The following is a 144,179-nucleotide window of genomic DNA, read 5'->3' on the forward strand; positions in this document are numbered from 1 at the left end:
AGTCGATGTTGGGCTGAAATAGATGCTGCGTCAGAAACAGGCAACGTGTTTGTCTACATAGGCCGATGCCCATTCCCATCATGTATAAGTGCCCTTCCTATGAAAAGCAGACCCATTTGCATGTAAAATTAGCACGCTTCCCGTTGGTGGGTCGGTGTGATAAGAAGCCATTATTTATTTAGGTTTAAAGGGGGAACTCTTGTTTGTGCTTTCATTTCATCTCTTCCAAAGCACTCTGTGAACAAATGCCAGCTCCCTCGGCCTGAAAGTGGAATGGAGTCCAGCACCCCATGGTCGCATTTGACTGGACTTAACCATCCAGGGGGTCCTTTAACTATTTATTTCCAGGGATGCAGGTGATGCTGTGATCTAAACCACTGAGCCTCTTGGGCTCGCCAATCAGAAGGTTGGCGGTTCGAATCCCCGTGACAGAGTGAGCTCCCGTTTCTCTGTCCCGGCTCCTGCCAAGCTAGCAGTTCAAAAGCACGCCAGTGGGTTTGAGCCCCACTTTTGGCAAAAGATTCCTGCATTGTAAGGGGTTGGGCTAGATGACCCTCATGGTCCCTCCCAAACTCGATTCCCTGATTCTCTGATTCCATGAAACCAATATCCCCCCTCCCCTGGGTTCCATCTATTCATGAATATCTACCTTTCACACATCACATTTGTGCACATGCAAACACCATTCTGCCTCAACCACATTTGAAACCTCCCATGTACTCACACAAACATATACCGGCCGACATCCAAAAAGATGACATCCATTCACGTTCCTGCCCTGGCTTCAATCCACAAATATCCACTGGCTTCTGTTGACTGTCTTCCAAAGGTGAACTTCCATCAGCCAACATCCAGAAATATCAGTCTCCTTTAGCCTTGTAACCTCCAACCAACTTCTGAATTCAAAAGCCACTGGTTTCCATCCACCAACATCTGCCAGCTTCTCTTAGGTCCATCATGAGATATCAGTCAGCTTCCAACCATGGATACCAGGAGCCATCAAGCAAGCAAACTTGCCTTATTATCGCTCCCTAGAATCCCACTTAGGGACGCGGGTGGCGCTGTGGGTAAAACCTCAGCGCCTAGGACTTGCCGATCGCATGGTTGACGGTTCGAATCCCCGCGGCAGGGTGCGCTCCCGTTGCTCGGTCCCAGCGCCTGCCAACCTAGCAGTTTGAAAGCACCCCCGGGTGCAAGTAGATAAATAGGGAGCGCTTACTAGTGGGAAGGTAAATGGCGTTTCTGTGTGTGCTGCGCTGGCTCGCCAGAGCAGCTTTGTCACGCTGGCCACGTGACCCGGAAGTGTCTGTGGACAGCGCTGGCTCCTGGCCTCTAGAGTGAGATGAGCGCACAACCCTAGAGTCTGTCAAGACTGGCCCGTACGGGCAGGGGTACCTTTACCTTTACCTTTAGCATCCCACTGCCAGAGGATTGCCTCCTTCCATTCATCAGTTTGCCTCCTCCAAGTGGAAGGAGCCTGGACAGTGCTGAATGTCACATCCATTGCCAGGTGTGTCCTTCTGGAAATAAAAAAGGGCTTTCCCCTTGGCCTGCCTGTATATCCACTCAGTTGCCAAGTGCTTTTGTGACATCACAAGAAACCCACAGCCAATGGCAACAGCTGGGGAGGCATCATCTTCATTGCTTTGAGCCTCACAATGGCAGGTGGACCTATCAGTGATTGTGTGCTTGTTTATTTGGGATGCGGGTAGCGCTGTGGTCTATACCACTGAGCCTCTTGGGCTTGCCGACCGGAAGGTTGTGGTTTGAAACAGAGACAAATGCCAGACCCCATAGTCAATTTTGACTGGACTTAACCATCCAGGGGTCCTTTACCTTTTACCAAGGCACAAAGAGCAGAAGGAGAAGAAGCTTGGCAAGAATGTCTAATTGTGGCATCCCTGGTTCAAATAATCTGAAGGAGGTGGGCTGAGAAAGGCCTTTGCTGAAGACATTGTGATGCCGCTATCAGTCTAAGTACTGTAGAGAGTACTGAGCTAAGGCATTGCTTTTTAATGACAGTGTAGAAACCACTCCCAGCTGTTCCAAACTAGACTTTGACCTGACCCAACGATGCTGCAAAACAGGCTATGGGTTTATGTTATTTATTCCTTGCATTTATATTCAATCTTTCTTCCAAGGAGCTCAAGATGGCATACAGAGTTCTCCTCCCCATTTTATCCTCAGAACAACCTTGTGAGATAGGGTAGGCAAAGAGTGAGGAGCTGGCCCAAGACCACCCAGTGAGCTTTATGGTTGAATGAGGATTTGAATTCTCGTTTCCCAGGTCCAGCACCCTAACCACTGCAGAAAACTGGATTTGCACCTGCCTAGGTCTTTGGAAGGAAGAACACAATTCACTGATAAGTATTTTGTATCTAGGTTTGTGATTACATGGCAGCAAAAACTGAGCTTTCGTGAATATATATCTATATATCTATATCTATATCTATATATCTATCATCTATCTATCTATCTATCTATCTATCTATATCTATCTATCTATCTATCTATCTATCTATCTATCTATCTATCTATCTATTCTGTTTTACAATTTAGAATATTCATTTAAACAACCTTAAAATATCTAGGACTTCCCTTCCTCTGCTTCTATGGTTCATATTGCACATCGTAAATCCCTGCATATTTTACATAAACTAAAACACTTAGTATTCCATTATTATATCCATCAAAACTTACTTATACTGTTGAATTTATCTTAATGCTGCCAACGTTTTCAAGCCTACACCATTTCCCCCCATATATTCAATAAATATTTTCCAATGTTCTTTAAACATATTTCCTCTTGTTCTCTTATTTTATATGCTAAGTCTGCAAGCTGCGCATATTCCATCAGTTTAAGTTGCTGTTCTTCTTTGGTTGGGACCTCGCTAGTTTTCCATTTTGGGGCTAACAAAACACAGGCCTCAGTAGTGGCATACATAAATAACCTTTTTTGACACCTGGGAATTTCCATCTGGATTATCCCCAACAAAAAGGATTTCTTTTTTGGGGGGGGGGTGCTTTTAAACACTTTTTTCAATTCATTATGAATTATTTCCCAATTCTCTTTTACCCTTTTACAGGTCCACCACATATGAAAGAACCTTCCCTCAACCTCATTGCATCTCCAGCTCTTATCTGATTCAATCTTACACATTTTCATAGAATCATAGAATCATAGAGTTGGAAGAGACCACAAGGGCCATCGAGTCCAACCCCCTGCCAAGCAGGAAACACCATCAGAGCACTCCCGACATATGGTTGTCAAGCCTCTGCTTAAAGACCTCCAAAGAAGGAGACTCCACCACACTCCTTGGCAGCAAATTCCACTGTCGAACAGCTCTTACTGTCAGGAAGTTCTTCCTAATGTTTAGGTGGAATCTTCTTTCTTGTAGTTTGGATCCATTGCTCCGTGTCCGCTTCTCTGGAGCAGCAGAAAACAGCCTTTCTCCCTCCTCTATGTGACATCCTTTTATATATTTGAACATGGCTATCATATCACCCCTTAACCTCCTCTTCTCCAGGCTAAACATGCCCAGCTCCCTTAGCCGTTCCTCATAAGGCATCATTTCCAGGCCTTTGACCATTTTGGTTGCCCTCCTCTGGACACGTTCCAGTTTGTCAGTGTCCTTCTTGAACTGTGGTGCCCAGAACTGGACACAGTACTCCAGGTGAGGTCTGACCAGAGCAGAATACAGTGGCACTATTACTTCCCTTGATCTAGATGCTATACTCCTATTGATGAGGCCCAGAATTGCATTGGCTTTTTTAGCTGCCGCGTCACACTGTTGGCTCATGTCAAGTTTGTGGTCAACCAAGACTCCTAGATCCTTTTCACATGTACTGCTCTCAAGCCGGGTGTCACCCATCTTGTATTTGTGCCTCTCATTTTTTTTGCCCAAGTGCAATACTTTACATTTCTCCCTGTTAAAATTCATCTTGTTTGTTTTGGCCCAGTTCTCTAATCTGTCAAGGTCGTTTTGAAGTGTGATCCTGTCCTCTGGGGTGTTAGCCACCCCTCCCAGTTTGGTGTCATCTGCAAATTTGATCAGGATGCCCTTGAGTCCATCATCCAAGTCGTTGATAAAGATGTTGAATAAGACCGGGCCCAAGACAGAACCCTGTGGCACCCCACTAGTCACTCTTCTCCAGGATGAAGAGGAACCATTGATGAGCACCCTTTGGGTTCGGTCAGTCAGCCAGTTACAAATCCACTGAGTGGTAGCATAGTCAAGTCCGCATTTTACCAGCTTCTTTACAAGAATATCATGGGGCACCTTGTCAAATGCCTTGCTGAAATCAAGGTAGGCTACATCCACTGCGTTCCCTTCATCTACCAGGGTTGTAATTCTGTCAAAAAACAAGATCAGGTTAGTCTGACATGACTTATTTTTCAGAAATCCATGCTGACTATTGGTGATCACAGCATTCCTTTCTAGGTGCTCACAGACTGTTTGCTTAATGATCTGCTCCAGAATCTTCCCTGGTATTGATGTCAGACTGACTGGGCGGTAATTATTTGGGTCCTCTCTTTTCCCCTTTTTGAAAATAGGGACAACATTTGCCCTCCTCCAGTCTGCCGGGACTTCGCCTGTTCTCCAGGAATTCTCAAAGATGACTGCCAGTGGTTCTGAAATCACATCTGCCAGTTCTTTTAATACTCTTGGATGCAGTTCATCTGGCCCTGGAGACTTGAATACATCTAGACTAGCCAAGTATTCTTGTACTATCTCCTTAGTTATTCTGGGCTGTGTTTCCTCTGCTGAATCATTTGCTCCAAATTCTTCAGGTCGGGCATTGTTTTCTTTATCGGAGAAGACTGAGGCAAAGAAGGCATTGAGGAGTTCAGCCCTTTCTGTGTCCCCTGTTTGCATTTCACCATCTTCTCCTCTGAGTGACCCCACGGTTTCTTTGTTCTTCCTTTTGCTACGAACATACCCATAAAAGCCTTTTTTGTTGCTTTTAACCTCTCTAGCAAGCCTGAGTTCATTTTGTGCTTTAGCTTTTCTGACTTTGTGTCTACACGTGCTGGCTATTTGTTTGAATTCCTCTTTGGTGGTTTCCCCCCTTTTCCATTTTTTGTACACATCCTTTTTTAATCTTAACTCAGTTAAAAGTTCTTTAGATAGCCACCCTGGCTTCTTTAGGCACCTTCCATGTTTCCGTCTCATTGGTATTGCCTGAAGTTGTGCTTTTACTATCTCCCTCTTAACAAACTCCCAGCCATCTTGAACTCCCTTTCCTTTTAGTATTACTGTCCATGGGACCTCACCCAGCACTTCCCTAAGCTTTATGAAGTCGGCTTTCTTAAAGTCGAGAAATTGAGTCCTAGTATGCTTGGCTGCTCCTTTCCGCTGTATAGTAAACTTCAGAAGAGCATGATCACTCGCGCCTAATGATCCTTCCACTTCTATCCCACTAACCAGGTCATCAACATTGGTTAGGACCAGATCTAAAATGGCTGTTCCTCTTGTTGCTTCTCCCACTTTCTGGACAATGAAGTTGTCTGCAAGGGCAGTGAGGAATCTGTTTGACCTTATGCTCTTGGCTGAGTTTGACATCCAACAAATATCCGGGTAATTGAAGTCCCCCATTACTACTATCTCCCTTCCTTTTGCATGCTTGGCCATCTGTTCCAGGAAGGCATCATCTATGTCCTCCGTTTGGCTTGGGGATCTATAGTAAACTCCCACAATGAGGTCACTGTTATTCTTCTCTCCCTTAATTTTGACCCAAATGCTCTCACTTTGGCTTTGAGGTTCTAAATCTTGGATCTCTTCACAGGTATACACATCCCTGACATATAACGCCACTCCTCCTCCTTTCTTGTCTGGTCTGTTTCTTTGAAATAGATTGTATCCCTCCATTATTACATTCCAATCGTGGGATTTATCCCACCAGGTTTCAGTGATTCCTATTATGTCATATTTAGTTTGCTGTACCAGGAGCTCAAGCTCATCTTGTTTATTTCCCATGCTTTGCGCATTAGTGTACAGACATTGAAGTCCATTAATCATTCCCCCGTGTCTCTTATTTAAGGATTTTCTCCTCCCACCACTAGGTCTGCATGCTCTTTGCTCCATTCGGTCTATGACATTTGGATGATCATCTTCATCAATTGATAGACTCCTACCTTCAGGAGCACTGTTTCCCTCCCCCACATTAGTCAGTTTAAAGCCCTCCTGATGAGGTTTCTGAGATTTTTTGCAAAAACATTCCTCCCAACCGTTGTGAGGTGCAGCCCATCGCTTGCCAGAAGTCCATCTTCAAGAAACTGCATTCCGTGATCTAAGAATCCAAACCGTTCCTGTTTGCACCATTTGCGAAGCCAGTTGTTCACTTCCACTATTTTTCCCTCTCTCCCTGGGCCACGTCTTTCAACTGGGAGGACAGATGAGATGACAATTTGTGCATTTAATTGCTTCAATTTCCTGCCCAGAGCCTCGTAATCTCTTTTGATCTTCTGGAGGCTATTGCTTGCAGTGTCATTGGTTCCCACATGAACCAAGAGGAAGGGGTATTTGTCAGTGGGTTTTATGATTCCTTGCAGTCGTTCAGTTACATCTTGGATCTTAGCCTCGGGGAGACAGCACACTTCCCGAGACATCTTGTCAGGCCCACAGATCACTGCTTCTGTTCCCCTCAGTAGGGAATCCCCTATCACCACTACACGCCTCCTCTTAGGTCTGGTCGGGGTTCTTCTGTGAGCTATCGGTTCCAAGGTCGCCTGGACATTCCCAGAGGACTGCTTTTGCTCCTCGTCTTCATATACCTGATCGACTGTAATGAGGGAGAGATCCTCAAATGGAGTCTGCTCTTCGTCTTCCATGCTAGGGGAAAGGACCTCAAAGCGATTGCGTATTTCTAAACAATCAGAGCGAACCCTGGGCCTCCTACTTCTTTGAGTCACGTTTCTCCATATATCTGGCTCCTGTGTTGGTGAACTAGCCACCTTCTCAGGGGAGTCCCCTGTCTCTTCCTTGGTGGAGACGGTGTGCTCTGTTGCTTCCAAGAAGAGTTCCAGCTCTCTAATTCTTTGGAGCGTAGCTACACGTTCCTCCAGTTGCTGGACTTTGTCTTTTAAGAGGGCAATCAACATGCAATTGCTGCAGGTAAAGCTGCCTGCAACCTTTGGCAAGATGGCAAACATTGCGCAGGAACCACAGGCGACTGCAGCTGTTCCCTCACCCTCCATCTTGGGAACGTGTCGTTGGGGGTGACTACAGTGGTCCTCTATCATAAAAAGCTCCTCCCACAGCTAATCACCTACCTCAACAGAAGCCCTGCCCCCTCTGACCTTTGCCCAGAGAGAGCAGCTAAACAGCCACAAGAAACTCACACAGGAAAACCCTTTTTGTTCCTTCTTCAGCTGCTGCCCTAAAGCTCTGATAAGCTCCTCCCACAGCTAATCACCTACCTCAACAGAAGCCCTGCCCCCTCTGACCTTTGCCCAGAGAGAGCAGCTAAACAGCCACAAGAAACTCACACAGGAAAACCCTTTTTGTTCCTTCTTCAGCTGCTGCCCTAAAGCCCACTCAGAGTTAAATACTCTCTGTAAACTGAGCTTTCGTTTTTTTCCCAGCAGAGCGAGTTTCACAACTTGGCTGTTAATGTTTAACAAGTTTAAGTTCTTGGAGCACATTTTTGTTTGAATTAGGAATGCTCACCTCCCAAGTTTGACACTTGTGTTAAGTACAATAGAAGACAAATGTTTGAATGTCAGCAGATGGTGAGAGAAGAGATTGAAACTGTCAGGTTAAGTCGGGAGACTTTTCAAACAAACAAAAAAATGGGAGGAAAGGGGGAGAGGGAAAAAATGCCAAGAAGCTTACAGAGATAGAGATGAATTACACATTCCATTACATAAGTCAGGTCCTCCATCATGGAGGGCACATGTTGCAGTGAGATCACAAGAAACTGCCTCCCTGTTGTGAGGCGGGACCATTTGGATGGCCACAATACCTCATTGGTTGCCCCTCTGTTGGCTATTGGCTGCTGAGGGGCTACTTAAGCTGCTGCACATCATTGGAGAGTTTCACTTTCTTGTGACGTGCAGCGGATCACCCGCCCTCCTCTCCCTGTATTTAGGGTTGTTCTTATGGCCTTGAAGGCTGATTGTCGAAGGATTGATGCTTTTGAATTATGGTGCTGGAGGAGACTCTTAAGAGTCCCACGGACTGCAAGAAGATCAAACCTATCCATTCTGAAGGAAATCAGCCCCGAGTGCTCACTGGAAGGACAGATCCTGAAGCTGAGGCTCCAATACTTTGGCCACCTCATGAGAAGAGAAGACTCCCTGGAAAAGACCCTGATGTTGGGAAAGATGGCGGGCACAAGGAGAAGGGGACGACAGAGGACGACATGGTTGGACAGTGTTCTCAAAGCTACCAGCATGAGTTTGACCAAACTGCGGGAGGCAGTGGAGGACAGGAGTGCCTGGCGTGCTCTGGTCCATGGGGTCATGAAGAGTCGGACACGACTAAATCACTAAACAACAACAATGTCTGTCTAGGGGTCTCTATTTTGGAGCAGGGGCTCGGTAGGAATTTTGCCATTTGGCTGATTGGCTGTTGCCACTTGGTTTTTGCCTACCATGTAGCAAATCGTCACAACTTTGTAAGGTTGGCGGTTAGACATTTGGTTCAATGTTTTGGAGAGGGGACGTGGTTGGCTGTGCTTGCCCCTCCATTGCTGCTGCTAGGGAATTCCGTTAAAGGAATCCAGGGGCTTGCCTTGCTTTTGTCCGATCCCTGTCAAGGGGCTAGGGCCACGCCAGAGCCCCTGGGAGCATTTGGGGTGAGCTGTGAGATCGAAAGAGTTCTCGCTCCCCCAGGATGCTTGCCCAGTGGATCAGGTTCAGGTATTCTGGAACCATTGCCTAAACAACCACTCACATGCTGTAATCAGTAGAGTTGTGCCCAAAATTTAATGCCAAAAACCTTAAACTAAAATCTGTGTCTATTGTGTCTTCATTTGGGGGGTGGTTTTCGGGGTCTTCACGTGCAACTTGGCCAAGAATGTGTTTTACGCAGTGTTAAATATATCAACAAGGTATGGAATTATCAACGAGTATTCCAAATTAAATATTAATTTAAAAACTACTTGTGTTTTGGTTCTTTTTTCGGTTTATTTTAAAACTTTTTATTTATTCTAGCTGCTCAGCTGAGACATATCAAATAGAAGAGAGAAATAATAAAGACCATATAAATAATGAGTTAAGCATTAAAAGCAGGGACACTGGTAAGAAGGTTGCTTGTGATGGAGAAGTTCTCCTGGGGTTGGTATCCCCAAGCTTTGAAGAATTATTGGGAAAAGCCAAGGAAGATGCACCCCATATTGAATCAAAAGTGGGGTGGGTTGTGCCCATCATTAATCAGCATCTTCTGCAACATTTTGAGGACCAATTTGACTTATGTATTATTTATTAGATTTATATCCCACCCATCTTCCCAACAGGAGTTCATTTCTCTGAATCCATGCTAATTTATTGGTAACCCTTGGGTTGACATGACGGCCCTTGAGAGGATTCTATTCTTACTCCCCTCACCCAGTTTTCCTTTTTTAAAATTTTACAATAATTTTTATTACTTTTCAATTACAGTAATCCAATGCTTTCCTCATTATAACAATGCCCAATTATAATACAATTACTCATCCCAATCATTCAAATGCCAAATTGTATAATTTAGGTGGCCTCCCGTGTGCTAGAATTGATGGTTTGATGGTTTACTTTGTTTCTGCATTGCAAAATCTTATTCATCTCAATTACATTCCAGTCAAAATAACAATCCCTTATACAACAACTGCAATATTGATGACATCCATTCGTCTTGACACATTAAATGATTTATAAGGCTATAGGTGAAGCATTCAAACTATATCCTTATTTCTCCTGTGTGTGGCAATTATTCTGTCCGTGTTGTATCTTCCTGTCCTTGCAAAATGTTACGTCTATCTTTTCCCAGCCGTTGCTGTTCTCCATCATGCCTTGGGCAGAGCTAATATCCCATTGTTGTTTCAGAAATTCTCCATTGCTCTGCCCCGTTCATTGTTTTACAACTTCAACAGCAGCTGCAAGCACCACCCAGTTTTCCATCCCTCCACCCCCAACACTCAGTCAACATCCCATGGCCACTGAGCATGCTCTGTCTGCATTGGGTTGGTTTTTTTTGGGGGGGGGGCTCCTTCCCTCCTTAGATTTCCCTCCCCTGAGCCTGTAGATACCTCACTCTTGGGCAGGCATGAAGCCATTTGGACTACATAAGCAATGACACTCAAAGACTAACATAAATATATGGAACTACTCACACGCTCCCATTGGTGTATGATTCTTCCATGCTGTCCTTTAGATGTGGGTTCCCCATCCCTATACTGACCTAAATGGCCTCGGCCCAGTAGACCTGAAGGAGTGTCTCCACCCCCATCATTCAGCCGGGACACTGAGGTCCAGCTCCAAGGGCCTTCTGACAGTTCCCTCACTGCAAGAAGTGAGGTTACAGGGAACCAGGCAGAGAGCCTTCTCGGTAGTGGCGCCCGCCCTGTGGAATGCCCTCCCATCAGATGTCAAGGAAATAAACAACTATCTGACTTTTAGAAGACATCTGAAGGCAGCCCTGTTTAGAAAAGTTTTTAATGACCGATGTTTCAATGTATTTTTAATCTTCTGTTGGAAGCCACTCAGAGTGGCTGGGGAAACCCAGTCAGATAGAAGGTGTAAAAATAAATAATAATAATAATAATAATAATAATAATAATAATAATAATAATAATAATAATTATACCTGCAGAGCTAAAAAAGCAGCAGAGTCAGATCATCTGCAGAGTTTTGTTTAAATATAAGTAGGATAATTTTTCATCTGAATAAATGAAACACTTTTGACTGCATTTGACACTTCTCGGTACCCCTCTAGGTATCCTTTTCATTGTTCATTCTTGATGATTTGTGCTTGTGATGGTACTGGGGCAATTATACGCAATCTTTCTTTCAATACTGTTTGCACCCGCTCTTAAAGGATTCAGGGTGGACATACGGCTTCGTTTCCAACTGGTTCATGTCCAATAACTTCCTGCTGAAAACCTGACATTTTTCATACCATAAATGTTTGGGTTTTATTTCTTTTTTGTCCAACTTTTGTTGCACCATAGAGCAAGAGGAATGCTCCAGAAGGCAGTAATGAAATTACATTGGGAAGCTTTGCAGAAGGACTAAGATGTGCAGATGATCCAGAATGAATCTACATCAATTACATGTTGCAGAATATACCCACAGAAAGCACCAGTGTGGAGGTGTCCTTATTAACCTGCCTTTTCTATTAGTATAAAAACTAGAAATTGTGAAGCGTATTAAGGGAAATGTTGAAGGCTAGGTTTATCCAAAATCCCTAGCTGTGATTACTTGGGAATAAGAGACACATCCTGACCAGAGGTGGTCATATTTATGAGTTCTTCACCTGACATTTGGAAGACTGCTGCAGTTGATACCTGTGTGCATCAATTCAAAGTGTTGGTGTTGACCTTTAAGCCCTAAACGCCCTTGGCCTAGTATACCTGAAGGAGCATCTCCACCCCCATCGTTCAGCCCGGACACTGAGGTCCAGCTCCGAGGGCCTTCTGGCAGTTCCCTCACTGTGAGAAGTGAATTTACAGGGAACCAGACAGAGGGCCTTTTCAGTAGTGGTGCCCGCCCTGTGGAACACCCTCCCATCAGATGTCAAGGAAATAAACAACTATCTGACTTTTAGAAGACATCTGAAGTAGTGATGTTAAATTCTCCAGATGTTAGGGTGTTAGAAGTCCAAATAAGCCCCTGTAGGGCCTTCTTGGTAGTGGCACTTGCCCTGTGGAACGCCCTCCCATCAGATGTCAAGGAAATAAACAACTACCTGACTTTTAGAACACATCTGAAGGCAGCCCTGTTTAGGGAAGTTTTTAATGTTTGATGTTGTTGCTTTTTTTATTATTGTTATTGGTGTTCTGTTGGGAGCCGCCCAGAAACCCAGCCAGATGGGCAGGGTGTATATATAATTATTTCTACAGAATCTGATTTGAGAAAAGTGGGTGAAATCTTCCATAGCAATGCTCTGGGCTTCAACGTTTTGTTAAATAGTGATCTAAAAGAGAGTCTACAAAGCTGCTTCCATATGGTCCCCAACTTTACCTCCCAGTAAAGCACTAAAACTGAAAAGATGAAACAGTGTTTTGAAGGCCGGCAGGCTCCAATCCCTCCAACCAAAGATAGTGGTTATGATAAAGAAATAGGTAAGCCAGCAGCTGAAAGAAAACATTTATTGAATCAAAAGTCAATATTCTCCTTTCAATATCTACAAGACAACATTGAACTTACATTATTTAAGAATGAACATAATGTACAAAAAAAAGTATGTTTGTTATAAAAATATGTCTCTCTTTTCTGGCGACTGAGCTGAAGATTATTACTTTTCCCCCAGACAAAACAAATGCTCCAAAAATTTTATTTTCCGTCAGCAAGGACAAAAGTGAAAATAATTCTGAAATCCTATATTTTGAAGAGCATTTTTTGAGAATGTACACAATTGAACTAAGATAGCTATCATTAACTTGCCATTTATTTGACCCAAACAGCCAAAGAGAGGTGCAACCTCATAAATCAGCAGCTCCAGTCAGTGAAGATTTGATGGGACATCTAAATCGGATCTTTGCCCCACAAAATTGTATTACGGTCCTGAATAGCCTTGCTGTCCTCAGAAGTCTATGGGATCAATGCAACAGGAACATCTTCTGGACTTAGCTCATTGAAATGAATGTGGAGCAATATCTTGCACAGATGTGCTCAGCCACTGCTTCTACTCATTTCAGAGATGTTTAGACATATGACTTCCTTGGTAGATTGGGCCTTCAACAGTGGTCTTGGATCATTATCCAATTGATGTTGTTTTATTAGCTTTTGAAAAATATTAATACTTTCAGCAGTACCAGGAATTTTTTTTACAAAACCTGTTTTTTGATTACCTTTCATTCTAGTGTCTTCCCATTACAAATTATCAGTGGGAGCAGAGAGAAATATTTCGGCATTAACTACAAAGCAATGCTAGTTTCATGACGTTTCTGCATGAACCATGTGGAAATGAATGGATTTTATGCCGCAAATTCTCTTTTCTTCCTCTCTCTCTCTTTTGCGTTGGGTCTATCTGTGCTTGTCACTTTCAAGAACTTTTCCAATTAGGCTCAGTAATGCCACTTGCCAGTTAAGATGTTAAAAATGTATGAGGAACATTCTAAATGTGGTTTTAAAAAAAATATTTTGCTAGTGTTTAATCAACTGACTTCAGCTTCTTATGACCAAGGGGGCATGAGGGTAGGGAAGATGAAAAAAGAAAAGAAAAAAGAAAAGAGGACCACTTACAGAAATATTTCAAGAACAGTGCAATATTAAAAAACACAATTTTCACACTTTGTGAAAGAGGAACATGCTTTGGAACCTGAGCAAAAGGCTTCTTGACCAATATAGCAAAAAGCCACCCTGTATGTTGTTTTCGCTGGCACCAGTTTCTGCCAGGTTACTATGTTGCTTTCAGCAACTTACATGGCCCCTAAATATTTAGTACGCAGAAACTGCCAACTACTTAGAGAGGTCAACTAAATTCCAGCTATAATATTGCAGGCAGTTCAACATGCTGCTACTGGCAATGCCGGAATGGCCTAAAATTAAGCTTTTTTTAAAAAAAAAGTGGGGGGAGAGAGAAAAGAAAAAAGCAGCCAACATAACAATGCCTCTTTAACCAGACAAAAGCGCAACCACAACATTTAGTATGTACGTTACTACACCGGGTTACAATCTTGAGGTCAGCTCTTTCAAATAAATATACTGAACATTTACAACAAAATGCCTTATGAACGCAAGCTCTCTTTATTATTTCAAGATCAGCTGGATCAAAACCTAAGACGATGTATTTCCAAAGCAGCTAAAAGATACAAGACCTTTTCCCCCAGAGAGATTAGCATGATCTGGTGCCATTGCAAAACTTTTTAATCAGCAATAATATCATCCATCTGCAAGAACAAGCATTAAAAAAAAAAGTTTTTGGCACCCAACAGGCCACCATACCAAGCAAATTTACAAAGCATGCGCTCATATACTCTGCTGATTTCTGACTGTGTGAAATGATCATTGTGCTTGCAGGTCCCAGACCTTTTCCCTAAAAAATAATAAAATTATATTAACAATGACAGGTTCAACATATTAATAGGAACTTGCTTGCTTCTAATCACAGAAAAGGAAATAAGGATTAAAAAAAAAAAAAAAACAACCGATGAGAATGCCGTAAACGAGGCCTTGCAGAGGGAGTAAAAATAAAGAGGTCAACCCAACACCAAACTACATGTTTAGATCGCTTTAAAATGTTGTTTTAAAATGCCGAGAATAGACTAAAAATGTCCCCCAAAGAACAACTCAACCAACCAATACATGTCCACAGATGTTTCGGTAGCAGTGAGATGTAAGCTTGCCACTTGAAAAGCATGACAAGACCAGTCTGATAAATGTCACCCTCACAGCAGAAAAGGAATGTTTCAACGGCGTAATCACAAGGGGTGGGTGATGAACCATCAACTTCTCTCATGAGCACAGGAAGCAGTCACCAAGGCATAGAGGAACACAGGAAAGAAGGTACAGATATTCACAAGGATCTGTGGGGGAAAAAACCAGAGCAATGAATGAGTAAGAAGACAAACAAGACATTCTCAAAACGAGGGCAGAAATGTAGCTTGCGGAATTATGTTCACATGTGGTGGCGCTGTAAATATGTAAAAAAATATATATAAGGAGATAACAGAAATCACTGGGTTAAAGTTGACCAAAGTTCCAGAGGCAGCATTATTATCAATCTACGATGGGGTGGAAGGTTCGCAGGCTATGAAGGACTTGCTCACAAACTTATTGACAGCCGCACGAATGATGATAGCTAGGAAGTGGAAGGGGCAAGCAGAATATAAAATGGAAGAATGGTATAAAGAGGTGTGGGATATAGCTATTCATGCTAAATTAACATGTGTCATTAAGGTAAGATGGGGAATATGCAGGGGAAATAATTTTGAGGAGATATGGAGGGTGTTTGTAGAATTTGTACTGTTAAAAAGGGGTCAAACCATCGCAAGAGCTGCTGAAATTTTGGGAGGTTGGATAGTTATGATGGAATGGTCGCGGTGGTAGGGTGCACATTTTTATTCTTATTTATTTATTATTACTTCTTTGTAAAAAAAAAAGAGTGTATAAAATGTAAATAAATGTATAAAATAGAAATAAAAGAATGAATAAAAGTGGGAAAAGAAAGAAATGTAGCTTGCAAGCAGCTACTACTGAACATGGCAGCCACAGGCTGTGTTCTCTCAAACTGTGACACATAGCGCAAATTTCATCTCACGTTGAGACATCATTACAATGCGTGTTTCCTAACCTCTAGCAGCAGTAGGAAACCATGTGTGGGAGCAGGGAACTAAGGAACTTAAGAGATTGTTTGATGGAACCACCTACTGCTATCAGAAATTTTAAAAAATGCTTGCATGCTCTATTTATGCAATCATGCTTTAACTGTGATGTTCCCCCTTCTTTGCAATTTAACTGCTCTCATTTTGGTACCACTGAGAACGTCGGGGGCCAACATTTCCTACAAAGATGAGCGCCAAAGGCCTAAAGCTAATTCCTGACGGACGAGTGTGCGAAATCAGTCAAACAAAATCTCTTTCTTATAATTGGTACTGGAAGTAGTTGATCTTATCCCTCATTGCATAATACCTAACACACATTTGCACGCACATATTTCTTGCATCTGGCTCCTGGGCTAGCGGCAAATATAATGAACAAGCTACCGTATTTTTTGCTCTATAAGACTTACTTTTTCCCTCCTAAAAAGTAAGGGGAAATGTGTGTGCGTCTTATGGAGCGAATGCAGGCTGTGCAGCTATCCCAGAAGCCAGAACAGCAAGAGGGATTGCTGCTTTCACTGCGCAGCGATCCCTCTTGCTGTTCTGGCTTCTGAGATTCAGAATATTTTTTTTCTTGTTTTCCTCCTCCAAAAACTAGGTGTGTCTTCTGGTCTGGTGCATCTTATAATAATAATAATAATAATAAATTTTATTTATATCCCGCCCTCCCCAGCCTTAGCCGGGCTCAGGGCGGCTAACAACAATAAAACAGTACAAAAGTACAGCATAAACAACACTCTAAAATCATTCATTATAAAATTAATTAATTCAAGCCACTGGCAACCATTGGGCCAGAGCTCCGCGAAGATTGCCGAGGGAGGGAGTCAGGCTGCACCCTGGCCAAAGGCCTGGTGGAACAGCTCTGTCTTGCAGGCCCTGCGGAAAGATGTTAAGTCCTGCAGGGCCCTGGTCTCTTGTGACAGAGCGTTCCACCAGATCGGAGCCACAGCCGAAAAAGCCCTGGCTCTAGTTGAGGCCAGCCTAACTTCTCTGTGGCCTGGGACCTCCAAGATGTTTTTATTTGAAGACCGTAAGTTTCTCTGTGGGGCATACCAGGAGAGGCGGTCCCGTAGGTACGAGGAAAAATATAGAGCGAAAAATACGGTATCTACAGAGAATCGCTTAAAAGGAGCACAGCAGCTTCTTTTCTGTTACTAGCGGAGAAAAGTCGGCAACAGCACTTGCAAATTCTGTAATACTCACTCAAAGTATGTCCCACGGTTATCCCGCTTTTGTATCTACAAGCTGCATTTGAACATTTGCAGACATTCCTCCTCCATAGCCTCCTTTGGACTGCATTTGGTTCTGAATTGAACTCACCTAGACATACAGGAAAAGGGTAAGAAAGAAAGGGGTATGATCAGCCATGAACTGGTGGACTCTCAAGTTCAGACCCAGAAACCTCCCCCCTAAAATAAATTCACACTTGACTCAAATTTTGGTTTTGGTTTTTGTCAGAAATTAGGCCACAACTTTATTGATTACAGAAAGTGACTGGTTGCATAGGCTCTGGTTCGACTAGCTCCCTACACCCTTGCAGGTAGCGCTGACCCAGAGCTCTATCATAGGTCAGCCAAGGGTGAACACCTGGATAGGCGAAAAGCCAGGAACAGACTATGTCCGCCACCCAGATGTCCCCCTGGACTCAGGCACGGGCACAACCCCCTCTCAGGGTTGACCAAACCATTGAGTCCCTGGATTCCTTTAATGGAATACCCTTCACATAGGGATGGCGAGAGTGTTCCCCCATCCCTATCACCTGAACCAGAGCCTATCGGCCACCTTACAAGTTGTGACGATTTGCTACGCGGCAGGGGAAACCCAAATGGCAACAGCCAATCAGCCAAGTGGGGAAAATTCCTGCCGTGCCCCTGTCCCAACGACAGACGACACATGATGGTATAGCAAGGTCAAGTGCAACAAACCCTAAAAGTAGGGAGAGGTGGGCGGGTGTTCCGAATGCACGTGCCGAAAGAGGAAGCTCTGGGTCACATGCATGGGCATAAATAGGTCCCTCAAACTATTTGGACTGTGTCCCATTGGCCAGATTGCACCCAGCTTCGAGGGACCTACCAATTGGGAGTTGTGGCTGACCAATCGTACCCACCCACAACACAGGGTGTCAGTTGTCCAGGTCTCACCGTAATACGTGCCCTCTTTAAGGGAGGAACTGATTTAGCACAAGTTCATTCCTAGACGGTAGGTTTACTGGCATTTTAACACATTTGACATGGATAGCACTTTTCCTAGTTGTTTAGTTTCCATAAGGAGAATAACATCTCTTTACTAAACCAATGCTGTCCCTAAAGGACCCCTGGACAGTCAAGTCCAGTCAAAGGCGACTCCAGGGTTGTGGTGCTCATCTCTCTTTCAGGCCGAGGGAGCCAGCGTTTGTCCACAGACAGTTTTCCAGGTCAAGTGGCTAGCAGGACTGAACCTCTTCTGGTGCAACGGGACACCATGACAGAAACCAGAGCACACGGAAACGCCATTTACCTTCCCGCCGCAGCGGTACCTGTTTATCTACTTGCACTGGCGTTCTTTTGAACTGCTAGGTTGGCAAGAGCTGGGACAGAGCGACAGGAGCTCACCCCATCGTGGGGATTCTCATGCCTAATGCCTGGACATCAGGGCCAGGGGGAGCTGTGTGATCACATGATCACCACTTTGTGGGAATAACATGTGAAGGGACCTTTGGTCCCTCGTAGTTGTAGCATGGGATTAGCGTTTTGTACATCGTTTGATGTTGCAGCTGATAAACGGTACATGTGTGATCTTGAGTTATAAACATGGCTTAGAAACAGAAAATGTTTTTCTTTTCAGGAGAGACAAATAGAATCGTGTATATCATATAAGAGTCCAAAATTTCTTACACAGGATGTATGCATTGCCACAGATGTCTTATAAATAGATTTCTACATAGCTATGCAAAAAAGACCCATGTTTTCTTCCAACTGATTCATCTCTTACTCTCTTAACAGGAGATTTATTTAAGTTGAATGTTAACATATCAATTCCGTTAGATGAAATAAATTCTTCTAGGATGAAATAGACAGAGACAAAAATGTTTTGAAACACTTATCCATAAAAATATATGAAAATAGCATTTATTACTGTGATTTGTAAGCCATGATTCAAAACAGACTTTAGGGAGAACAAATTTATTTGGGAAAATTGGGGGGGAAAGTTATGTGTGCAATAAATATGCAAAACAGCTGAGCATGAAGTCACTTTGCTACAACAATAATAATATTGTACATGCATAATGTATTTTAAAAATGCAAGAATCAGATATAAGTATGCCCCTTTTTTGTAAGGTGAAATTTAAAATTCTCTTTATTTTTGCTATTTTAAAAATTGAAATATGTATTCTGGGAGCTCAGATCCCCAACCAGCATGAAATAAGGAGATGATAAAGAGAACTCTGGTTTAAAGGCATTTGGATCTGTAACTTCAAGGCAGCTCATTTCCCATGCCTTCACAGAAACTCCAAATCCATCTAAGGAATGGAGAGGGATTTCTCCAACCTTGTAAACACCTTTAATGCATTTTAAATATAGTGCTGTGCTGGCGGAACAAAAAGCACAGGGAGTTTGTTCCCTCTGTGCTTGTGCAGCAAGTTAACAGCCAAACCTGCCCTCCAATATGTGCAGCCTAAACCTCAATTATTCACCTCAATTCTAGGTTTGTAAACACCACCTCTCTGCCCTCCTCAGTGAAGATGTGAGTTCTTTTGATTCTTGCTTCTAGTGAACTATGTTAACATAGGAATGTGTAACTTTAGAGATTTCTACCTAGGGCTATCCAAGTTTTCTGCAGGATATTTCAAAGGTCATGCCAATCAAAGAATTCTAGAACAGCTGATTTGTTAATTTTATCAGTGGTGTGTGTTATTTTCCTTCGTTTAGCAGCTCCTAGGTTTTTTTCTTGTACGGTTAGATAGCTAGCTGCAGGCAAACACACATTTTGGCCTTTCGAGAAACAGTTTCAGTCTTTCCTTTGAAGAAACTAGTTAGCATACATTTTTACATAGCAGATTTGAGCCTATTAAAAAAATGATAACAAGAGTTTCTTGTACAATAAAAGGGATATAGGAAAGAGCATTTTGGGTTGGAAGAAGGAAGCTGAAGCTGTCTGTGTTCTAACATGCATTTTTTATTACAGACTGACATCTTCTTGGGGAGAAAGTACAACTTTTTCTGTTTACTAGACAACACTACAAATGTTCTGAAAAGAGAAGTAATACTATGCTTCTAACACTGTTTACCCCCCCTTACTTTGAAACAATCTATAATATACCATTTAGGTTGTCCATGTTACAGGCTTTCTGATATTATTCATTTGAGTGAATCAACTACAATACTCTTATATTTGATATGCTGATGTGTTAAAGGTATAAATGAATCCATAATTTTCTTAATAGGATACACCAAGGCTACAGTCCTATATATACACTTACTCAAACACAAGCACGATTTCACTATAAATATATACAGTGGTACTTTGGTTTTCGAACGTCTCAGAAGCTGAACGTTTTGGTTTTCAAGCGCTGAAAACCCCGAAGTAACTGCTTCGGTTTTCTAATGCTTTTTGGAAGTTGAACGTGCCATGTGGCTTCCATATTGAGTTTTCCGTAAGTAAATGCATCCAGAAATAAATGCTTCGGTTTATGTATGTTTTGGAAGTCAAATGGTCTTCCGGAACGGATTACGTTCAAAAACTGAGGTACCACCGTATTTGTTTTCTAGCTGCCCCTGAAGAAGACTTCTTTAACTAATTAGAAATAATGATGCTTGAATAAGTTAACCAATTCCTTTGCACCTTTGAGTTTTCCTTTCTACTTCTTTTCCCAGTACTGATGCATTCCCTCCTGAATATATACTGCCTCGTAAGAGCTGCAAAATGGCATGCCCAAAAGGCATCCAACCTATTTTTGGCATTAAAATATAAGTATTTGAGCATCTGTGTCATCTTGTAAAAAAAATTGAAGTAATATTTTACATCACCTCTCTAATCTTTAGTGTAGGGTGGACTACAAATCTAAATTGTTTAATGTTTTAGAATACAGTGGTACCTCAGGTTACATACGCTTCAGGTTACAGACTCCGCTAACCCAGAAATATTACCTCAGGTTAAGAACTTTGGTTCAGGATGAGAACAGAAATTGTGCTCCGGTGGCCTGGCAGCAGCAGGAGGCCCCATTAGCTAAAGTGGTGCTTCAGGTTAAGAACAGTTTCAGGTTAAGTACAGACCTCCGAACGAATTAAGTACTTAATCTGAGGTACCACTGTATATACATATTCAAGGATACAGTCTAAAATGCTGCAGGGATGGTGTGCAAGGTTCACAGGCTATGAAGGATTTGCTCACAAATTTATTGACAGCTGCACACATTATTATATCTAGGAAGTGGAAGGGGCAAGCGGAATATAAAGTGGAAGAATGGTATAAAGAGGTGTGGGATATAGCTATTAATGATAAATTAACATGCGCCATTAAGGTAAGATGGGGAATATGCGGAAAAAAATTATTGTGAGGAGATATGGAGGGTGGAATGGTCTCGGTGGTGGGGTGCACATTTTTATTCTTTATTTATTTATGATTATTACTTTGTCAAAAAATATATAAAATGTAAATACAGTGGTACCTCGCAAGACGAATGCCTCGCAAGACAAAAAACTCGCAAGACAAAAGGGTTTTTTGTTTTTTGAGTTGCTTCGCAAGACGATTTTCCCTATGGGCTTGCTTCGCAAGACGGAAACGTCTTGCAAGTTTGTTTCCTTTTTCTTAACACCGTTAATACAGTTGCGACTTGACTTCGAGGAGCAACTCATAGCACGCGGTTTGGTAGCCTTTTTTGAGGTTTTTGAAGACTTTGGTGATTTTTGAAGCTTTTCCAAAACTTTCCCGACACCGTGCTTCGCAAGACGAAAAAAATCGCAAGACGACAAAACTCGCGGAACGAATTAATTTCGTCTTGCGATGCACCACTGTAAATGTATAAAATATAAAGGGAAGAAAAAAGCTGGAAAAATAAAATAAAATGTTGCAGGATTCCTAGCAAGAACTTACCGAATTCATTCCACTAAAGAGATCTCCTGAACCTACATGAGCTGTGTGAACAAAGTTTGTTGGCTCACCAATCATACTCCGATCGATTCGCCGCCGTCTTTTCTGAAAGGGGAGAAAGAAGACACCAGTTTCATTCAAAGGCAAATAAGGTTTAAATATGAAGCATGAGGCAAATAATAAATGCAACTGGAAACTTACTTTTAACCAGTGCTTTTTTTCCTTCAAAAAAAAAAAAATGTTTAGGGGTACTCTCATTTTGACTCATGAAAATCACCATTTTAAAGTTCAAATCGGCAAAAATAAATACAGTAAATGGACAAAAGTACAAAGATTCACAAAATGTTTAGGGGTATGCATACCCCTGTGTACACCCAGAAAAAAGCACTGCTTTTAACTGCTTGCAAAGAGTTTAATGTATTTTAGTTCAGAACTCATCTTCTTACTTGAAAGCACAATCCATGGTGTGTTTTTAAAAGGCTCACATTGCCTCTATCAGCCATCTAGGTCAATTCATATACTTTTCCAGAGAGAAGGCACACTCCTGGTGTCCTCGTTCTTCGTATCACATTTGGGTAGCTGACTTCTCCGTGGTCCATATTTCATAACTTAATTTCTTTGTAATTGTTTATAAGTGCAAGTATAAGATGCGTATGCAAGACAAGAGTCAGCAAAGGTATATCAAGGAGGAGTCAATTCTAACTCTGTTTATAAAGGTAAAGGGACCCCTGACCATTAGGTCCAGTCGTGGCCGACTCTGGGGTTGCGACACTCATCTCGCTTTATTGGCCGAGGGAGCAAGCGTACAGTTTCCGGGTCATGTGGCCAGCATGACTAAGCCGCTTCTGGCGAACCAGAGCAGCGCACGGAAACGCCATTTGCCTTCCCGCCGGAGTAGTTCCTATTTATCTACTTGCACTTTGACGTGCTTTCGAACTGCTAGGTTGGCAGGAGCAAGGACCGAGCAATGGGAGCTCACCCGGTCGCGGGGATTCGAACCGCCAACCTTCCGATTGGCAAGCCCTAGGCTCTGTGGTTTAACTCACAGCACCACTCGCGTCCCTCTGTATTCTGTTTATAATCTAGATCAAATGTTCCTCCTGTGCCTGACTCTTTTCCTTTCTCCTTCTATACATATTCTATAGGTAAAGGTAAAGGTACCCCTGCCCGTACGGGCCAGTTGTGTTCGACTCTGGGGTTGCGCGCCCATCTCGCTCTAGAGGCCGGGGGCCAGCGCTGTCCAAAGACACTTCCGGGTCACGTGGCCAGCGTGACAAGCTGCATCTGGCGAGCCAGCGCAGCACACGGAAACGCCGTTTACCTTCCCGCTAGTAAGCGGTCCCTATTTATCTACTTGCACCCGGGGGTGCTTTCGAACTGCTAGGTTGGCAGGCGTTGGGACCGAGCAATGGGATTCGAACCGCTGACCTGACGATCGGCAAGTCCTAGGCGCTGAGGTTTTACCCACAGCGCCACCCGCGTCCCTATACATATTCTATACAAGTCTGTAATTTGCCAAAGGGCTGATGAAAAGAGGTCCTCAACTGTTGAGCATAGAGGAGAGTTTAAAAAGAAAAACAGGAATCTTATGCTTTTTAAGATTTAATGTTTTATTATGTTTTTATGTATGTTGGAAGCCACCCAGAGTGGCTGGGGCAACCCAGTCAGATGGGTGGGGTACAAATAGATCATCATCATCATGTGTCTGGGGAAAAATCTGTTGTATGTATGAATGTGTTTAATTTGTTTTCACTTGATGCATGATAATTCCTTGTCTGAACTAGATATTTACTAGTACTTTTTGTGATTGCACTCACTGGTATGGAGTAGGGGTTTTTTTGGGGGGGGGGTTGCTGCCATTGGTAGTCATTTTATGTTTGCACCCATGGCACTTTTATCAAGGTAAGAAGAGTACCTCACCATCATGTTTTTAACTAAAGGATCACAGCTAATTTCTTTGTTTAATTACCACTTAACACACCTATTTGAACAGCTTGCTCTCTTTGAGAAAGCATAGCGTATTAAACTTTAATCTCCCGTGACTTCCATGTTTTCTAAGATGGAGCCAAATATCATGTCATTCCTAATATCAAGCAAATGCGGCACTCTTAGGCTGTGTGGTGAGGTCACCCTACAGTGTCAGCACAGAATTAAGTTGTTTTATAACAACTTAACACTGGATTTGCCCTCTAAGTTTTGTTTTTGTTTTGAAATCTGTTTAGCAAGATGGAATTGAAATCTCGGTTTAGTAATCTTCATTCCAACATCTAATACAAAATATTCTCATATCTATCAGTGAAGCAGAATCAAATAGGTAATGTCTCATCTGAACAACACAATTCTAGGCATGTATTTCTTTTTTTAAGAGTCAAAAAAATTAAACATTATGCAATTGCCCTGAAGAGTTTTCTTGAGCCCTTCACTGCTGGCCCTATAAACCTGCTCTCCATCACATATTTAAAGGGGTCAGTATCCTCCTACTCTTGGTATGTGATGAGATGGCAAGACCACCTAGAGCTCTGGGTGGGAGTTTACACGTCTCATCAGCAGGATTTTTGTGCTGTCCAAACACTGCCCCAGTTGAGTCACTGCAAATCAAAGCCACAGCTGAGAATACATCATGGGCCATAGCCCATAAAAGCAAAATATGTTTGGAACGAACTCGAGCCCACAACACGCATGCCCTTCTCCCAGGCCCCCCACTTATTCCGGATAACTAACACACCAGGATTTCTGGACTCCTTAACATGAATGTTAAGCATCTCAAAGCACGCCAGATCTACAAAACAAAAACAAAACTGCCGGCCCTATAATCCTAAACACATGTACTTGTATGCAGACCCCATCAATGTCAATGGAATTTGCTTTTCTCAGGGCTTGCACCCCCATCCTATTCTCCATTTTAGCCACTTGAAGAGAATGTTATCAAGAAACCTATCAAATGGGAGAGGACAAAGGAGAGTGGCTTAAAAAATAACAATCCACACAATATTATGCTATTGAAGCTAATGCCAAGTAGGGTTCGGCAATATATCAATATATAATCCGAAACCGTTTTCAAGTCTCTATCGTGATATCAGTTTCATAATTTTGACCTGGCAATATATTGCGAATCACTATTTTGTGTGCGTGTGCAAAAATTGCAATGTGGGGAAAACCATGCAGCCAGCCAATGCCTCTACGTAGCTCCATCCTTAATTCAGATATTGTGATATATCAGTATATAACCATGTTTAGCTGGTAATATATCACAATGCTGAAAACCAGATATTGCCCAGCTCTAATGTCAAGAGAGTACTTCTAGCACACAGCTAGAGGAGTCTTCCAGACATTTTCCCTTGCTGACCCAGAGGAAAATCAGCCTAAAGATAAAGGTAAAGGTACTCCTGACCGTTAGGTCCAGTCGTAGGCGACTCTGGGGTTGCGGCGCTCAGCTTGCTTTACTGGCCGAGGGAGCCGGCGTTTGTCTGCAGACAGTTTTTCCGGGTCATGTGGCTAGCATGACTAAGCTGCTTCTGGTGAACCAGAGCAGCGCACAGAAATGCCATTTACCTTCCTGCCAGAGCTATTTATCTACTTGTACCTGACGTACTTTCAAACTGCTACGTGGGTGGGAGCTGGGACCGAACAACGGGAGCCCACCCCATCACGGGGATTCGAACCGCTGATTGGCAAGCCCAAGAAGCTCAGATAACCAAAGGGCCCTCCTGGATTAGGCCAAAGCCCAATTAGTCCAGCATCCTGTTGCCACACTGACAAACCAGATGCCCTCAGGAAGCCCAGAAACAGAACAGGAAGCCCAAGAACACTCGGCTCACCTGTGACTGACTGGTGGCCATCACTCTCTCATGGGGGCGAATTTCACAAACACAATTATCTTGCTAGCGTAGCATGTATACTTATTCTCTAGATAAAGTTAAAGGTAAAGGGACCCCTGACCATTAGGTCCAATCGCGGACGACTCTGGGGTTGCGGCGCTCATCTCATTTTATTGGCCGAGGGAGCCGGCGTACAGCTTCTGGGTCATGTGGCCAGCATGACTAAGCCGCTTCTGGCGAACCACAGCAGCGCATGGAAATGCCGTTTACCTTCCCACCAGAGCGCTACCTATTTATCTACTTGCACTTTGACGTGCTTTCGAACTGCTAGGTTGGCAGGAGCAGGGACCGAGCAACGGGAGCTCACCAAACTGCCAACCTGATAGGCAAGCCCTAGGCTATGTGGTTTAACCCACAGTGCCACCCGTGTCACTATGCTCTAGATAGGACAGTCATAATCTCCTGGGTTACCATGGAAGGACATGTGGATCCAGAATTGCCTTCACAGTCACTTACAACCCCCTCTCCCATCTGCCCTCAGTCTGCACTGGTGAGTCAGACTCAAGAGACTTCCCCTAAACAGCCTGACAGTAGGATTGTTATCAAAGCTGCATATGTTTCTCACCACTAAAGGCATTTAAGCATCCACACGGATATATCATTCACAGGTTTTTGTGTGGTTTTGGCTAAGATCCACATGAACAATGAGATCACAAAAGCAGTTCTCTGAATTGAAGTTTGGTCTGTGCCATACACACTGAAGAAGCAGAGATCGCCAGTGTCGAAGCAATGATTCTTCAACATCAACTTCTTTGGACTGGTCATGTTGTGCGGATGCCTGATTATCATCTTCCAAAGCAACTACGGTACTCTATTCAAAACTTTAAAATGGAAAGCTGGAGGTCAACAAAAGAGGTTTAAAGACTCTCTTAAGGCAAATCTTAAAAAATGTAGTATAAAAAGGTAAAGGTAAAGGTACCCCTGCCCGTACGGGCCAGTCTTGCCAGACTCTAGGGTTGTGCGCTCATCTCACTCTATAGGCCGGGAGCCAGCGCTGTCCGCAGACACTTCCGGGTCACGTGGCCAGCGTGACATCGCTGCTCTGGCAAGCCAGGGCAGCACACGGAACACCGTTTACCTTCCCGCTGGTAAGCGGTCCCTATTTATCTACTTGCACCCGAAGGTGCTTTCAAACTGCTAGGTTGACAGGCGCTGGGACCGAAAGACAGGAGCGCACCCCGCCGCAGGGATTCGAACCGCCGACCTTTCGATCGGCAAGTCCTAGGTGCTGAGGCTTTAACCCACAGCACCACCTGTGTCCCTAAAAAAAAAATGTAGTATAAACAAAGACAACTAGGAAACACTGGCCTGCGAGCGCTCCAGTTGAAGAACAGCCTTAACCAAAGGTGTCATGGACTTTGAACAAAAAAAATTCCTTCCAGTAGCACCTTAAAGACCAACTAAGTTAGTTCTTGGTATGAGCTTTCGTGTGCATGCACACTTCTTCAGATACACAGTGTGCATGCACATGAAAGCTCATACCAAGAACTAACTTAGTTGGTCTTTAAGGTGCTACTGGAAGGATTTTGTTTTGTTTTGACTATGGCAGACCAACACGGCTACCCATCTGTAAATGGACTTTGAAGACGCTCAGACTCAGGATGAGAAACGTGCTAAGAGGAAGGCATGTTTGGCAAACCCTCACCATAATCAACTCCCGCCCAGAAACCTATGTCCCCACTGTAGAAGGACGTGTGGATCCAGAATTGGCCTCCACAGTCACTTACGGACTCACTGTTAAGATTGTGTTCATGGAAGACAATCTTACTCGGCTAAGAGTTATCGCCAAAGAAGAAGAAGAATCCCCTGGGCATTCCACTACCAACAATCACCTTGGAAATAAGGGTTTCATAACCTGTCTCTCCCCCCCCCCCCCCATTGGCTATATTATGAAAACAGGAAGCTGCTTATATCAAGTCAGACCATCTTGTTCAGTATTGTACACTGACTGGAAGTGGTTCTTGAGGGTTTCAGCAGCAGTCTTTCCCAGCTCTACTTGAAGACATCAAGGGCTTAACCTGGGCCACTGAGCTATGGCCTTCAAGCAGGTTCTGAGTCTAGATGCTACAGAACCCAGTGGGCTTAATGTGAGAACCTATTCCTGTTATTACATGATCCTGTGGTTTATAGCTACTACCACTTGCAAAAACAAAATTGGTGTTCTCTTTGATTCCCTTTTATGTATGTGTGTGATTCATGTCCTCTTTTGGGGGGCAACTGGCCATGCTGTGTAACCCCAACCTGCATGATCCCATGCAAAAACTGTTAATTCAGATACTTGTTTGGGATCAAAATTGAGGGTGGGAGGTGAGATGTGTTCCCAGTGAAATTCCTTTTCAAAAGATGGAGTCATGCCGTATTGCAAGTCATCGCCTTCTCTTTTTCTACAATTTCTCTACCCATACATGAGGTGAACCTTTGAAACTACAGGCCCCAGTTACTATGGCAACCGAGGCACTAGTTGAAGTTGTTCCGTTTTAAAGCTGCTAAACACAAACGTCACACCCCCACAGAGCACTGCTAGAATATGCATAGGATCTAGTCTCTCTCTCTCTCTCTATACATATATATATATATATATATATATATATATGCAGGTTTTGGTGTCCTCGGGTGTCTTCCCGTGTAAAAGTTGGGGTGTCTAGGCGACGTTTCGACGAGGTCTCACTCGTCATCTTCAGGCTGGTGCTTTCGGCTTCTTGTTACTGGAACAGAGCAGGATCTCAGTGTTTGAGTTCCTATAAATACTGTTGAGGGGTGTGGTGTATAGCCTCCAATGTTCTGGGCCGAGAGGAAGTTCCCAGGCTAGTGTGCCTTTTCTTCTTTTGTTCCTTAGTTGCTTGAGGGATATCTTGAGTGATTTCTTGAGTGATATCCTGAGTACCACTTAGGTGGGTCATTAGGTGTGGATTAGTTGCTAAAGCCTTTGTGTCTTGACCTCTTGAACTTTGTGAAGAGTTTTTCTGAGAAGATGGCTGTAGTTGTGCTCTGGCTTGGCTTCGTGTATAGGGGCGAGCTGTGGTTTTGTGGCCTGTGCCAGCCAGATCTGTGTAGGGATTGCAGGGGGGTGCAGCATCCGGAGGTGCCATCATGGTTTGGCTACTGGATGGTGTCTGTAATTTATCTGTGGAGAGGGTCTGGGTTTGGGTCTGGTGTGGTTGATTGGTGATGGCGTTCTGTGTGCCTCTGGCACACAGAACGCCATCACCATATATAATGGTGCTTATATATATATATATATATATGGTGCTTATATATAATGTGCTTCTGTATCCTTTTCACTCCCACCCTTTCTCTTTCTTTCAGCGCCACTTAAAACAAGACCGTTTTCCTCTGTGGGAAGTTACAAGGGCAATACATGTACAGCATCACATTTTCTACCCACAAGCAATACCTGTGTAGGAAATTCAAAATGTGAGGAGCAGCTCTAAATGTAATTACTTACCTACTTATCTGCCTGACCCTGCCCCCTTTATAGATTTTAACATTTCAAATACCTGGATTAAGTCAGTCTGAGAAAGTTTGCAGGGAAACCCCACCGCTAAGCCATCTACTTGCCAATTTGCAGCTTTGACGAAAAATAAAATATGTTCTACAGTCCATCACTTGAGCCAAGTAAACACTGTCCTGTCAAAGCTATCTCTCTCACCCCACCCTTTCTTCCAAACATCCAATGGGGAAAAGAGTCATGAAGGATTCGAAAGCTTGTTTTCAGCATTTTAATCACTGACTGCTGCAAATACAGACATGGTTCAATTATAGATGCGTCTAACTTTCAAAGGATTATGATGGGCGGCTGGATTATTTATCTAATTAGCAGTATCAAATCTTCTGTATAACCTCAGCATGAACTTTTCTTCATGCTTTTACTTGCCTCACTTATTTGTATCAGCCCCTTTTCAATTTCTCAGTTATTTCTGTGTCTTTCAGCAGGCAACTCTTCTTATTACATTTCTAGTTTACCTCCCTTATCTCCTGCCAAAGGATAAAGTGCAGGAGCATCAACAGTGTAATCGCTACCTAGAAAACTGATGCCAATGACCCACTAGGTGAAGCACATTAGGCAGAGTTATTCAGGTGGAAAATAACTTCTGCGTAGAACACATGCACAGCACTCATCCTTTCTATACCATGCTTAGAGCATTTTATGCTACATACAAAATAATAGCCATTCCTACTTCCATGGGGAACCCTGGAAGCTGTAGGCTGGAGAGTTAGGAAATCTAACTGAGGTCACCAAACAATGTTTCTGGATTCTTTGGAGAAAGCCATAATAATCAATAATAAACGGGAATAGGAGTGGGATGCATAAACCATGTCACCTTCTGTTTCAATATTCACTGACACTTTGATGGTCCACTGCAGTTGATTGCAGTTCATTTTCATGTACACTGATGCGAAGATATACTTTCTACAGCACACAAAAGACGTGGATATCTCAGCCATCAACAGATATTTAGAAATCTATTACATTCCCTGCATGTTCCATTTCAAAGTTAATGAATTTACAGAGGGGAAGTCTTTTGCAACCAAGAGTCTTGCAAATCCTTCAAAGTCAATGAAGTGACTAAGTAAAAGGTAAGGGTAAAGGACCCCTGGACGGTTAAGTCCAGTCAAAGGAGACTATGGCTTTGCAGGGCTCATCTTGTTTTCAGGCCAAGGGAGCTGGCGTTTGTCCACAGACAGCTTTCCGGGTCATGTGGCCAAGATGACTAAACCGCTTCTGGCGCAACAGGACACTGTGACAGAAACCAGAGCGCACGGAAACGCCATTTACCTTCCCGCCAGAGTGGTACCCATTTCAAAGTGCTAGGTTAGCAGGAGCTGGGACAGAGCAACAGGAGCTCACCCCATCACAGGGATTCAAATTGCTGACCTTCTGATCGGCAAGCCCAAGATATTCAGTGGTTTAGACCACAGCACCACTCACATCCCAAATAAACAATCACTGATAGGTCCACCTGCCATTGTGAGGCTCAAAGCAATGAAGATGATGCCTCCCCAGCTGTTGCCATTGGATGTGGGTTTCTTGTGATGTCACAAAAGCACTTGGCAACTGAGTGGATATAAAGGCAGGCCAAGGAGAAAACACTTTTTTGTTTCCAGCAGGACACACCTGGCCATGGATGTGACATTCAGCACTGCCCAGGTTTATCCCTCTTGGAGGAGGCAAACTGATGAATGGAAGGAGGCAATCCTCTGGCAGTGGGATGCTAGGGAGTGATAATAAGGCAAGTTTGCTTGCTTGAAGGCTGCTGGTATCCATGGATGAAAGCTGGTGAACATCTCATGATGGACCTAAGAGAAGCTGGCAGATGTTGGTGGATGGAAGCCAGTGGCATTTGGATTCGGAAGTCAGTGGAGGCTACAAGGCTAAAGAAGACTGATGTTTCTGGATGTTGGCTGATGGAAGTTCACCTTTGGAAGACAGTCAACAGAAGCCAGTGGATATTTGTGGACTGAAGCCAGGGCATGAACATGATTGGATGTCATCTTTTTGGATGTCAGCTGGTATATGTTTGTGTGAGTACATGGGAGGTTTCAAATGTGGTTTAGGTAGAATGGTGTTTGCATGTTCACGAATGTGATGTGTGAAAGGTAGATATTCATGAATAGATGGAACCCATGGGAGGGGGGGTATTGGTTTCATGGAATCAGAGAATCAGGGAATTGAATTTGGGAGGGACCAAGATGGTTATCTAGCCCAACCCTTTATAATGCAGGAATCTTTTGCCAAATGTGGGGCTCAAACCCACTGGTGTGCTTCTGGACTGCTAGGTTGGCAGGAGCTGAGACAGAGCAATGGGAGCTCACTCCATCACAGGGATTCAAACCGCCAACTTTCTGATCGGCAAGCCCAAGGGGCTCAGTGGTTTAGACCACAGCGCCACCTGCATCCCTTTTAAATTGTAAATGGTGTTTCCATGCACTCTGGCTTCCATCACGGTGTTCCGTTGCGCCAGAAGCGGTTCAGTCCTGCTGGCCACATGACCTGGGAAACTGTCTGTGGACAAACGCCAGCTCCCTTGGCCTGAAAGCGAGATGAGCGCCGCAACCCCATAGTCGCCTTTGACTGGACTTTACCATCCAGGGGTCCTTTACCTTTTTTGACTAAGTAAGGACCCACCACAAAGCCATGTATGTCTTTAAACCTAAGCATGTAAGTTCTGTTGAATTCAGTGGGGATCACTCCCAGGTAAAATGGCAGCTACGTTGATTTCACACTTCAGTTTAAATTTGTCATCCTATATATAATTTCACTCACACAGGCAGTGGGTGGGAGGAAGTTTAGTTATGTCAGGAAAACTTTGGGTAGGGATAAATAAAATCACTTTGTTGAAAAACAAGTTACAAAAAAATTACATAGCCAATCTCTATGCCCAACCCACTTATAAAAGAGGCAGAAAAACCAAGAAGCAGCCAGTAGTCGAAAGAAAATGGAAGGAAAAAAGGAAGAGAAGTTAGAAACAGAGGAACCTGAGTAATATGACAATGAATGCAGAAGGTCCAGCACAGGTCAAAATGCACATATAAAGGGAAGTGAGGTTTTGAGGAGTATCATTTTTATTACTAGCATTATATTTTTAAGCATCAAAGATCAAACATGTCACTGACCCACTAGTTTAAAGGTGAGGCGAAAATCTGTTGTACTTCTCTTGTCAATCTACAAATATTGTCAATCTGCAGTCTAGTCTTTTACAGCCAGATGTCTGGGTTGTTGTTGGGGATTTTGTTGTCATTCTTTAAACAGATCCTGATTTTGTAGAAAACTAATCATCATACTTTGGAAGCAAAGACCTCACACACTGATGTTGCTCTGCTGAATCACAAAGTTCCTTTTCTTTTTAGCTGGCTCAGCACACCGTCACCTTAGCAATCTTTTAAAGTGAAGAATGCAGCCTCTAAACTGTTTACCCACTATGCCATTATGTTGTGGTGGTCTTAGTCATCACATGATAAACTAGCAATTTTGGGGCATGCTTCTTAAACAAACAGAAACATTTGTCAGATGATTCCTGAAAAATAATAGTTCTTTCAAGAAGCATGTTTAGACTAGATGGCAGGGGAAAAGAATTCATCTGTCATTCTAAAGCTCTGCTCAAGCTCCATTAAGTATCTTTGGTAAATAATGTCCTTTAATACAAGTCTTTTACTTCTGATAAAATGAACATCGATAAAAGTGCTTCGCAACAGGAAGACAAACTAGAACTTCAATTTATCAGATCCTCATGCAACAAAAAGTTACTGTTAATAACTCAGTTCCATTAAAAAAAAAACCTAATGGTTTTCTGCAATTCTAAGGGCCTAAGTATACATTACATTAAATATGTGGCATGCAATGTTGTCTGCTCTTTTTTTGGAGAGGGGGAGTCAATACCGAAACCCAGTTTTTCATCAGGACCTAAGTAGTCCTGAGAAAGCGTGTTCTCCTTCATGGAGAGCACGTGTTGCGGTGGGGGCCGCCAGGACACTCCAAAGTTGGGGGCGGGCTAACTGATCGTTGGCCACTGATGCGATTGGGGCTTCCCTTGTTGTTGGGAAGAAATTAATGTTGCCATTTATTGATTGACAGCCAGAAATGCTAAAACTCCTTGCACGAGGCTAGGGCTTCCTCTTTTCGCCCATGCAGCGGATTGCCCGTCCCTCCCTCCCTAGAATAGGGTTGTTCGCTTTGACCTTGCTATGCCTGTCATGGGGTCGTCTGCTTTGGAGCGAGGGCCTGGTAGGAATTTTGTCCATCTGGCTGGTTGGCTGGGGCCATTTGGTTTTTGCCTACTGCGTAGCAAATCGTCACAACTTGTAAGGTTGCGGTTAAGCATTGGTTTATGGTTTGGTTGGTTGAGGGGCATGGATTGGCTGTGCCTGCCCCTCTAATGCTGCTGCTGCAAGGGATTCCGTTTAAGGAATTGGGGGCTAACTATTGCTTGTCCACTCTGTCAAGGGGGCTCGGGCCATAGCAATGAGCTCCTGGTTGCATTTGGGGTGAGGGCAGGTTCCCTGCTCCGTGTTACCCCCAAGTGTATTCCCCCATTCTGACTTTCGCATTGTGCGGAATGTCAGTCTGTCCCCCATGGTGGGGGCAGATAGTCGCTACCAATGCCTAAGCAACCACTCATATGTTTGTATTTTAATAAAGTTGTGGCCAAAATTATGCCAAAAACCTTAAACAAAAATTCTGTGTGATGTGTGAGTTATTGGGGTGGACCTGGGGACCTTGACACGCAATGGGGTTTTAACCTTTCTGTAACTAGCTGTAATTTGCAGAAAACTTAGCTTCTGTGTGCAGCAATTGCCCTTCTGAAAAGAAGTTCCTGTGTACTTTCTACACTTAATGTTGAATTGATTTCTTATAAAATGGGGAAGCAGATTTTTTAAAGATCTCTTTGCCCAAGGTCACCTGTATGTTCAATAATATATGTAATTTGTAAAAACCTGAATCTATGGGCAATTGTTTAATCAAATGAAAATAGGCATTTCTTTAAATCGTAAATATAAATAAACTATGTCGAACTAATTTTGGTTTATGAACACAGAGTTCAGAGGAGGCACCTATTTTTATTTCTGAAAGCAACCATCATAAAGCCTTTAAGGCTGCAATTCCACTACACATACAAAGTCTCTGGTTTTGAGGGGAAAGCTGCCTTTCAGACTAAATGGTTGCCATCCTGAAAACACTAGCCAGCTGAAGAAGGAATTAAAAGGGCTCAATGATATTGTGTAGCAGATTTCCTTCCAAACAGATTGTCCTACTAGACTATGGGTAGGCAAACTAAGGCCCGGGGGCCAGATCCAGCCCAATCGCCTTCTAAATCCGGCTTGCGGATGGTCCAGGAATCAGTGTTTTTACATGAGTAGAATGTGTGCTTTTATTTAAAATGCACCTCTGGGTTATTAGTGGAGCATAGGAATTTGTTCACCCCCCCAAAAAAAAAAGAAATATAGTCCGTCCGCCCCCCAAGGTCTGAGGAATAGTGGACCAGCCCCCTGCTGAAAAAGTTTGCTGAGCCCTGTATGAGACCATAACCTGGAAACTGTTTCCAGTGGAGAGGGTATGCTAATCTTTCTGAATACTTTCGGGTCTCTCGCAATTTATCATGGTGAAAATGGAGGCTGTTCTTTGAAGGCCAGCTTTATTTGTTTGTTTTTAAAACTTCTCTTAGCACATGGCATAGTTTTTCTGTAGCCTCTTCCTGGGATAAAAATACATGTAATATGATACTGCAGAATTGAGTTAATTGAATGAGGGCCCCTTCAGTTGTTACCGGGCCCAAGTCACTCCTCCCTTCTGGTACCTTGGGAGTTGAACGGAATCTGTTCTGGAAGTCCATTCGACTTCTAAAATGTTCAGGAACCAAGGCGCAGCTTCCAATTGCAGGAAGCTCCTGCAGCCAATCAAAAGTTGCCGAAGTTGCGTTGGACGTTCAGGTTCCAAAGAACGTTCAAAAACTGGAACCATCACTTCCGGTTTTTGATCGTTCAGGAGCCAAAATGTTTGACTTCCAATGCGTTTGAAAACCAAGGTATGACTCTATCTGCAAAACTTAACAATTCCAAAATACAGACGCGCGTTCACTGTCAGAGGATAGAATATACTGCCTTTGGCTGTACTTGAGGGTCGATTTCAAAAAATTCTGCTGGAAAAATGGTTATGTCCCTGTGGAGATGGCAGTATTGAGTCAGTGGCTCATGTGCTTCTGGCTTGCACTCTTTATAAAGATTTGAGGAGTGAGGTTATTACTCCTCTATTATTGTCCATGCTGGGTCACTCAGCCATTGCAACTGTGTCCTTTCTTTTAGCAGATCAGGATGATCAGGTGACAGCAAAAACTGCAAGGTTTTTAGCAGGGGCAATTAGAATAAGATCTATCATTTGATTATTGATGTAAACCCGCAAAATGTATTTTCTATCGCTGTTTTTACCTCTATCTTCAGTACATTTCATTTTATTTTATTGCTATGGCTAGTGGCTGATGCAAATAAAGATTTTTCTGATTCTGTAAAGAAGGATCTAACAGCTGAATTTCAAGATCCTGTGTTTATTTGAATGTCGGATCTTGCAAGAATTTGGCAGAAAAAGCCTTAGGTCTGCCCTCAACCCAAGTAGGCTCTCAGGAGCCAAGTAATAAATGAACAAGGGCAGAAGTCACTGTGGCTAAAAGAACATGCCTAATATCTACTTTTTAAAAAGAAATCTGAAAATTAAATATAATACGTAAAGAGAACACTGGCAGTTACTAAAGTGATTGCTGCTTATAAACGAAGAGTAGTAACAAGGGAGGGGGGAGTTTAATTTTCACTTGCTGAGTCTCTTGAAACTTGCACAGGAAAAATTTAGAGAGAGGTCAACTGATATGATGAAACGCTACAGCTCCACGACAGGATGTGTGTCAGTAGTTACAACATGAAAACCCTTCCTATTCAACCAAATAAATGTCACTTCCAATTGAGAAGGAAAAAAGCAGAGAGTCGGCATTCAGAAAAAACATTACAGAGAACAAGTATCTCTGCAGGAACCCACAGCCTACTAAAGAGAATAAACTTCCTTCTAGTTTTTCATGTCATTTTGTAGTTCAGTTGATTTATAGACAACTCAGGTGCTCCTTAGTGTAAGAATAATTCAGCCATCAAATGCAGATGTGCAGAATATGGGGACGTACCCTTTTGCAGGCAAATACTCAAAATGTAATCAAATATATTTTGTATTGTACTTCTTAAAAAAGAAAAGACATTCTAGGGACACACCAGATGTGGTGCTCAGGCCCAATGGATTTTATTCATGCGTGTGTCCTATTTATATATATACCATTGGGGTGGAAGGTCTGTTTTTACATGAAGTGAATGCTTGGGAAGTGAAATTAGCATGGCAATGTAACTGGGAGAAACCTGCTTTCCCAGAGCCCTCCAAATGGGGAGGTGGGTTGTGACCAGAATCGGTACTTACATTGAACCCCTAGGCTGTTAGACACATGCAGGGGTAGCCAATGGGGTGCTCTCCAGATACTGCAAATGACATTACAGTCGTACCTTGGAAGTCAAACGGAATCCGTTCCAGAAGTCTGTTTGACTTCCAAACGTTTGGAAACCAAAGCGTGGCTTCTGATTGGCTGCAGGAAACTCCTGCAGCCAATCAGAAGCTTTGGAAGCTGCATCAGACATTCGGCTTCCAAAAAAAAGTTCAAAAACTGGAACATTCACTTCTGGGTTTCAATCGTTCTGGAGCCGAAACATACAAGTACCAAGGCATTTGACAACCAAGGTACAACTGTATTGCCTATGTTGGTTGAGCTGATAGCAGTTGTCCAAAATATCTCAAAGGCACCAACCTGACTATCTCTGTCGAGACTTCGCTTTTCTCCTTGTGAACTTGCCGGCTCGTACTCTAAGCCCTTCTCTTAAGAATGGTGCTTGTTTAATCTTCTCACCAGACAGAACAGTAATACCTTTATGCGTATTCTAAACAACAAAACAGCGGTCATATTTCACAGGAAGATACTAGGCAACAGATTTACTAGGGAAAACGGATGGTTCCCTAATAGCCTCACGTAATAGCTATGAAACACAGATGTGTTTCTCCTTCAAACAATCAAAATAAATTGTGTGTTTTTTCAGACAGACAACCACAGTCATTCTTTATTGTGATCTGAGACTTCACAAGTTATTGTGGCTGTTTCATCTGATTGAAGCACTGGGAAAAAAGAAACAAGTTACAGTACTTAGAAGTGGAAAGCTGTTTTTTAGAAAGAGCTGCTTTTCCTGGACCACAACAAAGCTTCTACAAGGGGCAGACAGGTTTTCCCCGCCCTTCCCTGCCCACCCACCCCCAGATTTGAGGCGCTCTAGAATCCACAAAATTCCCTGGAAAAATATACCGGTATGTGACTTTAAATGTGAACGCCACAGAAGAAGAAAGAAGTCCATAAGATATGGTAAGTTACTGATATCTGCAATCAGTGGCTTCTCGAGAAATATTCCTGTTTGCTGAGCTTTCCCCTCAGACCAGCTTACTTCTGATCAGAAGAAGATAAGGTGTGAAAACTTCAGGCAGCCATTGCCCATGCGCATGTGCAGATGTCAGCATTGATGAATTGGAGTTCAGCATGAGGAAACAAATCGGGTATTGGGCACTGGGTGAAGACACGCCCCTTTCTCTCTCTGGAGTAAAGCACGCCTAGATGGTTAAGTCCAGTCAAAGGCGACTATGGGGTTGTGGCGCTCATCTTGCTTTCAGGCCAAGGGAGCTGGACTTTGTCCACAGACAGCTTTCTGGGTCATGTAGCCAGCATGACTAAACCACTTCTGGTGCAACGGAACACCATGACAGAAACCAGAGCGCACAGAAATGCTGTTTACCTTCCCGCTGCAGCGGTACCTATTTATCTACTTGCACTGGTGTGCTTTCAAACTGCTAGGTTGGCAGGAACTGGGACAGAGCAACATGAGCTCAACCCATCACAGGGATTTGAACCATTGACCTTCTGATTGGCAAGCCCAAGAGGCTCAGTGGTTTAAACCACAGTGCCACCCATGTCCCGAATAAACAAGCACACAATCTCTGATAGGTCCACCCGCCATTGTGAGGCTCAAAGCAATGAAGATGATGCCTCCCCAGCTGTTGCCATTGGCTGTGGGTTTCTTGTGATGTCACAAAAGTCCTTGGCAACTGAGTGGATATAAAGGCAGGCCACGGGCAAAGCCCTTTTCTATTTCCAGCAGGACACACCTGGCAATGGATGTGACATTCAGCACTGCCCAGGTTTATCCCACTTGGAGGAGGGGAAGTGGTGAATGGAAGGAGGCAATCCTCTGGCAGTGGGAGAGCGATAATAAGGCAAGTTTGCTAGCTTGCTATGGAGCGATAATAAGGCAAGTTTGCTAGCTTGAAGGCTGCTGGTTGGAAGCTGGCTGACGTCTCATGATGGACCTAGCAGTAGCTTCTGGCATAACGGGACACTGTGATGGAAACCAGAGCGCACGGAAACGCCGTTTACCTTCCCGGCGGAGCGGTACCTATTTATCTACTTGCATTGGCATGCTTTCAAACTGCTAGGTTGGCAGGAGCTGGGACAGAGCAGTGGGAACTCACCCCGCCATGCAGATTTGAACCGCCAACCTTCTGATCAGCAAGCCCAAGAGGCTCGGTGGACAGCAATGTAAGATAGTGAATTGAAAGGGGAGCGGAGGGAAACAACCTCACTGTGTTTGAAGCTACTAATTTTTACATAGCTCTGTTGTCCAGAACACAATGTTAAACAGGCAAGCTATATATATATATTTACACACATTTGAGCCACTTATGACCCAAGATAAGTGAAGTGGAAGCAGCTGTTTGTAAGCTGTATTCAGTCTTGTATCCAGCAACAAAGCAAACCAAGAAAAATTAAGGGTTCATGACTGTGATGATCTCATAAAATGATGGGAGCTCCCAACAGTAATAGGTTACCTGGACATATAATTTAGTTTCTTATATCTGTTTTATAAGGTTTTTTATATTTTATGGGGATAGTTTTATGTATATTTGTTTTCTAATTGGTTTGCGGATTTTAGCTGTGTTTATATCTCTATGTGCATAGAGGAGGGGTTTTTTTTGGTTTAACATGATTTCAGATTTCTTTTTAAACTCTTAAACGCTTCTCTCTTAAAGCTCAATTCATGACCCCCTAAATTGCAGGCCTCTTGGTTTCAGTCACTTGAACTACAGCTGTTGAACTTCTGCCAAGTTGCAGACTGAATAAAGGTGAATCAGATCTGAACCATTGTTGATCCATTTGACAGTTTCCTTCTGGGTGGCTTTCTCTGTCCTGGGCTCCTTTCAGTTTATCTGTCAGTTTTTCCTTATGTAACAGTTCCCCGGAGAGTGTTCTCTCTCAGGCCCTAACACTCCATTGCAGTAAGAGACACATCTCTTTCTCCTCAGAAGGTCAGCTCAGGGGAATTTACTGCCAGACACAATAGTCCACAGGGCAGGCAGCTGAACCTTATTTCAACGCTGGTGACAGGACAACATATTCCACAGTTCCACCACACTTGAGGGCAGCAGGCTTTGGAGGCACAGGGCAAGCCAGGTGGTACCCACAGCTCTGTCCTCCAACTCCTTGCCAACATTTCCTACTCCGCAGCACCTACTGCCTTAGCTAGACAACTCACTCTGCCCATCCGTCAGGCTAGTCTTGCTCCTCAGCAACTGTGCATGGCTCCTTAGCTCATGCTGGCTTGAAAAAATGGACTCGTATCCAATCTCTGATAATCCTGAAATTGGTCTGCAAGTGAAGGCATACAAGTGGACTAGAAATTTCCCAGGAAACTAACTTTGTGACAACACCTTTCCCCTCTGTCCAGCCCACTATTTCTACCACTCATTTCGTTTCCCCCGCAATACCCATGCACGCACAAAGCCTCAAACATCTGCCCAACGAAGGCAAAATAATTTATTCAGATATTGTTGTTCACTTTTCATCTTGGATTCACTTTTCATCTGGAGGAGGTAGCCATTTGCAACCTTGCGATTATTCAGCAGCTGTAGGCAGGTTATGAAATTCAGACGTGTATGTGGAGCACACCACTTTAAGCATCTATCCCATTTCAAAATCAGCAAAATAATTTCAAAAAACGCAGCAGGCTCCTTAGAGGAAGGATGTCAGGATGTACACACAAACCACGCTACTCTCCCCCTGCAATACCTCATTTAAGGGTTTTTGCAGGCAGCGGTGGCTGTTGGAAAGCCTGCCCAGGGTACTTCCCCCTGTCTGCCCTTTTGCTGAGAAGACAGGGCTCACCAGTAGAATGATGTAGCAGAGGCTGTTGGAGCTGTTCTAGGCTGAGTGCAAGGAGGCCTCTGCCTCATCTACCCTGCCCAGCACAGAATATCGGTGATTTGGATTGTGCTGTAATTCAGGCCAAGCAGAGACATTTTGAAGTGACTCTGAAATCTTCATAGCTATCACTTTGGAAGACCCACACTTGGATCTAGAAGCATCATTCCAGTACTGGAGAGCCTCTTTCACTCATGGAAAGTCTAAACCCTGCCTAGCAGAAAAGGAATAAAAGTGGTCCCAAATCCAGGGAAATCTGTCATTTTCTGCACATTATCTTTTTTTAAAGACTCTTTCATAGTCTACAAGAGCTTTTACAAGGTGTGACCAAAAAGTTCGGTGAATGGTCACGGAAATCGGACAGCGAGAAATATTTGACCATACATACTTTACAGGTTTTCAAAGTAGGCCACCTCTGATACAATGCACCATTGACAACGTTCGTAGAACTGTTGGAAACTTCTGGAGAAGTCCTCTTGTCATACTGCTTTCAGTTCCCTTGTCATAGCAGCTTAGACATGTGAAATGTTGGAAAATCTGTGCCCTTTCAGTGCAGATTTCAGTTTTGGAAAAGCAAGAAATCTGGTGGAGCCAGATCAGGAGAATATGGAGGGTGGGACAACTCAGTAATCTCAGTAACAATTTCACGTGGAATATGCATTTCTTCCGCTATCCTTCAGTCAGACAAATGGCGATTCCACATCAATAACTCATGAACTCTGCCGACATTTGCTGCCGTTCTGCTCATCAATGATCTTCCAGACCAAGAGTCATCTTCGAAGGTTTGCCGCCCTTCATGGAAACGCTTCAACCACTCATAAACTGTCTTTCAAGATACAGCTTCATCTCCATACACAATTGTGAGCATTTTGTGGGTTTCCAATGCCGATTGTATGTTTGAATATTTCTCGCTATCCGATTTCTGTTTGATTTCATCAAACTTTCTGGTCACACCTTGTATGATAAAGCTTGCATCTTACTTATTCACTAGGTTTCTCAGACTGTAATACACGGTGACATTGCAAGGCAATAAGTGTTGCACTAGCTTGCCCATGAGTTTGTGGAACAGCTCAAATAGATCTTTTAAATTCTGCTCATGGTTCTTTGGAGCGAAAGGCACCATGTAAGATCTGATTCAAGCTGTGGATGTCCAGTTCAAACATTGAGGTGTTCCAGCACAAATGCATTCTAACACTGACAGGAACATGACTCATTTTAGATGAACATCTCCTGGGGGCATGCAACTAGATGAATATATGAAAAAGATATACAGTAGATAAACATATATTTATTCAATGCCAGGAAAATGCCCATATACTGGTGTCAGCAGCTCAGTAAGACTCAGAAAGTGTAGCATATCTAGAGCACTCTTACAGATTTGTTTTGCTGTGTGTGCCTAAAGGGAATTTAATGCCCTACTTTAGAACTGGTTGATCACTCGTTTCATTTTAGCAGACAAGGAATTGAATTGCTTTAATTCACTACGAAGGGGTGCAACACGCTCAGAACAAGATTTGTTCAGAGCGACTAGCCGGATGACATCTACTTGTCCATTTCAATTTTACAGAAGGGATATGAAAACATTGTTCACTTTGCAGAAGTATCTCCCCCCACCAGTCCCAGGGGAAGGCTGCGAGTCAGAAAGAACAGCTTTGTAAGACGTGGTGCAGCAACAATCACATCTGTGCAGTGGTTTTCCTTGCACAAAGTCACATTGCACTAGTCTCTGCAGCAATTGAGTCTGTTGTGAGTTTGTCTTTTAAACACGGAGGGGAATGGACTCTAATCAGCAAAGTGTGCAGATAAAATGAGAGCCAAGAGAGTCTTTGACCTACATGTTGCTCTCAAGCTTTCAAACATCTGCGGTCCTTGAAGAACCTATCTAGAGGTCTTAAAGTGCTAGTGCCATTCCTGGTACATATTACTGACTAAAGAACACCAAGAAATCTGAAGTGTAGCATCTGAGTCTAAGGCGGGGAAGTGCTGTTGCTTTCCCCAACCACAGCAAGGTGTATACAAAACAGCAATTCTAGTTGCAACTGGAAACTTGTACAGGGCAAGAGATTGCCATTCCATACTGCTGATATGCAGACAAATTCTAATTGATGCCCCTCACAACATTTTGTACTACCTAAGTAGACACACCCTGAAAATGGTCCTCACCCATTTAAGCAACTGGTGCTTTTAAGCAACCGCAGGCTTTTCCTGATGGTCATTTCTGCAGAAGCAACACTTCAAATAGAGCATGCTGAATTCAGAACTAATACGTGGCCTTCTATCAGTTCTCTTGCTTTGCTCTCAAGCGCAATATTTTTGGCCAAGCAAGGAACTCAGCATGGTAATCCTGTTTCATCCCTTACCATCCTGATTCCCACTGACTTAACAGAGACGGCAAAGATGCTATCTATAATGATCATACTATAATATACTGCTTATCTCCAGTGTAATCAGAGTCCAATTAAAATCCTCGTATTACTCCATTATTTTTGTGAATGGTTCCCCCCCCCCCCCAGAAAATGAAGTGCTCTTTGGAAGAAGATTGGAAGAAATTTAAAGACTACCTACAGAAATACTGTAAAATTAATGAATGTTAGAATGATGTTGGAATGAAGTTAAGTGGTTTTAGCAGCAATGTTATTAAGGTCTATGTAAAAATGGATTGTTTAATAGATGTGAACTTGAAGTAATAATATACTAAGATAAAGGATTAAGATAAGAACAAAGAGGGAAAGGATTTGCTGAATTAACTAACTGAACTGGAATGCAAAAAAGGGAGGTGTGAGGAGGTCAGGGAAACAAGTGAATGAAAGACAAGATATGGAAAGACTGATTTGTTTTTAATTGTTGTTTTCTGTTTTCTGTATTTTCTTTTTTCTTTTTTTACTTTTCTTGTATTATTGTAATTTTGTTTGAAACTTTAATAATTATTATTTAAAAAAAGAAAATAAGAAAATGAAGTGCTCTTATCTTAGGATGAGCAGAAAATAGAGCCAAGATGATCAGAGGCTGGGAGTGCATGATGGAAATGTATAAAAGGATGTGTGGAGAAATTGGAAAGAGTCTCCCACACCCCGGCTGTCATAATAATAGAATTTGGGGCATTCCCCACTCCCAGCTGCTCCTATGGAAACCGGATATCCTGCTAGCAAGTGGTTGGGGTTGCACTGGCTTGTTGCTAATATTGCCCAGATCTGCCAGCGCCCCTTCTTCCTATGGGTTCTCGCCCTGTTTTAGTAGTATTACAAGTGCTGCCAAAGTGAGCAGAGGTTCTCTCCCTGCTGAGTCCTGGGGCAGCCTTTGCAGTCTCAGAGGACGTGTATCAAGATGTTCTTAAGTTGGCATCAGTGGCACCAAATCACTATGCCATGGCATTTTTTACTCTGGGATTGGTGGGACCAGGTCTTTAGCAGATGCGGCACCAGGGTGCAAATATCCACCCAGCTCCCCCAAATTACCACGGATAGTGTTGGGGTGGCCATAGCTGTGCACTGCCAGCCATCCGGGGGGGGGCGCAACTCTCCCCCATGCCGCTGCGGGAGAGCGATCCCCGCAGAGGCTTGGGAGGGAAGCTGTGTGCCCGCCAGCCATATGGTTGGCGGGACGCGGCTGGCGGGCATCCAGGGAAAAGGGAGGCCACTGGCAAAGCCACGTAGCTCCCCCACTTGCTGGGGTGCCCCTGAGAGGCCAGCACCCTGGTGCGACGCACCACTAAGCCCTATGGGAAAGACAGCTCTGCGTGGGACGTACCATGTAGCCTTTGGGGAGATCCTATTGCTATGACACCTACAAATACTTCAGGTAATTAGAGACTGGTTAAGTGGAGTTTTTTTTTTATTAAAAAAATAGCAAGTCCCCCTTGTTTGCAAGCACTTATTTTAAGAAGCCAGCAATCCTGAATTGTGGAGATTTTGATGACTGCAAAAACAGTGTACTGAAATATTTATTTAGACCATGCATTTAAAAATAATTTTATATGCACAACATTTTAATAGTTAAATTAAAACCAAGACAAACTTGCTTTGTTTCAACAGCGGAGTGGGGGGGGGAACCCACAGATTCCATCTGTACAGTGGTACCTCGGGTTCCATTCACTTCAGGTTACATACGCTTCAGGTTACAGACTCCACTAACCCAGAAATAGTACCTCAGGTTAAGAACTTTGCTTCAGGATGAGAACACAAATCGTGCTCTGGCGGTGTGGCAGCAGCGGGAGGCCCCATTAGCTAAAGTGGTGCTTCAGGTTAAGAACAGTTTCAGGTTAAGAACGGACCTCCGGAACGAATTAAGTACTTAACCCGAGGTACCACTGTATTTACATGCTGGTCAGCATTCATCCATTAATAATTTGCTAGAATGTAAGATATTTGAGCAATCAAAAACCTTTAATCAGTTGGCAGTCCCACCAATGGCATCTAATGCTGGCTGTGTTTATACCAATACCAAGCTGAATAAGATCGCAGTTCAAAAGGAGTGACGCTACATGCACAAACATGCCCTTTTGGTGATCTCGCTGAACAGCCAAGTTTGGATCACTGCAAGTGGAGCTTTTACTGGCTGAAGTAATCTCAGAGCATTCCAAAAAAAGTAAATGGCCCTTTAAATCAGTGTTTCCCAAACTTGGGTCTCTAGATTTTTTTTGGACTACAATTCCCATCATCCCTGACCACTGGTTCTGCTAGCTAGGGATGATGGGAGTTGTAGTCCAAAAACTGTTAGAAACCCAAGTTTGGGAAACATTGCTTTAAAGAGAGATAATATAGCAGAATTCATGTGGGGAGATTAGCAAGGAGACACTAGCCTAATAAACCACATCTGAGTTTTGAAATAAATTAACAGTCAATACCCTTAACTGTAATTGACACATCCAGTTTTAAATTCTAATTAGAACTGCAGGGCAGGTGGGGGCAAACCAGGATCCACACCAATGCAAATTTCTTTCCCTAGGTGAATATCAGTTTTGGGACTGGCCTGATTTTCAATGGGACTATGGTTGCGGAGATTAAGCCATATTCCCCATCCCAATATCCTACCTGCAGCTACTATTCCCATTTAAAAATAAATAGACAGACTCATTAATAATGAGCATACAGTTAACATCATATCCAGTTTGGTCCTAAATGCTGGACTGCAGAACAGTTGTACCTCGGAAGTCAAACAGAATCCGTTCCGGAAGTCCATTCGACTTCTAAAACTTTCGACTTTCAAAGCGCAGCTTCTGATTGGCTGCAGTAAGCTCCTGTAGCCAACCAGAAGCCGCGGAAGCCCCATTAGAGATTCGGCTTCCAAAAGAACGTTCAAAAAACTGGAACAGACACTTCCTGTTTTCGATTGTCCGGGAGCCAGAACGTTCAATCCCCAATGTGTTCAGGAGCCAAGGTACAACTGTACTGACATTATAGTTTTCTGAATTGTATTGTGGAGAATGCTTCGAAACTTGTAAATAAATACCAGGGAGAGAACGCTGCAAGAATAGTTTTGTCCTATTCATTTGAGTAGGGAGCCACTTCCATCTGAGCTCTGTGTATACTAAATTCCAGTGCCCACACATGGTCACAGAGTACATGCTTTCAAATGTTTTAAAAGTTAGAAACAAAATAAATCATTAGCTAGACTGAAATACCAACAACCTCAGATATGCAGATGACACAACCTTGATGGCAGAGAGGCGGAATTAAAGAATCTTTTAATGAAGGTGAAAGAGGAGAGCACAAAATATGGTCTGAAGCTCAACATCAAAAAAACGAAGATCATGGCCACTGGGCCCATCACCTCCTGGCAAATAGAAGGGGGGGGGGGGAATGGAGGCAGTGAGAGATTTTACTTTCTTGGGCTCCATGATCACTGCAGATGGTGACAGCAGCCACAAAATTAAAAGACGCCTGCTTCTTGGGAGAAAAGCAATGACAAACCTAGACAGCATCTTATAAAGCAGAGACATCACCTTGCCAACAAAGGTCCGTATAGTAAAAGCTATGGTGTCCCCAGTAGTGATGTATGGAAGTGAAAGCTGGACCATAAAGAAGGCTGATCGCCAAAGAATGGATGCTTTTGAATTATGGTGCTGGAGGAGACTCTTGAGAGTCCCATGGACTGCAAGAAGATCAAACCTCTCCATTCTTAAGGAAATCAGCCCTGAATGCTCACTGGAAGGACAGATCCTGAAGCTGAGGATCCAGTACTTTGGCCACCTCATGAGAAGACTCCCTGGAAAAGACCCTGATGTTGGGAAAGATGGCGGGCACAAGGAGAAGGGGATGACAGAGGACGAGATGGTTAGACAGTGTTCTCGAAGCTACTAACATGAGTTTGACCAAACTGTGGGAGGCAGTGGAAGACAGGAGAGCCTGGCGTGCTCTGGTCCATGGGGTCACGAAGAGTCGGACACGACTAAACGACTAAACAACAACAACAACAAACTGAAATACTGTTAACTTTAGACAGGAAAAAGTTCTATAAACCACCTGAGAAAGATGTCTGGCTGAGAGAGCTACTGTATTTTTCGTCCCATAGGACGCTCCGTCCCATAGGACGCACATAGGTTTTTTGGGGGAAAATAAAGGAAAATTTTTTTCCCTTTATTCCCCCCCCCCCCCAAAACCAGGTCGGGGAACAGCGGTATGGCGGCGCTCCGCCTCCCCGCTGTCCCCCGAGCTTGTGGGGCTGCGGATGTCTGCCTGGCGCGAGGGGCGCTCCGCTTCAGGGCGCCCTGCAGGAACTCCCACGGGCTCCCCTGGCTTGCTGATAGCTTCCTGAAGCCTGGAGAGCGAGAGGGGTCGGTGCGCACCGACCCCTCTCGCTCTCCAAGCTTCAGCGAAAGCCTGTATTCGCCCCATAGAACGCACACAGATTTCCCCTTCATTTTTGGAGAGGAAAAAGTGCATCCTATAGGGCAAAAAATACGGTATTCAATATTATTTGCAAATATTTTTATATACTTCACCTTTCAATTAAAGTATGTGTTTGCAGATGACACAGAATTTTTTACAAGTAAAAAATTCCAAAATATAGTACTGACAAATTCAGAGTTTTATGCTACATATGACCACTCTGCAAGATATAGCTACCAATCGAATTGGTTATTCTTCATTGACTTGTTTTCAGGGGCAGCAGCTGCTCCACATATTTTTCACAAAAAAATCTTAGAACTGAAGCACGGTACCAACAACAGATAACATTCTGCAGTATTCATTTTACAAGTGCATAAAGTATATCCTAAGTCCAAGCAAAACACTTAGAAATAAATCGCAGTAGCCCACTTTTTGAGAGAGAGCTTGAATTGCTATAGAAATCTCAAGCTCTGGAAGTGGATCCAAAAGGGAACAATGGCCAATTGTGCTACAGATGTATTGCATACATTGAAATATTCCATGAATTTTTTTTGCCTAAGTAGCAGCCCAATCCTTTTCCTCAAAGTTTCCATTTATCACAAACACCCAGCGTTCGATATATGATCTTAATGTCATTTCATTAACTGTCAATGCAATTTTAAGTAAAAAGACTGAGAATATGTATGTGTCTCTCTGTGTATGCATACATACAAACACCCACACACCCACTAGATGTTTCTAAAATAAATGTGAAGCATTTTAACTTTAGTGTGTCCAAGCCGCTTAAACAGAATTGAATTATTTTACTGGCTAGTGTCAAATATTCTATAGCAGGCTTCCTCAACCTCGGCCTATAACTATATAGTTAAAACAGACATAGGTAAACTCGGCCCTCCAGATGTTTTGAGACTACAATTCCCATCATCCCTGGCCACAAACATCTGGAGGGCCGAGGTTGAAGAAGCCTGTTCTATAGGTACAGTCATACCTTGGTTCTCAAACGTAATTGGGTATTTGTATTTATGTAATTGGGTATTTGATTGATTGATATTGGAATTGATATTATAATTTGGTATTGGTACAATGAGGCATATATTGGATTATTGTTATTGAAAACTAATAAAAATATATTTTTTTAAAAAAAGAAGGAAAATGACTTTCAATGTTTTTGTAGCTCCCACAATTAAAAAATGTGGAAATGATTTTGGATTTTATCTCAGAAAGCTTTCATAATTTACATATGCACATTTACTCATATTCAAGCACTCTGTTTTGAAACTTTAGATGTTAATAGAAGACAATGTGCCTACGAGTTAATCTGCACTTTCCTGAAACAAGCAAGGAAATAAGTAGTTTGCACAGCTCTTCTGGAAAGCAACACCTCCAGAATTCAATAGAAGATTTTATGCTGGGGATCTGTTTGTGTTCAGTTACGTGGCTGTCCAATAGCATTATCAAGTAATACAGCCCTAGAAGGACAACACATTTAAATCAGCCCGAAGAGTTCAAAATTGTCACTTTACTTTTAAAGATCTAGTAACTCCCCATTCTGGCATCTAAGGCATGAAGTCCTCCCAAAATTCTGTTCATTAAAGCTGGCATTTGGTCATTTTTATAGAGTGAACTGTGGAGGAGTAACTTGCTCACAGTCAAATATTAGCATCATTTTTCAGAATATTCCTTTGTCAGGATCTTCAAAATTGCATTCTCTGACAGTCGCAGCAGCAGTGCAGCTGAGGTTTCTGTTTTTGCAAAGGTCTGAAATTTTCAAAAAAAACCTGAGATCCGTCTAGATAGTGTCTGAATGTAACCATTCACATTATGATTTCAAGTACTTTACGGTCCCTATTTTGCCTTCTGTACGTTTTCATCCAAGGCATAGTACCCACACACACCTAAGTTTCCTGAAGGAGCATCTCCATCCCCATCGTTCAGCCCAGCCACTGAGATCCAGCTCTGAGGGCCTTCTGGCAGTTCCCTCCCTGCAAGATGGAAGGTCACAGGGAACCAGGCAGAGGGCCTTCTTGGTGGTGGTGCCCACCCTGTGGAATGCCCTCTCATTTTGACTCAAGAAAATCACCATTTTATAGTTCAAATTGGGGAAAATAAATACAGTAAATGGACAAAAGTACAAAGATTCACAAAATGTTTAGGGGTATGCGTACCCCTGTGTGCCCCCAGAAAAAAAGCACTGATTATTTTATTTTTTATTTTATTTTTTTAAAAAAAACTTTTTAAATCAGTTGTTTTTAACTCTGCTCCTTGCTGTGTTCTTTGCTGCATTTTTCATTCATGTTTATTATTATTTTATTGCCTGATTGTCATGGGGTTGTAATTCAACTAAATCACTGTGCAAGCAGAACAAATTCCCCATGCGCAACAGAACTGCTGTCCCCCAGTCTGTTGCAAAGGGTTGGGGGAAAAGTAGATTTGGGGGCCCATAGGATGAAAAGATATTCCACTGTGCTCACAGAAGTTGTTCTGTCTACATAACAGTTGCACACAGCCCATGTATTTTAACTTTCTTCCAAGGGAACTCTGTGTCTCTTTTAAAGAGCAAAGTATAAATATTAGAAATAACATTTCGTTTGTGAATCACATAGCAACCACCTCTGTTCTGGCATTGAGATATGTAAGCCTGCATGTTTCTCTCTCTCTCTCTCTCTCTCTCTCTCTCTCTCTCTCTCTCTCCCCCCCCCCCCCCCCCCCGTTGCTATGTCAGATGAGTATACAGCCACTGTCAAGCTTGTTATGGACTAGTTTAATAGCACAATATGCAACTATACAAATCTGGTATATGTAATATAATAGTATTTAGAACTTTATATCTGGCATTAGAGCAAGAGATGAAACATGTCTTTGCCTGAGAGGCATATTTGTAATATGTACTCCTTTTCTTAGGTACAAATTATTACAAGCCAGCATCTAGGAGGCATAAAGGGGAAATAGGTAAAGTCGAGGGGTACTTGTTTATATATCACATTCAGATTATATATGGGGTGTGTGTGTGTGTTTCTATCTTCATGCACTAAACAATATTTTCAAATCAGAGCTACAGTATGAATGGAAAGAGGTGCGGCTGCTGTAAGTTTGTCACTTGTCACATCAGAGGACTGATTTGCAGGGCTGTCTTAAGAATATATGGCGCCGGGGTCCAAGGATTCGCCTGGCGTGCCCCCCCCCCCCGGCGCACAGGAGGGCGGAGCCAGCCGGCCACCTCAGTGTCTTGCTGGCTTGGTCACCCCCGAACTCGTGGCTCAGATCCGCCCGCAGAAGAGCCCACCATGGCGCTCTCACCGACTCTCGGCCCTGGACTCTCAGCCTGGCTCCCCTGAGAGCCCAGTGCCCGGTGCCCCACACCCCTAGTGACTATGGGTAAGACGGCCCTGCTGATTTGAGTCCAACCAGATGCATCAAAAAGGACTTGTTCCACAGCACTAATGGAACTTAGGAATAGCCGTTGTCAACGCTATATTGGACAAAAGCCAGCAAGTTTGACTGCTTCTACAATGCAGCAGAGACATCCTGATAGCCCACGTACGAAAATGCACAAGAAAAAGTGAATGGAACCAACATTACCGAACAATGGAAAGCAAAGCAAAATTCATACTTACGGGCTGAGGCTGTTCTGCAATACAGCAGTTGAAACACAACCAGAACTCGCTCATTTTTGCTACCAGTTCAAAGTGCAAATACAGAGGTTAGGAGCGAGAGATAAAGCTCCAAATCTGTGAGATAGTATCTCCTCTTAGTCAATGTGCACAGGTCCCACAGAGGGGAAATAAAATCCGTCTTTTAAACTTTCCCCTGCAGTTCGCGTTGGCACCAGAGTAGCTGCTTTCTCCTTCTCTTCCCTCTCAAGATATCGGGCCCGGCATTACAGAAAACGATGTTCTACTCCAGCTTCCAAATAGTAACCTGGGAAAAGAAAAAGTAAAAATAAAATTCACAATGCTTGTTACACGGTTTCTAAAGCAACTGGTTTAAAATCTGTTGCTTGGCACTTAGAACCTACTAGGTTTGAGAACATTCTAGGTTCTACAACATTATGCACCAGACATCATTCAATAAAAAAAAAATATCCATTTTTACTCAGTAGAAAATAAATCTCAAAATACAGAGAATCAGAGCACAAACACTATATTACCTTTCTTCCTCACTCATGAGTATTAAGGGCTTAATAGTATCCCCATCAAACCCACGCAAATAGTCTATATCAACACTTTCTACATTGTATTGCAATGTGACAAGGGCAATGAAGTCCTCCTCCAGCTTTAAAAATATTCTTTTTTTCTTAACACAATTAAGGCGCTGACAGAGTGCCCCCTCCACACCACCAATGTTTGTTCATACCGCAAGCTCATTAAATAACCCAGCCTTGTTTAAGTGTGCTTCAACAACCTGGTTGGTGTCCGCATGCTGCCAGACGGGCATAATTTACTACTGCTATCCTGCTGCTTCAAGTAATAGTGTTTTTCAAAACGGAAAATAATATTTGAAGTATGAGCTGTTACCTTAAAAGGTTTTAAGCTCCTGGAGCGGAAAAACTGAGACGCACAAAATTCCACCCATTCTTTTGTGAAATTGAAGGGCTAGTTAATCTCTAACCTGAAACTATATAGCTGTTACACTTTGAAATGGGCAATGAAGCATTACTTTGGTCATTTGGCATATTACCTATTTTCCCAGCCTTGCCTTGTAAATCAAGGTCAAAATATATTACGCAGAAGACAGAGATTGCCGAATGCACCACTGTGAGCCCTTTGTGAAATTCATATAATCGCGTGCTTCCTCTTAATGCTGATTTTGGGTGGTCCTATACTTATCAGTTTGGAACGAAATGGGCCATTAAAAAACAGAGATAACCCATTCTGCATACAAAGTGAGCTCCCCAGGTATGCGGAAGTATAATACAGTGGTACCCCGCAAGACGAACGCCTCGCAAGACGGAAAACCCGCTAGACGAAAGGGTTTTCCGTTTTGGAGGCGCTTCGCAAAACGAATTTCCCTATGGGCTTGCTTCGCAAGACGAAAGCCCATAGGGAAATCTCCGGGACAGCGGGGAAGCGCAGCGCGTCTTCCCCACTGTCCTCGGACCTCCTCCCGCCGCCCGGCATCGGAACGAAGCTCCGATGCCGGGCGGCGGGGCGGGGACACCTTCTCCCGCCGCCCAGCTTCGGATGGCTTTCCTGAGGACTTGGGGTGGGAGGAGGGTTTTCCTTCCCACCGCCAACATTCAGAATGCTGTTCTGAATGTTGGCGGTGGGGAGGAAAAACCCTCCTCCCACGCAAGCCACGGGAACAGAGGGAAAGCGCTGTGCGCCTTCCCCTCTGTTCCCGTACCTGTCCTGAAGGCTTGCGGTGGGGAGAAAAGCCCTTCTCCGCACCGCCAGCCTGGCAAGCGGTTTCCCTAGGAACGCATTAATTGATTTTCAATGCATTCCTATGGGAAACCGTGCTTCGCAAGACGAAAAACTCGCAAGAAGAAAAAACTTGCGGAACGAATTAATTTTGTCTTGCGAGGCACCACTGTACTTTGCAAATTAAAAATGAAAGAAACGGGGGTGGGGGGGATACCCTGATCAAGACCTATGTTCCTTGCCTTCCAGCACCTGCTGAGAACAGCTGAGCTATGAAATTTTGTGGCTATTAGTCCTTTAGCATCATATAGCACAGTGGTGGGAAGTTTCAGGATGGTGGGAAAGAACGAAAAAAGTATCCCCCCCCCCACTTCCAAAACCTCTCTTCCACACACACACCCAAGCATCTAAATAGTGCTGCAAGGCTCCTATTAGAAATTGGGATAAACATCATTTTGTTGGGGGGCGGGCTCCTCTTGAATTCTGGTGTTAAAAGTAAGGACAAGTGTAATATCTCTTGTGGGCGAGTTCATTGCCACAAGCTGTAAACCATGGATAAACTAAGGCCTGGGGGCCGGATGTGGCCCAATCGCCTTCTAAATCCGGCCCGCAGACGGTCCAGGAATCAGCGTATTTTTACATGAGCAGAATGTGTGCTTTTATTTAAAATGCATCTCTGGGTTATTTGTGGGGCATAGGAATTCGTTCAATATTTTTTTTCAAAATATAGTCCGGCCCCCCACAAGGCCTAAGGGAGAGTGGACCGGCCCCCTGCTGAAAAGGTTTGCTGACCCCTGCTGTAAACTACTGTCATAATCAATGTACCATTGATATTTGAAGCATAAAAATGAAAGTCTTTTACAAAAATATATACAAAGAAACACCACAAGGACGTCAGTAGCTGCCCATGACATTTAACAAAGTGGACTCTTTTGTAGAAGATTGTGTTTTAATAGTATTAATTGTCTGCTGACAGGATAACAGACAGAAGTTATTTTAAGCAATGTTGCAACATAATAACTCAACTGTGTGAGTGGATGATACATGCCTAAAAAAACAAGGTACGTTGTTGGTGACCACTGGACTCAGAACTAGTCCATGACCTGGTTCTGGATTTTGATCTAGATCTAGAATGTGATCTCAACTGAGATTTTGGATCTAGCTGGTTCTTTTCACATTGATTCTTGTAGCAGGAGTAGTAGTGTTACCTTCCATAGTTTAAGGAGACAAGCATTTCTGAAGGCAGGGGGCAATTTGTGGTTAAACCACTGTGCCGCTTGGGCTTGCCGATCGAAAGGTTGGTATTTAGAATCCCTACAACGGGGTGAGCTCCCGTTGCTCAGTCCCATCTCCTGCCAACCTAGCAGTTCGAAAGCACACAGTGCAAGTAGATAAATAGGTACCGCTCTGGCGGGAAGGTAAGCGGCGTTTCCGTGCGCTGCTCTAGTTTAGTTATGCTGGCTTAGTGTGATGGCCTGGGATTCGGACTCGGAGGCTGAACCTGAGGGATCCCAGCCTGCACAGGATTCCCCACCTCCAGAACCAGCTGAGCTGGGGCTGGGGCATGAGCCTGAAGGGTCCTCATCTGTGCTGGATCCTCAGGTGCAGGCACCAGCTGTGTCTGCTCTGGCTCCAGAGGTGATGGAGGACCCATTGCCTGCAGGTGCTCCACTCTCAGCCCTGGTAGAGGAAGCTGAGGTTGCCTCTGAGTCCGGTAATCCTCCAGCCTCTCCTGAGCTGCAGAGGCTCAGGGCAGAGAGGCAGAGGGAACTAAGTTCTCGCAGGAGGAGTGCTTGCCTCCAGGCCAGGAGAGGCGAGTCACCTGTGGACCGGGACCGCACTATGCCTTGGGGCAGATAAAAGCCAGCCAGCCCCAGTCCAGGTTGCGGGAGCAACATTGTTGGTAGCCTGTACCTGCCTGCAGCCTGTCCTGCTCTTCTGCCAGAGTTCCTGACCTCACCCGACTCCCTGCCTTGGACCCAGCTTCAGTTTTGATGGACAGCCTCCCTACTGCACCCTCAACCTCAGACTGGACTCGGACCTTGCCGCACGGTTAACCCTTGGGACCAGCACACTTAGTCATGCTGGCCACATGACCCGGAAAAACTGTCTGCGGACAAACGTCGGCTCCCTCGGCCAGTAAAGCGAGATGAGTGCCACAACCCCAGAGTCATTTGTGACCGGACTTAACTGTCAGGGGTCCTTTACCTTTCAAAGAAAAGACTGTGCTTCTTTCTTTCCTCCATGACTGCAAGAACCAGGCCCAGTCCGTTGACACCAGATGCTATAGAGAAAGCCTGAGCCTGTCTGCCAGTCACAGTTTGGGAGGCTGAGGGCCAACTCACACAACTGCCGAATGTGTGGCCAGCTACTTTTCCTTCTTGGCCCAGATTGCATGTTGCTTCTGGTGAATGGATCAAAGCTTTCGACGACTCATGCGAGAGACGGAAAATCTACCTCTAAATGTGTGTTTCCATCTGCCGGTTCCAACACCTGCAGATCAGGCACTCCAATTAATTCCTAGAACTTCCTGTATAAATACTGCCATGAAAGCACAGGTTTATTACATGAAGTATAATTAAGCTAAGTCGGGCGTATAATTATTACTGGATTTTTAAGCAAGGAATTTTGCGACAGTACAACTAGTTCCTCTAGGTAAAAATTAATCTTTATTGTTTTTCGGAAATGGAGTTATTAAGCTGTTCGTGGGGAGAAAAAGTAGTTTGAAACATTCTGGTTCTGAGCAAGTGAAGTGATGGTGGCTACACTCTTGGTGGGGTATGGGGAAGTAGGGGCTTCAAATATTCGGGAAAAACTTTGCATTGCTCAAAAACATAGTGGGGAAGACAGTGTGCTAACTATTATCCAGGTGCTAACTATTTATGAGCATCAAGAGAACAGGCCTTTTCTGTGGTGGTTCCGGGATTATTTTATTTTTTAACATTGAGCACAATAATTTATTTGGAGTACCAGAGCTGAATCAAGTTCACAGCCTTTCTATTTTTCTTTTCTCTCTCTCCTTTTAATTTTTTATTTCATTTTGACAAAGTAATATCCGTAAATAAATAAGAATAAAAAATGTGCACCCCACCACTGAGACAATTCCACTGTAACTATCCAACTTCCCAAAATTTCAGCGCCTCTTGCGATGGTTTGACCCTGTTCCGTTTCAACAGTACAAATTCTACAAACACCTTCCGTACGTCCACAAAATCATTTCTCCTGCATATTCCCCATCTTACCTTAATGGTACATGTTAATTTATCATTAATAACTATATCCCGCACCTCTTTATACCATTCTTCCATTTTATATTCTGCTTGCCCCTTCCACTTCCTAGATATAATAATGCATGCAGCTGTCAGAAAAAATGTGAACAAGTCCTTCATAGCCTGTGAACCTTCCACCTCACTGTAAATTGATAATAATGCTCCCCAATTGTGGAATTCTCTCCCCAGATAGGCTTGCCTGGAGCCATCACTAAATGTCTTTAGTCACCAGGCAAAAACATTCCTCTTTACACAGGCCTATGGCTATTAAATAATCTATGGCCTAGGAAAGTATGAGGGAAAGGACTGTTATTATGATGACTATTTTATTATTAGGCTGCCTGTCAGTATGCTTTTTATTAAGTTTTTATTTCATTTTTATCATTGATGTTCTGAAATGTTGTACACCGCCCTGGGATCTTCTGATAAAGGGTGGTACAGTGGTACCTCCGTATAAGTCTGCCCCATCCAGCATCCATTTTGGCAGACGTCTCTGGCAGGTGCAGAAAAGCTAAATCGCGCTTTGCGCATGCGCAGCGGTGCTTTGTCGAGCGCCCTTTTCGTCAAGTGTCCGGGGCTCCGGAACAGATCCTGGACTCAAAACAAGGTACCACTGTATATAAATAATAATAATAATGACTTCAAGGGGCCTGCGGCTCTCCCTTCTTCCTGATGTTCATTATCTTTAAACAACACTTGGAGCAGAAAGCCCTTCAAACAGAGGACTGTCCTCTGTAAAACAGGACATGTGGCCATCCCTGGGGATTATATGACATTTAAAAATACATTTATCTGTGCATAAGTATAATAAGATACCAAGTATTCTAAATATAATTTTTTATTAATACTGATCTTTGGGAAACGCAGCGTAATGTGAGGAAAGTTCAGGACCTAAATGCTGCACTCTGAGAGACAAACCAAATTATTACATGTAGTACAGTTCTTGCCTGTCTAGGTTTCTCAGATTAATGAAGGTCCATGAGATTATCCCCTTAAACAAGATTGAAGTATAGTTGCAGACAACCAATATTTTTAATTGGCTAAAATTGTAGCGTTGCATAATTCAGCAACGGCATTCTAGGTAAAGGAGACTCCTGCAATGCACTCCTAATCACTTTATATCCCTAATCTTATTAGCTAGAGTGATGAATTTATTAAGAACTTAGATTTACAGCTAGCACTAAAGCTCAGAATTGGAGAAGCTTCCCTATCTTCTTCACCTACAACTATATTTGTGGTGTGAGAAACAGGACCATTATTCTCATTTCATAGATGACTAACCAAGGCTGAAGAGCTTGCTGTTTTCCCCACTGAAACTGTGCTACTGCCTTCCTTTAACAACATCACCTGGTTCCTGTAAACTTACAGGTGAAAGAGGAGAGAGGTTTTTCAGAAGGGAACTTCCAAAACCTTTTCCTCTGTAAGGCAATATGTAAGGACCTAACCCCAGGTTTATTAACTTTACATGGGTACCTTAGCCAAATATGCCTATGCTTTCAGACTGAGGCTTTCGACACCCATTACTTGCATATTTCTTCACACAACCCTCCAGAATTCACTACCACAAGATGTAGTGACAGCTAGGGCCGGGCTATATATCAATATATTGTCCAAAATTGGTGCTATTGGTTTCATAATTTTTGACCTGGAAATATATAGCGAATCATGAAATTTGTTAGAGCTGGGCAATATATTGTCCAAAACTGGTTTGAAGTCCATATTGTGGTATCAGTTTCATAAATTTTAACCTGGCAGTATATCGCAAATCGTGTGTGTGTCTGTGTGTGTGTGTGTGTGTGCAAAAATCACAATGTGGGAGAAAACGTGAGGCCATCCAAAGCCTCTACATAGCTCCATCCATATTTCAGACATCGTGATATATCAGTACAGTGGTATCTCGATATATGAACTTTATGATCTGTTCCGGAAGTCTGTTCTTAAACTGAAACCATGCGTAAACTGAGGCACACTTTCCCTAATGAGGCCTCCCGCCGCCGGTGCCCTTCCACCATTCGGCTTCTGTTCGTAGACTGAGGTAAAGTTTGCAAACCGGGACACTACTTCTGGTTTTGTGGAGTTTGTAAACCGAATAGTTCGTAAACAGGGCTGTTCTTAAACCAAGGTACCACTGTATATCACGATGTTGAGCTGGTGCTATATCATGATGTTGAAAACCAGATATCACCCAGCCCTACCTTTCGCCTCTACATAGTTCCAACCTTATTTCAGACATTGTGATATATCAATATATCGTGATGTTGAAAACCAGATATCGCCCAACCCTATTGATGGCCACCAACTGAAAGTGATTTTGACAAATTGTTGGAGGATAAGGCTATCAATGGCTAAGAATGGCTACTAGTCATTACGGCTGTATTCTAGCTTCAGGATCACAGGTAGCACATCTCTGAATACCACTTGATGAACAACAGTAGGGGAGGGCCATTGCCCTCATGTTTGTAGCTTCCCAAAGGAATCCAGTTGTTGAGTGTGGGAAACAAGGCATGGAACTGCAGGCAAAAGTTCTTACATTAAGGAAACTAATAATATTACTAGTACACATAATAAAACCACAACCAAAGTAACAGGTATGCTAGCTGTACTTAGTTCCCATCAAGTTATTGACTTACCTCTCATTTATTTCAATTAAAATAAGCACAACTAACTTTTCCAAGCACAATTCAAAGTGTTGGCGCTGACCTTTCAAGCCCTAAATGGCCTCGGCTCAGGATAACTGAAGTAGTGTCTCCACCCCCATCATTCAGCCCAGACACTGAGATCCAGCACCGAGGGCCTTCTAGTGGTTCCGTCACAGCGAGAAGTGAGGTTACAGGGAACCAGGCAGAGGGCCTTCTCGGTGGTGGCACCCACCCTGTGGAACGCCCTCCCATCAAATGTCAAGGAGATAAGTAACTATCTGACTTTTAGAAGACATCTGAAGGCAGCCCTGTTTAGGGAAGTTTTTGATGTTTTATCGTGTTTTCAATATTCTGTTGGGTACCGCCCAGAGTGGCTGGGCAAACCCAGCTAGATGGGCGGGGTATAAATAAATAGATAGGTAGGTAGGTAGGTAGATCCAAGGCAACCTTATAGAAATGAAAAAGAAACCAACCAACCTTAAACCAACAATGCCACCAGGGCAGCAAATAAAGACCTCCGTCAGAAATGAAGGGAGCATGTGCCACAACTCGGCAGGGCAAATTCTCAACAAAACAAAGAATGCTTCATGAGGCAACGGACACAAATGAAGGAGGAGATACATATCAACTAATTGAGCTTAGATGCCTCTCCAGCCCCTTTCAATTCATGGGCAGGGTTATGGTATTAGCTGGGGACTATAATGTATACAAGTGCCAATTCATGCTTGCAGTCCATAGGGGAGCGCATCAGGGTACAAAGGGTCGCTGTCCAATTTGTGACACGCCCTTGTTTCTTTGAAATGGTGCTCCCTTATGGTGGCTACCTTCATGGCCATTGCAATTTCTGCAGTCGTGATGGCTTTGCAAAGCGCTGCCATGAGCATGCAAATCCCACTCGCTGCATATATGCAGGGCCGGATTTAGGTTTGATGAGGCCCTAAGCCAGGCACTCCCAAACTCGGCCCTCCAGATGTTTTGGGACTACAACTCCCATCATCCCTAGCTAACAGGACCAGCGGTCAGGGATGATGGGAACTGTAGTCCCAAAACATCTGGAGGGGTGAGTTTGGGGATGCCTGCCCTAAGCTACTGAAGATAATGGGGCCCTTTATATGTCCAGCTGTCCTTTGTCAACAACAAATTGTCGCTGTTTTTTGTGTTGAATATATGCTATATGGTAATTTATGGACCTTATAGGTCCATACACAACACAAAACACTGTTGCTGTATGTAGGTTTTATTTTATTTCTTTTTTATCTTATATTTTGGAAATGTACATCCAGTTTTTTTCTTTAATTTTTTTGGGGGGCCCCCAAGATTGTTGTTGTTGTTTAGTCATTTAGTCGTGTCCGACTCTTTGTGACCCCATGGACCAGAGCACGCCAGGCACTCCTGTCTTCCACTGCCTCCCTCAGTTTGATCAAACTCATGCTGGTAGCTTCAAGAATACTATCCAACCATCTCGTCCTCTGTCGTCCCCTTCTCCTTGTGCCCTCCCCCAAGATAGTGGGGCCCTAAGCTATAGCTTGTTTAGCTTATATGTAAATCTGGCACTGCATATACGGCCCCAAAGACTAACAGCATCTCTATACAGTCCCTACTTGGCTGTATTTCAACGCCTGCCAAGGAGCTGGCAACAAATATGTGTAATAATTCCAAAAACACTTTCAAGCTGCATGTACCCTCATCGTTCTAATGAACGAGAGGGATCTTCTCTCTCTCAAAAGCAGCATTTTTTCAGTCCTTAATCAAACCTCTTAATGAGTAACAACGGAGAACATGAAGTTACTAACTGAGAGCGGGGAGGTTACATAGTTGTAACTCTGAAGCAGGGAAAAGGAAAAGCATTGCTCAGAGCGAACAGACTGGAAGCAGGATGATTTCAGAGCGGCAGCAGAAGTTTAATGTTAATAAACTCTCACAAGGCGACGTAAGAAAAAACATGGCTTTTGTCAGGCTGCAGACCCCTCTCCCTCTATCTGAATATAAAGGCAACATCCAAATGAAATTGCTAAGTTATTACCATTCAAGAGCAGAAACCCCCTCGCACTATTTTTAAATAGTTAAGAGGCTCACTTTTAAGGATCAACCCTTCTTTTCTTGCTTTCTGTCTGCCTTGCTTCTTTGCTGCAACTTCAGACAGGAAATGTGGTAATGCAGCTGCTTCAGTATTGGGAGGAAGAGATAAAGAGCACAGAAAACCAGAGGAAGAAGGACGACTGCAGGTGTTAACACATCATGAGGGTTTTGTCTACTGAGTATCACTTGTCTGGGCTTCAAATACACTTGGTGTGTGTGTGTGTGTGTGAGAGAGAGAGAGAGAGAGAGAGAGAGAGAGTGGAGAGGCAGTATGTGCAACATTGCCAACCGGGTTATGGTCGATTCTGACCAAACTAAGACTCCTAGGCTTAGTTTATATAAGTGTATACAGTGGTACCTCAGGTTACAGACGCTTCAGGTTACAGACGCTTCAGTTTACAGGCTCCGCTAACCCAGAAATAGTACCTCAGGTTAAGAACTTTGCTTCAGGATGAGAACAGAAATCACGCGGCGGCAGCGGGAGGCCCCATTAGCTAAAGTGGTACCTCAGGTTAAGAACAGTTTCAGGTTAAGAACAGACCTCCGGAACGAGTTCTTCACCCGAGGTACCACTGTACTGAGTTCTTCCTAGGCCTTTGCTCTAAGTGGCTTCCTTTGGTCAGCATCAAGTATACACTCCCAGAGTTACGCTAAATATGTTACTTCCGGCAAATGAGCCACCATAACCATTAGAGAGCCTTGAAAATTTGTGTCCCTGGCTTCTTAGACTCGTCTACGCATTTACTATCTGAAGCCCAAGGGGTGCATTGGTTGCCAGATCCGATTCTTTTTTAGCTTTCCTACCCCACTAGGGTGGAGGCAGAGTTGTTGGGGCACATTTAGTAGTTCAGGGTCTGTTAGCTAGCGAAACCCTGCGCCTGCCTTGATGCCATGCTCTGGTAGTAATGGAAATAACAAGTCACAGTCCAGGGCCACCATTGACTTGAGCTGTGTGTACAATGGACTATTTCTGTTTCTTGTCTGCCAGTGAATCCACGACTATTTCTACTTCTTGTATTTGAATGGACGGGTGTATGAGCATTATGTGTCTGATGTCAAAAACAGGCAAATGGGACCTCAAATGTTTCCTACGTGCTTAACTCTTCTGATCATATGGGGCATGTGTGCCCCCTTACTTGGAGGTCTGCAACTCAGTGGACTTCCTTTAGCTACCTGCTTTGCAAGGAAGTTGGTTTTTTGTTTTTGTTTTGCTTTCCGACCATGGCACAGTTATAGCCTGGACAAGATCATGTACAGACATTACTCAGTGGGGCAGGAATAGTAAGAATGGAGGGAAATAGCTTTTGTACTGGACCATTGCTTTTGGACCTCATGGGGCCTGAGAGCTCCATCAGAAAACTCTAACGTCAAAAAATCTCTTCTACAACAGTATTATTTTCCCAAGGGGCCAAAAGATGCTAGTGTGGGACTCATGTAATTCACTCCAGCCATTTCTAGCTGAAATAAAGCAGGTGATGCTTCACTGAGCCTCTTGGGCTTGCTGATCAGAAGGTTGGCGGTTCGAATCCCCACAACGGAGTGAGCTCCCATTGCCCAGTCCCTGCTCCTGCCAACCTAGCAGTTTGAAAGCACACAGTGCAAGTAGATAAATAGGTACTGCTGCGGCGGGAAGGTAAACAGTGTTTCCGTTTGCTCTGGTTTCCATTGTGCCAGAAGCTGAATGTCACATCCATTGCCAGGTGTGTCCTGTTGAAAATAAAAAATGGCTTTTCCTTTGGCCTGTCTTTATATCCACTCAGTTGCCAAGTGCTTTTGTGACATCACAAGAAACCCACAGCCAATGGCAACAGCTGGGGAGGCATTGTCTTCATTGGTTTGAGCCTCACAATGGCGGGTGGACCTTTGTGTGCTTGTTTATTTGGGACATGGGTGGTGCTGTGGTCTGAACCACTGAGCCTCTTGGGCTTGCTGATCAGAAGGTTGGCGGTTTGAATCCCTGTGACGGGGTAAGCTCCCATTGCTCTGTCCCAGCTCCTGCCAACCTAGCAATTCGAAAGCATGCAAGTGCAAGTAGATAAATAGGTACTGCTGCGGCAGGAAGGTAAACGGTGTTTCTATTTGCTCTGGTTTCCATCACGGTGTTCCCTTGTGCCAGAAGCAGTTTAGTCCTGCTGGCCACATGACCTGGAAAGCTGCCTGTGGACAAACGCCAGTTCCCTCAGCCTGAAAGCGAGATGAGTGCCGCAACCCCATAGTCGCCTTTGACTGGACTTAACCACCCATGGGTCCTTTGCTGTGGGAGTCATGTAATTCACTTCAGCCATTTCTAAACGTTATCACAGCAACATTGAGAAGATACTCCATAATGTATGTGATATTCTTATATTTAGCCTGGGCCTTCCCTGGATCATTCCCCCCCCCCCATTAGGTTGCACAGTGTGGAGAAAACAGGAGGCTTGTCAAGTACCTGGCAAACTATGCTACATGGCTTTGTAGACTACATTTGCCCCTCCATTCATCACATTCATAAGCTGGGCAGGCGTGCTTCAAAACTACTGCAGCACACAAAATGCCAAAGAGCTCTGAAGAATTATCCTATCCTTGCTGGTTATGGATGTGGGCAGCATAGAATATCCTACATTTCTCTCCCCCCCTCCATTCTTCCTCCCCCCCCCCGGTTATTTATTATTATTATTAAAGTTTTATTGGTTTACAAAGGTATGCACAATGTCTCTTTTTTCAAGTTACATTTTCCATAGGTCAGTTTCATCTGTTGAGACATTAGGGTTACATTAGGAAGAAAGGGGGGGAAGAGGTGGAGGGGGGAGAGGCGAGTAGGGGTGGGGTTGGGAGGCAATGTTTCTTATTTGCTTAATGTATATGTGGGGTTTTGTGTCTGCGTTGTTTGTGCAGGTTCTCTTTGCTATTCGCTTGTGCTCCTTTGGTGGTGAGAGAAATTGGGGTTGGCCTAGGGCGCAGTTGCTTCTTTGTGACTGGCTGTGGTGAGCTTTGTTTTCGTGTGTGAGTGGGGTGGGTGGGTGTTTTTGAATCAGGTTAGCCATATTGATTTGTATGCTGTTGGCGGATTCTTGTCATTGTCTTGTTGGGCTGTGTATGTGATAAAGGGGAGCCATACCGGGGTGAAGGTAAAGGTAAAGGGACCCCTGACCATGAGGTCCAGTCGTGACCGACTCTGGGGTTGCGGCGCTCATCTCGCTTTATTGGCCGAGGGAGCCAGCGTACAGCTTCCGGGTCATGTGGCCAGCATGACAAAGCAGCTTCTGGCGAACCAGAGCAGCACACGGAAACGCCGTTTACCTTCCCGCCAGAGCGGTACCTATTTATCTACTTGCACTTTGACGTGCTTTCGAACTGCTAGGTTGGCAGGAGCTGGGACCAAGCAATGGGAGCTCACCCCGTCGTGGGGATTCGAACCGCAACCTTCTGATCAGCAAGTCCTAGGCTCTGTGGTATCTTCTTCTATTTGTCCCCATGTCAGTTTCAGTTTATTGGTTATTTTTTCTAGTAGGGCTGTTTCCCATACTATTTGGTACCATTGGTCCATGCTTACTCCTGACAGGTCTCTCCACCCACAACATTCTTTAGTATAAAACAGGTTATAAATAGTTCTGTGCACAGCCAGATATTAAAACTATATTGCACTGCTAATTTGTCACTAATGCCTGAATTAGATTGGCCCCTGCACTCGAAAGCAAAATGAATGCATGTCTTCCCCACATTAATCATAATCTAAAAGTTTGTGTATTTTAAAGTTACCCATTACCATTCTCTTTCACACAGTACATCATGTTGCAGTTACTCCCACACCACTTCCTCTTGCAGCTAACGGGGCCTATGACTATTTAAGGTCTTGTAAGTAATGTGGTTATTTTTGGATTTTCGCTGCTTTGTGAGCGTTACAGTACTAGACAAAGCTTGACTAGAAGGAGATTTTTGCCAGATCTGCAGAACCTGAAAAAGATTTTAAGTCTTCTCCATCCTCTAGGCCTTTGCCCAGCTTTAAAATGATGCAAACCATTTATGTCTCAACACAACAGATAGTATCAGTGAAGTAATTAAAGAAAATGTGAATGCTTTGGAAACAGACATTCGTTAATGCAGCATCTGAGCTGAATTTATAACTCTGAATTTTTCATCTCTACCCTATAATTTTCTAAAAATAAGTTTCCCTCACTGGTTATTATGCATAGCTTACTTGGATTAAAGATAATACACGTCAATGCCACCTCCTGAACTTTATTTACCCAAGTAGTCCAACACATGACACACCTACACCTGGCTTGCCAAATAATAACCACAATATTCATTTTTAAATGAAGTTAACACTTAGGTGAGAGGCAGTAAGTCAACTATATTGTCAGGGAACTGCCATCAGTGCCGGAGGGAGAGAGCAAGATCCAGAGGGATTCCAGAGAGCGTCCTGGGATTGGGAGAGGCAGCCCATCTTCTGGGGAAGAGAATCAGCGTAGCACCAGTGGAGAAGGGGGGCAGATGGGGGAAGCGGAAAGGCGGTCCCAGGACTCCTTGCCGGGGACCAGCGGGGAGAGAGTAGAGGTCCTTTGCTGGTACGCCCTCCTGGCGCAGAAGGCTTTCACGCAGAGAGAGTAGGAGGAGACTAGGCGTCAAAGAGCTTCTTTGCTGGAAGAAGTTTAAGAAACGCCCACTGACGGATTCTGCCAGCGATTGAGACAGCCATGGGAGAGTGGCTGTCCGGACAGAAAAAGTTCACTCAGGCAACCCAGCCAGGTGTTTGCACCGGCTTACGCACGAGCAACCCCTAGAACCACTACATATATGATCAAATTTGTATTGTTTGAGGAGTAGGACAACCGTTTAAGAGAGCAGGAAAGCCAATTTTGTGTGTGTGTGTGTCCCCATATGCTCTGATCACCATAAATAAAATGTGCAGGACTTGGCCTCCTCCTATTCTCATGGTCTCTAATCTCATCCATCAGCCACTCATCAGATGAAGGGCATCTAAGTCAGACAGCATGAATTCCATGTAGGGATGAAACCCAGCCCCTCTCAGTTAAGCACTGCTCCAAAGAAAAGCTGAGAGAAAGAGAGCAGAACACGCCAGCAATATGTCTGGCTCCCCCCATTTTGCAAAGCTTTTTGCTCCACTTCTCTTATCACAACAGACAGTCTGCTAAGGGAACAATACCCAAAATTCTAACACACAAAATTGCTGCAATCTAGCGAAGAGGTGAATGCACAACTCCCATTTTCAAGCACAGCACTGTTGACAAAACTCAGTCATTTGACCTCATCATGGACACAAAAATTCAGTTCCCAAGAAACATAATCTGATTTACAAAACAAGAAAAAAAATTAGCAGCTGAGAGTGGTAGACCTAAATTGAGCGCTGGTTTGCCTACGAGTAATACAATCAAGCCACATTTCCATCTATTGTAAAGTATTTATCCAGCGAGGACAGGCACCAAGTATCATAATGAAATATTTATCTTTTAAATGCATACCGCCTAGCTTGCACAAGTAAGGTTTCAAAAAGTCTCAATTAAAATATCCTCACAGCTCTAAGCAAACTGCCACATTTTTTGTGAAAATCTGATTTAGCCCTTTGGTTTTTGTGTATAATTTTGTCATTTAAAAGATTGCTAGGTTTCAAACAATATCCATATCTACAGTTTCTGCTTTAGCTTTCATTTCATAATATCTGAAAAACAATTAAACAGATCGCCTTCCGATTATGGAACAGCAATACAACATGAATAGATTATCCTCAATTTGGCTTTCAACCCACCAAATTACCTATCTTTTTCTTCCCCTGCTTCTTCAATCAGTTTTGCTTCAAGTTTGTTTTGATCAATTGGGGGGAAAACAAACCTAAGAAAGTTGCATGCAAAATGGACCTGAAGCTGCAGTTTTGCTATGACTGAAATACGTCAGGAGTTATCTACTTACTGTCTCATTTCAACCTTTGCACAATAGGTTGTATACAATTTTATTTTTCCTGCGGTCGGTTCTAAGGAGAACATTTCAGAGATGGAAAAAACTGCAGTGATTATTTTTGCACCTCTAGGCCTGCACCCTGAGTCAGTCTCAAATATATCACACAGTATGCACATATACAATGATATCAAGAGAACAGCTGCTTCAATCTCATTATAAAAGTTAGTTTATAACTTTTAGTTTACATCTAAGAGAAGATACAATGCTAATTAACTGTGGCCCTATCTTGTCTGTTATGCCTAATTTGCTGGAACATAGAACGTAGGACCCAGTCAAAGACTGCAAACCCCTGAAAGAGTGAAAGGATGTAACAGACTATTTTGTGATGGATGCAGATTCATTGTATAGGTGCTGGGTGGGTGTGGGAAGAGTTTGGGGTTTTTTCTGATGTTTGCAATGGCACACAATTGTTTTTTTATTTCCAATCTGATTTCTAAATCCATACAGAACTTTTACAGTTCAGTTTGTTTGGCCTTTTGACCATAGACATCCAATAGTCATCTTGGGAGTTTTCACATCTATATCAGTCCTCATAGTAGTACTAATCAGATTTTATTTTTTCCCCCTAACAAGGGTAAATCACATTAACAAAGGAGAAGGAACTGAGATGCATGGAATTCAAGCATGAGGCCATGTAGATATAGATATATCGATATATCGATATATAGCCTGGAGTGTCTGGGAGGTTGCAAATATCTTGTAAACAGCTGATGTAAATAGGGGAAAAGGTGGGGTATAAATAAATATGATGATGATGATGATGTGGAACTGTCTTATTAGCTTTTTTAAGCAGCTGAATACTGCGCATGTTTATGTTCAGCTTGCAATCCTTTTCACATGTGCTGCTACCAAACCAGATAACCAGGGCTGTCTTAAGCATATGCGGGTACAAAGATCCACCCAGCACCCCCCCCCCCGGTTGCCCAGCCCCAGGCATGCAGGAGGGTGGAGCCAGCCGGCCACCTCAGCGTCTCACTGGCTCGGTCGCCCCCGAACTCGCGGCGCAGAGCTGCCCGCAGCAGAAGAGCCCGCCGCAGCGCTCCAAAGGACGGGCGGGCAGGCTCTTCCCCGGACTCAACTCTCGGGCCCCGGACTCTCGGCCTGGTGCCCTTGAGAGCCCGGCACCCGGGTGCCCCGCATCCCTAGCGCCTATGGGTAAGACGGCCCTGCGGATAACCCTCATTCTGTACATGTGTTTGCTTTTTTTGCACCCATGCAGGGTTTTATCATTTATCTCTCTTGAATATCATCCTATTGGTTTTGGCTCAGTGTCCCAAATCTGTCTAGATCAGGGTTTCCCAAACTTGGGTCTCCAGCTGTTTTTGGACTACAATTCCCATCATCCCTGACCACTGCTCCTTCCAGCTAGAGATGATGGAAGTTGCAGTCCAAAAACAGCTGGAGACTCACGTTTGGGAAACCCTGGCCTAGATCAATTGAATCTTGAGTCTTCCATAGTGTTAGCTATCCCTCTAAGCTTCATGCCATCTGCAAATTTGTTTTTAAGGCTTGCGTGTTATTTGTAACCAAAAGAGCAGTCTTAGTAAACTGCAGAAATAGCACAGGAAGTTCAGAATCCATATCAAAGCTGGACAATAGCACAACTAAATCCAGCCTGCAATACGCTTCAAAACAAACAATAACTGGCAGGCTTAAGCTTTTGATTCTTGTCTAATTGGGGGGGGGGGGTGTTTACAACTAGATATACATCTAAGGAGAATAACACTTCATTCGCTTACCTCATGTTGAAAACAAAGGTAGTATCTCACCATGCTGTGGACCTGGATAGCAGACCCAACAATGTTCCTACTGTTTCCCAGTTCTGGAGGACATGAGATAAGTATTGCTTTGAGAACTGGCTGACATTACATATAAGAATTCAGCACCATACACCACAAGCCATTCTCCGGCGGGGAAGGGCACAGTACGATTGTAAATCCGCTGTGTGTGCATGTATGAGGGCAGTAAAGAAGATTTAAACATGACATTTTTATTGCCTCTACTGTAACGCCACAATTTGCTTGTTAACCAAGCAGCTCGTATTATAACTTTCATCCTGTGCCTCAAGTTGAGCTAATATATTAAATATAACATTCCAAGTATAGGTCCTGGTGCTTTGTCAGCATATATATATCTGGGTACCAATCACTCAATACATCCATTAGGGCTATAATGCCCCTGATTATAGCTGAACAGATATAAAGCAATCTGATCTCAGTGAGATCAGCACCTGTTAGCATGGCTTCCGGCAAAATTATTCCTGGCCTACATGAAGCAGCAGCAGCATGCAGGTGTTTTAGTAAAATGCTACGATGATGTCAACAATTTTATAAATAAAAGGAGAGAGAAAAATCCTCTTAGCCAGGCACTCAGACAACCTTCAAAAAGAGTGGTCAGCTGAAGTTTAAGCTTTTCAGTTCGAGCTGTCCATAATATGTATTCAGATATATGGGCAGCATCACTCTGAAGAGGTCCATTTATGGAACTTAAGGTCCATAAATAACAACGCTTTGGAGGTCCCGAACCTCGAGGAGGTTAGTTTGGTCTCAACTAGGGCCAGGGCCTTTTCAGCCCTGGCCCCGACTTGGTGGAATGCTCTGTCACAAGAGACCAGGGCCCTGCAAATTTGACATCTTTCCACAGGGACTGCAAGATGGAGCTGTTCTGCCTGGTCTTTGGCTTAGAATCACTCTGACCCCTTATATGAGATTTGGGATATAAATTTTCCCTTGTCTTTTTTTGCTGGCCCATGTAGGACCAGCATGGATAGCTGGCCCAGGTGAATATCTGATGTTTCCTCCCTTTATGGTCTTGATCTATGGGCTACTAGTAAAATGAGGCTATATTTTAAGCTGTATTTTAAGCCGCATTTTAATTAACTGTTGTGTTTTTTTGGGGGGGGTTCCCTATTACGTTTTATTGTAATTTATATTTGGTGTTAGCTGCCCTGAGCCCAGCCCTGCCCGGGGAGGGGGGGGTCTAAATAAATTATTATTATTATTATTATTATTATTATTATTATTATTATTATTATTATTATTATTATTCCAGGTCATAAAGAAAACAGAGGACAGTGGGTGTCTACAGTGTGGAATCCCAGTGGCTAAAAGCTTGCTAGGATCAAATAAAAGCCCACGCCACACTTCCCAGCTCAACCCAGTGCTTTTTTTAATAGAAAAAGAGGTGCCAGAACTCACCATGAATGCCTCCTGTGTTCTCTTATAATGGCAACGGCGCCCACCTGAGGGGTGCCGAAACAGAGTTCCAGTGAATTCCAGCTGGGGAAAAAGCCCTGCTCTCACCTATATATGGTTTCAGAGTTACCATAGCAGAACTGTTCAGGGATTTGCTGCTATAGCGAAGCAAACAACAGCAGCTAAACGAGATCCATAATAACGGGATGTTAAATGTATATGATTTCAAGGCTAAAGCGTCAAACCACGGATAAGTATTTGACTCAATGACACTGCATGCAACTTTTAAATATGTATCTGGATAGCTCAGTTGGTTAGAGGATGGTGATGATAGCGCCAAGTTTGCAGGTTCGATCCCTGTATAGGGCAGCTGCATATTCTTGCTATTGCAGAGGGTTGGACCCTTCGTGTCCCTTCCAACTGTACAATTCTATGATTCTATGGCATTGCACTTTTTCTAGGGAGAACTGTTCTCAGGACCGCAATACCTCAAGGACCACCTCTTTCCATATGAACCTGCCCAGTCCCTGAGATCATCTTCTGAGGCCCTTCTTCATGTGCCTCCTCCTCGAGAGGTCAGGAGGGTGACAACACAAAAAAGGGCCTTCTCTGCAGTGGCTCCCCATCTATGGAATACTCTCCCCAGAGAAGTTCGCCTGGCACCTTCATGATACACCTTTAGCCGCCAGGCAAAAACGTTCCTTTTTAAGCAGGCGAAATCAACCAGGTTGATTTGATTGGCATTCTATGCCCTTTAAAAATGGGGGGGGGGGGGGTGGCAGGGAGTTATTGGGTTGTCGGTTTTATTTTTATTATGTATTTTTTGGTTTTATGTCTTGATTTTATTCTGTGAACTGCCCTGAGACCTCTGGGTATAGGACGGTAAAAAAGGTAAAGGACCCCTGTCAGTTAAGTCCAGTTGCGAACGACTCTGGGGTTGCGGCACTCATCTTGCTTTACTGGCTGAGGGAGCCAATGTTTGTCCGCAGACAGTTTTTCAAGGTCATGACTAAGCCACTTCCCGCAAAACCCGAGCAGCACACGGAAATGCCATTTACCTTCCCGCCAGAGTGGTACCTATTTATCTACCTGCACTTTGATGTGCTTTTGAACTGCTAGCTTGGCAGGGGCTGGGACCAAGCAAAGGGAGCTCACCCCATGGCGAGGATTCAAACAGCCAACCTTCCGATTGGCAAGCCCTAGGTTCAGTGGTTTAGTCCACAGAGCCACCTGTGTCCCATATAGGGCGGTATAGAAATTCAATAAATAACAGCAACAACTATTACTACTACTACTGTTGGCTCACGTGCAGCAGCTCTGTCCAATTGGCATTAAAGCACACATTTTAATCAGGTTTTACACAGTGCGAACAGCAACAGTAGCACAACTATACCCTTGTGGGAAGGCTGTGTCTTGCCTCGCCTCCATTACATGTGAAATCACATTACAGCTGCTGAAAGGGGAGTTGTACTAGTTAGAATGCTATGCATATGGAAGGCTGCAAGAGCGTGTTCAGATAACAGCTTCTTTAAGATAAAGAGATCTGTAAAGGAAGCTGAATAGATGCCATTCAAAGGCAGGTCTCTTATCGTGGACTCAAAGCACACATTCCCTTTTGCAGACTGTACAGTTCAAGTGGGCTTCTGCAAGAGCCCCGGCCTGGTGTGGGTTGACAAGAGATAAAAGGGAAACAGGATGACGTTGTAGGCAGACATTGGCTGAAGGGCCCCCGTCAAAAACTCCAAGAATCAGACTTCGCACATCTGCAACTGACGTGTAAAGGACATGGGCTGCTATTTATCAGCACTGCACACAGGTACACCAACTAAGCTAAAGGAAAGAGAAATGCTGTCTTATACAGTGGTACCTCGAGTTACATACGCTTCAGGTTACAGACTCTGCTAACCCAGAAATAGTGCTTCAGGTTAAGCACTTTGCTTCAGGATGAGAACAGAAATTGTGCTCTGGCGGCACGGCAGCAGCGGGAGGCCCCATTAGCTAAAGTGGTGCTTCAGGTTAAGAACAGTTTCAGGTTAAGTACGGACCTCCGGAACGAATTAAGAACTTAACCGGAGGTACCACTGTACAAGATCAGATCAACGGCCCATCAAGCACAGGGCTGTTGAAACTGACCAAGAATAACTGAACAAGGTTTTAGGCAGGAGTCTTTCTATAAGAAAAAGCAGGTTCCAAACTCTGTTGCTTGCAGGGGGGAAATTTAGCTGCATCTCGACAAGCTCCTTTGCTGACCGAAGCCTCAGTCAATCGTACACATAGGTTGCACAAGGCTATGTTTATATCTGCATGAGTGGCATTTTTGCTTCTCGTGGACGCCCTAGGGATCATGGCCTTATATAATAACCATCTAGCTCAGTGGTTCCCAACCATTTTTTGGCCATGCCCCACTTTGTTGTTGTTGTTGTTTAGTCGTGTCTGACTCTTTGTGACCCAATGGGCCAGAGCACGCCAGGCACTCCTGTCTTCCACTGCCTCCCACAGCTTGGTCAAACTCATGCTGGTAGCTTCGAGAACACTGTCCAACCATCTCTGTCGTCCCCTTCTCCTTGTGCCCTCCATCTTTCCCAACTTCAGGGTCTTCTCCAGGGAGTCTTCTCTTCTCATGAGGTGGCCAAAGTATTGGTGCCTCAGCTTCAGGATCTGTCCTTCCAGTGAGCACTCAGGGCTGATTTCCTTGAGAATGGAGAGGTTTGATCTTCTTGCAGTCCATGGGACTCTCAAGAGTCTCCTCCAACACCATAATTCAAAAGCATCAATTATTGGCATATAATTATTATTATTCAAAAAGTGAACTCCCATTCACATGGAGGTATGAGCTTTTGTGTGCACGCACACTTCTTCATGCACATGAAAGCTCATACCAATAACTAACTTAGTCTCTAAGGTGCTACTGGAATGATTTTATTTTATTTTATTTTATTTTAACTATGGCAGACCAACACGGCTACCTACTTGTAAAAAGGACTGACAGTACTTATCATTGCAACCAACTTATTACGGCCAACAGACAAAACCCCCAGCACTTAACCTACTTTGCACTGGATTTTTATTTTATTTTTACTACAGTGGTACCTCAGGTTAAGTACTTAATTCGTTCCGGAGGTCCGTACTTAACCTGAAACTGTTCTTAACCTGAAGCACCACTTCAGCTAATGGGGCCTCCCGCTGCTGCCGTGCGATTTCTGTTCTCATCCTGAAGCAAAGTTCTTAACCCAAGGTACAGTGGTGCCTCGCAAGACGAAATTAATTCGTTCCGCAAGTTTTTTCTTCTTGCGAGTTTTTCGTCTTGCGAAGCACGGTTTCCCATAGGAATGCATTGAAAATCAATTAATGCGTTCCTATGGAAACCGACTTCAGACCAGGTCCGGGGACAATCTGTCCCCCGACCTCTTCTGAAGGCTGGGGGGGGGACCAAGGGCTTTTCTTCCCACCCCCAGCATTTTAAAAAGCCCCGGGACAGCAGGGGACTTCTCCGCTGTCCGGGGCGATCTTAAAATGCTGGCGGGCGGGAGCGAAGCCTCCGCTGCCGCCCACCAGCATTTTAAAAAGCCCCGGGACAGCGGGGGACTTCTCCGCTGTCCCGGGGCGATTTAAAAGCCCCCGGGAAGGCAGGCAGGGGGGACAAAGACTTTTGCCCCCCGCCAGCCTTCAGAAGAGGTCCAGGACCTCTTCTGAAGGCGGGCGGGGTGCGAAAGTCTTTGCTCCCCCCCGCCTGCCTTCAAAAGCCGTCCAGGACAGCGGAGAAACACGCTGCGTTTCTCCGCTCTCCCGGGAAGGCAGGCAGGGGGGACAAAGACTTTTGCCCCCCACCGGCCTTCAGAAGAGGTCCAGGACCTCTTCTGAAGGCGGGCGGGGTGCGAAAGTCTTTGCTCCTCCCCGCCTGCCTTCAAAAGCCATCCGGGACAGCGGAGAAACACGCTGCGTTTCTCCGCTCTCCCGGGAAGGCAGGCAGGGGGGAGCAAAGACTTTTGCCCCCCGCCGGCCTTCAGAAGAGGTCCTGGACCTCTTCTGAAGGCCGGCGGGGGGCAAAAGTCTTTGCTTCCCCCCCCCCCGCCTGCCTTCAAAAGCCGTCCGGGATGAAGGCTGGCGGCGGGAGGAGGTCTCTCCGCCCGCCGCCAGCCTTCGGAGGAGGTCCGAGGACAGTGGGGAAGACGCGCTGCGCTTCCCCGCTGTCCCGGAGATTTCCCTATGGGCTTTCGTCTTGCGAAGGAAGCCCATAGGGAAATTCATTTTGCGAAGCGCCTCCAAAACGGAAAACCCTTTCGTCTAGCGGGTTTTCCGTCTTGCGAGGCGTTCGTCTTGCAGGGCACCACTGTACTATTTCTGGGTTAGCGGAGTCTGTAACCTGAAGCATATGTAACCTGAAGTGTATGTAACCCGATGTACCACTGTATTCAGAAAAAGATAGACCTCCACTGATGTTTACTATTGGTTTTGCCGGGAACAACGACAAGAGACACCAAAAAGGTTATTTGCATTAACCCAAATTTCTGAAAGTTCCTCACAGTTTAATATACAGAGGTGAAGTATGCTTTCAACATTGCTTTGCAATGCATAGCCAGATTCATAACTCCCTGTTTGTCACTAGGATGGGTAATGTCATTTTCTTGTGCTCTAGAGATTCATTCTACCCTTTCATGAACAATCAGGGGCTAGTTCACCAAAACTCTTATTTGTGTTCTGCTCAGACTCAGATCATTGGCACAAAGTATCACTACTTGACTTGCTTTTGGAGGGAAGTCGCACTCCCATCTCCTGCCAAGCCAGTAGTGCAACTCTGCTCATGGAATCACATTAAACAGCTGGGTAATTAATGAAGCCTATTGTATTCACATCAGCACTGTTATCCTTATTAAACCCGTGCTTACGCAAACAGCAAATCACACGGCTGAAGACACACATATCTTATTCCCAATGAAAGATTTTGAGTTAATGCCATCAAAGGATTATGCTGCAATAGGTACTGCTCAACAGCAAGAATTTACACCATCTACCCCTAACCTTCTAAAAGTTGCATCAACAGACAGATGGATAGAAAGAGAAATTAAAAGTATTACATTGAGGTTTTAAAGTATCAAGAATGAGGGTTGTTGTGTTTTTTAATCAGTGCATCTCTCTCTCTCTCTCTCTCTCTCTCTCTCTCACACACACACACACACACACACACACACCAGTGCTGAATTTACGTATAAGCTGAACAAGCTATAGCTTTGGGCCCCCCAAAAAATTAAAGGAAAAAAACCTGGATGTAACACTTCCAAAATATAAGATAAAAAACAAATAAAATAAAACCTACATACAGCAACCGTGTTTTGTAGGCTCCTATGAGGTAAGGGATGCGGGTGGCGCTGTGGGTTAAACCACAGAGCCTAGGACTTGCTGATCAGTGGTCAGTGGTTCGAATCCCTGGGACGGGATGAGCTCCTGTTGCTCGGTCCCAGCTCCTCCCAACCTAGCAGTTCGAAAGCACATCAAAGTGCAAGTAGATAAATAGGTACTGCTCCGGCGGGAAGGTAAACGGCGTTTCTGTGCACTGCTCTGGTTCGCCAGAAGCGGCTTAGTCATGCTGGCCACATGACCCGGAAGCTGGACGCCGGCTCCCTCGGCCAGTAAAGCAAGATGAGCGCCGCAACCCCAGAGTCGGCCACAGCTGGACCTAATGGTCAGGGGTCCCTTTACGTTTATGATGTAAGTAATGGGCCCTGCCTGCTAGCCTGCTCCCTAAAATATCACTGGTTTGCTCATTTCTATATATAGGATGCCTACATTCTGCATGTGCAAATGGCTTTAGATACCTATTAGGTCCATAAATTACCATATAGCATATATTCAACACAAAAAAACAGCGGCAATTTGTTGTTGACAAAGTACAGCTGGACATATAAAGGGCCCCACTACCTTCAGTAGCTTAGGGCCTCATCAAACCTAAATCTGGCCCTGACACACACACACACTCTACATTGATGTTTTAGGCTACCTAGTGAAATGGAGAGTGAGAAAGGGGGAATCTGAAACTGGCTAAGGTTTTAAAAAGTTTCGCATGCCTGCAAATCCTCTTCATGCAGTCATACAGGTTCTGAGGCTCCAGCTCACCATATATAATAAGTAGATTACACATGTAACAGCAGCAGTCTGGAAGCTGTTATTTAGCTGTTTCAAAACAAAGAAAGAAAACAAAAATCTACCCTTATGCCTCAGGAAGGTGCTTCTCTTTACTTATCACAGAAGCTTGGCATTTCATGCATCTCCAAATCTCTCTCTCTCTCTGCCTTGCATTTTGGAAGGCTGCCCTAATTCTTTTCTGCCAGGTCTTGTTGCCAGGGTTGCAGCTGCACAGCCAATTCCTGCTGAAATGCAGGTCTTTGGAGGGGGTACAAAGGCCTTCATTATCTTTTTTTCAGTGCACAAACACAGAGAGAATAGAGCCCTTGCTGTCCCCTCCCACTTGAACAATCCCAGCCACTCAATCATGACTATTTACATATGAAGAGTCATGCAGGGAATACGGCCCAAGTTTCACAAGTCACATGTGTCTGCCAGAAGTTGTTCCAAGAAAGCAAAACGCTCTTCAAGACCATTTATTTGGAATCCAGTAACTTTTTAAAAATGGCTTTAACTCTAAATAATCAAATTAGGCATATGATTATTATTTTTATTTTTTTAAAAACACACACTAACTTTTCAAGCCACATCTTGGGATTTGAAGGCCTGAAGACTGCAGTGTTCTTCACCCAACAAGGCAAAATAGCTGGCAAAATGGTATACGTGCGAAAACACTGCGTCAGAAAAAGTCATTTGTGGAATGTAACAGGAGACAATGAAATGGAATGATCTGGGAATTCAGTCCTGGGTAACAAAATCACGGACTTTCACAAGAGTACTGGTTGGTTTAATTGAATTCCCTGCAAATTTTTGCCTTGTGTCAAAACACAATCAAAAGGAAGCAGGATCATGTTTTCTACCAGGAACTGAACATTTGAACTAGTCTACAGTAGCACTAACAAACTTTCAGATGTAGTAACAATAAGTATCAGAGGCAACTGACCAGGGAGAAGAGTTGGTGGAAGAAGATTGGAAGAAATTTAAAGACTATTTACAGAAATACTGCAAAATTAATGAATGTTAGAATGATGTTGGATTGAAGTTAAGTGGTTTTTAGTAGCAATGTTATAAATGAATATGTAAAATTGGATTGTTAACGTGATAATCTAAAGCTATAATATATTAAGATAAAAGATTAAGATAAAATCAAAGAGGGAAAGGATTTGCTGAATTAACTAATTGAACTGGAACACAAAAAAGGGAGGTGTGAGGAGGTCAGGGAAACAAGCAAACGAAAGATAAGATATGGAAAGACTGATCTGTTTTTAACTGTTTTTACTTTGTATTTTCCCCCCTCTTTTTTTCTTATTTTTGTAAAATGTTGAAACTTTAATAAATATCTTTTTTAAAAAAAGTATCAGAGGCAACTGGATGGAGCAAATTTTGAGAAAGCGGGCAGAAGAGTAGGAAAAACAGAGTGATGGCAAAGCAGCCTAGATTGGTAGAATACTCAACTGTGAAAGCATAGTTCTCATATTAATTCATTTAGCACCATGTAACAATGGTTCATTGTCATGCTAATATAATCTTAAATGCTTGACAGGACTATATTTTTTTACTGGAACAAATGACTGCATCTTGTAGCTGTATTAACACAGAACCATTACAGACACTAAGAGGGTCACCTTTGGCTATAGTTGGTTCAAAGCACGTATCCAGTTAGGTGTGACAGCTTCTAAACCTTTCAAATATTATTATCTGAAGTGTCACTATAAAAGCTAACTGAAACTAAGAAAACGACCCTTAAAAGATTAGAAGACAATTTTCTCACCTCATAATTAGGGAAAAACACCGATGATGGAAGTTTCTCTGTCATTTTAAACCAGGATAAAGTGAGAACTTCAACAAAGAACTTCTTCAAGAATAGGGTTGCCATATTTCAAAAAGCGAAAGTCCAGAAACCAAAGTTAGTGAGCTTTTTGGGCACAGTTCAAGAAGACCACATCTACTGTTAAAATTCAGCTCACTTAAACAATTGTGTTGGATTTAAGCTACTAGTTTTTAAACATGTTGCAATTTGGCATTGTAGAAGCACTAACAAGATGAACTTAAATGCTGCAGCAACAAATGACAGGCCACAGTCCACAGTGCCTTCTTTCAAAGGTGACCTGTAGCAGCAATCCCACCAGATGTCAAAGAGAACAACAACTACCAGACTTTTAGAAGACATCTGAAGGCAGCCCTGTTTAGGGAAGCTTTTAATGTTTGATGGATTACTGTATTTTAATATTTTGTTGGAAGCTGCCCAGAGTGTCTGGGGAAGCCCTGCCAGATGGGCAGGGTATAAATTATTATTATTATTATTATTATTATTATTATTATTATTATTATTATATCATCATCTATCTGCATAAAGATTATCTGTGCTTCTACCATACATACGTATTTAATATTTGGCTCTGTCAATAACAAAAACAAACTTTGGTTGCAAGAAGAGTGACACAGAGATGTGCCTGAAGGACCAATGAATATTATTTAGCAGTACACCAAAACCAGAAAATCTCTGAGAAATTTCTGTTTCATTATGAGCACCATTTACGACACACCCAAGGGAATCAAGATACTATGACAAAGTTCATCTACCTACTTGCAGGAAGAGTAGGAAGAAACCTAACAGCAAAGTTTGACATGCTCCCAATAATTATAAAAAGAATGTGCTACAATATGTTTTAACAGAATTACAGTTTAAAAATAAAATAAAAGCCACCTTGTTACATATGCATAGGGTACTAAATGTAGGTAACTGTGCAGGCCATTTATTTTATCACTTTCTTTTGGCACGAAAGGTAAAATATTGAACCCGATAAATAATGAATGATTGATTGATTAGTAGGTGCAACAGTCCTGCTAAAAACATGTGCAAAGATGGCTGTAAATAAACACCCCCGTGGATTGTATTGCAGATGTTGCAAGTTATTAGGAATCTAATGGGCCTTAAAAAAAATCAATTAGCTGTCCAAACAACTACCATTAAACAGAGCTGAAATAAATGGACTTTCTACCTTAACAAATCAAATTGCGTGCACACCTCTGAAACTCTCTGAAAACTTAATTTGTTTTGCTTTAAACCTTACCCCTTAATAGTGTTAGTTATTTTTCCTGGCCCCTTGGACAACTGTGTGTCCTTACACTGAACCAATTTACGTGAAAGTTAAGTCCCACTTTGTGTCAAACTATGTGGCAAAGTACAAAGCCTTAGGAAAGTGCTATATATTCCAACATTACACCAGTGTATAAATGTATGCAACTAAAACCCAATGGTGTTTGTAAACACTATTGCATTTGCATCTTGGACTTAGACACATGAACACAGATAATGAAAGATTCAGTTACATGCAAATTTTATTTCAACCCTTAGGTGGAATTAGGGTCTACTTCACACATTCATACAGTGGTACCTCAGATTACATACGCTTCAGGTTACAGACTCCGCTAACCCAGAAATAGTGCTTCAGGTTAAGAACTTTGCTTCAGGATGAGAGCAGAAATCGTGCTCCGGTGGTGTGGCAGCAGCAGGAGGCCCCATTAGCTAAAGTGGTGCTTCAGGTTAAGAACAGTTTCAGGTTAAGTATGGACCTTCGGTACGAATTAAGTACTTAACCTGAGGTACCACTGTACAGTGGTGCCTCGCAAGATGAAAAGAATCCGTTCCGTGATTCTTTTCTTCTAGCAGTTTTTTCGTCTTGCGAAGCAACCCCATTAGCGGCTAAGCGGATTAGCGCTATTAGTGATTTAGCGCTATTAGCGGCTTAGCGGGCTTAACGGCTAAGCTGTTAAAAGGCTATTAACAGCTTAGCCGCTTTGAAAAGGGGGGGGGAGTGGGGGGGAAATGGCGAGACTCGCAAGACGTTTTTGTCTTGCGAAGCAAGCCCATAGGGAACTTCGTCTTGCGAAGCGCCTCCGCGACGGAAAACCCTTTCGTCTAGCGGGTTTTCCGTCTTGTGAGGCATTCGTCTTGCGGGGCACCACTGTATTAGGAAATGTGCTCACACATTTCCTCTCATATTGCCTAACAATGAGGGCTAGAGACTTTAAGAAAGGAAAAGCTAAGAACCTCAGTGGGTGAATGGAGGTACCTCCAGTTATTTGGGCAGTAGGAAAAATCTAACCAAAATCTATAGCCTTATATATGAAGTCATGTTTCGGGGGTGGGATTCTGGATTGATTGAAAATAGTACTCTTAGTGGTCTTAATTGAATTTAAAACATGGGCATAATTCCTCAGTCACCACCTCCTTGAAGTTCAAGCAAACTATACACATTCAATTTAATCTTAGTATGCCACATTAAAAGCTAGGGGAAATAAATGCTCAAGCAGTATTCATAAAAGAAGACTCAAGCCTAATTGCCAATCACAGGTGCATGTTGTTAAAAGAAGCTTACAAAAAGGGTTGCAGTCCCCGCCCCCAAGATGGTACTCAAAAATGACAGAAATGTAGCAAATGTGCTGGTTTTAACCTTTAAAGCCCTATACAGCCTAGGACCCTCGTACCTACGGGACCGCCTCTCCTGGTATGTCCCACAGAGGAACTTAGGGTCTTCAAACAAAAACATCTTGAAGGTCCCAGGCCATAGAGAGGTTAGGCTGGCCTCAACCAGAGCCAGGGCTTTTTCGGCTGTGGCCCCGATCTGGTGGAATGCTCTGTCACAAGAGACTAGGGCCCTGCAGGACTTGACATCTTTCTGCAGGGCCTGCAAGACAGAGCTGTTCCATCAGGCCTTTGGCCAGGGCACAGCCTGACTCCCTCCTTCGGCAATCTTCACAGAACTCTAGCCCAATGGTTGCCATCAATTTGATTTGAATTAATTTTATAATGAAATGATTTTAGAATGTTGTATTATTTTATTGTTGTTAGCCGCCCTGAGCCCGGCTTTGGCTGGGGAGGGCGGGATATAAATAATTTTTTTTATTATTATTATTATTATTATATTGCAGGAATAAAAAATATTCTAGATGGAAGATCATGTTTTACGATACAATGAAAGTTCTAATCTAGAATAACCTAGACATTTTGTCCATTGCAAACATCTAACTTGTTTCAACATATAAGTATTTTTCCAATGGAACAATTCCCCTTTAAATTTTGATGAGAACAATGGCCTTCATCCTCATATTGACTAGTGAATTGTTCCTCCCATGCCAGAATAGCAAGAAGCAGAAAATGAGTCTACTTCTAAATTAAAGGTAGACTGGATGCCATAAACACTACTAATTCCAGCAGGGGAAACAGGAGAAATAATAACTGTCAAAAATAATTCACTCAATTAACTGAGGGTCATAAAGCACCGGCACCTTTTGTCAAAGTTAGTTTGTATTATATATGAATATTAATAAGTCTGTTTCTATTGTGGAAACAAAAGATATTTGCATATCATAATTCCAATGTACTGCTCTTCAGAGGCTCATTACCAGAGAGGTACTTCAAATGCTGTTTAGAAATTCATGAAAGAATGCCATGAAACCAGATCAAATCTATTTAAGGTTAAATGCCCTGTCATGCTTTGCTGAGCACAGTACCATGATGAATTTGCTTCCCCATCTGTTCTTGCTATTTAGCCTAACCATTTGGAGGGTTAAAAGCAAACAGATAGATTTCTGATTGCCTGGTTTCATAATCAGGCTCTCTTGCACCTCCAAGCACCCAGTACAGGCAGCAATGTTTAGTAAATGGAAATGATTCTTCTTCGTTGCAGAGGCTACTCTGAAGAAGTGCTGCAGAAAAACAAGAAGCTAGCATAATGAATCAGCACTAGAAAGACCACAGCTGTAGAGTTACAAGAGGAGAGATACGGGGGAAATGTGGTTGGAAACTTCAGCACAGGATTGAAGTCCCAATGGCTTTACCCAAATACAGGGCTGAGCTTGTGTCATGCTCAGTTGCAAGTTAAAGAGATGCAGAATGGCATACAGAAAGCACTACTTTGTTGACCAGGCAAGATTAGGAGGGTATTCCTGTTCACACCAGGTCTGCCAAACATAAGGTAACAGGTAAAGGATCCCTGGATGGTTAAGTTCAGTCAAAGGAGACTATTGGGTTGCGGCACTTATCTCGCTTTCAGGCCGAGGGAGCCAGCATTTGTCCACAGACAGTTTTCCAGGTCATGTGGCCAGCATGACTAAACTGCTACTGGCGCACAGAGGACCTCGACAAGTGCCAGAGCCCACGGAAACGCAGTTTACCTTCCCACTGCAGCGATACCTATTTATCTACTTGCACTGGTGTGCTTTTGAAGTGCCAGGTTAGCAGGAGCTGGAACAGAGCAACATGAGCTCACCCCGTCGCAGGGATTTGAACCATTGACCTTTTAATCGGCAAGTCCAAGAGGCTCAGTGCTTTAGACCACAGTGCCACCCGCGTCCCGAATAAACAAGCACACAATCGCTGATAGGTCCACCTGCCATTGTGAAGCTCAAAGCAATGAAGATGATGCCTCCCAAGCTGTTGCCATTGTCTGTGGGTTTCTTGTGATGTCACAAAAGCACTTGGAAACTGAGTGGATATAAAGGCAGGCCAAGGGGAAAGCCCTTTTCTGTTTCCAGCAGGACACACCTGGCAATGGATGTGACATTCAGCACTGCCCAGGTTTCTTCCACTTGGAGGAGGCAAAGTGGTGAATGGAAGGAGGCAATCCTCTGGCTGTGGGAGGCTAGGGAGCGATAAGGGAGCCCAAGAGGCTCAGTGGTTTAGACCACAGTGCCACCCGTGCCAAACATAAGGTGCTATTCTTTCACATCTCTATTCTGACCTGTCCCTAAGAAGGCACCAAATCCTGAGCATGCTCAAAGCCAAGAAGTTCACTAGGTTAAGTTCCAGCCTTAAACCATATGGCTCCCAGTTCGCACTCATTAACTAAATGTATTTCCAAATTTTCCAAAGGGTAATAGAAGCAAGGATATTGGATGCCTATACTCCTATATCCCCAGAGAATAGGACAAAATCAACAAACACCAGGGCTAGGTTTGAAAAAACATAATGTTCTGAGGAACTACCGAAAGAAAATTAAAGACTGATTATGTATGCAACGACGGCAGCGAGAATGCTTCTAGCCCAGAGATGGAAGGAAGGAGAAGTGCGGACCAGAGAGGAATGGCAGACCAAACTGATGGAATACAGTGGTGTCTCGCAAGATGAAATTAATCCGTTCCGCGAGTCTCTTCGTCTTGCGGTTTTTTCATCTTGCGAAGCACGGCTATTAGCGGCTTAGCGGCTATTAGCGGCTTAGTGGCTTAGTGGCTATTAACGGCTTAGCGGCTTTAAGAAAAAGGAAACAAACCCGCAAGAACTCGCAAGACGTTTCATCTTGCGAAGCAAGCCCATAGGGAAATTCGTCTTGTGAAGCACCTCAAAAAACAAAAAACCCTTTCATCTAACGGGTTTTTCGTCTTGCGAGGCATTCGTCTTGCGGGGCACCACTGTATAGTGAGGCTGACGGGAAAGATCAGAAACCAGGAAGATCAAGTATTCCTAAAATATCGGAGTAACTTTTTAACATACTTAAAAGGCCACCTTAGACAGTTAAAATCATTGGCAGGGAGACAATGACACTTGTAATGTGAAATGAATTTTGGTTACTATGATTATGTAACAGATAGATAACGGTAAAAGATGCAGAAAAAAAGAAAAAATCTTTGTAAATGGAACCCATGGAGGGAGGGGAGGAGGTCTGTAGATTCGAAAGAACCTTTTTATTTTTTTATGTTTTGGAATGGTTACAGTTATTGTGTAAAAATTTATGTAAAACCAATAAAAAATTATAAAAAGGAAAAAAACATAATGTTCAAGTGACGATAGCTATCAGTTGTACAGAGAAAATGTGAGCAAATCTTAAGTTTTTTAGACATGAAGTCACCAGCTCAGATGACATATATGTAGATTGCTTTTTATACAGAGCTTTTTCTGGTGGGCAAAATACTAAAAGTGAAAACTAAAATCCTAATTTTCACATTACAATGCTCTCTATTTCTGCCACAGAAGTTTTCATGGCTGAACCGGCATTTGCTGAGAGTGCCTTTAGGTACAGAACGTATCGTCTTCCATGCAGAGAGTTGGGCTAAATTGCACGCTGGCTAGATCCTTTCCAACTCTAATGCATGTTTGTCTCAGCACTAAATTGTCTCAGCACTAAATTGATTTATGGAGATTTGCCTCAAGGTCTTTAATGGCAGGGACAGCAGAAAGGAAAAGGGGAGGGGCATGCAAATGAGATGCTGTAAATAAAAAAGAAGGCTGAATTCTGGTAGCTCACAACTACATTCACTGCAAAACAAGTACAGAATTTTTTAAATTTTATTTTAAATCATGCTGTGTTGTACACTCAGTTAAATTATGGGCTGTCAGTATGGCTTTATTTTACCTTTCTATATCAGCAGGATGGGGGTCAGCAAGATCATGCAGTATCAAAACAAGAATTAGATATGAGTTAAGTGTTTAAACATAATTTTGGCAAATTGTGAACGTCAGCAAACACCTGCAAGGCTACCTGCCTCTCTTAATTTGTGGACCCCTCAGTCGCTAGGCGTGCCTTTTACCATTTTCGGTTGGTAAGACTATGGGCCATTGCTGCGTTGGGTAGATTGACAGCTGGAATTGTGCACGCATTGCCAGCCTCACAGTTGGATTACTGCGATGTAAACTGAATCCGAGCCAGCTGTATAGCATAGTACTGTACTGGTAAACCCCTGAAGGGGTAAGATCTCGGGCAAAAAGCAAATCCAGAAAGAGAAATTGCATGCATACAAACCTTCTGAATCTGAAATGGAAGGCAGAATTTGCACCAGTTACACGGAAAAGACAACCGTGCATATATGTAACATGCACAATAATTTGAAAATATTTTTTAAACAAATTAAAATATCAGTGCATTACTGAGCTTGATGGCAAATAAAGGTTGTCCAGGGTCTCCAAGGCTACAGCTGGCACAGGAGAAAATGTGCTCATTTCAGAAACATTGCCCTTTAGGTTGACATCTGTAGCATGCAGAAATAAGGAGACATAATGTATTCATAGCTGCTTTGACTCTTTGTGAGCACATACAAGGGGGAAATCAAAACAGACTACAGAGATGCATATGAACATCTAGTTTTCATCCCTAATTAGAATCACTCTACAGTTGTTCAAAGAGAGCAGTTACTCAACGGGCCTAAGAAAATCCACACACACACACACACACAATTATTAAGTAGCACATTGTTAAAAACACAGTCTTTGGTTATTTGGTTCTTGCAGTTGTCTGGCCATTACACCCAGAAATATTCAAAAGGAGGAAAACCCCCTATGCCAAGCAGTTTAGTCTGAAAGTGTTTGAAACACAGATCCTTGGCCAGTTCTGATACAACATGCATGAAACAGGAATAGCTTGGTTCTGTGGCTTACCGGAATCACACAAACAATAGAAACTATGGCTTAAGGGGGTCACATGTACATGTGGGTTGCTGGAGAGGTGCACATTGACCCTCCCTGGTCCTTTTGGTTTCCACCCTGAGCTAAGCAAAGGTTTGACTAAACTGGGACTCATGGTGAAGAACAAACCTTGCCTACAGCCAGTGGCGTAGCGTGGGTTGTCAGCACCCGGGGCAAGTAATTTGTGCTCCCTAACCACACCGCACGCCTGGCACCCCCCCACACACAGTGGGGGGCGACCCGGCGGCTCGGATCGGATTCGCACAGCCAGCACTGCAGTGAGAGAGAGAGAGTGAGCCAGGTAGGGGCAGAGAGCTGCGAGTGCGAGCGCACCCCCCCCCAGATGTTGCGCCCGGTGCGGCCAGCCCCCCCTGCACCCCCACGTTACGCCACTGCCTACAGCTAATAATAATAATAAATTCTATTTATACCCCGCCCTCCCCAGCCAAGACAGGGCTCAGGGCAGCTAACACCCGATAAAACAACATATTGATTGAAATACAACTTAAAAACAAGATTAAAATACAACATTCAAACATTAAAATACAGCCTCATTTCAATGGAAACTCAAATCAAAAACTTTTTGGGGTGATGAAAACGTCAAGTCTTCACCAAGGCTAACTTTCCAGACTGGTCCTACATGGGACAAGAAAAAGCCAGGGAAGTCCCCAAATAGGAGTTCCATCACAGGAGGAGAAAGGTAAAAAGAAGAGGGGGAGGGAATCTCTTACTCACAGGCTGAAGATATTCTAGGATGTGTCCAACATCAGAGTAACCAGGCCACAGAATCTTGCATAAACCTCTTGTGGAGTACCCCCTTTGTGTCAGTTCTATTCGTGAAAACACTGTTTGTAGAACACACAGACACACACACACACACACAGAGAGAGAGAGAGAGAGAGAGAGAGAGAGAGATCACTAGGTTATTGCTAATGGTTTAGTGCAGGCGTCTGCAACCCGCGGCTCCGGAGCCGCATGTGGCTCTTTTACACCTTTGCCGCGGCTCCGGGGCGGATACTAGCGAGGGGAGGAGGCGCATTGTGCGCCCCGACACTCCCCACTGTGGCGGGCGCTGTACTGGCTGTGACGTCGCATGGGGGCGGTGCGTGCGTTAGTCACACACCGTCCCGACGTCACCTTCCCGCCCGCTGTCAGATCGCGGCTCTGGAGATATATTTGTTTTAAATGTCGCAATGGTTTTGCGGCTCCCAGTTTTTTTCCCTTCGGAAATGGGTCCAAGTGGCTCTTTTTGTCTTAAAGGTTGCAGACCCCTGGTTTAGTGCAATATGAGCAATTTCTGAGCAGAGGTGGTTATCATCTGTCAGTGGCTAACAGATTAGCACCTTGAGTACCTCCTTACGCAAATCATGGACAATGTTTGATTAGTTGTTCACCCTGCATGTTAGCGATTTCACATTGCTTGTGACAAATGGCAATTTTATAGCCATTTCGACTATATGCATGGCCTTGTTTTACTACTGCATAACCCACTTTGGGATGCTCTGGTGAAGGATATTACCCAACAAATAAAGTGAAAGCTACTGAATACACAACAATATCCGCAAATGACACCTGGCACTTATTTGTGTGGGTGTAATTTGAAGGAGGAAAAAAAATCCTCTGGCAAATGGAAAGTAAAAACAATAACCAAAATAAGCAGCACAGACTGCTCTTTCCCATTGCCAGGTCTGCATGAGCCCATGTAAAAGTAAAGGTAAAGGGACCCCTGACCATGAGGTCCAGTCGTGATCGACTCTGGGGTTGCGGCGCTCATCTCACTTTATTGGCTAGGGTACCGGCGTACAGCTTCCGGGTCATGTGGCCAGCATGACAAAGCTGCTTCTGGCGAACTAGAGCAGTGCACGGAAACGCCGTTTACCTTCTCGCTGGAGCGGTACCTATTTATCTACTTGCACTTCGTGCTTTCGAACTGCTAGGTTGGCAGGAGCAGGGACCAAGCAATGGGAGCTCACCCCATTGCGGGGATTCGAACCGCTGACCTTCTGATCTGTTTAACCCACAGCACCACCCGCGTCCCTATGAGCCCATGTAGAAGGCCTTATATTCCATCCCATTTGGGGAAGAGATTCCTGCCTGTTGCAAATGCAGCACAGCACTTAGCAACATAAAACATATAAAGGGTCTTCTGGGAAGCCTGAGGCTGGATGGTAGCAAACATCCCTCCATGGCAGTAGGAAGGAGCCATTTGGCAGCACCCTTGGAGTGCATATTTGAGACCACTCAAAGTGGATTATGTTAATCAGATGCCTACTTTCCTGACAGCCCTGGTTCAGTTTCATTCCGACCATTCCATTCCAGAAAGCTTTGGTACTCACAGTAGTGAAAATACTGGTATCTGCACCTTGTGCACACAGAGACCCTGATTCCACTCACATCTTGCATGATAAACTGAACGTCACAGGAGTAGATACCTTTCTGCCTCTCATCCCCTGGCTGCAGTTCTCTGTCTACCCCTTTGTCACTTTAACCACCCTGAGAGAGATTAAGATAAAGTGGCTAAGCTTTTCTCAGTCTAGAATAGATTAATTTAACTACCTTCTTTTAATCCAATCGCAGTTCTTTAAAGGAGTGGTAAAGGGATGGGTTTTCACATTGTCTGTTATTGACAAAAGTGACTCTCAGTGAGAGAATATGAGTAGGAGACCTAGGAATTGTTGTTATACCTAAGAAGAATGGCAACTTAAACAGCCGGAATACATGCAGCTTGACAACTTAACATATAGAATAAGAGAACAAGAAGAACATAGGTTTAAAGAAGATTGAAAAAATGCTTATTGGAAATATGGGGGGATTGTGTACACGTGGAAACGTTGGCAGCATTAAGATAAATTCAACAGTGTAAATAAGTTTTGATGGATGTAGTAATGGAATACTGAATAGTTTAGTTTATGTAAAATATGCAGGGATTTATGTTATGCAAAATGAACCATGGAAAGAGAAGAAGGGAAGTCATTGATATTTTAAGGTTGTTTAAATTAATATTCTACAAGGTAAAACAGAAAAACGTAAAAAAATGATACCAAAAACGGGAAGGAATTGTTGTCATAAGGTTGCCATCTTCACTGAAACAGCATGACTTGGAAGTTCCTCTATGTGACTTTACAGCAAGTCCAAATACTTATATCTGACATATCAGCAAAATATACTCAAGTCAGCTGTCCAGCTCAGTCCTGGAGCCAGCATGACATAGTGGATTGTGAATGGTCTTAAGAGACCACGGAGAAACCCCGCTTGGCTACGAAACTCTGTGGGCAACTTTCAATCTAATTTGCCGCACAGGAATGTGAGGATTAAAGCTGGGGAGGGGGAGGGGGGAACCTTGAACTGCTGGCAGCTTTCTTCTGAGCACAAACAGTGGTTTCGGGAAATGGGAATATTGATCAGGACCACAGTGTAGGAGGGGAGGAGTTTCAGGATGCCTCCTCCACCAATCATAGCACTCCCAATCATAGGAATATAGGAGAGTGGCCTACTCTTGCCTAAGTCATAGAATTGTAGAGTTGGAAGGGACCCTGAGGGTCATCTAGTCCAACCACAGTCGTACCATTGGTCCATCTAGCTCATATGGGAGGCGGGTGGCACTGTGGTCTAAACCACTGAGCCTCTTGGGCTTGCCGATCAGAAGGTCGGCAGTTCAAATCCCCGTGACGGGGTGAGCTCCCATTGCTCTGTCCCAGCTCCTGCTAACTTAGCAGTTCAAAAGCACACCAGTTCAAGTAGATAAATAGGTACCGCTGCGGCAGGAAGGTAAACAGCATTTCCGTGCGCTCTGATTTTCATCACGGTCTTCCGTTGCACCAGAAGCGGTTTAGTCCTGCTGGCTACATGACCGGGAAACCTGTCTGCGAACAAACGCCAGCTCCCTCGGCCTGAAAGCAAGATGAGCACCGCAACCCCATAGTCACATTTGACTGGACTTAACCATCCAGGGGTCCTTTACCTTTACCATCTAGCTCATGGGTAGGCAAACTAAGGCCCAATTGCCATCTAAATCCCGCACGCGGACAATCCGGAAATCAGCATGTTTTTACATGAGTAGAATGTGTCCTTTTATTTAAAATGCATCTCTGGGTTATTTGTGGGGCATAGGAATTTGTTCTTTTGGTTTTTTCCAAAATATAGTCGTCGTCCCCAGGTCTGAGGGACAGTGGACTGGCCCCCTGCTGAAAAAGTTTGCTGACCCCTGATCTAGCACATTATTGTTTACACTGACAGGCATCAGCTCTCCAGGGTTTCAGGCAGGAATCTTTTACCAGACCTACTTGGAGATGCTAGAGATTGAACCAGGCATTTTTATTTTTGCATACAAAACATATGCTCTACCACTGAGCAACTCCAGGAGTCCCTTGTGATGCTTTTCAAACACACACCTGCAAATGCACAACATATTAAAAATGGCATGTAGCTTGAGCTTTGTTCTTTCTGCAGTTAAACAACCTGCTTAATCCTGTGGTTACTCTTGAACCCCCAGCTCTTGTGCCCTTGCCACAAAAAGGACTCTTTGGGTAATGGTCCTTCCTTATCTTCCTAACTGCAGTATTTCCTTGTTCCTTCAAAAGTGAAAGCAACTTAAGCTTCCAGAAGCAACATAGATCCTAAGCTCAGTGGAGCTGCATCTGTATTGGCAATGACAACTGTTTACAACATTTCACTCAAGTCACCCCTAAGCCCCACCCCAAAAAATGTTGTTGTGTATAATGGAGGATAAACACTAAGATCCAGATTATAAACACGTAAAATAAACACTACTTTATAAATATGCAATAAATGCACCATTTAATATGCCAGCAAGGGTGTTATACTCCAGAGGTGGTAGAAACTATGTGGGAAGTCACAGATTCCCTTAGGGTTGCAACAATTTGCCAGTTTGTGGTATGCTGCAGCAGCAGAAAGTGATTTAGAGAACTGGAAATAGGAACTTTGCACTGACACACTGTAATCTCTGCAAAACTACCCATATGAGCAGCTCTGTCAGTGATTTCAGTTTTTAAGTTCAGGAAACACAGTTTGCTACTTGAAGAGAACATCCTAAAAGACAGGCTGACAAGTTCTAAGCAGGCTTCCCTTTTTACCTAAATCATTTGTATCAAAGTACAGTGGTGCCCCGCAAGACGAATGCCTCGCAAGACGAAAAACTCGCTAGACGAAAGAGTTTTCCGTTTTTTGAGTCGTTCCGCAAGACGAATTTCCCTATGGTCTTGCGAGTTCTTGCAAGTTTGTTTCCTTTTTCTTAAAGCCGCTAAGCCATTAATAGCCGCTAAGCCGCTAATAGCCGCTAAGCTGCTAAGCCGCTAATAGCCGTGCCGTGCTTCGCAAGACGAAAAAACCGCAAGACGAAGAGACTCGCGGAACGGATTAATTTCATCTTGCAAGGCACCACTGTAGTGCTCCTGTTGCGACCCAGCTTGGATTAGGCCAGGCTTCCTCAAACTCGGCCCTCCAGATGTTTTTGGCCTACAACTCCCATTATCCCTAGCTAGCAGGACCAGTGGTCAGGGATGATGGGAACTGTAGTCTCAAAACATCTGGAGGGCCGAGTTTGAGGAAGCCTGGATTAGGCTGTGCCCAAGTGGGTCTTGACCCACCGCTCGATAACCAATGCTATAGTGTGTATGTACAGAATCAGAAGATACCTTCCCTGTCATCTTACACATCTCATGCATCTGATGAGACTGAAAAGAAGCAGGTTGTGACTTATGAAATATTTTGCCAAAATAATCTAGATAGCAGAGAGTTTGTGTTTGGGTGTATGTACCATGGGGGTTGGGGACGCGGGTGGCACTGTGGGTTAAACCACAGAGCCTAGGACTTGCTGATCAGAACGTTGGCGGTTTGAATCCCCGCGATGGGGTGAGCTCCCGTTGCTCGGTCCCTGCTCCTGCCCACCTAGCAGTTCGAAAGCACGTCAAAGTGCAAGTAGATAAATAGGTACCACTCAAGAGGGAAGGTAAACGGCGTTTCCGTGCGCTGCTCTGGTTCGCCAGAAGCGGCTTAGTCATGCTGGCCACATGACCCGGAAGCTGTACGCCGGCTCCCTCAGCCAATAAAGCGAGATGAGCGCCGCAACTCCAGAGTCAGCCACTACTGAACCTAATGGTCAGGGGTCCCTTTACCTTTACCATGGGAGTTCAGTCAAGCTCACTGCATAAAACAGCCATTTAGCAGAGTTGTCTTTACTAGGCTGACACCAACAAGCACCACTATGCACACAGACACTATTTACAGACGCTACAAGCAGTCTTCTCTCTCTGAGCCCAGAGAGGGTTCCTTGCTTCAAAGTCCTTGCTGCCAAGTCCTAAATTCAGCTGCTTTCAATGTCCTGCAGCTCTTCAGTCTTGTCCAGAATCCCAATTCTTCCTCTTCCTTTTTCTGTTCCACATAGTCTCACACAGATTCTCCCAACGTCCTACCACAATAAATGCCGTAGCCTGAGCGCCTTATCTACCTAGCCTCATGCGCCAATTCAGGCCAGCAATACCGATAAGGCAGTTACAAGACGTCTGCAGCTGCCTTGTGGGGAATGAGTCGTCTCTGCTGACTCATGGAGAATTAACCAATTTATCACTTTCCTTCAACAGGCTTAATTTACGGCCTGGTGATTTTGATAGGAACTAAGCACAACTAACTTAGCCAGGACCCAACCCAGAACCACTGTACATAGACAGTGGATCCTTCTTCCTTATCCAGTGCTGGCCCAACTGTGCATGAAATCTAGTTGCTTTAAGACAGCAACTTTTAGGACATGAGTGAAGGAGTGTGCAGTCGGAGAGGTCCACCTACAGGTCCTGTTTAATGTCACAAAGGATGCTGAGTGAGAAATGTTGCATTGTGGGTAAGTGAGCATGATGAGAGATTTTCATCTCAGCATCCCCTACAACACTAAAAGAAATCCTGAGTGACCCTCTTGGTTTATGCAGTGCAGCAACTCACAGCTGGTAGATACTCTCGGCCTGATCCTGCCCACAAGCAGCAATTCATAAAAGACAGTTTATCAAGGCTTGTGGGGAAAAGCTTTAGTGTTAGGTGCTGCCATATCCTATCATTTATGAGTAGGAGTGTGGTGTAGTGGTTAAGAGCGGTAGACTCGTAATCTGGGGAACCGGGTTTGATTCCCCGCTCATCCACATGCAGCTTCTGGGTGACCTTGGGCTAGTCACACTTCTCTGAAGTCTCACAGCCCCACTCACCTCACAGAGTGTTTGTTGTGGGGGAGGAAGGGCAAGGAGAATGTTAGCCACTTTGAGACTCCTTCGGGTAGTGATAAAGTGGGATATCAAATCCAAACTCTTCTTCTTCTTCTCTGAAAAACTGATCACTTCTTCTCCAAACAAGGCTCTCTGCTCAATTCCTATCACAGATTCTGTACATATTCAAACTGGAGTGGCGTAGTTGGGGCAAGCATTCCCCACATATTTGGGGCAAGTGAGAGCCTTGACTTAGCAGAGTGTCCTATTCTTCAAAGCTGACGCCACAAAAGCTTTGAAATTTTACATGTCCTTTAAAAAGTCTTGGCAAACATTTCAAATGTTAGCAAAGCAGTCTCATACCTCAACAAGTCGACTGCAGAGTGTTTAATGAATCAGGACCTTACAAAGGTTCCCACTGTCGCCACCTTTCTAGGGACAACAACCTGGTTGCATGAGATAAGCCCACCCATAGCTGTTTCCTATCAAATTTATTCTCCGGGAAGAAATAACGGCTATATTAGCTCAGCTAGAGCTTAGATAAATGGGCTGTATCTTTTAACAAAGGGGTTTATTTGTTAAAGGAGATGAACTGTACGCAAGGACAAATGGGTGTTTTCATCCAAGTTATGTGTGATTAAGGAAGTTTTTCAAACAGTGGTATGAGTAATTCTGAAAATGTCAGAATTAAAGACGAACTTGGATGGATACTAACAATGGTAGAATAAGGCTTGTGGTTCTGCAAAAATGAAGCTTTATTTCAGACACAGGAGCAAGTCTTCTCCGATGATGTATGGCAATTCTTCAATTATAAATAATTGTATTATCATTTAATGTTTCATAGTAGTTGTTTCAACTGTTCTTTACCAATAATTTGATTGTTTTGCTCTTTTGGTGAACTGCTTTGGCGCTTTATGACAGTCAAATGGTGTGTAAATGTTGTGAAGGGGAGAGAGGTGATTTTTTTTGTTTTGTTTCCAAAGATGGCAGTTAATTAACAAGAGAGATAACTGATCCTTGGTAAATCCACCACTCTCATTTACAGCCATTGAACACAAAGTATGGATTTGTTTTTATCATTCACACTATGTCAAGATTCTGTTATCTCACACATACTCTAACAACCCCCCAAAACATTCCTAGGAAGGACTCCCTCATACCTTGCAATACCTAGGACTCCCCCCCCCCCATTAACTCCTGATTTCTCTGTCTTAAAACATTTTTTCTCTAATTAAACTAAACACTTACCTAACTTACATTTGCTGTAATACATGAACTCTGCTTCATCTGTAATGAGCAATTTAGCTCATCTCTTTTATTAACACTCCAGTTAACCGGTTTCTGACTGAAGGTATACAATTTTTTAATAGCAATTCTTAGGCAATCTCTGCACTTTTATTTTGATGTTTTAAGTGTTTAAACTGCATTTATACTTTATCACGTACTCCTTCCAAGAACTCCACATTGATAAAGGCATCCCGATGTTTGGTTAGACCGAATGAGTGATTCTCTTCATATTTTCCTCTCCTTGAAATGAACGAAAGAAAGGAAGGAAGAAAGAACTGCAATTCTTTGCAGATTCGCCTACTCACAAATAAAGCAGGATTATTAGGCATAGTAGGGACGCGGGTGGTGCTGTGGGTAAAAGCCTCAGCGCCTAGGGCTTGCCGATCGAAACGTCAGCGGTTCGAATCCCCGGGGAGGGGTGCGCTCCCGTAGTTCGGTCCCAGCACCTGCCAACCTAGCAGTTCGAAAGCACCCCTGGGTGCAAGTAGATAAATAGGGACCGCTTACTAGTGGGAAGGTAAACGGCGTTCCGTGTGCGGCTCTGGCTCGCCAGATGCAGCTTGTCACGCTGGCCACGTGACCCGGAAGTGTCTCCGGACAGCGCTGGCCCCCGGACTCTTGAGTGAGATGGGCGCACAACCCTAGAGTCTGTCAAGACTGGCCCCTTTACCTTTTATTAGGCATAGTACCCTCCAGTCACTATTGGACTACAGCTCTCATCATCTTTGACCATTGGCCATGCTAGCTGAAGCTGATAGGAGCTGTAGGCTAAATCACCTGGAGGGCTTAAGGAAGGTAAACAGAACCTGTTTTGCAAACATAACTGTTCAACAGCAATGACAAATACTTCCAAACAGCATAATATGCATTTTTCAAGCCACTACATAGCTATTACTAAGACAACTCTTCCTTCAACACTGGTAAAAATGTAAAGGTAAAGGACCCCTGGACAGTTAAGTCCAGTCAAAGGCGACTATGGGGTTGCAACACTCCTCTCGCTTTCAGGCTAAGGGAGCTGGCGTTTGTCCACAGACAGCTTTCCGGGTTATGTGGCCAGCAGGACTAAACCGCTTCAGGCACAACTGGACACCGTGATGGAAACCAGAGCACATGGAAACACTGTTTACCTTCCTGCCACAGCTATACCTATTTATCTACTTGCACTAGTGTGCTTTCAAACTGCTAGTTTGGCAGGAGCTGGGACAGAGCAACGGGAGCTCACTCTGTTGCGGGGATTCAAACTGCTGACCTTTTGATCGGCAAGCCCAAGAGGCTCAGTGGTTTAGACCACAGCGCCACCACAACCAAGAGATGTCAACAATTTCAGCACAGCCCACACAAGCAGTAGCTATCTCCACAGCTGGCTCCCCCAATTCACCGTGGATTGCCTCAGAAATAGTGTTTCCCAAACTTGGACCTCCAGTTGTTTTTGGACTACGACTCCCATCATTCCTAGCTAGCAAGACCAGTGGCTAGGATTGATGGGAATTGTAGTCCAAAAGCAGCTGGAGACCCAAGTTTGGAAAGCACTGCCTCATAGGGAAAGATGCTTGTTTTTTCCCCGAAGACACTTTCCAATCACAAAGAGAAGCCTCGATAAAACTTACATTGCTTGCCATACGCGAGTACTGGCTAGGCATATCTAATCTGTCACATTGTTCAATTTTTATTTTTATTTTTGGAGTAGGGGGAATAGATGAGAGGTCAATTGAGGTGAGCGTACGCGAGGCCTGTGGCCCCTAAAGACAAACGCAGTAACGTCCCCCAAGGAGTCCTCATAATGCAGAACTGTGCTTGTGGGTACAAAAATGCACGAAGCTGACCTTTGCTTTCCAAAGTCAGTGTAAGCATAATTTGCAAGTGATGAATTGCAGGTTTTAAACTAAACTTTGCCAGAACCTCTATCATGAGAAGTGCTATTAAACTTGATTGTCCCACATGGACTCGGGCTCAGAAGTGCTTTGACAAGAAGTGCCAAATTAAATAAAAAAACCTCACAGCACATTATCTAAATGAAAGTGACTTCCACAAATTCCACGGGCTGAGATAACTATTCTGACTAGCTCTGAACGTTATGAAAACAGGCAGGAGTGAGAATTATAGAAGTCCCTTAAAAGTTATGCCTCTCCCCATGGCATGAATGAAACTCAGTTAATTCACATTGCAACTAAAAGAGTACAACCAATATCTTCCAGGTGCTACGTTTAAGTTTCACACGTACACACAAAATTCAGATACATCCGGTATCAGATACATTGCTGAAGTAAATATGAAGTGGCATGCACAAACAAACACTTTTCTTACCGAAGAGAAAAGCTGCAGCTGGTTTTCAATCACAAAATTAAGTGCCTTATTGTATAAAATGAGATTTTTAAAACACACCCACAAACCTAGTCCATATCTGAGACACTGAAGAGCTATGCTATCCAAATGCAATTTATAAAACATCCTGAAGGTCCCAGGCCACAGAGAGGTTAGGCTGGCCTCAACTAGAGCCAAGGCTTTCTCGGCTGCGGCTCCAATCTGGTGGAACACTCTGTCACAAGAGACTAGGGCCCTGCGGGACTCGACATCTTTCCACAGGGCCTGCAAGACAGAGCTGTTCCATCAGGCCTTTGGTCAGGGCGCAGCCTGACTCCCTCCTCTGGCAATCGGCACAGAACTTTGCTTAACTGTTGCCATCAATTTGATTTTAATTAATTTTTATAATGAAATGTTTTTAGAATGTGGGATTATTTGATTGTTGTTAGCCGCCCTGAGCCCGGCTTCGGCTGAGGAGGACGGGATATAAATAAAATTTATTATTATTATTCTTATTATAACACTTTGTATTTATTATTGTAATTGGCTTGCAATTTAGCCCTCTACCTGCGTAATCAGACAGTTGTAAACACAGCTGCATTTTGCATGTGTAGATAACTTCGTGACTGTCACTGTAGGTCTCACTTCTTCTCCCCAGAAGCTGGTTCAGGAATAGAAATGACCGTGTGCTTGCTGAGCACTGCAATTTTGGCTATTATGAGATAGGCCATGTTCCAAATCTCAAGCAACAGGTGTAAAATGCTTGTAGCTTCCTGCTAGAGAGACTTGATTCATTTTAGCACTGACCATATAGTTTCAGTGCTGTCTGCTGTGTCTGCTCTGGTCCTGGGATATTTTACTGTCCAAACTGCACCCCAAAACTGCTTCTTGTGACCGTGTTCACAAGAAGACTGTGTCTTTGCTTCCACGTGAATTTCTGTGGCTGACTTCTAAAGAGAGTCACAATTATTACTGAAAGCAGTCAAAGCTCCTGCTATCAAAGACAATTGAAAGCCACTATATCTTTTTTGGCAGCCATCAATGACTGCCAACTGGAGCTGTTTTTTTCTTCCACACGGCAGCTGAGATCACCTTCTAAGGCCCTTCTTTGCATGCCTGCTCCTCAAGAGGTTCAGAAGATGACAACATGAAAACGGGGACTTTTCTGCAGTGGCCCCCCGTCTGTGGAATTCTCTCCCCTGGAAGGTTGACCTGGCACCTTCATTATACACCTTTAGACGCCAAGCAAAAATGTTCCTTTTTAACCAGGCCTTTGGTTGATCTGATTGACATCCTATGCCCTTTTAAAATGTGGGGTTTTGGGGGGAGTGGGTTATTGGGTTGTTATTATTATTTTGATTATGGATTTTGCAGTCTTATATTATGATTTTATTCTGTAAACTACCCTGAGACCTGCAGGTATAGGGCAGTAAATAAATTCAATTAATAATGATGATGATGATCTCAGCAGTACCCTAGAGAGCAAATCTGCTGTGCTTTTCCTCTGCATGGCATTGTTGGGGTAGGGGGAGATAGCGTGCTTGCTAGAGTGAGTGTTATGCATGTTACTGCATCAGTTTGCACATGTATGACATGCAGGCACAAATGATGGCATGCAGTCCTCAGAGGGGTAATCAACCCTCAATGTGGCTGGGCCAAAAAAAAAAGGGTTAGCCACCCCTGCTCTAGACCCATGGGCACAATAAATGAAAAATAAGCTAGTAATGTTCCAAAAAACAAACAAACCCAAAAACACCCTCTCTCACTTACCTACATGGACTTACTGGGAGCCATAGAACCTGAACAATGGGTCTAGCAAGCTACAAGCTACTTATTGCCATCACCTCTGTGGAATTTATCATACACATGGCAAAGGTAAAGGGATGCAGATGGTGCTGTATAAACCACTGAGCCTCTTGGGCTTGCCAATTGGAAGGTTGGCAGTTCAAATCCACGCGATGGGGTGAGCTCCTGTTGCTCTGTCCCTGCTCCTGCCAACCCAGCAGTTCAAAAGCACATCAGTGCAAGTAGATAAATAGATACCTCTGCAACGGAAAGGGAAACTGTGTTTCCATGCACTCTGGTTTCTGTCATGGTGTTCCATTGTGCCAGAAGCTTCTGTTAGGTCCATCATGAGACGTTCGCCAGCTTCCAATCACAGATACCAGCAGCCTCTGAGCAAGCAAACCTGCCTTATTATTGCTCCCTAGCATCCCACTGCCAGAGGATTGCCTCCTTCCATTCACCAGTTTGCCTCCTCCAAGTGGAAGAAACCTGGGCAGTGCTGAATGTCCCATCCATTGCCAGGTGTGTCCTGCTGGAAATAATAAAGGGCTTTCCCCTTGGCCTGCCTTTATATCCACTCTGTTGCCAAGTGCTTTTGTGACATCACAATAAACCCACAGCCAATGGCAACAGCTGGGGAGGCATCATCTTCATTGCTTTGAGCCTCACAATGTCAGGTGGACCTATCAGTGATTGTGTGCTTGTTTATTTGGGATGTGGCTAGCGCTGTGGTCTAAACCAGTGTTTCCCAACCTTGGGCCTCCAGCTGTTTTTGAACTACAATTCCCATCATCCCTGACCACTGGTCTTGCTAGCTAGGGATGATGGGAGTTGTAGTCCAAAAACAGCTGGAGGCCCAAGGTTGGGAAACACTGGTCTAAACCACTGAGCCACTTGGGCTTGCCAATCAGAAAGAAGGTTGGCGGATCAAATCCCCGCAACAGGGTGAGCTCCCGATGTTGTGTCCCAGCTCCTGCCAACCTAGCACTTTGAAAGCACACTAGTGCGAGTAGATAAATAGGTACCGCTGCGGCAGGAAGGTAAATGGTGTTTCCGTGTGCCCTGGTTTCTGTCACGGTGTCCCGTCATGCCAGAAGCAGTTTAGTCCTGCTGGCCACATAACCCGGAAAGCTCCCTGTGAACAAACACTAGCTTTCTCGGCCTGAAAGCAGAGATGAGTGCCAGACCCCATAGTCAATTTCAACTGCACTTAACCATCCAGGGGTCCTTTAACTTTATCTTTGGCCAAAGCACAAACAGCAGGAGAAGCTTAGCAAGAATGTCTATTTGTGGCATCCCTGCTTCAAATAATCTGAAGGAGGCAAGCTGAGGAAGGCCTTTTCTGAAGACATTGTGATGTCGCTGTCAGTGTAAGTACTGCAGAAAGTATTGAGCTAGGGCGTGGTTTTTTAATAACTTAACCGTCCAGGGGTCCTTTACCTCTTTTCTTTCTTTTTTAACATATACATGGAACTTTTCTTTTTGCAAAGAACCTCACAGCCTTTATTGTACTTAGCTCTCGCAACATCCCAATGAGGACATGATTTTGTTTGTGGGGAATTGAAACTCAGAGAGAGCGACTTGCCCACACAGTGAATTAATAACGCAAGTGGAACTTGAATCCAGTCCTTCTAAAAACTCTCTTTTCCAATAGACCTCTCTCCCTGGCACACACACCCTAACTTGAGAGCAGGAGCAAGGGGGAGGAAAATAAGTTGTAGTGCCCTTCCCCAGAAGGCACTGCCCACAATACCACCTTACCTTGAATTATGGTGAGGAAAAGGCATACATGGGGGTTGGGGAAAAGGTCCGTTATTTCAGACAGGACAAGAGGCATATTTTTTATTTTAAAAACCCACAGTTTGTTAAAATAATATACAACAGACACAACAAAGTATTCCAGACCAGACACAAAGTCAGATCAGGTGTGCATCCCCTGAACTTTTGCACTAACACATAATCATTTTTGATACTAATGGAGATGTTTCCCTAGAAGTTACAACATTCCAGTACATGCGGTTAAAAAGGTCCTTTGCCCAGCAACATTATATTTTGGGTGTAGGAGACTTAATGTCTTCTCTATAGAGATCTTTAATTTCAAAGTACTGTACTTGGGCAGAGAGAATAATGAATGCTTTGAGTAACGCAACTAGTAGTTTTCCAAACATTATACCTACATGCAATTACATAACTTACATTAGGCAACCTAAACAAATAATTATGTTTAAACTTTCCATTCTAGTCTTAAATGTCAATGTCTCTACTGTTCTGTCCTCAAGCGTTCCCACAGGATCTACTAAGCGCAACACCTGAGTATGCACCCTACTGGGACAAATCTCTTATTCACCAGAGAAAAAGAAATCTGCAGATGGTTTTTGAATGTTAGTTGTATCTTTACAAAGTTGCCTTACTATATTTTTGAATGACCACATGGTAAACTGGTTCTGCAAACAATTTGTAAAAGCAAAGAATCATCATTTGAACCACAGTGGCTTCATGCAATTGCATGAGGATGAAGACGGGCACACAAGAGATTGCAAGGGAATTAGGGGGAAATCATCACTTGATATGATTAATGCACAGTACTTAATGCATTCCCAAGCATAAGGCATGGAAGCAAATGAAAGTCTCTGACCACTGTGTTTTGCATAAGCATCTACAACCACAGTGGTTAGACAAATTGCCACTGTTGTACCAAAATTCCTTCTGGCATCATGGATCATGAAATCTCCTTAGACACGGAAAGGGGAATGTGAACTACACAATTCTCATGAACGTACCTTGTAAACAGCTTAATATCAAGTTCCTTTCAGAGAGTTAGTAACTGCATTCTAACTTCTGGGAATCCAAATTCAGCGATGGAATAAACTTTTAAAAACGAGACAAAATAAAGCACTCTTAAGATTTGGTCATTTTAGCTTCAAGTCTACAGTACTGTAAATATATTTTGGAGGGAAAGTAGCAAAGTGTTTATTTAGTCAACAGTTTTCCTTATCTAAGTAAAAGGCATCAGACTAATACTATTTTAGGTGAGGAACGTGAAAGCTGACAGAAGTAATCAGCAGAAGGTAAGTCTACCCAGAGGTTTATTTTCTTTTAAAGTTCACTTAGCACCGGTTAAGTATCAGAGGACAGAAGCCTTTGCAGCAGATCTCAATCTACCTGGTTGTCACTAATGTAAAGGTTACGGTATATATAAATCAATCAATCATGATTTTGTAAGGTAATACAGGGGACAAAGGCTTATGGGTCAGATAATGTCTCCCCTTCCGTAAAACAAAAAGTAAAACGTTCTACAACTAATGAAGATCGACAACATCAACATTCTTATGAACAAGCTAGTTTTCAAAGCTGTCTAAACAAGTACAAAAGATTATTGTACTCGATTGAAAGAAAGGGGGGGGGACACACACACGCAAGTTTGTTTTTATACAACAGTTTTCTAAACATCGGTGGAAGGGTTTTGCTAAATATTTTCTTATTTCTTATTTCATTCAATATATACATATGCCATGGCATATACCTATATTAAAATGGATGCAGAAGAATATGAAATACTACCTGCCTAACACCACAATCTCCCTATCTGAAGAATTATGTACTTCACAGATTTGAGTTGCTATGAAAACTGAACCTGAGAGGAAGAGTGGAAGAGAGAAATTCATCTGCAAGCAAGAATTACACAATTAATTATAACCTTATAATACATTAGTATGTTTAGAAGCCACGTGTGACCTCTAGTTATTCTGCAAACAAATGGCTTGCTGTCTCTGGATCCTGTTTTATACAGAGAGAGAACAAATGGCTCATTGTTCTGCCCGAAAATAGTTGCAGAGAATTAAATATTTTATCCCTACTTGTGTCATAAAGTACTACTATTGTACAAGTACTCTACTGTGAAGATACATTAGATAAGATTTGGAGCAAGCAAAAATCAATCATCTTGACATCTAAGGAACCACTTAAGCTAACTGTTCAAGAAAAAGAGCCACATTAAGTCTGTAGCAGCAAGATGACAAATATATAATTAAAATGTTGTGGCACCTTTGAGGCTAACTGGTTTATATGTGGGCTGAGTTTTTGCTGGTCAATAGCTTACTTCATCAGATGCATTAAGCAGACAGACAAGATCATAGGCATAAAGGTAAAAGGTAAAGGACGCCTGGATGGTTAAGTCCAGTCAAAGATGACCACGGGGGGTTGTGGTGCTCATCCTGCTTTCAGGTCAAGGGAGCCAGCGTTTGTCCACAGACAGCTTTGTCCACTGACACACCATGAGGCCAGCAGGACTAAACCACTTCTGGCGCAACAGGACACCGTGATGGAAACCAGAGCACATGGAACCGCTGTTTACCTTCCCACTACAGTGGTACTTATTTATCTACTTGCACTGGTATGCTTTCAAACTGCTAGATGGCAGGAGCTGGGACAGAGCAATGGGAGCTCACTCCGTCGCGGGGATTCATACCGCCGAACTTCTGATCAGCAAGCCCAAGAGCATGGGTAGGCAAACTAAGGCCCAGGGGCCTGATCCGGCCCAATCGGCTTCTAAATCCGACCCGCGGATGGTCTGGGAATCAGTGTGTTTTTACATGAGTAGAATGTGTCCTTTTATTTAAAATGCATCTCTGGGTTATTTGTGGGGCATAGGAATTCGTTCATCCCCCCCCCCCCCAAAAAAAATATAGTCAAGCCCCCCCACAAGGTCTGAGGGACAGTGGACTGGCCCCCTGCTGGAAAGGTTTGCTGACCCCTGCCCAAGAGGCTCAGTGCTTTAGACCACAGCGCCTCCCATGTCAACTTGGACAGCCTATGACACATCAAGTTTTAAAAGCGGACGTTTAAGATAACATAACCCACTTGCCAGAGTACAGAGTGTCAGTTGGATGCAGTAGCTACGTATACACAATGTAAAGTTGATCAGCATGATGCAATTAATGAATTAATTCATATTCTAAATCCCCCTATATCATCAACTACCCTTCTAAGTTTTCACTTAACTAGCATGATGCTGGACCGGTTCACACATTTGAAAGTCTGTCTGCATGGAGCAGCCTGAAGATGTAGCAGCATGGGAGAAACACAGGCTGTCCCAAGCACATTCACAATTACTTGGTGGCAGGCAGCACATTTTCCAGTGAACAGCAGAAGTAAGCAGGGATGTGGCCACTTATTCAAAGCCCTGAACAAGCCCTGTAAGGAAAGTTTTCCTACTGATACAAAGATTCAGCATGAAACTGGGAACCAACTTCAGAAGTGGTCCAGACATTGTAAGTTTTTATATCTGGCAAACAGCCAATATTCAATTTGTATATATTCTCTCTATCGCAAGCCACTTTGGTTGAGTGGCTGGGGCAACACAGTCAGATGGGTGGCATATAAATTTATTATTATTATTATTAGCCACCATGGTGGTCCCAAATCCATCTCAAAATAAATATGGCACAAATTGAAGTAGTAAGCTGCCATTAAACAACCAAAACTAATTCTAGGGCACATCAACATCCAAGAGATTGTTTTATTTAAGGCGTATCAGTAAGGCATCAACCTCATACTTCATTTCTAACCCTGATGTGTTAATCACCTCTAAAGAAAGGAGACCAGAACCGCTTAAAATGTCAATGCAAATCTCATTTAAAATTCTAATACAAATAAGCTTAATATAGTAAAGACGCCACATTATTGATCCAGCTTCCAAACAATTAAATAAAGTCATCCTTGATTTGGGATTCGAACAACAACAAACCAAGGAAGGGAAGGATGAAGCAGGGTGGAAATCATATATTTTTAAAAAATAAAGCCAAACACTATCAACAAGAGTGACAACCAGTAGCCTCGGTCACAATTAGTGGTTTATTTACAAGGCAGAGGTTAATTGATTTTATGTCCGCAATCCATTTTCCATTACATGCTTCTAGGGGACAATATGGCATTCACTCATGAAAATGCTAATTATACCGATTTGTACCACGTCAACATGTTATTTTTCTTACACTTTGCTGCAAAACCATTTCTCTTTAAAAAAAATTGTGCCGTAAGAAAGATTGCATGGCACCCTGAAGAGATACAACAGGGAAATAGACAGCACTGATTTTAATAGGTCTACTCCGATTGCAACACTGGGTCGCTTTTGGCTATGCCCAACTCAAAGCTGACCCACTGAAACGAATGAATCTGAATTAATGCTACTCTGAGCAGGCCTCTGAGTCTGAACACTGTTACTGCATTTGCCTTTTAGTTACTGCCCTTCCCTCTCTGCTGAATTCAGTCAAATTTTCTCCCCCTTGTCACAGGCAAGGAATACCATGACAAGATGCTGAAAAAACTGTCTTTCTGTCCTGACAAGGCATGAGGAGCCTTTGCTCCTCATATAATGGCAGTTCAGGCTGCAGGAGAGCTCTGGCGAGCAATATGGGGGTCAGCGTTACTGAAAGGCCACTGGGCAGATTGCTTTATCTTGCTGCAGGGATTTGGTATGGAACTGCTTATAAGTCTTTGTACCAGAGCAAAGTTGCTTGCACTGGATTTCGGACATCTGATACAGATATGCAGTGACCCAAGAACCCCCGTTCTCTTTGTTCTCCTTTTAAAGGCAGAAATCCTGTGCCCAGCTACTCAAGCTTATTAAATCTACCAAAATAGACAACTGTTGCCATTCCCTAAGTTTCTAGACCACCTTGGCTGTGAAGAGAAGTTTGAGGGTATGTAGACAATATCAACAGAAGCCTCAAAAAGAAAGTCTGACCCAAGTTTTTAAAGGGGGGGGGAGGGAGCTAGATTTCCTGGACAAGCACATATTTCTGTCCCCACAAGTCCTTGCGACAGAATTCAATATTGGTATTGTGTTGCAAACAGCTCAGGCAAACTAAGAAGCTATGGAAAATGCATTTGGGTTTTCTTGCCACACAAATAGGATTCACACACACATTTGGCGTAAGCAGTGTTTATTTTCTGGGGGGGCCCACAGAGGTACACATACCCCTAAACCAGGCATAGGCAAACTCAGCCCACCAGATGTTTTGGGACTACAATTCCCATCAACCCTGACCACTGGTCCTGTTAGCTAGGGATCATGGGAGTTGTAGTCCCAAAACATCTGGAGGGCCAAGTTTGCCTATGCCTGCCCTAAACGTTTTGTGAATCTTTGTACTTTTGTCCTTTTACTGTATTATTTTTCCCAATTTGAACTATAAAATGGTGGTTTTCTTGAGTCAAAATGAGAGTACCCCTAAACATTTTTTTTAGAAAACAAGCACTGGGCATAAGGGATTGCCAGCACTGGTTGCAACAAAAACCTTGTGAAGCTGACAAAGTTATTCCTTAGCAGAGGGCCAGGATTTCAGAAGGCGCATTCACATTTAGTATTGTTTTGAGAGCAGACAGATTCTCTTCCCACAGGTAACTAGTATCTTCTATACTTTTCCAGATGGAATTATTATCTGTTTACTACGATTTCTCTCTTTCTACGCCAAGAATTGGCTGTTCTCTACTCCCTTTCAAGAACAATATGGAAGTTGCTGCATTCTGTAATGGCAATGCAAATTACCATCACGGAACTACTATTGGGGATTTCTGAAACCAGAATTAGTAGCAGTTCAAGCTGCAAGCCAGTTATGAAGTGGGCAGAGTTGTCTAACTGCAAAAGGGCTTAAAGGCTGCAATCCTAAGCATATCCACTTGGAAGTAAGCCTCACTGAACCCGGCAGGGCCCACCTCTGAGCAAACATGCATAGGATTATGCTATAATAATAATAATTTATTTATACTCCGCCCATCTGGCTGGGTTTCCCCAGCCACTCTGGGCGGCTTCCAAGAAAACACTAAAATACAATAACCTATTAAACATTAAAAGCTTCCCTAAACAGGGCTGCCTTTAGATGTCTTCTAAAAGTTTGGTGGTTATTTTTCTCTTTGACATCTGGTGGGAGGGCGTTCCACAGGGCGGGCGCCACTATCGAGAAGGCCCTCTGCCTGGTTCCCTGTAACTTGGCTTCTCACAGTGAGGGAACCACCAGAAGGCCCTCGGTGCTGGTACTCAGTGTCCGGGCAGAACGATGGGGGTGGAGACGCCAGTGGCGTAGCGTGGGTTGTCAGCACCCGGGGCAAGGCAAGTAATTTGCCCCCCCCTAACCCGTGGATTTGCGCCCCCTAACCCGTGGATTTGCGCCCCCTAACCTGTGGATTTGCCCTAACCCTAGATATTGCACCTGGCCCCCCCTGCACCCCCCACGCTACGCCACTGGGAGACGCTCCTTCAGGTATACTGGACCGAGGCCATTTAGGGCATAAGAAAGTTTTATGAGGGCAAAGAAAGAGTAGGGGATCCATGGCCCTCAAAAGTGGGGAGCCCAGTGCTACTGGACTCTAACTCCCATCAGTCCAAGTTTGCATGGGCAATGGTCAGAGATTACTGGAGTTTTAGTTTAGCAGTATCTGGAGGACTATGGTCTCCCCGCTCTGGCAGTGAAGTCAACACAGATAATTGCTGCCAGCAGAGAATCTAATGCTTGTCAATTAAGGAGACAACCTACTGATATATATATAAGGACCCAGTCCCAAAAGTATTTATTTACATACTTTAAATTGTAGTGAAAAAATATTATTATTATTAAGGTAAAGGTAAAGGGACCCCTGACCATTAGGTCCAGTAGTGACTGAATCCGAGGTTACGGCGCTCATCTCGCTTTATTGGCTTCCGGGTCATGTGGCCAGCGTGACCAAGCCACCTCTGGTGAACCAGAGCAGTGCACGGAAATGCCGTTTACCTTCCCGCCAGAGCGGTACCTATTTATCTACTTGCACTTTGACGTGCTTTCGAACAGCTAGGTTGGCAGGAGCAGGGACCAAGCTCACCCTGTCGCGGGGATTCAAACCGCTGACCTTCTGATCGGCAAGTCCTAGGCTCTGTGGTTTAACCCACAATGCCACCCGCGTACCTATTATTATTATTATTATTATTATTATTATTTATTAATTAAATTTATATACCACTCTGCATCCAAGGAACACATAAAATGACTTAAATGACTAGGAAAACTGACAAGACTCCTCAGTTGTGGAAGCATTTAATGACTTAAGGCCTTATCACCCTCCCAATACTTATCTCTAACGCCGCATGCATGGACAAAGAAGGAAATGTCAGTGTAAACCCAAGAAACAAGAAGACACAGAGCAAAACGCAAGGCTCTAAAATAATTGAGACATGGGGAAAATACAGTATGAGAGAGGCTTTCAATAATAGCTAAGGCCACGATCCTAAACCCACTTACTTTGGAGTCAGTTCTAACAAAGTCAGTAAGGCTTACTTTTGAGAAGGCTTACTTTTGACTGCACTGAAGAGAACAGCTGAAAATAAGGTGACTCAAACAAACCAAAAGGGTTTACATAATAAAAAATTAAACAAGACATTATGGATATCTGGGCAGGTATCAAATATTGATCGGCCTACATAACTCCATTAAGTGAATGGAAACTGAATGGGGAAAATTGTCCAAGAAGAAACTTTATGGCCTCATCCTGTTAATAGTATTAGTATACCATGCCAACAATGTGCACGGCACTTTGCAGAACAAGAGCCAAAAGAAAGGTCCCTGACCCAAGGAGCTTCCAATCTAAGATTTGCTACAGGTGAGTAATGGAGGAAATGGAAAGTAAGCAATGAACGGAAATGAAAAATGTGTTTTTAGTTACATGTGTAGAAATAGGGTGGGGGGAGGAGAATCTGAACCTACCAAATAATTAATTAATTTGTTTGTTTAATATGTAGATTTCAGGGCAGTTCAAAGCATAAAATGTGCACTTTCCAAAGCAATACACAACCATTCCTTGAAATGCACACTTTCAATTTTGTAGTGTAGTTCTTCAGCCATGTAATGTGTACCAAAAAAAATGCACATATTAGGCCAAGGTGGGCATAGAAGGAATATATGAGTGATAACAATATACAAAATGCATTGTGCTAAGGGACACTGCCTTTGCAAAAACATGCACATTAGAGAAACTGCACACAAAAACATGTGTATTGGGAGAAATTCACAGTAAGATGCTGGTTGATTTTTATGAGGATTTTTTTTAAAAAGAACTGTAAACAGATATAGAAATGTGGAGAACTGATTTAAGATTGGAAAAACGAAACAAGAAACGAAATTGCCACATTTCCCCATTTCTAGTACATGTATTTATGTTTACTTTCACTAGGAGATGACTAAGAGGTCGTGCCAAGGGCTTCACAGAAAAGGTAGCTTTAAGGAGAGGTGGTACCATAAGTGCTCTGCAAGAGGGGTCCACATGTAAGTGGGAAGTGGTGAGGAAAGGGCAAAAAATATTTAAGGGAGCTGGAGATCTTTGGGCAGGCGAGGGGGGTGGATCTGGAAAAGTGAAAGCCACAGAGCAGGAATATTTTGGGATATGAGCAGAGTGCTAAGAGGCGCAAGGCAAGAGAAGGGTTTAAGGGTTAGGAGGAAGAGTTTATGGCATAAACTTTATGCTGCATCCAGGAACAAGGGCATTCCCAGGAATTTTTCTACAAAGCAGTATCTCACGCACAAAAGTGAGAAAAACAGTACCTGTACAATTAACCCATAGCTCAGGCTCTTCAAATCTACAGATTCCACAAATCCTTAAAAACATACTCTTTTTTATTAGGTGAAAGCTGGCAATCTAGGGGGTTATGATTCATTCAGGGGGGCTATGGATGCCCATAGATAGCAAACCAGTGTAGGGATTTAAGGATAGCCTGGGATTTTAATGGGGATGCGGGTGGCGCTGTGGGTAAAACCTCAGTGCCTAGGACTTGCCGATCGCAAGGTCGGCGGTTCGAATCCCCGCGACGGGGTGCGCTCCCGCCGTTCGGTCCCAGCGCCTGCCAACCTAGCAGTTCAAAAGCACCTCCGGGTGCAAGTAGATAAATAGGGACCGCTTACCAGCGGGAAGGTAAACGGCGTTCCGTGTGCTGCGCTGGCTCGCCAGATGCAGCTTGTCACACTGGCCACGTGACCCGGAAGTGTCTGCGGACAGCGCTGGCTCCCGGCCTGTAGAGTGAGATGAGCGCACAACCCTAGAGTCTGGCAAGACTGGCCCGAACGGGCAGGGGTACCTTTACCTTTACCTTTACTGGGATTTTAATGTGGCCTGAATGACTAGAGAGGTGAATTATTAGGAGCTGGGATAGCTCAATCAGTAGAGCATGGGACTCCTAAACTCAGGATTGTGGGTTTGGGCAAAAGTTTCCTGCATTGCAGGGCGTTGGCCTAGATCATAGCTGTCAACTTTTCCCTTTTCTTGCGAGGAATCCTATTCGGAATAAGGGAATTTCCCTTTTAAAAAGGGAAATGTTGACAGCTATCACCTAGATCAGTGTTTCCCAACCTTGGGCCTCCAGCTGTTTTTGAACTACAATTCCCATCATCCCTGACCACTGGTCTTGCTAGCTAGGGATGATGGGAGTTGTAGTCCAAAAACAGCTGGAGGCCCAAGGTTGGGAAACACTGGCCTAGATGACTGTCAAGGTCCCTTCCAACTCTCCAGTTCTATGATTCTATTTTGTTGGGAAAGCTCTGGCTAGAGGTGAGAGGGCTGTGTGAAAACAGGAGGATAAAACATCTCGTTTTCTGAGCTGAAATCAAACCAGAACCGATGGTTAGTGATTAACATTCTACACTATATCAGCTGAGCTACTGAAAGAGAGCACAGTTGACAAAACAGACATTTAGGATGGGGGCGTGACTCCTAAATCAACGCAGCGTTATAGCTAGGGTGGGGGGCAGATTTGCCCTTTCATGAGGGAAACCAGGATGTAACACCACCAGAAAAAAGCGCAGGTTTATATTTCCATGTCAGCAATAGATGCAGCGTAGCAGTTTTATACAAAGCATGGGGCCAGAGAGGTGAAAAGAGGACACAACTGGAAATGACTCACCCAAAATGGCAAGCTGAAGACCTGACAGAGTCACTTGCATAAGAACAACAACAAATACATAATAGTTAAAATCAAATTTTTTAAAAATAAATTACATTAGACAGGGAAGGTCTTTCTGCCTCTCTTGTGTCCTTCCTTTCTCTCCCTCTGTCTCACTATAGGCAAGAGTAAACTTTAACAGTCATCACATTGTAGCTGTAAGAAACTTTAAAGTGCCTTGTTACAGCTCCAACATAACATTGTTGCCAGCCAATGAGTTACCACAAACCAAAGTGATTCCCAGGTTTTCTTTTTGCCCAGGCCAAATATAATAATAATAATATAATAATAATTTATTATTTATGTCCCCCCAGCCACTCTGGGCGGCTTCCAACAAAACACTAAAATACAATAACCTATTAAACATTAAAAGCTTCCCTAAACAGGGCTGCCTTCAGATGTCTTCTAAAAGTTTGGTAGTTATTTTTCTTTGACACCTGGTGGGAGGGCGGTCCACAGGGTGGGTGCCACTACCGAGAAGGCCCTCTGCCTGCTTCCCTGTAACCTCACTTCTTGCAGTGAGGGAACCGCCAGAAGGCCCTCGGCACTAGACCTCAGTGTCCAGGCAGAACATGAGAATGGCCACACCAGCGTATTCCCTTCATTCTGCCCAATACAAGTGCTGGAAATGTCTACCCAATGGGAACCAATGTGGTATAATGGTTAGCGTGTCAGACTAGGATATGTAGGTTCAAATCCTTGCTCAGACATGATGCTCACTGGGTAAACTTGGGTCATTAACTGCTGCTCATCCTAACTAATCTAATAGGGTTGTTACACCTGGGGATTGAATGAGAAAGGAGAGAACCATGTCTGCTGCCTTGAATTCCTTGGTGGAGGGCAAGAATGGGGCTTAAGTACAATACAGTAAATAATAAATAATGAGTATACTGGTCAAAGAGAGAAAGAAGAACACAAACTTGTACAGTCATGTTCATGTCCAAATATACCTGTGTCATAAACAATATGAATCCATATATAAACATGATCTGGGAATGAATCTTGAAAATCAATATAATCAAAATATTCCAAACTACTTAGTTTCCTTCATTATTATTTTTTAAAGTATCCTTAAAACATGAACTCATTTAGAAAGATCTAGCTTAGCATCATCACAGCCACTGCTTCTAGGTTAGGTTTCAGTTCAGAGTAACAGGTACATTTCCATTATCTGTAGATATGCCTATGCCATTGTATTTAAACCGCATCTCTTTAAGAAAAGGCAGGATTTGATTTGAAAGCATATTCACTTCAAAGCATGCATCGCCCTTTAATTTACATCAGATTGGCCACTCTGGAGCTAGGATCCATGCATTTTGCAGCAGCTTGGAGAAATCATCTGTGAATGGGGAAATTCATCACACAAAATGAGTCTCAATAAATTCAGGCCAAAATCCTAAAGACACCTCTGTGTCTACTGAAAAGCAAGCCCCAGTGGAGATTACTTCCAGGTAAATGGATATATGACTTACAGCCTTATCTGGAATGAAGCCTCATGAATCTCAGACAGTGATATCTTCCGAGTAAATATGAATGGGACTGAGCTGTTGCTGAATGTCGAGAGTTTTAAGCCAACTGGTAAAAATGCTCATAGAAATTAATGAAAATGGCTAACTTGGGTTAATTAATTTCAGTGGGTAAAAATTAGTTGAATATCACTGAATATATATTCACTGGAATATATATATTATAATATAATCAAATCTATTTTTATGGGGAGGTTTAGCACATACTGTTAGCTAGCTTCCTCTCTTCTAAGCATTTATTTTAGTATATTGTTTTTACAGTGGGAGCTTCGGAAATTAAGCCTAAGGTAACATCTCTTCCCTCCGCCCTGCAAGATCTGTTTCTACTACACATGCACAAGTAGCAGCCTCCTGCTTCCATGCACTGCTTAGCAGTGCTGCATTACAGAGGCATTGCCACCACACCCTCTCTCCCAAGGAAAAACGCACACCAAACAAACTACAGAAGTAAAGAAGCCTCCATTCGTCCTTGAGTCCAGGAAATACTGCTACTGAACAACCTGTACACACCACCTTCTCCCTCGTGACTATTACCTTTACCCAGAACCAGCAATTAAAAAATTTGCAACTGTTGATGTTGTCCACTTCCGTCAAGTGCACACTGGCTACTAAAAGATCACACGCTCCCGATTTTCCAGGCAGCAATTATTGCAAGAACAGGAACCTGGCATCTTGAGACATTGTAAATAAATGGGAGGGTGGGTGCACCTTCTCTCGCTTTAACCCCATAAGGAAAATGCAACACATAAATGCTGTCCATATTCTGCTCTGCTATTTGAGTGGGAGAGGAATGAGCAAAGACTCTCGTCCCTTTACTTACTGAGCCCATCAATGGCAGAATTCAGAGAAAATAGAAAACCATCATTTTCTTTCCAAGCTCTGCATATACGAAGAAGACACGATAGGGTATCATTTCCTGAAAATGGCAGAGGTGCAGATTGGTATGGCACCGCGAGACCTACCCAGCTCCTGCCAGCATGGCTGGCTAGCTCCATCCCCAGAAAGCACACAAAAACCAGCCAACGCTTTCCCTTTTTTTCTGACGCTTCCCCCTATTGCCTCTGAATTCTTGTCGGGGCGTGCGCGTGTTTGGTATTTGAGACTTCACCTTCTTGCCATGTTATTTCCCATTCGGCACCCCTCCTTTCCCTGGGAAGGAAAGGGCAGCGCCATGGAGCCGAGGACGGATTAGGAGAAAAAACAAAACAGCCAGACTTTCACCCCCAGCCCCCAGTATGGATCATAGGGCTGCAGCCGAGGGTGCCAGGGTATGGGGAGGCCTCGGACTCCACACCGCTGGGGAGACGCAAAGGTGGAAGGGAAAAAAACCCCACCCACCCCCGTCCCTCTCCCAGCTTCCCAAGAAGAGCACCTTATATCGCCAAGGGCTGAGCATTCTTGCAGCCACGATCCTTGCCCTGCGCCACCGCCACCTTTACGCAGCCCGAGCGCGCCGCTCCATCAGTGCCTTCTCGCCGCTGCAGGCTGGATAGGCGGGATGCGATTGCGGGGGAGGGGAGGGGAAGGCGGGGGGGGGCTTACCTGGTCTCTCCGACACCACCCTCCTAAGCAATGGAACGCCCGGCTTTGCGGGGGAGGGGGGGGGAAGCGTCCCTAACCAGGCGCCTCGCTCTCTCCGCCTGCCACTCACCTCTCCCTCTCCGGCAGCCTCCTTTGTCTAGCTCCCTTTCTGCACCGGCGTCCTGTCGCGTTTGGTCTCGGCTCCCCTCCCCGCAGCTCCGGGGATGGCGGAGAGGAAGCTGCGCTGAAGCCGACGCGGGCGAAGAGGCAGGCGGCCGGGGGAAAGGAGGCGTCGCCGTCTCCGCTCGCTTCCTTTCGCTTTGCGCCCTGGGCTCGGCCTCGGTCTGCCTTGAGGGGCGAAGCCCGCGCAGACGGAGGAGCAGCAGCAGCAGCCCGGGTGGCGGAGGGATGAGGCGGCGGCGGCGGCTCCTGCTCACTCTCCCCCAGCCCCGGCAAGCGGGAGGGTAGATGGGTAGGACTTCCTCCTCTTCCTCCTCCTCCTCCTCCCCAGCCCGCTGACACGGAGCGAGTGCCGGTCGAGAGACGCGCCTCGGAGGGGCTGCGAAGGCGCTTCGGCGGACTGCGAGGAGGACCGCGCATGAGCGGCCTGGGGGGACCCGAGGCGGGGAGGAGGCGCTTCAAAGCAGGGGGAAGACGGGGGAAGACCGGCCGGCCGGCTGGCTGACTATGGGAGGAGGCGGGATGCTGTCCAACGACCAGCAAGAGGCGTCTGCACTACAAATTGAATCGGTTTTATGCTTGTCGTAACCTCGCCTCCCCCCCTCCACACACGCACACCAAAGGACTCTGGGAATTGTAGTTTGGGGGAAAAGGGTTCTCTCAGGAAACGCAATGTAGCAGCTGGTTTGGGTGGGTGGGTGCGCTTTCAGATAGGGCCAAACCGTTTTTTTGTGGTGCCAGTCACAACCTACCCTCCGCTGTTTCGGATATATCACTCGAGCTGGTAAGGTAAAGGTAAAGGGACCCCTGACCATTAGATCCAGTCGTGGCCGACTCTGGGGTTGCGGCGCTCATCTCGCTTTAGTGGCCGAGGGAGCGGCGTACAGCTTCTGGGTCATGTGGCCAGCATGACTAAGCTGCTTCTGGCGAACCAGAGCAGCACACGGAAACGCCGTTTACCTTCCTGCCGGAGTGGTACCTATTTATCTACTTGCACTTTGACGTGCTTTCGAACTGCTAGGTTGGCAGGAGCAGGGACCAAGCAATGGGAGCTCACCCCATCGCAGGGATTCAAACCACCAACCTTCTGAACACAGAGTCCTAGGCTCTGTGGTTTAACCCACCTGCATCCCCTTTTAAATCAATAGGTAAAGGTAAAAGAAGGTAAAGGACCCCCAGACAGTTAGGTCCAGTCAAAGGCGACTATGGGATTGTGGCGCTCATCTCGCCTTTTCTGGGTCGTGTGGTCAGCATAACTAAACCACTTCTGGAGCAACAGAACACTGTGACGGAAACCAGAGTGCACAGAAACACTGTTTACCTTCCTGCCGCCGTGGTACCTATTTATCTACTTGCGCTGGTGTGCTTTCGAACTGCTAGGTTGGCAGGAGCTGGGACAGAGCAATGGGCACTCACCCTGTCATGGGGATTTGAACTGCCAACCTTCTGATTGGAAAGCCCAAGAGGCTCAGTGGTTTAGACCACAGTGCCACCTGCATCACTTTAAATCAATAGATGAAATTCAGCCAGTATGGCCCTGGTCCTCCCTTTACTTAGTGCCTTCTGGGTTGTCAGGTAAAGATGCCACAGTGATAGCAGAAGCCGCAACCGGCAACATTTCCACCGTCAGGTCTACTGTTGACCTGCCTCCCTGGCATGTCTTTCAGCTCCACCCTCCATTAGGGCTGGGTGATATCAGGTTTCGACGTTGTGATATATCACCAGCTCAACATCTCAATATACCAATATATCACAATGTCTGGGGGGAAAAGGATGGAGCTACGCAGAGGCATTGAGTGGCTTCATGGTTTTTCCCACATTCTGTTTTTTGCATCACACATGCACATCGTGACGCATGATATATTGCCAGGCCAAAAGCGATGAAATCAGTATCACAATATGGACTTCAAAGTGGTTGTGGATGATATACAGTTGTACTTCTACTTATGTATCCCTCTGGATTTGGGTTGCAAATGTGACAAACCCGGAAGTATATATTTCAGGGTTTCACCCTGTGCGCATGTGCAGAAGCGCTCTGTGTGCCTTGTGTGTCACAGAAGTGCTCTATTGTGCTGCGCACATGTGCAGACGTGGTGCCTCTGAATATGGACTTTTCAGGTTGCGGACGGACCTCCGGAACGAATTAAGTTCATATCCGGACGGTCCACTGTATTGATATACAGTGGTACCTCAGGTTAAGAACTTAATTCATTCCGGAGGTCCGTTTTTAACCTGAAACTGTTCTTAACCTGACGTACCCCTTTAGCTAATGGGGCCTCCTGCTGCCGCACAATTTCTGTTCTCATCCCAAGGTAAAGTTCTTAACCCGAGGTACTATTTCTGGGTTAGCGGAGTCTGTAACCTGAAACTTCTGTAACCCGAGGTACCACTGTATTGCCCAGCCCTACACTCCATACCATACACCGGCCCTTGATAGCTAGAATAGTTCCCCTTCGCATCCCACCCCACAATTATCTCTCTGTTTGCATCCCTGTCCTTTTCCTCAAGCAACTTATCCTTCCTTCAGATTTCTTTTTTTTAAACCTGGCTCCCCACTCAGCCACACTAGGATATCTCCCTAGTCCTCCGTCTGCCTGCCCCCATTTGAGATTTGGATACCAACCAGTCAGCTTTTCCTTTTCGCACAGAAGTTGAGCTGAAGACATTTTAAAGATTCTCCTTCCTTGGAGGTTTTTAAGCAGAGGTTGGATGGCCATCTGTCATGGATGCTTTAGCTGAGATTGCCGCATTGCAGGGGTTGGACTAGATGATCCTTGGGGTCCCTTCCAGCTCTAAGATTCTATGATTCTATGAACATTCTGTCCCACCACACAGACCAGCCAGTTGGTGTCTTATTGCGAAGACTGCGCGTTGGTCAGCGTGCACTGATCTACACACATAAAACAGATTCACACACAGGCGTCTTCCAAAAACCCATCCCAAACCCAACCCCCCCCCCCCCAAAAAAAAAGTTGCATGCAAATTGGCAAATGGTAATGGGGGCAGGACCATGAAAACTCCCACCCAGAAACCTCTGTCCCCACTGTGGAAGGGCGTGTGGATCCACAACTGGCCTCCACAGTCACTTACGGATTCAATGTTAAAACCGTGTTCATGGAAGACAATCTTAATTGGCTACAAGCGATCGCCAAAGAAGAAGAAAAGGAAGGTGTTTGAGACTTCACTTCCACAAATACAATGCTATATTTATAAGGTATCTGAAGAAGTGTGCATGCACACAAAAGCTCATACCAATAACTAATTTAGTTGGTCTCTAAAGTGCTACTGGAAGGAATTTTATTTTATTTTTTTTTTTTATTTTTTTATTTTGTTTTGTTTTGTTTCGACTATGGCAGACCAACACGGCTACCTACCTGTAACTAATGCTATATAGCTATCCATGGAAGTTAAAATAGGTGCTACATGGAGGTCAAATAGAAATATGTCAAAGGAGAGTTTTCCTGGGAGTTGGTGGATTGAGCAAAGCAAAGGCTAGAAAGGAAGAAGCGCCTGAAAATTGACTGCAGATCAAGCCAATCAATGCATTTGACTATAATATTCACATGCCCACTTTGAAAACACAGGAACGGGTGACATTGTGCATAGAACCACAGAGAAGGTCCCTAGATGAACCTTCTGTGGTGGACTTCCTTTGTTCATCTAACCTCTTGGCTTTGAATGTGGTGCTCCTACTACAGACGATATAAACTCTTAGGCAGAAGTTTCACAAATTGGAAATATTTCTGGAAAACACACAGAGGGGAAAAAAAGGATGTCAAGAAAAGTGAAAGAACTGCTAAGTCTGCAGAAGAAGAGACTGTTTCAGTGGCAAGTGGTAAACACAGTTTGTCAAAGCTCAAACTTATAAAAACTTACATACGCTCAACAATGTTGCAGAAGAGACCAGTTCGCTTGGCAGATATATCAACTGAACATGCCCCAATCCTCAGCACTTGAACTGCGGGAGTCGGTGACAACATTTGCAAAGCAAAAGGCATGCAACGTGAGATTTTGATGTGCCTGAAGTTGAAACTTAAGAGACTTAAATTTCAACACCTCAATTCACAATATTATCCGAAATGATTTGTGTGCGAAAACATGTTCTTTTGTATTTGAGAAAGATAGTAAAAGATTCTTGTGTTACTTATTCTTGCAATTTAATATAAATCTAGCAAGTTGTAAGTTTGTAATCTAGCAAGAGGTGTAAGTTTGGGGCATTTCATTTTTTTTTAATGAAATGACAGTTGTGGTGTGGACAGGTGTGGACAATTGAAGTTAGCCATTTGGGGTAAATTAATATAAAATATATAATTGTTTGATATTCTTGACGTCCAAAGCAGAATTAACCCTCGAAGATAAGAAACAGCCATCAAGTTGGTTGATGTTTAACGTATTTATAATACTTCCGGCATCTACTCAAATGAAAACCCAATCCTAGTTTTATAATGCAATGTTCCTGGGTGTATTTTCACAACCTTTTGAGCCTCTGTAGCCCAAGACATTCTCAAATCCCTGGTGGGAATAAACTAAGATCTTTGCGTCCACTTCTTAGGTGTCATTGACTATTATTAACAGACAAATATATTTAAAAAATCAGTATAGTATAGTATAGTATAGTATAGTATAGTATAGTATAGTATAGTATCAACAGTGATTAATATTTTGGGAAAATTGGGGGGGGGGATTGCCTGTTAACACCCATTATATACAAACAAAATGGACAATCCACTTTATTAAAGCATGGTAAATGTTTAACCAATCTTTCATCTGATTTTACTATCTGTATAAATTTGCCTTAGTACAGTGGTACCTCAGTTTTCGAGCAGCTTAGTTCCCGAACAACTTGGAGTAGGTGTTCCGGTTTACGAACTTTGCCCTGGAAGCAGAAAGTGCTCCTGAGCTTCCGTTTTTACTGTTGTGCAGCAGATTTGAGTCCCCCGCATAGTAATTAACGTTTATTTGCTCCTGTTTTTCCCTTAAGCAGCAAATTAAAGTCCCCCCCCCCCATTCTAATTAAAGCCTTCCATTTCTGATTGCAGTGTTCTGAGGTGATATTTGGTGCTTTTATTTTTGCTATTTTTTGCATTTTTGTGGCTTTTTCATTTTTGTGTCTGTGGCTTGCTTTTCATTTTATGATTGATTGTGTGACTGTGGAAATGGATAAAAGGCCCCCATCCAAACAATGACCATCATCAGTGCAGTTAAGAAAGAAATAATAATTTTACTTTTAATCTTCTACAATACTGTCTTATTTATTTTATAGTGCAGAACATTGATTATTGCTTTCATTTTATGGATCAATGGTCTCGTTAGATAGTAAAATTCATGTTAAATTGTTGTTTTAGGGGCTGTTTTTAAAAGCCTGGAAAGGATTCATCCGTTTTGCATTACTTTCTGTGGGAAAGCACAACTTGGTTTTGGAACGCTTCGCTTTTGGAACGGACTTCCGGATCGGATTAAGTTTGAGAACCAAGGTACCACTGTAAGCTTAACAACCTGTTTTATCCAGAGACCAGCACTTTCTGATACGTGGATAGTTTTCACAGGGGATGGCAAATAAAGTGTATCAGGCAGCACAAACTTGTGCACATCCACTTAAAACTAAATCCCATTGTCTTCAGTGGGGCTTACCCCTGGGTAAGCAGGTAAGGAGGAAGGTAAGAGATTGGCCCAAGTTCACCCAGGGAGCTTTATGGCCAGCAAAATTTGAGCCCCTGTCCAGCCCTACACTCCAACCCTTACACAGGACTGGCTTTCTCCATTCTTCCGTTCACCCTTGGAGCTGTACTTTATCCACCTGATTCAACTAGATACAGGGTATTTAATTTATAGACCCGCAAACAAAACTAAATTTACCTAATGGATATGCGGCACTGAAATCCGGCTGGGAAATATATTTTGGCCCTGGCGAAGGCAATCTGTTACCCCATTCCTTAATTATTGGACTGCCAGTTGCGTTGACAATTTATGGTGACTCAGGCATTGTTGACATTTTTGACTTGCAGCCAATTTTCTGGCTAATTTTGATACTTTCCCCCCAGTTACCAAATGTGATGGTTTCCCTTCTGAACAAACAAAATTAAAAAAAAGGAGACATAGACATATATGCAGTGCCAGATTTACCTATAAGCTAAACAAGCTATAGCTTAGGGCCCCACTCTCTTGGGGGCCCCCAAATTTTTTTAAAGAAAAAAAATGGATGTACATTTACAAAATATAAGATAAAAAACAAATAAAATAAAACCTACATACAGCAACAGTGTTTTGTGTTGTGTAGGCTCCTATGATGTAAGTAATGGGCCCCACTTGCTAGCCTGCTCCCTAAAATATCACTGGTTTGCTCATTTCTATATATATGTGCAAATGGCTTTAGATACCTATTAGGTCCATAAATTACCATATAGCATATATTTGACACAAAAAACAGCATCAATTTGTTGTTGGCAAAGGACAACTGGACATATAAAGGGCCCTATTACCTTCAGTAGCTTAGGGCCTCGTCAAACCTAAATCCGGCCCTGCATATATGGGAAAATAACTATTGATGTGCTATACGAGCAATATCAATGTCACCCAAGGCAAATGGCGCGTCAGGCTGCCATATTGCATATCTACCCACAATGCTTTGGCTATCAGTTGAAACAATATATTCTGGATGTTCAACAGATGGCATGTGGTGGTCTTGGGAAACACCTTTCCTTATTTTTAGCAGCAGGGGTGTTACATTGGTGCAAAGGATCACAGGGAGATGGTATCAGAAAATTCAGTGGCCATACCAGAGACTGAAGTGGCAGATTCACATGTGTGCACGGCATGGGCGTATCTTACTTTTGACTTTCAGGTGTATCTTGAAGAGGTTTTCTTAAATACCCACAGGCCTTTGCAGTTGTTTGAAATGTCATTGAGTTGCCAGTCATGTTAATCATTGTTTTGCACTGGGTTTTTTAAATATATTGTTGCAGGCCAGTTTGGTATTTTATGAGAGGGCGATATATTAGCCCTTTCCAAAACAAATAACATATTCTAGAATTTAGAATATATTTATCTTATTGTTTATCTGTGCCTTTCAGCCAAAAAAAAGAGGACACCCAAGGTGGTTCCTGCAGAATAATGCAGAAATGCAAAATTCAAATGCACCCATACGGCTTAGAAAAAATCAAGATAGCAAAATCTTAACTTAAAACAACAACAACCAACCAACCAAACAAACAAACAAACGCATTGATGTTCCTGCCAAGAAAGGCAAAGGGCAGCCCCTGCAAAAATGCAAGAGAAAGCAAGAGTAAATATATAGGGAACAGCTCTTCCTTATATGGGACCCAGGTGGAAGAGGTTGCCTCTCTCTCCGCCCCCTTTAATAGTGCCTCCCAGGTAACAGATCCTCATTACAACCCAACCAATGGGGCAAGGCAGGGCTCTCTATCAGCTATCACTTTTCTAGGCCAGATTAATTGAACTCCTATATTTTTGGTTTTTTTGTTTTTGTTTTTTACAGCTGCTCCAAAATAGCAGAACCTGCATCCTTTGCAAACTCTCTTTCTGCTTAGGGAACTAACAAGTCCAAAGCTTGAACTATACATTGCTTTCGTTTACAGGAACACTGGGGTGAGAACACGGTGAATCATTTCAGCCAACAAGCGATAAACACATTTTATATGGCAGCTGCTTTGACAAGGGGCAAAGTTCCTTCTAGGGTGTAACTTGATAACTTGCGGCAATATTCGCAAGTCAGTAGTAGCCCCTCCCCTAAAATAATATATCACTGTATAGAAATGCAGTTTCAAAACACCAATGCTGTCTGGTCTGAAAAAGGTATGGCCTTTGGAAGCACAATCTTATTACCTGAAAATGTGTCTGGGTGAACTTTCTATATTCTTTCCCCCAAGCAATGCTTACCAGTGATGCTCAGACCTCAGGTGCCCACAGCCCAGTCACTGCAACACAGGTAAAGCCTCTCATACAAGTTTGAATCTATGGAAATACAGCTTTAAAGTTTATTAAATGTTTTAAACATTCAAGCAAGAAGAGTACAATCTGAAATGAAAATCACCTTTGGATTGATTGAAACAATGTACAAATTTTTAAATAATATTTTTCTCAATACCTGAAAATCATCTTGTAATCACATATATGCTCTGTGCTTCAGTGATGGTTTATTTATAAAGTGCCTCTCATTGTCTAGGTGCGGTCAAGGACATTTTTATTAAAATAAATAAACAAATAACAGGCCCTAGGCTTTCTTCTGCCTTGTTATCTGTTAAGACATTGTTCAAATGGAAAATGGGAGAAGGAAAGAGGAAGACAAGCAAACCTTTCCAGTTATGTAATAATGACACACACACACACATTTCCAGTTAAGTCAGATGGAACGAAACAACTACATTCAGCCTTATGCAAAAAGTTGCCATATACTTTGGAAAGACTTGTGCATCAAACCACAATTGCTTGCAACTGAACAACATGTTTGGTAGCCTGATATGGAGAGTTGCTAAACACTCTACAAAGACCATGTCTCAAACAATATGCTTCCTTTTGGTGGAACAAGACATTTGGTAGAAATCATGGGATTGCCAACCAAATTGTCTCAAGGTAGAGAGGGCTAGGAAGCTGCTTTATATTGAGTTAGCCCATTGGTCCACCTAGTTTTGATATTATCTACACTACCTTTTAATGAGGGTGAAAGAGGAAAGCGCAAAATATGGTTTGAAGCTCAACATCAAAAAAAACGAAGATCATGGCCACTGGTCCCATCACCTCCTGGCAAATAGAAGGGGAAGAAATGGAGGCAGTGAGAAATTTTACTTTCTTGGGCTGACAAAGGTCCGTATAGTTAAAGCTATGGTTTCCCCAGTAGTGATGTATGGAAGTGAGAGCTGGACCATAAAGAAGGCTGATCGCCGAAGAACTGATGCTTTTGAATTATGGTACTGGAGGAGACTCTTGAGAGTCCCATGGACTGCAAGAAGATCAAACCTATCCATTCTGAAGGAAATCAGCCCTGAGTGCTCACTGGAAGGACAGATCCTGAAGCTGAGGCTCCAATACTTTGGCCACCTCATGAGAAGAGAAGACTCCCTGGAAAAGACCCTGATGTTAGGAAAGATGGAGGGCACAAGGAGAAGGGGATGACAGAGGATGAGATCGCTGGACAGTGTTCTCGAAGCTACCAGCATGAGCTTGACCAAACTGCGGGAGGCAGTGGAAGACAGGAGTGCCTGGCGTGCTCTGGTCCATGGGGTCACGAAGAGTCGGACACAACTAAACAACTAAACAACTAAACAACAACAACACCACACTGGCTGGCTGTGTCTCTCCGGTTTCAGATGGGGGGCATTCCTAGCCTACCTTGAGATGCTGGGGAATGGACCTTGAAACATCTGCATGCAAGGGCGACGGTCTACCACAGAGCTTCCCTTGAATTTGTAGGAGGGAAGTGAGAGAGTGTGTGATTTTTTGCATTAGTTGCTTTTCTTCTGTAACTCTTCCTTTTCAACCAGCAAATGCAAGCATTTATTTTCTGGTCAAGCAAAGAAATGTAGCCAGGGGAAAGTTTGTGGAAGATGGAAGGGAAAATAGCATGCAGGGAGGAAGTTAAAACATCCCCTTCTGCCCACTGCTTCCTACATGCAAATGCTTCCCAACCATTACTATGCAAAGTTGACTTTGAGAATGAGTGCAGTTCTGCCCATAAAAAAAAGTTCTGTTGAAAGCAAGATCTTTGCTTCCATGTTTTGAGTAAGCATGTCTATCGTTGGGATGCTATATTCTCACTGAGAGATGCAATCCTAGGTGCATCAGAAGTGGGTGTATTATGGACAGAATAATTGCCACACACAGGCAGAACAAGGATATAGTTTGAATACTTCACCTGTCAATGTATAAATCATTTAATGTGTCAATACGAATGGAAGTCATTAAAACTGCAGTTGCAATATAGGGGATTGTTATTTTGACTGGAGTGTAATTGAAATTTATAAGATTTTGGAATGCAGAAATAAAGTAAATAATCAAACCATCAATTATAGCACGCGGGGGGCCCACCTAAATTGAATAATTTGGCATCTCAGTGATTGGTATTATTAATTGTATTAGAATTTGGCATTGCTATAATGAGGCTTTTATTGGATTGTTGTAATTCAAAACTAATAAAATTATTATCGAAGAAGAAGGTTGTATGGATTTCAGTTGCTCCCAGATAAGTGTGTACAGAATTGCAGCCTGACACACTTTTATTTTAAATCAGGGGTCAGCAACCTTTTTAAACCATGAGCTGGTCCACTGTTCCTCAGACCATGTGGTGGGCCTGAGGGATGGTGGACGGGACTATATTTTTTTGGGGGGGGGGGAATGAACGAATTCTTATGCCCCACAAATAACCCAGAGAAGCATTTTAAATAAAAGCACACATTCTACTCATGGAAAAACACGCTGGTTCCTGGACCGTCCGCAGGCCAGATTGAGAAGGCGATTGGGCCGCATCCGGCCCCTGGGCCTTAGGTTGCCTACCCCTGTTTTAAAGCATAGAATGGTAGAGTTGGAAGGAACACTGAGGATCATCTAGTCCAACAAATGCAGGAATATGCAGCTGTCCTATACAGGGATCGAACCTTCAACCTTGGTGTTATCAACACCACGTTCTAACCAACTTTGATGCTTATTTGTGTCCACCTAAGTGGGTTTAGGACTGAAGCCTTTCACAAGACTGGGTTTGGGGTGCATATGGTAAAAAAGAAGGGGGGGAGGAAGAGTTTTTAATTAGCTACATATAGAATATGAAATAAATGACTGTAACTCCCACAGCTTCCAGGTTATGTGAGCACGGCTGCAAATTTAATTTTGAAAATTCACTTTTGTTTTTACTGCACTCCCTTTATTGTAACAGCGAGCAAGCTGCAAATCCTGGTATAGACTTGATTTACAGCCAATATTGCTATCGAGAGAGAAATAACTAAGAGGGTGTTAGCGAGATTGCCGTCTTTATAAGGCCACAAGCTGCTGGTGGTTTAAGGCCGTGCATTCCAAAAGCCTGCTTTCATTTCAGGCCTCCTTTGCCCAAGGAAAAAATAAATTGCAGAGTCCTAGACACCCTTATCTTGACAAGGAGACTGACAAGGAGGAAGAAGCAACTGTGCTACATCCTTCCTGTTTCTTGCTAGTGCTTACCTGCAGCTGGCAGTCAGGTGTGCTAGGAGACAGCTGACAAATAGTTTTCTTTTTTAACAAGAAAAGTGGTGCCTGTTTTAAAGGTACAGTCATGCTCACACAGCATAAAAGATGTCCAAAAATGTCAGAGACATCAAAGGTAATGAGTATGGAGTGAAAAGGGGGATTGTTCTTTCAATAGAATGCTTGAACTGAACAGGACTGCATAGACAGATGGGGAATTCATATCAGGTGTGTTAGCGATTCCTCCCTCTAACTGGCCCATATTTCATGCACCCTTTGGGAGTGCCATTTCAGATTCAACGCCCACCTCTCTGGCATTGGAACAACTGGGATATTTGCCTTCCTCCCCCATCTGCTTTAATATTAGGATTTGCTCTGGCTGCAAACACAAAACTGAAACTTGCAAATGCAAGTTACCCAACCCAGTACCGGACTTACGTATGAGCAAAACAAGCTATAGCTTATGGCCCCACTCTCTTGGGGCCCCCCAAAATATTTAAAGGGAAAAAACCCTGGATGGATACTTCCAAAATATAAGATAAAAAACAAATAAAATAAAACCTACATACAGCAACAGTGTTTTGTGTTGTGTGGGCGCCACCTGCTAGCCTGCTCCCTAAAATATCACTGGTTTGCTCATTTCTATATATAGGGTGCCTACATTCTGCATGGGGGCCACGGGTGGCGCTGTGGGTTAAACCACAGAGCCTAGGACTTGCCGATCAGAAGGTCGGTGGTTCAAATCCCCGTGATGGGGTGAGTTCCCATTGCTCGGTACCTGCTCTTGCCAACCTAGCAGTTCAAAAGCACATCAAAGTGTAAGTAGATAAATAGGTACCGCTCCGGCGGGAAGGTAAACGGCATTTCTGTGCGCTGCTCTGGTTCACCAGAAGCGACTTAGTCATGCTGGCCGCATGACCCAGAAGCTGTACGCCGCTCCCTCGGCCACTAAAGCGAGATGAGTGCCGCAATTTGAGAGTCGGCCACGACTGGACCTGGATAATGAGGTGGTTACTCGGGAATATACAGTGGTGCCTCGCAAGACGAAAAGAATCCGTTCCGCGATTCTCTTCGTCTTGCAGTTTTTTCGTCTTGCGAAGCAAGCCCATTAGTGTCTTAGCGGATTAGCGCTATTAGCGGCTTAGCGGGCTTAGCGGATCAGCTGTTAAGCGGCTTAGCGGATCAGCTGATAAGCAGCTTAGCGATCAGCTGTTAAGCGGCTTGGCGGATCAGCTTATAAGCGGCTTAGCGATCAGCTGTTAAGCGGCTTAGCGGATCAGCTGTTAAGCGGCTTAGCGGATCAGCTGTTAAGCGGCTTAGCGGATCAGCTGTTAAGCGGCTTAGCGGATCAGCTGATAAGCGGATTAGCGGATCAGCTGATAAGCGGCTTAGCGGCTTGGGGAAAAGGGGGGGGGAGGGAAAAAACCCTGCAGGAACTCGCAAGACATTTTCGTCTTGCGAAGCAAGCCCATAGGAAATTTGTTTTGCGAAACACCTCCAAACCGGAAACCCTTTCGTCTAGCGGGTTTCCCGTCTTGCGAGGCATTCCTCTTGCGGGGCACCACTGTACTACAAACACTCACAAACTGATCCATGGTGTGGGCTTCAAGAAGCAGGCTCTTCGTGCTCTGAAGGAGATCTGTAAATTTTCAATGAAGGAGATGGGGGACTCCTGATGTACGCATTGACACCAGCTTGAACAAGACTGGCTGGGCAAAAGGAATAAGAAATGTTCCTTACCATATCCCTGTGCGTTTATTCAGAAGATGGAAGGATTCGCCTAATAAACTGTGTATACACTGGTCCCATATGTGCCAGTTACCACTTTCAAAAAACAACAGACTGTTAATGTGAATGAAAACTAATCTCTCATTACAATAAAAATGTTATGACATTTTTTTAAAAAAATCAATCTGGAGAACACCACCAGAGCCGTAGCTGGGTGATGTTGCACTCCTGGCGGAAGTGTCCAGATCGCGCCCCTTAGCCATGGACAAATTAGCTTTTCTTTCTGACTCTCCTCCCTTCAATTCACCCTCTGTTAAAAACCATTTCTTATGAGGCAACAGTCAATATTTATATTTGTGGACATATTTTTAATCCTATTTTGTGCTCCCCCCCAAAAAACCACCTGCGCCCCTGGCAGGGGCCCATCTCACCACCTCAGCTATAGCCCTGAACACCACATTAAAAGGTAAAGGTAAAGGTACCCCTGCCTGTACGGGCCAGTCTCTAGGGTTGTGCGCTCATCTCACTCTAGAGGCCGGGAGCCGGCGCCGTCCGCAGACACTTCCGGATCACGTGGCCAGTGTGACATCGCTGCTCTGGCGAGCCGGCACCAGCGCAGCACATGGAACGCCGTTTACCTTCCCGCTATAAAGCGGTACCTATTTATCTACTTGCACTTTTAAGGGTGCTTTCGAACTGCTAGGTGGACAGGAGCTGGGACCGAACGATGGGAGCTCACCCCGCCGCGGGGATTCAAACCGCCGACCATACGATCGGCAAGTCCTAGGCAGTGTGGTTTTACCCACAGCGCCACCCGCGTCCCTCAAACACCACATTTGCTACTCCAATAGAGTGTATTGCTTGCTTATGCAATGACCAAGAATAGTTTGTGTCTCCAAGTTTCCCCGAAGTGATGGCAACAAGTCAATTGTTTCATCCTTCTTGTCCAATGACCCCGGGGCTCTCCCACTTCCCAAACCGTGGAAGAGAGGGCTTTGAAAGGAAATTAAGCATCCACTTGGAATAAACATGGACCGCTTTCGGCTATCATGTGCAACTGATCAACAACTGAGGCACATTTCCTCTTCGTTGCAACAGAAGCATACGACTGCCATAATAGGACCAGCACAAAGTTTGTTTGCCTGCTATTTTCGTGGGTGAGTTTAATCGCAACAAGGATTTCGGACGGTGAGTTTGCCAAAGAACACGCAAACCTGTTTTAATGAAAGAAAGCACTTAAGCATACTGTTAGGAGTTTGGGGGTGGGGTAGGCTGGATGCCTGAGCCCCTTTCTAATTCCTGGGTTCTAATTCCATGGATTCAGTCCCTGGAATAGCCAGGCTAGCTTCCTGGTGAAGTACTGCCCCTCTAAGTATGGGCTGTTAAGGTAGGAAAGGAAGTGGCTCTGTGACAGACGACAAATGGACAGGCTCCCCTCCTTCAACTTGTTAGTAGTTAGAAGACTACGGCCAGAGTTGAAAGCTGTAAAGGTAAAGGGACCCTAACCATTAGGTCCAGTCGTGGCTGACTCTGGGGTTGCGGCGCTCACCTCGCTTTACTGGCCGAGGGAGCTGGCGTACAGCTTCCAGGTCATGTGGCCAGCATGACTAAGCCGCTTCTGGTGAACCAGAGCAGCTCACAGAAATGCTGTTTACCTTCCTATCGGAGTGGCACCTATTTATCTACTTGCTCTTTGACGTGCTTTCGAACTGCTAGGTTGGCAGGAGCAGGGACCGAGCAACGGGAGCTCACCCCATCGCGGGGATTCGAACCACCGACCTTCTGATCGGCAAGTCCTAGGCTCTGTGGTTTAACCCACAGCACCACCTGCATCCCTCGTTGAAAGCTGAGGTGTGTATAAATTAGAAGTTGGAAGCAAGGTTGCAGGCTGAAGCCTGTGAGACAGGGCCATGCCTGATGTCTGCTGGAATCCAAGGCTGTGGTTATGGGAGAAGCAAGACCCTCTTGGGGTGTTAATGCTGTGAGCCCCTCTATTGTAAACTCGGGCCGTATATGTGTAAATAAACCATATATCATAAAGAAACCAGTGTCTCCACTGTCCCTCATTCCAAGGAAACTGAACCCTGGGTAAGCACCTGGAACCCTGAGAATTTTGCACCGCTTGGGGTGGTGTGTAGCAATTTTTTATGCTGCATATACTTGAACATACATGACACCAACCTGTATATCTCCTTCCAAGGGAGAAAGAGCAACTTGAGGGTAAGGGGAGCGATTCAAACCTGAAAAATGGTTAAGTCTCCCTGCCACCAATAAACAAATTCCTAACCTACTTCAGGTCTATTTGTAACTAAGGCTGGGTGAGATCTGGTTTTCAGCATCGCAATATATCACCATCTAAACATCACGATATACCAATAGATCACAATGTCTGAAATAAGGGTGGAGCTATGTAGAGGTATTGACTGGCTTCACGGTTTCCCCCACCTTGTGATTTTTGCATAGCACGCACACATATCATGACTCACAATATATTTCCAGGTCCAAAATTACGAAACCGATATCACGATATGGACTTCAAAGCGGTTTTGGATGATATATCGATATATCACCCAGTCCTATTTGGAAATTTTGATCATGGGTCTCGCAGGTCCCATCTAGTTGTGTCCAGCCATTTGTCTCTCGTTGTTCCAGTAGTAAGCTTCTTGTGTTTCCTATTAAAAAATGCTTCCTTTATTGAGAATGGAAATTATGCAATTACAGATCTGTCCCAACAAACGAAATTGAATATGCCAACAACAACAAAAAGTGTCTCCCAAATGGGGTGGGGCCAAAATGGGTCTGTGAAGTAGATAGTTCACAGGATGGTGATGTAGCCTAGTTTGGCACCTGCTTAAAGCATGAATGGAGACTGTGACCCTCCAAATATGGCTGGAGCATGAATGGAGACTATGACTGCCATCATCCCCAACCATTGACCATGCTCACTGGGCCTGATAGAAGTCTGCATCTGGACAACCACAAGTTCCCCACTCTTGGCTTGAAAAAAGGAACAAAAATTAGCTGAAGAAACTAACGGGTGTCTTGGTGAATGGGCCACTTTTGCAATACAGCACAATAAATAAATTAAAAGGTTGCAAAGCAGGGAGAGCTAGGATAATGGATGAAAGCACAGAACTTTGGCCCAGAACAATCACAGGAAATTATGCTGTACTTTAAGGAGTTAAGGACTTAGAGCAATAAATAGGAACAATAGGTGACATTATGTCATGGGATGGATGTGGATTGCACCTCCTGTTCAATGCAATTTTTAGTAGGAGATTGTGCAGAAAATTGCCAAGGCTATTATTATTATTTCAAAACATATACCGTATTTATACTGGGTGGACACAGCTAGTAAGAAAGACTATTCCTTCTACTATCAACCTTACACCAGCTTACACATTTGCATCCAGCAGGTGTGGGGAACCTTAGGCCCTTCAAGGGCTGCCGTACTACAACTCCCATCAACCCCAGCAAACAGGGCCAATGGCCAGGGATGATGGGAGCTGTAGTTCAGCAACATGTGGAGGGCCAAAGGTTTCTTATACCTGGTGGACCACAAATCTAATGTCAAACCTATTTTTCTCACTTTTGATTTGGTCACACATCTGAAAGGAAAAGCACATGTGACATCATGTGCACGCGACAAGCCCCCTGCCCAATGTTGCGTGGATCTTGGTGCCTCTGCCCATAAACAACAATATTGCTATTGCTGTAGAACTGTGAAAGTTAGGTAGATAGATAGATAGAGACAGATAGACAGAGACAGAGAAGTACAGTGGTACCTTTGGTTACGAACTTAATTTGTTCCGGAAGTCCATTCTTAACCTGAGGTACCACTTTAGCTAATGGGGCCTCCTGCTGTCACCGTGCCACCACTGTGTGATTTCTGTTCTCATCCTGAGGTAAAGTTCTTAACCCGAGGTACTATTTCTGGGTTAGCGGAGTCTGTAACCCGAAGTGTTTGTAACCCGAGGTGTTTGTAACTCGAGGTACCACTGTAGTCTGACACTGAAGGAGGCCACTACAGTGGTACCTCGGATTAAGAACTTAATTCGTTCCGGAGATCTGTTCTTAACCTGAAACTGTTCTTAACCTGAGGTACCACTTTAGCTAATGGGGCCTCCCACTGCCGCCGAGCCACCGGAGCACAATTTCTGTTCTCATCCTGAAGCAAAGTTCTTAACCTGAATCACTATTTCTGAGTTAGCGGAGTCTGTAACCTGAAGCATCTGTAACCTGAAGCGTCTGTAACCCGAGGTACCACTGTACTTGGATGTTTATTTGACAAATGTAGCCCTAAGACAATATTTGCTGAGATAATAGAGAATGCAGGTGAAGGAGGCAGCTGCTTACAACTAGGGGTGTAAGGCAGCACTGATTTCTGTTCTGACCTATATTCATCACAATCAGCCCTGTTTCCATTCTGCTGCAGTTTGGTTTCCCCTAAGTACTATATTATTCATTTCACTGTCTGCTATTCAACATAGGTTATGCAACTCACTCAACTTATGTAACTATTTACATAGCTCACTTTCATTTCAATGGAAAGGAAATGTCAAACTACGAGGAGAAGGTTTATACACTCTGTCCCACTGATTCTCCCCTACAGACGCCACCCATCCCTGTGCGAGAGGGAAACAGCGGTGGCATGTTCCCCATATAATGTCTAAGTTTGGTCTTAGGACTGACGCTTCCTGAGGAAGAAAGTAAGAAGCAAATAAATAAATCCATGTCAGAGCCTTTGTTGAGCAAGTCAGATGAGTAGAGAGTCAAAAGAATAAGCTATGCTTCACATCTCACCATTTGCCAGAAACGTTTATTATGTAAAAATACCTTCTCCACCACATATAATCTGAAATAGTTAAATAAAAGGCTAACAAAGCAAATTTTAATGTTACAGTCATAAGGTTTGATCATATGAATGCATTCAGGGCTGCCTTAGGGGAAATAAACCCATATCCGGAAACACGGTGGCTAATCACTTGTGTCAGTTGCTGACTGAGCAAACTTGGCTTGGAGGAGTCGGAGCTAATCAGCTAATCACATACATGCCTAAAGCTTTCCAACATTTGTATCATAGGACTAAAGCATATTCACTATTCTATATCATTACGCTGAAGAGTGAATATTAATTGTGGCATTCCTCTGGGGAAATCCTTTGTTGCCGTAACATGAAAATCCATTCTTAATGTTGGGTCTTGGCATAAACTCTTGGCATGAGCCAGTGTGGTGTAGTGGTTAAGAGTCTCATAATCTGGTGAACCGGGTTTGCGTCTCCGCTCCTCCACCTGCAGCTGCTGGGTGACCTTGGGCTAGTCACACTTCTCTGAAGTCTCTCAGCCCCACTCACCTCACAGAGTGTTTGTTGTGGGGGAGGAAGGGAAAGAAGAAGAAGAAGAAGAAGAAGAAGAAGAAGAAGAAGAAGAAGAAGAAGAAGAAGAGTTTGGATTTGATATCCCGCCTTTCACTCCCCTTCAGGAGTCTCAAAGCGGCTAACAATCTCCTTTCCCTTCCTCCCCCACAACAAACACTCTGTGAGGTGAGTAGGGCTGAGAGACTTCAGAGAAGTGTGACTGGCCCAAGGTCACCCAGCAGCCGCATGTGGAGGAGCGGAGACGCGAACCCGGTTCCCCAGATTACGTGACTACCGCTCTTAACCACTACACCACACTGGCTCTCCAGGAGAATGTTAGCCACTTTGAGACTCCTTAGGGTAGTGATAAAAAAAGGGATGCAGGTGGCACTGTGGGTTAAACCACAGAGCCTAGGACTTGCCGATCAGAAGGTCAGTGGTTTGATTCCCTGTGACGGGGTGAGCTCCCGTTGCTTGGTCCCTGCTCCTGCCATCCTAGCAGTTTGAAAGCATGTCAAAGTGCAAGTAGATAAATAGGTCAGGGGTCCCTTTACCTTTACCTTTAGGGTAGTGATAAAGCGGGATATCAAATCCAAACTCTTCTTCTCCTCCTTTTCCTTCTTGTGAGTTACTGTTCAATCCTTTGGACAAGCTATACAATTCTTATTATTTGTTAAATTTCACCCAAGGATCACAGGGAGGGCGATTTACAACTACTTCCTGTTTTGTTATCCCATTGATCAAATAACTCCGGTGAGAGCATAAACCTTTCTCTCCAGCATGAGATGTTGGTTGTAGCCTGCAGCTTTAAAAGACTGAGCTCCTGTCTCCCACTGTGAAGCCACAGGGTGGGTTTGTTGTTTACAAACCAAGGGCAGCTGATAGGAACAGAGGAAGCTGCCTTGTATGGAGTCAGAACATTGGTCCATCTCCATATTCCATCTCCATATCTGGGGATATATCCATAAATGGATATGGATATGGATATAAAATTTACAGCATGTCATGGTTTAGGACTTGCCGATCAGAAGGTCGGTGGTTCGAATCCCTGCGAAGGGGTGAGCTCCCACTGCTCGGTCCCTGCTCCTGCCAACTTAGCAATTCGAAAGCACGTCAAAGTGCAAGTAGATAAATAGGTACTGCTCTGGCGGGAAGGTAGATGGTGTTTCCGTGCACTGCTCTGGTTTGCCAGAAACAGCTTAGTCATGCTGGCCACATGACCCGGAAGCTGTACGCCGGCTCCCTCGGCCAATAAAGCGAGATGAGCACCGCAACCCCAGAGTCGTCCGCGACTGGACCTCATGGTCAGGGGTCCCTTTACCTTATGGTTTAAGAGGAAATTATATGAAAATGATATATCGTTTGTATCTAATACTGAGTAAACTGGCAAAAATGTATACATCTAACAAGTATTGGAAATGTAAAGAGAAAGAAGGTTCTTTTTATCGTACGTGGTGGTCTTGTAGTAAGGTTAAAGCTTACTGGGAAATGATATACAATGAATTGAAAAGGATGTTCAAAATAACTTGGAAAAGGAGACTGGAAAAGGAGTCTAAATAGGACCAAACTTTTAAGAAATTCCTCTTATCACCTGATTTTGATAAGATAACATTCTCAAAGAGACATGTCCCAGATTTTGTTCAGCCAGCCCTTCATAGGCTGCATTGCATTTCCATTTAAACTATTGTTATTTGCAGATATTCACCAGAATAAGCAAATCTGATCCTAAGCTGCATCTTCTTCTTCTCTTTGTTTGGAGCAATGTGTTTGGTAGCCTTGAATAGCTACACCCCTGCTTACACAGGGGCAAAGACCTGTGGATCCTGCACAACCATGCCTGCCTGGTACTACCCCCAATTGCCATTGTCTTCATAGCATCCTGCAGGAATCAGCCTGCCGACTCTGCCTACATCAGCGGCTGTATTGTAACAAAGCCCTCAATCTCTTAATAACAAAGTCTGTGAAAACACACTTAAAAAATTACAACTTTACATGAAATACTCACCCACACACCCGATGAGGAGCCTTTCATGGGTACATGAAAGCTGTATTCAGAGCTGTCATCTTTGCAAAAATGAGTCATAATCAATACTGCAAAGAAAAATCCCTCGATGCAAGTAGAATGTGTGGGCGCCACTTTAATGAGCATGTTAAAAAAATGAGGCAATGATGCCCACATAGAGGGGCTACCAAGCAATATTTTTTCATGATCTTTTTTCAAGATGTTCCATCTTCCTCAGTCAGGGATGGGAGATGGTCTGGAGGATCTCAGAAAAACCCATCTTCGAGGTAAGGAAGGAAAACCAAACAAGAACGATGGTTTCAGATCTCTAGGTGACTTTGCTGTGGAAATGAAGAAGTATGGACCACAGCAGCAAACAGAGTTATCTGAGGAATTTTGCAGGGTGCTGCTAGGAGGGATAACCAACATGGTTCCTTCCAGGCGTTTTTGGATTTCGACTTCCCTCAACCTCAGCCAGCTACAGATGCAGCACGTTGGCTAGATATGTTGTACACAAAGACGTATATGATGTGATGTTTGCCTGGTGAGCATTGGGGTTTGAGGACAGTCAGGATGCCTTGCTGATTCTCATAGTCAAGGTTAGCCGAGAGGCGAGGGTGCAGGGCAGGGAGCTGGGTGAAGTCAGGAACAGGCTTGCAAGTAGGGAGCCAGGGCAGGTCAGGAGCTCAGGCAGGAAAGCAGGACAGGGTTCAGGCAGGAACTAGCAACCAACAATGTTGCTCCTGCAACTTGGGACTGGGGCTGCCCAGCTTTTATCTGCCCCGAGGCATAGGGCGGCCCCGATCCTCTAGTGACTCGCCTCTCCTGGCCTGGAGGCGAGCACTCCTCCTGCAGGAACTTAGTTCCCTCTGCCTCTCTGCCCTGAGCCTCTGCAGCTCAGGAGAGGATGGAGGGTTACCGGACCCAGAGGCAACCTCCTCTTCCCCTGATGGGGCTGAGAGTGGAGCACCTGCAGGCAGTGGGTCCTCCATCACCTCTGGAGCCAGAGCAGACTCAGCAGATGCCTGCACCTGAGGATCCAGCACAGGTGAGGACCCTTCAGGCTCATGCCCCAGCCCCGGCTCAGCTGGTTCTGGAGGCGGGGAATCCTGTGCAGGCTGGGATCCCTCAGGTTCAGCATCCAAGTCCGAATCCCAGGCTATCACATGTTGGTTCTCCGGCCCATAACTCTGAGAAGCCAGATAAGGTTTCTCCTGGCAGATCGGGACAGAGATATTACTGCTTTAGTAGCTTCCTTTTTAGCCACAATTTTACCCGAAAGGGTTCCCAACAAACTATCCTTTTGGGAAATAGACAGGGCGTAGCAGAACATCCAAATGCACACCACCATAGCATGACGTTATAACCCTTGATAGCTTCACCCTTGTCTTTTTAATTATTCCAGTTACTTGAAATGTTTTATACTGTGATGCCAATAAAGGTATTTAATTGATTGAATAATAATAATAATAATAATAATAATAATAATAATAGAGCACACACACTGAAAAAAGATACAATTTATCATAAATTAAAATAAATGTATACTCCAAGATTAATTCCTAACACAAGACTGATAGCATCTCTATGCAATTCACTCTCTCTCTGTGTGTGTTTATGAATGCTTTTCCTGTGCATCTGATTGCAGCAGCTTTTAGCAAGCAATTTATAGATCTGAAGTTCCTGCTGTGGACCGCAAAGAGATTAGAGCAGTGTGCTGTCCCCATGGGCAAATTCCTCCCCAGCAATATGTCTAAGCATTAAACATGCTGCTGCGTGTCTACGGAGGGCTTTGTGAAATGACCGTGGCAGCTCTTGTTAAAGTGTGACAAGATGAGCACCCCCACAAAGCATCTATTTCTAAATGTTTCTGTCCAGCAGTCAGGCCTTTTTGTGAAAGAGTGATGTTGACACAGGAAGGAGCAACAACAAAAATGAGGGAAATAACAGCCACTTGATGCACATAAAACTAAATAAGGGATTGAGTCCCCCCCCCCCATGCTATTATTAAGCAATTTTTGTGAGATAGCATTGGGTGGGATTTTTACCTCAAGATGAACTGAGTTCATTCAACGCTTCCCTCCCTCAGCCGTCTGTGAGAACAAAGACTTGCCATTAATAGTGAAGACAAAGGAGTGTTTTATAGCCAAATAAATTGTATCGGGGAAATTTGAATTTATCCACCCTCCCACCCAAGGATCAAATAGATTTTAAGAAATGCAATGCAAAATATTGCTAAGATTTAACAGGGCAATAATAACAATCTCCTTCGCTTTTGCAAGGCTCAGATACACAGAGGAACAGTACTTCCAATCTGTGGGCAAGGTCTTACAAATTGGTATTAATCAATGAGTTCTCTTGCCTTTTTTGTTTTGGCTTCAGTGGTCATAGATGGATTTGATTTTGCAGTAAATTGTTTGCTGCCCTTGAAGCTGTTTGCAAAAAGGTCTGGCAACAATCTCCTGCTGCCACATAAAATACAGACACCTTTAAATTTGTTCATATAAGTTAAACAGAGCATGGCAAACACCTTTTGAAATTCAGAACATTAAGCAGCAGAAGAGAAGCGCCAGCCTGAATGTTTATTCTGAAGACACATTACTTTCCCTCTTGGACATTGGTGGCGCTGTGGTATAAACTACTGAGCCCCTTGGGCCTGCCGATTGGAAGGTTCGCGGTTCGAATCCCCACGACGGGGTGAGCTCCCGTTGCTCTGTCCCAGCTCCTGCCAACCTAGCAGTTTGAAAGCACGCCAGTGCAAGTAGATAAATAGGTACCGCTGCAGCAGGAAGGTAAACGGCATTTCTGTGCTCTCTGGCTTTTGTCATGGTGTCCCGTTGCACCAGAAGCGGCTTAGTCATGCTGGCCACATGACACAGAAAGCTGACTGTGGACAAACGCTGGCTGCCTCAGCCTGAAAGCAAGATGAGCACCACACCCCCATGGTTGCCTTTGACTGGACTTAATCATCTAGTGGTCCTTTACCTTTTTACCTTTTTTTACTTTCCCTCTGGCTCAACTCTAACAAAATCTCTCTCTTAACTTGAGCAATGTAGATTTCTCCATTTCTGAGGACAGAACTATTGATGACAGTTAAGGGCTACAACTTCAAAAGTAGCTTGCCACTGAACAGCTAAGAACCAGAGCAGCGCACGGAAATGCCATTTACCTTCCTGCCGGAGCGGTACCTATTTATCTACTTGCTCTGGTGTGCTTTCAAACCGCTAGGTTGGCAGGAGCTGGGACAGAGCAATGGGAGCTCACCCCATCATGGGGATTCAAACTGCTGACCTTCCGCTCAGCAAGCCCAAGAAGTTCAGTGGTTTAGACCACAGCGCCACCCGTGTCCCAAATAAACAAGCACACAACCACTGATAGGTCCACCCGCCATTGTGAGGCTCAAAGCAATGAAGATGATGCCTCCTCAGCTGTTGCCATTGGCTGTGGGTTTCTTGTGATGTCACAAAAGCACCTATTTATCTACTTGCTCTGCTGTGCTTTTGAACTGCTAGGTTGGCAGGAGCGGGGACAGAGCAACAGGAGCTCACCCCGTTGCGGGGATTCGAACTGCCAACCTTCTGATCAGTAAGCCCAAGAGGCTCAGTGGTTTAGACCACAGCACCACTCGCATCCCTACCAGATGTACACATTGGTTTTGAGGAGGTATGGGGCAGGAAGAGTTCTAAGGAACTGGATTTGGGGGGGGGGTGCTGCTTTTAGACACTATTATTCTTTCCCATGACACTTGTTGTAGGGAATGTAGCTTCGCCAGGTTTAGTTTATTGTTGAAAAAAAGCCAAAAACACCAAGCTAAATATTCAGCAAAGCTGATTCACTGAGAAACAAAAGGTGGGTGCATTCTCTTGGTCCAGGAAGCAATTATAACCTCCTCCATTTCCTCTAGTTGTTTTTCTCTCTCAGCTGATCTTGCGTCAGTCTTATCCAGGCTAAGCGGCAGCCAAATAGGCTGGAAACCAACTTTACCTCAGACAGACCCTGGGAAAAGTATGGAAAAGGAAATTGCTGAGGGGGAGAGGGGCAGACAAGGAAAGGGACTGCATGCACAATGAGTGCATATAGAAAACTTAGTCACACTCGCAAAAAGGAATATATATATGAGGTTGTACCTTTAGAAAACAGGGAGCAGAGATCACTCTTAAACCTCGTCATGAGGAGACCCTCGGTGTGTCGTGCGGAGACCCTCAGTGTGTCTCCTCTAGAGGTGCAGGGAGCACCAGAAAGTAAATATGTAAGGATGTTTTCCTGAAGTGGGAGCTCCTGGGATTATGGCACATCAGGCAGTCTCCTAGGCCTATAGGCTAATAGTGAACTAGTTCTGTCAGTGCAGATCCTTACATAGCCAATAGCACAGTCGGAAACTCAAGAGGGAAACAGAAGTAGGCTTGGAGGCTTGCAGGGGTACATTTAATAAAAGTAAGTTTGTAGAAGTACAATTTTTAAAAAGACTCCCCCCTCTAAAATGGAGGGGCGTTAAATATTGACTGTCAGAAAAATGGGCAGAGAACTCTGATGGATTATGCTGGATGAGGGTGGGCTTGGCTGGAGCGCTAACCAAGGAGAGCTCATTGTTCCAACATTTTGTCACAGGTCTCGCTTGTTTGTTTCTGTGGCTAGGAAATGCTCTGCTGTTGCTCTTCAGAATATTGAAAGAAATCATTCCCACCTCTCTCACTTCTACAGTGGTACCTCGCAAGACGAATGCCTCGCAAGACAAAAAAGTCGCTAGACAAAAGGTTTTTTTGTTTTTTGAGCTGCTTCGCAAGACGATTTTCCCTATGGGCTTGCTTCGCAAGACGGAAACGTCTTGCAACTTTGTTTCCTTTTTCTTAACACCGTTAATACAGTTGCGACTTGACTTCGAGGAGCAACTCATAGAACGCGGTGTGGTAGCCTTTTTCAGGTTTTTGAAGACTTTGGTGATTTTTGAAGCTTTTCCAAAACTTTCCCGACACCGTGCTTCACAAGACGAAAAAAATCGCAAGACGACAAAACTCGCGGAACGAATTAATTTCGTCTTGCGAGGCACCACTGTACTTATTAAAGAGGCCAAGTACAAAAAACTTGCAGGATAAATATGGGGAGTGTTGGAATATTTCCCACCGTTTCTAGCAGATAGGAAAGGTTCAAACGACTTGGTGGCTCCTGCCTAGATCAGTCTCTGAAGTGTGGTGCACATTTTAAGAATGTGCAGCGCAAATTTGCTGATGGTTTTCGAATACCACAGTAATATCTGGAGGCATGTGCTACATACCTGCGAATCCCTTACCCTGGTGCTTCCAAACTTATATATTGTGCACCTATTTTGAGAGCTTAGTCTTGGGCAAAGATTATTTGGGGGTAGTTTTAATAATAATACTTTATCTTTGAATTGTTTTCTGCAGCTAAAAAAACATCACGATTAAAAAATATGTCACGCACCCTTTGAAACCCAGGGGAATGTGTAATACTTTGGGGAAAATGACTTTACCCTATTACTACTTGGTGGTGCTATCGCTACCTGACTATCCATGAAAGGGAGTGTTTGTGTGGCAAAACACACTTGCAACCCTTAGATCATTATGTGAAAAACGGAGTAGTCCCTGGAAACACATGCTGATTTATGTTGCAAACTGTCCAGGGAGATCTCCAGGGAGTAACAGGAGAACCATTTTCACTGGAATCTGGTTGTAAAATGCTTCTGGCTGCCTAGAATGCTACCAATAAAGTGAAATTACATTATTGCGGCATCCTGCTCCCCCAGATGCATGAAGTCGCCTAAGAATGTAAGATGATGATGATGATTATATTTATTTATTTATTTATACATACATAAAGGTAAAGGTAAAGGTACCCCTGCCCGTACGGGCCAGTCTTGACAGACTCTAGGGTTGTGCGCCCATCTCACTCTATAGGCCGGGGGCCAGCGCTGTCCGGAGACACTTCCGGGTCACGTGGCCAGCGTGACAAAGCTGCATCTGGCAAGCCAGCGCAGCACACGGAAACGCCGTTTACCTTCCCGCTAGTAAGCGGTCCCTATTTATCTACTTGCACCCGGGGGTGCTTTTGAACTGCTAGGTTGGCAGGCGCTGGGACCAAGCAACGGGAGCGCACCCCGCCGCAGGGATTCGAACCACTGACCTTTCGATCGGCAAGCCCTAGGCACTGAGGCTTTTACCCACAGCGCCACCCGCGTCCCCTCTTATACATACATACATACATACATACATACATACATACATACCCCACCCATCCAGCTGGGTTTCCCCAGCCACTCTGAGCAGCTCCCAACAGAATATTAATAATAACTTTTTTAAAAGTGACAAAACATCAAACATTTAAAACTTCCCTACACAGGGCTGCCTTCAGATCTCTTCTAAAAGTCAGATAGTTGTTTATTTCCTTGACATCTGATGGGAAGGTGTTCCACAGGGTGGGCACAACCACCGAGAAGGCCCTCTGCCTGAATTCCTGTAACATCACTTCTCGCAGTGAAGGAACTGCCAGAAGGCCCTCGGCGCTGGACCTCAGTGTCTGGGCTGAACGATGGGGGTGGAGACGCTCCTTCAGGTATACTGGGCCGAGGCCGTTTAGGGTTTTAAAGGTCAGCACCAACACTTTGAATTGTGCTCGGAAATGTACTGGGAGCCAATGTGGGTCTTTCAGGACCGCTGTTATGTGGTCTCGGTGGCCACTCCCAGTCACCAGTCTAGCTGCCGCATTCTGGATTAGTTGTAAGATGCATGTATACATACCTAAGTGTGCATATTTTATACACATTGGAGTATATGCCCTGTTAACTGGGTGTGAAGTAGAGATAACTGGAATACAGAATACTCCCAGACTGGATTTATCATGAGTACAGTCTGTAAACAAATGGGAAACCATTTTGTAACGAGACCCACCCATACTCACTAATACTTGATAAATATAATCACATTTGCTTATCAACTCCCAACTCTGTGGGTCCTTACTTACCAATAGTGTTTTATATTTATCTGCTTCTTTTATACAGGTAAAGGGAACCCTGACCATTAGGTTCAGTCGTGGCCGACTCTGGGGTTGTGACGCTCATCTCGCTTTATTGGCCGAGGGAGCTGGCATACAGCTTCCGGGTCATGTGGCCAGCATGACTAAGCTGCTTCTGGCAAACCAGAGCAGTGCACGGAAACGCCGTTTACCTTCCCGCCGGAGCGGTACCTATTTATCTACTTGCACTTTGACATGCTTTCAAACTGCTAGGTGGGCAGGAGCTGGGACTGAGCAACGGGAGCTCACACCGTCACGGGGATTCGAACCGCTGAACTTCTGATCTGCAAGTCCTAGGCTCTGTGATTTAACCCACAGGCCACCCACGTCCCAATCTGCTTCTTTTATGAACCATTAAAGCAGAATCTGAACAATTTTTTTTTTTTTTACCAGCTTTTGATCGCCAGTTGGCAGGCAATTCTAAATAAAAATTCTTTATCATTATCGGGCCAGGAAGGCATGCATTTATCACTTGCTGAAGGCGATAAAAGTACTATCCAGGAGTCAATCTTATGATTTGTTGCAGTGCTATCAAATATTGCTTAAATGACTCAGGAAGGAACTTGCTCCTGGCTGTGTGATTTTGAAGCTTGTCAGAGACTACAGATGAACATTCATCACTTAATGGTCTACTAAAGGCTAAAACCACATAAGTCATCTTTATTCTAATTTTTGTCCTGCTGCATCATGTAGCCTCCAAAATCCTTTCCATTTCCCCTCTTAGCTAATGAAGTAGTTTGAGTTCAGCCATTTAGTGCTACTAACAATAAACATTTTTGTAGCAGCGTGAACAAGGTACTTGAGAGAATGTGGCTGTTGGATATTTGTAGCTCTGCTTAGCTATAGCAAAGCCATTAACTATTGTAACCACAGGATCTCTTTGACCTCTCTCATGCAAATTACAATGGCTGTTTTCTGGATCAAAACCTCAAGACTAAACCTATTCAACATTGTTTGTAACCAATGACCCATTTACTCCTTTTTTTGTCCTGGTCCTGGTAGCTACATTTCTCCTGATAAGATACATTGGACATTCTAGTTTAGCTTATGCAAAGTCTATTATCCTTTCTTGGGAAGGGTTCCAGCCCTTACTCTAAGATAGATTCCCAAACTTTTGGTACCCAAAGAACCTTGAATCAAAGGTGGAAGGAAACCTCACCTTCACAAGATACATGTAGTCCTCTTCTTTGCAGCTGTGGGGCAGCTTGTTAATAGTACAGTGGTACCTCGGGTTACAGACGCTTCAGGTTACAGACTCCACTAACCCAGAAATAGTACCTCGGGTTAAGAACTTTGCTTCAGGATGAGAACAGAAATCGTGCAGCAGTGGCAGCAGGAGGCCCCATTAGCTAAAGTGGTACCTCAGGTTAAGAACAGTTTCAGGTTAAGAACGGACCTCCAGAACGAATTAAGTTCTTAACCCGAAGTACCACTGTAACCAGATTTTAGGTGACAAATACAGTGCAGGCATGTGGCGTGGGCAGCAGGCATATAACAAGCCCCTCCCCCCAACTTATATTGGCTTATGCTACAACTATTCCAAACTCCATTCATGGGGTATATGGATAATTTTGAATTCTTCCTTTCTGCTGGCTAAGATTTACCAGGTTGTTAGATCATCTGACAAAGTCCAAAGGGGGTTGGAATAGGTGTTAAGTCTCTCCTTGCCCTTTCCTAACCCCATCCTTAAAACACCCACTTTGAGGGGTGGAACTTATGCCAGTGCAAATTCTTCTGGCTGGTTGACTTAGGCCCAGGCTGAGCTGGGACAGTCCAACAATTTGTTGTATCATCCTAGCAGATTGTTGGTTTGGACTGCACTGCTGGACATATAAAGGTAAAGGTAAAGGGACCCCTGACCTTCTGATCGGCAAATCCTAGGCTCTGTGGTTTAACCCACAGCACCACCCGCGTCCCTGGACATATACTAGTGGCCAGAATTGTGGAAACCTTTAGGTAAAAGTGTATTTCTGAGGTGTGATGGCGCTTAACACCATTATAATTTTTTTAGTAATACCATAAAATTATAAATCAATGGAAAGATAATTTAATGAAGAATGTAATGCAACAAAGTTTGTTCAATTATCTGTATTCTATCAAAAGTTATAGCAAGTAACCAGAAAAAGGAAGCATAACCTGCTTAGGTTGATACGCAGTAGCTTCCCTTCATTTGAATGTAGCCAATGAGCATGAGTGTTTAGAGAGCCAATCAGGTGTTAAAAAGGTACCCCTGCCCGTACGGGACAGTCTTGACAGGCTCTAGGGTTGTGTGCCCATCTCACTTAAGAGGCCGGGGGCCAGTGCTGTCCGGAGACACTTCTGGGTCACGTGGCCAGCGTGACAAAGCTGCATCTGGCGAGCCAGCGCAGCACACGGAAATGAGCCAGCGCAGCACACGGAAACGCCGTTTACCTTCCCGCTAGTAAGCGGTCCCTATTTATCTACTTGCACCCGGGGGTGCTTTCGAACTGCTAGGTTGGCAGGCGCTGGGACCGAGCAACGGGAGCGCACCCTGCCGTGGGGATTCGAACCACCGACCTTTCGATCGGCAAGCCCTAGGCACTGAGGCTTTTACCCACAGCGCTATGAGCCATCAAACCTTGGAAATACACCTTTTCCAAAAGGTTTCCAGAGTTTTGGCTGCTAGTGTATTTAAGCCCAGTTAAATCTATGGGTTTAACCATACTGTGTTTGATACAGTAATCTGCCCTTCCCTTTTGTCCAGTGCATCAGGGTTGAGGGATAAGAAGAGGAAAAACCATGCTTCCTGGGCAGCAGTGATCCTTCTGACATTTCTCTACATCTCTCATTGTAGCATACACTTCGTAAGGAAATCCTGTGTTTCATTACTCTAGCCTTTGGGATGATGCCACTGCCCATATATCGGCAAATTTGCATGGAGCGTCCCAACTTTAAGGGGCATAGAGTGATCATGAAAACCATAAGAAGAGATCTGCTGGATTATCTGTTCCAACATGTTTCCACAGTGGCCAACTAGAAGCCTCTGGAAAACTCTCAGCCTTCTCTTGCTGTTGTTCCCCAGGAAGTGGCGCTGTGGTATAAACCAGTGAGCGTCTTGGGCTTGACGATCAGAAGGTTGGCGGTTTGAATCCCCGTGACTGGGTGCGCTCCCGTTGCTCTGTCCCAGCTCCTGCCAACCTAGCAGTTCAGAAACACACCTGTGGGTTTGAGCCCCACTTTTGGCAAAAGATTCCTGCATTGTAAGGGGTTGAGCTAGATGACCCTCATGGTCCCTCCCAAACTCGATTCCCTGATTATCTTATTCCATGAAACCAATATCCTCCCCTCCCCAATCCACAACTGTTTTCTGTTTCCCTAAATGCTTTTTCAAACCCTAATTTGGGAAATAGAACATTGAACTTGGCCAGGAAGGAGCTGTAAGTAAATATGGCTGTACCGTGAATAGAAAGACTTCCCGAAAAGAGTGGAAGATGACCCTCAAAAGTAGTCTTTCTTGAGTGGCTTATCAACCTTCTCTTATGGATCCTTCATCTACATAACCTGCATTAGTGGGTAAGAGGTTTTTATTCATTTTAGCAGGCATAATAACAGGATGCTAAAATATACACGATAACCAAAGAAGACATTCTTAAGCGAGACTGCAGATTTTAACACCAAAAAGAGAGAGATCAATTGCTTTTTAACTGGTGTATCTCCTAACAAGACAGCACAGCTGGTTTGATTGTTGTCTACATGGATGGTTCCTATGGCCTACATGGTGTCTCGGGCCCATATGAAGCCTGAGGTCAATTCTTGTGGTTCTGATGCAGTGCATGAAATTCAATGCATTAGGGAGGGTGAGAAAGAGGAGTGGCATCTTTCTGCATTTCAGAGGATGCCTGAGACAAACCAAAAAAGTCATCAGGATGCAGCTTCCCCTTGTTCCTTTCAAATTTTGGCGTGATTTGCTGCCAATAGCAAGTGAGCTATCATCTGACTGAAAACAATGACAAAGTTATGTCCTGATAAAGATTAATATTGGGAGAAGAAAAACAGTCTTGCTGTGCATCTGGAAAGGAAAGTTGCAATGGTTTCCTTTTAATTGGCATAAATAGTC

The 144,179-nt window shown here is 44.0% G+C and overlaps 1 protein-coding gene across 8 annotated transcripts; it reads right to left on the minus strand.

Annotated features, from left to right (window-relative positions):
- Positions 1–12,274: 12,274 nt before the first annotated feature.
- CDC42SE2 (CDC42 small effector 2) lies at positions 12,275–113,357 on the minus strand. Of its 8 annotated transcripts, XM_028748077.2 has the most exons (7): positions 112,495–112,629; positions 85,798–85,907; positions 68,088–68,170; positions 50,661–50,964; positions 21,535–21,636; positions 16,666–16,782; positions 12,275–14,667 (listed from the first exon to the last, which is right to left on the minus strand). In XM_028748077.2, exons 4-6 carry the CDS (start codon positions 50,712–50,714, stop codon positions 16,684–16,686), a joined length of 255 nt encoding a protein of 84 aa, XP_028603910.1. In that variant the 5' UTR covers positions 50,715–50,964; positions 68,088–68,170; positions 85,798–85,907; positions 112,495–112,629; the 3' UTR covers positions 12,275–14,667; positions 16,666–16,683. The 8 variants fall into 8 exon arrangements, with proteins under 8 accessions (XP_028603910.1, XP_077792200.1, XP_077792203.1 ...); XM_077936074.1 differs by lacking the exons at positions 68,088–68,170; positions 112,495–112,629 and adding an exon at positions 112,774–113,322; XM_077936077.1 differs by lacking the exons at positions 68,088–68,170; positions 112,495–112,629 and adding an exon at positions 112,665–112,751.
- Positions 113,358–144,179: the final 30,822 nt, after the last annotated feature.

Source organism: Podarcis muralis, chromosome 11, assembly GCF_964188315.1.
Source record: "Podarcis muralis chromosome 11, rPodMur119.hap1.1, whole genome shotgun sequence".
In the NCBI taxonomy this organism is placed as follows: domain Eukaryota; kingdom Metazoa; phylum Chordata; class Lepidosauria; order Squamata; family Lacertidae; genus Podarcis; species Podarcis muralis.

Excerpts from the sequence above, each read along its gene's own strand:
- CDC42SE2 (XM_028748072.2), bottom strand. The coding sequence starts at position 113,243 with ATGCGCGGTCCTCCTCGCAGTCCGCCGAAGCGCCTTCGCAGCCCCTCC. Across the intron at positions 50,965-112,773 it reads AGGCTGCCGGAGAGGGAGAG|GTTACTATTTGGAAGCTGGA; the intron begins GTGAGTGGCAGG and ends TTCTTTTCCCAG.